The sequence below is a fragment of the Gavia stellata genome, chromosome 2 (genome assembly GCF_030936135.1).
Source record: "Gavia stellata isolate bGavSte3 chromosome 2, bGavSte3.hap2, whole genome shotgun sequence".
Classification (NCBI taxonomy): Eukaryota; Metazoa; Chordata; class Aves; order Gaviiformes; family Gaviidae; genus Gavia; species Gavia stellata.
In genome coordinates this window covers 105,337,826-105,468,435 of record NC_082595.1, presented here as the reverse complement: position 1 = coordinate 105,468,435, position 130,610 = coordinate 105,337,826, and the positions used below count along the sequence as shown (strand labels likewise).

The following is a 130,610-nucleotide window of genomic DNA, read 5'->3' as shown; positions in this document are numbered from 1 at the left end:
GTGGAGAAACAAACGCATCTGAAATGAACTTGCAGCTCTGGCTTACCAAGGTATTATTTGCTAATTACAGCACAAGGATTGCAAATTGCAACAAATAACCTTGCTTAATGCCACTAATGTGTTATTGCCAGCACTCGAAACTTGTGAAATTGATGTGTACTTGAATGTTTCTGACTGCCTGCGCTGCAGGTAGGTTTTGCAAGTAAAACTCTGTAGTTGGCAAAACTTTATTTTCCATAATTCAGTCTGCATGAGTCAGCGCTGCCTTCCTTCACAACACATGCTGGCCTGACTGGAAATCTCCTTTCTCTATGGTTACATAGATGTTCTATAAATCTCTGAATAATTTCAGTATGGTTGGCCAAAGGAGCTTTTGCCACTCTTTGAACAAACACAGTCCAGCTCTCTATCCACTACTCAATAATACCAGTGCTTGGCAGAGAATAAAGTTGGGACCTGAATATTTTATTTTATATGGCTATTAAGTAGCAGAAAATCCTTCAAGTTCAAACAGTAGTGTGTACCAGTTGTTGTTTTAAGAACTGAGGGGGTTTCTGGTTCAGAAGCCAAACCAGCATCTCCAGAAGTACTATTTTTGATGTAGTGTGTGCTTTGTGCCTTCTATATCTTTTTGATAAATTATTACTCAGAATCAACACCAGAAATGTACCACCCCTGTTGTGTTACGTGTGGAAAGTAAATATTCACTTGTCCTTTTGTTTATCGTAAAATCACAGAATCACTGAGGTTGGAAAAGACCTGTAAGATCATCAAGTCCAACCATCAACCCAACACCACCATGCCCAATAAACCGTGTCCCACAATGCCATGTCCACACATTCCTTGAACACCTCCAGGGATGGTGACCCAACCACCTCCCTGGGCAGCCTCTGCCAATGCTTCACCACTCTCTCAGTAAAGACATTTTCCTAATATCCATCCTGAACTTCCCCTGGCAGAACTTGAGGCCATTTCCTCTTGTCCTGTCGCTAGTCACTTGGGAGAAGAGACCAACACCCACCTCTCTGCAACCTCCTTTCAGGTAATTGTAGAGAGGGATAAGGTCTCCCTTCAGCCTCCTCTTCTCCAGGCTAAACAACCCCAGTTCTCTCAACCGCTCCTCAGAAGACTTGTGCTCCAAACCCCTCACCAGCTTTGTTGCTCTGCTCTGGACACACTCCAGCACCTCAATGTCCTTCTTGTAGTGAGGGGCCCAAAACTGAACACAGTATTTGAGGTGTGGCTTCACCAGCGCTGATAATCCCAATGGTATTATCCCATTGTGTTATGTGCCTCCAGGTTTAAATAAAGACCTAGGCTAAAGACCATATCTAGCATTTGCTCAAAAGGAAGAAAACAGTTGTATACTGATGTAAAAATGAAACCTGGCAGCAGCATTAAATGAGTACTCATTGCTTCTGTATTAGCTGAGAGGAAAAAGAGGAGGCGCAAAAGAAAATTTAGCATAATAATAGAGTTGAATCTAGTAAAGGGGTCAGAGCTGTCATTCATCAGGTAGGTGTGGCTGTTTTTAAGTAGTTCTTTATAGTTGGGACAACAAGCTGGACTCTCCAGATGAGGAAATGCCTCTCATTAGCAAGTAAAATTAAACAGGACACCACGCAAGGAACCTGTGCAGATCACTATGTTGCAATTACTGCTTTTTGACCACTCAGAAATAGTTGTTGCTTTACATTCCTTGATCCCTGATCAGTAACTGTCCACAAAGCATGGCTTATTCTTAGCAGTAACTGATTTCTGGTGTTCATTTATGTTCTTGCTTAACTTCGTATGTTTTAAACACACACTTGCAGAAACATGTCTGTTAACAAGCTTAGACACTGCCTGGTCAGAGGGCTTGGACAGGGAGAATAAAGCATTCACTTCTGCTGTGTTTTCCTGCAGCACAGCAGAGAAAATAAGCAATATTATGGAGTAAACTGAGACCAGGGAAGAAGTCATATTACCTACTGCCGCTCAGTTCAGGCTAAGGAATTCCATTCACAATCTCTTTTGCTGTCAGTGGACATCTTGCCTTATTACTCTAAAGATAGCAAAATTTTCTGTAACAGGAAGGGCAGAGTACAGGTAAAGATTAAAAAGTAAAGCCTTAATGTCAAAATTGAGTTGCTTTTAATATTTCTAGTTTCTCCATCTTCATTATATCTTGTTAGCCTTTGCTGTTGTACGTTGGTTTTGGCTCAGATATGACAAAAACTCGCAGGATAGTAAATGACAACATAGTAATGCTAGAGGATGAGACATTGCTTATAGTAAATTCTACTACTTCTCTGCTTCTCCACACATTTCATCTTAATTGGTCTCTTCTGGGTAGCTGCTGTGCTGCAGCCCTGCTCCTATGTCTGGAACAAGTCTCTATGCTATCATACCATCGGTTTCTTCTCCTTTCAGCTGTCTTTTCTATTACTCATCAATTATTATTAAGTAATTTCCCTTACCTTAATGGCTTTCTGAGACAAACAAATTCATTCCTGCAGTTTTAACTTGCTTTGCCACTGTCTACTCCTTGCTAGAAGTGTACTAACTACCACCAGAAGGGACTTTTATTTCACCTAGTACTTGACATCAGCCCCCAAAACTGCATGTTGGAGCTTGCAAAAAGCACTCTCCCCAAACTCTGAGATGCCCAAAGGCAGCATCTGCAACAGTGCCTTTAGAAACTCCACCTTCATAAAAGTAGAGTGTTTTTCCTTTGAACATACTTTAAGCAGTAGTCAAACTCTGCATGGAAACAAATTTCATTCTAGCAAACCAGAGGACAAAATTCTTCATTTTAAAGAAATGGTAATGCAGTTACTAATTAAAACAAAACAAAAAATTTAGACAAAGTAGATGTAATACTAGTTTGTGCCTCAGACATCATTGAAAAAACATCTCTGTAAGAATCTTCTCAGGTTGGGCAAGAGTTAGTTCAGCTTCACTTTAAGGATGCATTTTTTGTAGCTCACACTAAACTACGTGCTCCAATCACAAGGAAGAGTGACTGAGGGGCTGCTGCATTCAAATGTGTCTTCACAGCAGCCTGTGAGTCTTGCTCCTCTTCCTGCTAATTAATCTATTTTACAGATATTTATTGTTCTCATACCTCTGATGAGCTCTGGTTGTTTGTGGTAATGCAGATGAAGTAGCATTCAGCTTGTCTAGAATAAGAATACATAAAGCTTTGATATGCTAATTACTTACACAAGGTTTTCTCTCTAGGGAGCCAGCTGAATTTTGCATTCTCTCTGACTTCTCCCTTCCCAGGCAACAAAGCTCACAGTATTGCAGGTTTTCCTGGCTTCAGTTTTGTATCAGAGGAGGTATCAGGCAACCTCTGTGGCTATCTCAAAATGAGCTACCTTGCTGCTTTTCTATAGGTATCTCACGTAACGTTAATAACACAGGTGAGTCCTTCCCCACCTGTCATATTTACAGAATCAAGTATCCCAATGTTCTCTATACGCTTCCTGCTTTGTGCACTTTGTCACCTCAAAGGCAATGGTAAAGCGCCATGTTTGCTTGTCACTCTTCTTTTAATAACTTCTCTTCAGAGTGCAGGATGTTTTCAGACAGGGTTAGAGAAGCAATCTGGGATTTTTTCAATATCATATAATCATAAATCAGTATCATTCCCAGTAGTGAAGAAGGCATATATATCTTCTTTCATATGCACAGATTGGCACATCTGCATATTTAAAAAAAAAGTCACTATTGCCTTTATTTAGCATATGAATTATCTCTTGTAGGGAGAGAGGGATGTTTACCAGTAAGAACACAAAATGTCAAAATATGTAATTGATAGTTGAAAACTTTGTTAGGGTACAAAATTTGAACGTAGTGTTCTAAGCTGGTATTCAAAGCGAAGATGTTACAGCTTCCAGGCATGTCCCTTGTTTCTGCTGGAGTTTGCAACAGAGGCAATGGAGGCAGCAAAGCAGGTAATGAGAGTCACTAAAGGTCATATTCTAAGCCTAGCCATAGGCTTAAGTAGTTCCAGAACTGTATATAAAACTAAAATCAACTAAATGTACATTAACACCCCCCCTGTATGATTCATCTTCCCTTTGATCATGGGCACAAAACGCATGCCCTACCACACAGCCGGCCCGCGGCGCAGCTTCCCAACTCTCCCCCCCTGGTTTTCTGCATGGCCTTTTGTCCAGGGGGCCGAACGTCACACCATACATGGCCCAAGTCCGTTTGCTTGGCAGGACTTGGCAGTAACATTAATTATAGAAGAAAAGAGCCGTGAGGTTCCTTGAGAAGACACCTAGTTTAATGTTCAAGGCAGGATCAACTGTATTTACCTAACTCCTCACAGATACCTGTCTAACCTGGTCTTAGAGACTTTTGTTGACAGATTTTTCCACTGCCCTTCCCAATACTTAAACTACTGTAATCAGTAACCTGATCTTTTTCTTCCTATGAGAAGAAACACGTTTATCTGGCTTATTGTTATCTTAATCCTCTCTACAACAGCCTTTATGAACCTGTTATGTCCGATGCAAGCACTCACCTTCAATCCAAAGCAGGCTGTAGGTGTTGCCTACACAACAAAGTCACATTTAGAACTGTGCTATATCACTATAATGTGTACTAAATGGATTAAAGGCTGCATTTTAAGAAACATTAGAAAGTAATTAAAATTAAAAATGTCGGATGAGAGACTTTTTACCAGGGCTCCAGAGGAGCCTGTTCTTGACCCAGGGCTGCTCTACTATCTCAGTCAATTATTTGGAATTAAATGAAGCACTGCTCATGAAATCTGCAGATGACTTCAAAACAGCCGAAGGCCACCTGGGTTGGGGGCCACTGAGTGATTTAAATCACAAAGTCAGCAAGTGCCCCTTGAACTACGTGTGTTTTAACCCACCTACGTGGCAAAGACGTATGCATCAAAGACGAGGTTGCTGGCTGTGCGTGGGAACAAAAACACAAAGCACGCTTTTGGGCTGGGAGTGAGGAAGGAGAATACTGTATCTTCAAAAGCCTTGAATCAGATGAGGGCTGAGGAGATCACGAGGGATAAATACATGAATGCGAGCTGCCAATGCAATGTGGCAGCTGGAACAGCAAAGGCAAACATGAGGTGTCTAAGCAAAAACACTGTATGTGCTAGTACGTGACTATGACCATTACATGGCCCAGTAACATGACTGCTCTGGAGTCACAATGAATGATAAAAGGTGTAACAAACTGGAAAGGCTCATTAAGAACCCCGAAGAATGAGTCAGTGGAAAAATCTGCTCTGTACAAAGGTGATATGTAATTAACTACACAGCAAGAACATAGCAGAAAGGCGCTGTAATCTTCTGTACATAGCAAGATCCACTCGCTGAAGAAGGAAAAGGTGTAATGCTTAAAAGCGATGGTATTTTTCATGCATTTCCTTTCTACAGGAGTCTTTAATTTTTGAAAAGATAAATCCCTGAAGCCCCACATATTTCAGTATGCTGAGCAGTGCCTGGCGCTAGCTGAATTTAGTTGCTCGTGCCAGCCCCCTCCTCCCCGCTGCCGGTGCCCCAGCGGGACACGCTTCCCACTGAGGAGTGCCACCAGGCACTCCCCGGGTGCTGTCATCCCTCTCCCGGGGTGCTCAGCGTGGAAAAATCGCTTCATCTGGGAGTCCTCAGACAGAATGATCAAACCAGAGGCGTAAGCTTTTTGGCTTCCACAAGAAACTAGCAGTTGAGATAGGACTGAGATTATTTTAGCGTTTATTACCTTTTTTTTCTAAATACAGACCTACAGCTAGAAAACTAAAGAAAAAGTAATTTATAGGGCAGATGGGGAGGCAGCGGTTGGAACCAATAGAAAAATTTCAGTAAGAATGTGGTAAATGTTCTGTCAGTTGAGGTCTTTAATCGGTAGCTTATTACTCTGCAGAAATCATCCCGCAGAGCGAACCACACCGACCGGCCCGGCTCGCTGCGTGGGACCCCGCTTCTGTGCCGCAAAGGTCAGGCCGGGCGACGGTAACAGGTCTGTCTTCCCCACCTCCGGACCCCAGCAGGCCTGCTTACTTAGCTGGGGCCAGGCCCGGGGGGCAGCACCCCGGGGCGAGGCGACCCTTCATTTCGGCTCCGGCCTTGCACCCCAACTACCGATGTCCCCCTCGCCCGGGGCTGCCCGCCCGCCTCTCGGGATGCGGTCGAGCTCCGCCGAGGGAGGGCCGCCAACCCCACGCCCTCACCCACGACTGCCGGGCGCGGAGCCGGCACCCAGCGGCGCCCTCAGCCCGTGCCCGCCGGCCCCGGCTCCCTCCCCCTCTTCCTTCCCGGGCCGCCCCCGCCTCCGCCGCCATGTTGTGGGGCTGACGCCGCCGCCGCCGCCGCGGGAGGCGGAGGAGGAGGCAGCCCGTGCGGAGCAGGCGCTCACGGGCAGCGCAACAGGTACAAGCGGCCGGGCGGCCTGCGGTTCCTCCGCGCCTGGAGGAGCGGGGCCACGTCCCGACCCGCCCCGCGGGGTGGCCTCGTCCCCAGGGCGCGGGGGGCGGCCGGAGGGAGGGAGGGAGGTGCGCTGCGGGGGGGCGAGCTCCGACGGCGCGGAGCTGTCAGCGCGGCCGCCCCGCGGGGCCTCGCTGCGGGCCCGGGGCACGGCCGGCCTCGGCGCTGCCGTGCGGGGAAGCGCCTGTTCCTGCCGTCCTGCGAGCACAGCAGCCGCGCGGGCAGGGGACGGGCGTGGGGAGGAACAGTCGAGGTTTCTATTACGCCAAGCGGTTTTATTTATTTATTTATTTTTCCTCTTTGAGGGTGGTGGGGTTTTGTTTGGGTTCTTTCTCTTAAAAACAGCGTTTTGCGTTCGTTTCGCCCTGCCGGCGAGCAACTGACTTGCCCGGCGAGGCCGTGAGCCCCCCGCCGGCGGCGGGGCCGGGCGCTGTCAGGGGGCGGGCTGGGCTGCGGCTCCCCCGCGCTCCCCGCCGCAGTCCCGAGCCCGGCGGAGCCGCTCCGGCGTTTCTATGGGAACTGCTCTTCCCGGGAGCCGGCTCCGTCGCCGGGCCTTGAAGTTTGGCCGGTGAGCTCCGCTGCCTGTCTGCGGGGCGGGGGTGAGGCGGCAGTCCGGGCAGAGCTGCCGATAGCGACGGTAGGTCCTGGTGCTAGCGCTGCTGCTGCTGCCCGCCTTTGCTTCACTACTGCGCTGCAAGGGGAGGAGGTACCGGTGTCGGTGCCCAAACAGCTCTCTCTCTGCCCGAGGAAGCGCCCCGGCGAGGTGAGGTAACCCGGACGTGTTAAGAGACCCCGGTTTGTTGTGATAATGGTGATTTTGTTTCTTGTAGTTACTGTGAAAACCTAGAGTTTGGAGAAACTGAACTGGGTTCTGCAGTTAAAGTTTGTAAACTGTTTTGTCTGTAAATAGGCTGGCTTTCCTTGGTCTCGACTTCACACCGCGACATGCTGTAATTCAGAAAATAAAATGAGGCTGTGATACATGACTCGGTTCCCTAAACATTAAGATCCTATTTTTGAATACATTAAATGGTTTTCATTGTCGGTGCCCAAACAGCTCTCTCTCTGCCCGAGGAAGCGCCCCGGCGAGGTGAGGTAACCCGGACGTGTTAAGAGACCCCGGTTTGTTGTGATAATGGTGATTTTGTTTCTTGTAGTTACTGTGAAAACCTAGAGTTTGGAGAAACTGAACTGGGTTCTGCAGTTAAAGTTTGTAAACTGTTTTGTCTGTAAATAGGCTGGCTTTCCTTGGTCTCAACTTCACACCGCGACATGCTGTAATTCAGAAAATAAAATGAGGCTGTGATACATGACTCGGTTCCCTAAACATTAAGATCCTATTTTGAATACATTAAATGGTTTTCATAGCAGCTGACGCTTTGACATCTGTCACGCTGCAGAACTTGAAAGTAGCTTGTGCTTTAGATAGTACCTGTGATCTTTAACCTGTGCTCATAGCGGTTCTCTTAAACATCAGTTGGAAATTCCCCAGTTAGAAGCTGCTTGCCCTTGCATTCAGGCTGCCCTATCGTATGCCTCTCTCTTTTGGGAACATGATCTTCTTTAAACTTGTTTTTGTTCATGCTTGCCTGTGGTGGCAGCAGCTCCCACACTTGCGTGTACACAGGAAAACATACAAAGCATGTGAAGCAGTACGGCTTTGCTGCGGTGTGGATAACATCAGTGGTACGTAAAATGCAGCTTGCTTTCAAGAATTTTAAATTGTTCATCTGAAACTTTGTTGAAATTCAAAGACTACAGCTGTAACAAACGGCTGTATCCACTGATGTGATGTGTGACGATGTTTAGAAATAATGAGCATTAGGAACTAACTGGATAAATAGCTAGCTGGGCTTCATTCTTCTACTAAACTTTGTTAGTTTTTTGTTTCCCTGTTTCGACTCTGCTTTCCCTGTTTGGTTTGTCTGTATTTGTATATTCTTACTAAGCCGGGAGGGGCATTTGTACCACCGTGCCTCTGGATATTTAGGGAAACCTTGGTCCAGACTCTAGGCTCTGTTTGGTGTTAGGAGACTTGCACGCATGCCCGAAACATGGATTTAGGCTGCTCTGTGCTCTCTGTTATACAGAAATTTTGGTCAGATTAGCCTCCTAACTCAGGTACGTAAATTAGATCAAGTGAATATGCATCTCATTTTAATTACTATCCTGAGGGAACTGCATTTACTTTTTTTCCTCTTCTGCCTATACAAGATGTAGGGTATGGGATGTGTCCCTGACTGAGTTGTTAGCTGCTACTGTAATATAATCAAAGAGCACTAACAATAACAAAAATGCTGTACCTATGGCTTGTTTGTGCTTATCACCATATGGGGTTATCTAGTGTTCTGCTATCAGAGCTTTATGGCTGCTTATTTTTTTCACCATTCTTCTTGTGGGCAGAGTGAGATAGGTCAAGGCAGAAGTGACCCGTGGATGATTTTTGAAATGTGTTGCTGAGAAGGCTTTATTTAATGAGATTCAGGTATTATAGTGATTGGGACCATGACAGTTCTTACAGTAGGTTTTTTTTTTTTTCCACAAATATTCCTGTTGTGGTCTTTAATATTGAGAAGCGAATTAATTTCATGCCGTAGCAAAGTAGCAGCTACGAAAAATGAAGCTAAGTTCTGTAGGTGATAGTAATTCTTCATTGAGCTACTCATCTGGAGCTGGTGGGGAAAATGGGGCAGCATTTGAAAAGTGAAAGGTGATGTACGTGCTTCGCTTGGGGCGTTATCAAAAAAAGCTTCACAACCCTTGAGAACAGGTGTCTGTCAGGAAAAGACTTTGTGATTAGTTCCTGAAGAGCAATGTAGTCCAGATCACTAGTTCCTGTTGCAAGTTGAGACAGAGGTCTCTGGTCTGAGAGATGACCTATTAATTAACAGTTTACAAGTAAAGTCTCTGCTCTTACTTCAAAAGATTTAGTTTGATCAGCATGTAACGTTTGTGAAAACAGCATTTAATGAGATTTTCTTTTAAAGTGCAGAGCTGTTCTCTTTGCCTTTTTAAAACTGTTTCAAAAGTTGGACATCTTTACTTTTAATGTTCGTTTCTGGCCTGTTTTCACTTGAAAGGAAATTTCTCCAATATCTCAGTTTTTAAAATAGCTTTTAATTGCTTCCATTTGCTTTTATTTACCTAGAATGTAGTCATAGAATAATACAGTTTTGAAGGGACTTCTGGAGATCGTCTGGTCCAGCCCTTGCTAAAAGCATGGCTGACTTAGATCAGGTTGCTCAGAGCCGTGTCTGGTTGTGTTTGGGCTACCTCCAAGGCTGGAGATCCCACAACCTCCCTGGGCAGCCCTCTCCAGTTTTGCACAGAGTGCATCCCATCCCGTTGCCCAGTTCGTCAGTGAAGACATTAAATAGCGCTGGCTATGGTGTCAACCCCTGGGGAACATAATTCATTCCAGCCAGGTGGATTTTGGACTACTGATCACAGCCCTTTGAGTATAGTGGTCAAGTCAGTTTTCCACCCAGTTTACAGTCAACCTATTCAAACTATATTTCACCAGTTTGGCTCTAAGGATACTGTGGGAGACCTTGTTGAAAGCTTTCGTAAAGTCAAAACAAGCTGCTCTGCCCTCATCCACAGAGCCAGTCATCTCAATACAGAAAGCTATGAGATGTGTCAGGCGTGGTGCGTCCTGAATAGATGCATGCTGGCAGTTTCCCATTACTTTTTTGTTCTTCAAGCATCTGTAGGTGGTTCCCAGGAGGATTTGCTCCATAATCTTTCCAGGGACTGAAGTCAGACTTAGCAGCCTTTTGTATTGTTGAACTCACCCTCTTGCCCTCCCAGAAGATGGGTGTGATGTTTGCCTTTTCCCAGTCATCAGAATCCTTGACCAGTCACCAAGACCTTCCAAAGATCATAGACCTTGGTCTTGCAATGGCATCAGCCAGTGCTCCTGGCAGCACAGGTGCTGTGATTTGTTCCATATAGATGTATGCAACTGCTATACTTCCTTGTTTTAAAGTTACTTTATTTTGACTTTCGAAAGCTGCTTTCACTTCAGTGTAACGCCACATATCTTGGCAAGGTATATTAGATGATGGATCCTGACATGTGTTTCAGTTTTGGGGGAAAGCTTGATGTAAACATAGTCCTTTTGTGAAAATTGTGAGAGCAGTAGGTTGTTGACTTTGTGAATTTGTGGTGTTGCTTTTAGATTGGAGGGCTCATTTCATGTGGCTGAATGATGTGGGAAAGTCAGTGACCTTTCTTTACCATTTTCATCGTAGGTGATGATTGGTGATTATAAAGATAACAAAGATAATGTAGAGCTAATTAGAGAATTCTCTTTTTTATGACTGACTCTGACCTATTTCAAGCACTATCACTTGTCAGTAAAACATTTAACAGAAGGTGTACTTTGAGGTTCAGAGTTTGATCCAAGGTATGGGATGAAATAAGGTAGTTACTGTATTCTTTCTAGCTTTAAAAACACGTTATCACCCTTTAACTTCACCTTTTAAAACTGCATTTTCCTTGTGTACCCTGGTTGGTGATAAGATGATGCAACAGACTATTTTTGGGGGAAGCACTCTTGTTAGAGTGCCTGATTGGATTTTTGAAGTGCTAAGCAGCTGTTTTAAGTGATGCCAAAATTTTCAAATGCTGAGTTGCAAATATTGCAGATGCCTGAATTACCTCTGGTAATCTGTTTTTGAATCCTGATCGGTATAGAACTGGGAGGCTTATCTCTACATGTAAGTTCAGGTTCCTTCCAGTGACGGACCAATGTAGGCTGAAATTTTAAGCTAGCTATGAGCAGTGCCACTGGTGAAGCCTTGTTTTCTGTGGTGTTGGCTGTCTGAGTCTAATCAGATGTAAGCTTGTGTTGAAGTTTTTCTCGTGGTTAGTAGATTTAGAGCAGCTTTTAGCCATGTGGATTCTCTGGTGTCTAATATTGGTACTCAGATGTACAGCAGTCTTTCTCATTGATGGGGAGCACTAAGTTTGGTAGTGTCTTCTCTGTCTGGTTGCCTGTTTTCATGAATCTTGTAGGCAGTTAAGATCTTTGCAAAGTCCACCCTTCTGTTAAGTTTGGTTCATATTGGATGATGGGATTCATCAAAGTACGTATTAACTACTTGTGTCTCATACCATTAGAAAGCCAAGCTAAGAATTTAGGCATGCTGTTTACTTGGTTACTAGCATGTTACTCTTTTCATTTATTAACTTGTCTATCAGGATTTTTATTTTTTATGTTCTCAAATTTATTTAAGGATAAGTCTTTCTCTAGAAAACAAGATAGGCAATTTTATTTCATGAGGCATCTTTGATTCTTCTTACATCTGTGCATACATGGACAATTGCAAGATTATACAGAGACTGTAGTAACTTGTTTTTCTGGTACTGTTGTGCCATTAGTACTAAATGTTCAGAAGGTGAGGATTAGGTCACATAAAAATCATAAATTAAAAATGGAGCTTATGAAATTTCATTTTTCTTCAAATTCAGAATGTTTAAGACTTTGTCAGTACAGGAATGCAGCGTGGCCAGGTTGGTTATGTGGATCCTAGAGTTAAAGTGATGGATTGAACATTAATGTATAGATGAGCACAGTGTTGTGTAACTCCTATTTTCAGAACACCACATGAAATTCAAATGATGTAACATGATGACAGTAGTAGCACAACACATTGGAATTACCTAATAGAGGACAATTACCTGAGAACTATTTTTAAACGTTTTTGCGGTTACAGATAGTTGAAAAAACATGGTTGATCCAGATAAGTCAGAGCTGCTTTGGAACAGCAATTCTGAGAGCAACCAGTTTGACTTGAGACATTTTAATATGGAATGTTGTTGCTTCAGCTTCAGAAGTAGCAGATAATAATTCTGAGCTAGCTCTTCTAGTGAAAATTTTCAAGGCTGATGCAAGTGGAGCTTGTGAAATGCTGTGGCATCACTTGTGAGTGATATCTGCAGTTAATGATTCAACAGCATACACGTGAAGTAAGGGAAGAACAGGAAATGGGAGTTACTCTTCTTTGTTTCTAAAAATATTACATTTGGAATGCAAAAAAATGACCTATTATGGCTATACTAATAAATGTATCAAAAATCAGAGCTGATTTAAATAATACTTTTAGTCTTATCTTTCAAAGGTCAAGAATTTTACTAATAAAAATCTAAAACTCTCTTGCTTTTTCCACTACGCTGTTGGTGTAGTCGTAATATTATGAGTTTCTTAAGGTAGGACAACTGTCTTTCCGAGATATACTTTTGCTTTTAGGGACTTTACATGACTTTGAGATGTGTGTCTAACCCAGGTGATAATTGATTCACTAAGTTCATGAAATTCATTTGTAGTGGTCAAAACATTATTACTGTATGCTGCAGAGCTCAGTGTTAAAGGTTAAGAGACCAAATTTCAGCTGGATGCTTTGAAGGACTGTTCTGGGTAATATAGCATGGATGGGACTTGTGGCTGAGAGCGGGGTCAGAAGCAGAAGGCTTCAGCTGGGGCAGGTAAGAGGTGGCCATGCTGCTTGGGTCCCGGGTCCAGCCTGGGACTAGCGTGCCTCCCAGGGCTCCCGTACTGGGTGGGATCTCTTGGACCTCCATTACACCCACGCTCTTCTAGCTCGCTTTGGGGAATGCATTTTTACCTATCCATTGCCCATCCAAAATAATGGTACATAGTTAATTTTTCTTGTTTTGACTGCCTTATGCTGATCCTTGCTTTTTCTCCCATGAGGTTTCCCTGGTTTTCATTTCATCAAAGATAAACTACGTTTCTTTGCTTTAAAGGCCTCTTGTGATGTGTCTCCTCTTGGCTTGTCATCTCATTCAATTTTGAGAAGTTAAGCCTGCAATGGTTTTGTGCACCTGCCCAGCTTGAAAGCAGATACCTGAAATGTAAATCCAAGTCTCGCTGAATGTTTTACCTGCATTAGTTTTACAAATAGTGAAAGATTGTTCTCTGCTGAGCATAGAAGACTGCCTGCATATTCTGTATCTTCTGTTTTATGCTTTGCTATAGCAGTCCATTAGGTGTTCTGTATGTTTTGCAGTGTTATCTGGGACTGAAAGTCAAGCAGCAGGTTAGGTAGCAACTCTTGTATCATAAGGAGAAGATAACGTAAGGATTCTTCGGTTAGTTTATTTTTTCTCTGTTAGGAGGCAGATGTCTCTTGTGCTTCTGAACCCCCTTCTGGACAGGACGGGGTTCAAAAATTTCCTCTAAGATGGCAAGATTTCAAATGGATAAGCTCTTAAGTAATATGCTCTGAATGTTTCCAGTCATGGTTGAAGTAAGAAAATAACGACAAGAGAAAACTCATCAAAGATTTATGTTTTGCCTAAGTCCATATTGACATAAATTAGAAGTCGCAGTGTGGAAGTGGAGAAGTGCAGGTTTCAAGGTGCGTGGACTTCATGGAACAGCATCTTAGGGCTCTTGGACAATGCTTACAAATAATTAAATGTGAGAATTGATGTTTCTCAAAAGAGGATCTAGGAAAAAACAGCATATGGAGTGGAAAGTCATGTAAATTAGAAAGTAGGAAGCAAAAAAGACAAGAGTATATTTTAAGTTACCACCCGTTCAGGAGCAAGTGTAGCTCACTCAGCTCTCTGGAAAGGTTATGATATGCAGCCTGGAGTTCCTTCTTGAAGGTAGCCTTTTAAAAAAAAAAATCTTATAAATAATCTACCCTCTGCTTTTTTCTTTTTTTCTTTTTAAGCAAAGCAAGCAGAGGTGGTGATATCTGTCTGTGTCTGGGATCAGGTGAATGTATTCTTCCAGGGCGGGACAGAGCTGGGTTCAATTCCCATCTTTTCCTGAGAAGTTCATGTACGCATCTCCTGGGAGAAGGGCCAGGGATTTAAATAGTGAGCTTCCTGAAGTGGGATTCTCATTCCCTCCTTCAGAATTTCTTCTTCTTTGCAAAGAAGAATCAAAGCTGGAGGGGCATGGCCAGAGAGGGACCTGTGGCTTAATGGTAGAGAATTTCATGTAGGAGATTGAAGTCCCGAGTTGATGTTACTATTCCAAACACTGTGCATGGGTTTCCTGAAACGACTGCGCAATAAAATGTGGGAAAACCTTCTCCTAGGAGGAAGGAAAGATTGCTTTCAATTTCCAGAGACACAGGAGAGAGTTGAACTGGGTCTTGATACTTTGAATGGGTGCTTTCACAGCTGAGCAACTGCGTAAGAAAGGGAGTAAGCCCATCAATACTGACCACACAATTATGTTTTTTAAACAGAAGCAGAGTTTCTTATATTTTGCGTGGCATCCATTTTGCATGGTCAGTATATTCAGAAAGCCTGTTAGTCAAGGTGGGCAGAAGGATATTTTGTCAGGAAAAAAAAATATTTTTTTTTTTCTTAATCACTGTTTGGAAGCAAGTTGCTTTGTAACAGTGAGCAAGGAAGGGACTTCGTACCATAGGGGTAAGAAGTAAATTATTGACATTTCAAGAAAAAAAAAAAAAAGTGTTAAAAATATTAACTAAAGCTTGCAGTACTCTTATCCACAATAACAGAGGGGAGCAGGAAGAGCTAGCGATCTGCTAGCTACCCAGCATCGACTTCTTCGTTTTGTTGCTGGTGTCATTCATTCGTTATCAGAGTGGGTGGACTTTGTGAAGCTGGCCACAGTACATTTTGAAAAGGCCATGTCACTGTGTATAACCCCACTGTACAAAGGAGATAAATTCTTGGCCTGCCAAAATGTTGTGGTTTTTTTCTTTTATTTTTTGATCAGTAAATTTTTCTACTGATAATGTCTTGAATGAAGAGAAATTCTAGACTGTGCTGGTTTATAATGCCTTCCTAATGCTAATTATTCTTTGATTTTTCAAGAGGACAGTAAAAAAAAAAAGCACGGAACAGCTACATGGGCTATTACACTGTCACTGTTTGCTTTGCAAATCCTAACGAGTAGTCTTTGTGTTGTCCAGACCTACAGGTGTTGCAAAGACTAAATAGGTCAACTAGTACTGCAATCTCTGTCCTTGCTAATTAGTTCTTACAGCAAAAATCTGCAATATATCTTCTTTCTGTCCTTGAGAAAGGCAAAAGAATAGTAGTGTGTCCACACATGCCGCTTCTACAGTATTTGCTTTCTTCCAGTTAAAACTGGTGGGACAGAGCCTGATGCACCAGACTTTCATTCCTACTAAAACTATGTGGCTGTGGTTTTTCTGAGAAGTATTTTGAAAAAAATTGATTCAAGTATAAATATTAACAAAGATTGTGGTAAGGCTGTTCTTCATAAAATGGCAATATGCCTATGATGAAAAAGAAGCTTTTTCTTTTCCCTCTTTCCTGCAGTCTGCCCAGCTCTAATGTTTTCTAATGCTTTCAAGCATGGTCATAAGGTCCTCCCTGCTTCTTGCAATCTCCTCATTTCTTTTCTCAACTTTCATCAACTGTAAGGAACACTGAGAGAGGGAGCAGAAGTAACAGTTTGGCAGGTCAGTTTGTGAAAACAATTAGTGCTTTAAACATTGGGACTAGTCTGATGGTTTGTTTACGAGAACTTGCTGTTCTGCTATTTAAATGTAACATCCAAGTTTTCCTGTTTTCACCCTAAATGGCAGCAGGGCTTAATGTCGTCTACAGTGTTCATAGGGATGTTTGATCCTGTTTTGTTACAACATGGATTTCGTGCTGTGGCTGCCACAGTTTCTTATGATTGATAACTGAGTTCATCAAGCACCTCTCCTAGAACATTTTGCAGAAACAAATCATTTTCTGTGAGATGTTCTGGTTGTGATGGCCATTTTTTTATCTATATCATCTGTTTGGGATACTGGTTACAGTCTTTTCTTTATTTTTTTTTTTCCTTCAGTAGACTTCTTCATATGGCATTGGGTTTCTCTGTAGTATTGTGTAATAAGGTTCTTTGGAAATTTACAGCTTTTACCTTGATTAATGATTAAAAGTTATCAGAGTTGTTCTAAAAAAAGTAAGTTTGGCCTAAAGCGAGAATATTTTGCTGAGATTTCCCTTGGTAAATAAATGGTGCACACCTGTATCCTAAAGGTGCAAGGTGCTTTTACAGATGGCAACTAGAGCAACTTTATTTGGAATTTGTGAAAATAAGCTGCTTTTAGCTTTGATATATGCATAATATCCAAGCCTTTGGGGTGTGCTGTGGAAATGTAGAAGACAGAATACTTGTTGAGGGCAAGCTCCATACTTGGAAAGGATTGTTTCCACAGACCTTTGAAAAATGTGTGTAGACTTGGAGTTTACTGGGCTGTTTCCTCCTTCCCTAAACAATTAAAAAAGGGGAAATTATGTTGCAGCGATACTTTTGTTTTTCCTTTTTTTTACCTGTCAGTACAACTTAGGAATTTGTCACCAGAGAGGCATGTCTGCTTGGTGTAACCCAGCTGTCCGAATGGAATGGATCTGTGCAAAGGGATAGAATGGGGTCTTAGTGCTGGTGCGATCTGAAATCCTGTAAAAATCCTGTCTGTGATTCCTGGTTGCTTTTGTAAGGTCATAGTTTTCAGTATTATTTGTGGGAGTTAATGTAGGAGGTTTTTTGTTTCCTTCAGGTCTAGTATTTTAAAACATGAGAAGATCTGCCTATAGACATAATAGTGAGACAATAGAGCTAAATCATGATTTAATGGCATAACACTGGTGTAATGTACTCTTAGTACAGATCTGTTGGGCAGTTCCCTCTTGTTTTTGGACCTAAGGTTGGTGAATCTACATGGCAATGCCCGGTGCAGACTTATCAGGCTGGGTCTGCCCCGGCTTAGGAAACTTGGGGAATTTCCAGGTATGCTGAAAAAACTCACTTCAATAATTTGGGCTGGTCTGGTCTGGACCTTTAAAGATCATCTAGTCCAACCCCCCTGCCATGGGCGGGGACATCTTCCACTAGATCAGGTTGCTCAAACCCCCACCAGCCTGACCTTGAACACTTCCAACGATGGAAGCATCCACAGCTTCACTGGGCAACCTGTTCCAGTGTCTCACCACTCTATTCATAAAGAATTTTCTCCTTGTGTCCAATCTAAATCTACCCTCTCTTAGTTTAAAACCGTTGCCCACGGTCCTGTCACTACAGGGCCTGGGAAAAAGTCTCTCTCCATCTTTCTCATAAGCCCTCTTCAAGTATTGTAAAAAGGTCTCCCCGGAGCCTTCTCTCCTCCAGGATGAACAACCCCAACTCTCTCAGCTCTTCTTCACAGGAGAGGCATTCCAGCCCTCTGACCATTCTAGCGGCCTTCCTCTAGACTCGCTCCAACAGGTCCCTGTCTGTCTTGTGCTGGGGACCCCAGAGCTGGACACAGTACTCCAGGTAGAGTCTCACGAGAGCAGAGTAGAGGAAGAGAATCACCTCCTTCAACCTGCTGGTCACAGTTCGTTTGATGCAGCCCAAATTAGAGATCACTTGTCTTACAGATTAGTGGAAGGTAGTTGCCTGTATACGTAGCTGTCATAACAGTGGGCTGGAGTTACCCCAGCTGATGAAAATGAACCAGGAACACATGTGCTCCATAGATACAGAGCTTTCGTAAATGGGAGTGACCGTCACCCAGCTAACGTGAGGGCTTTGACCTCAAATTTGTCAGTTGAAACTGATTTTAAAATAAGGTGTAGTTAAGACTCCAGGGACGTCAAATTGAGGGAGAAGGGGTTTACACGTTTCATGTGCATGAAGGTGCCCGGGTTATCTCCCACTCAGGCGGTCAGTGGTTGTGAGTTTATAAAGCTTAATCTACATGAGCCGTTTCAGCAAAACCAAAGAAGGCAAAGTCTGACTTTCTGTATTTTAAAAATATATCTTAAGATTTTGGGCTTTAAGAGTTAATCAGTTTATTATCAGACTTGTATTGTCTGACTTGTACTGTGAGGCCTCACCTCGAGTACTGTGTGCAGTTTTGGGCTCCACAATGCAAGAATGATGTAAAAATATTAGAATGTGTCCAAAGGAGGGCAACAAAGATGGTGAAAGAACTAGAGGGCAAGGCTTAAGAGGAGCGGCTGAGGATACTAGGTTTATTCAAGGAACGTGTGGACGAGGCGTTGTGGGACATGGTTTAGTGGGCATGGTGGTGTCAGCTGGTGATTGGACTTGATGATCTTACAGGTCTTTTCCAACCCTAGTGATTCTGTGGCTCAGCTTAGAGAAGAGGAGACTGAGGGGCGACCTCGTTGCTGTCTACAGCTTCCTCATGAGGGGGAGCGGCAAGGGAGGTGCTGGTCTCTTCTCTCTGGTGATGGGATGTGAGGGAATGGCTCAAAGCTGCATCGGGGAGGTTAAGATTGAATATTAGGAAAAAGTTCTTCACTGAGAGGGTGGTCATGTGCTGGAACAAGCTCCCCAAGGAAGTGGTCATGGCCCCAAGCCAGTTGGTGTTCATGAAGTGTTTAGACAATGCTCTTAGATGTGTGGTTTAACTTTTAGGTTGTCCTATGTGGAGTCTGCAGTTGGACTTGATGATCCTGATGGGTCCCTTGCAACTTGGGATATTCTATGGTTCTGTGATTCTATTGTAACTACTCATTTAAAAACCCCTAAAAACGATCTGAAAATAAGAGAATGAGATATGTTGGAGGAAGGATCAAATGTGTAGCCTTTATCCAATAAGACTGTAAATCTAGAACAAGTCATGTGCAGGCAGAAACCTCTGTCAACACAGAGCTCTACTGAGCTTTGCTCTGTTGATTCTGGGGATGTTCTCCAGCATCCTGCTTCTGTGTCATGGTTTCAGGTTTTCTTTTGGCCCTCCTTGACATAAATGTTTAACAACATTGGAAGCATTTTTCAGGAAGGCTGTATATAAATTTCAAGTGTCTCTTGGTAGGTTGCTGGTAAGGTCTAGGAGGGGATGCTGGAAGCAACCTAAAAATACTCCAATTTGTTTTAGAATTCATGTCTTGGAATAGATCCATGCTTTCTTTTTCATCTCTCTGCAGCTGATACCTAATGTCACCCTGAGAGATCATTTGGACTCGCCCATCATTCCATTTACTTTTTATGTATATCTGTGTGTGTATACACAATATATGTATGTAAAAAACCCTGGAATGTCAAGTGTCTTAATGACACTGGTCTGTTAAAAAAAAAAAAAAATTCATTCCTCACTGGACAGTTATATAAGCAACACAGAGCAAGATAACTTCAGATAAAATACTGTTCTTCACTCATTTAGGGGGGACCAGGTACCCATGTAGCTATGAGGTTTACAAATGACCCAGTGAGAATGAATGATTTGTGGCCTGTTACAATAGCAGGATTTTAGATATTACTTATAGGATATATAAATAATAATACAAATAATATGTAAACATATAAATAAATATAATAATGATGTAAAATATATATAGAGAGGATTGTTAACAACTGATCCTAGACTTTTTTATTTTTGTTGCAGAAATGTGCAATAGATACAAAAAATGTTCTCCTGTCCACATGTGAAACCAGAGTGCTTTCCAGTTGTCTGATTTTTGTGATGAGATGTGCAGGAGTTTCCTTGCAGGGGGAGGGAGTGTGGGGGATGTGATATTTCTGTACTTAATATTAAGAGCTCTGGTTGTATTGAGGGGTGAAGGGTTTTTTTGGTGGGGGGAGAAAGTTTGGTATCTGAAGAAAGAGTGACAGAGGGATCTGAGATGTGATTTTTTTTTTTTTTTTTTAATTAAAACAAAAATTTCATTTTTGTAGCTTCATCCTGAACAATAGTTTCTCCATGTAGAGCGCAGGATAACGATGTAGAAATTTCAGTATTTAACTAAAATTACCTCATCCAAAGCAAAAGCTCACTGCATTGTCTTAGTTCTACGTTTGTAAAGCAGTGCTTATGCTTATCCCTCAGATAAGTATTAGTGAATATTTTGCAATTCTAAAGAATTAATAACATTACTACAGGTACTCTTGAAAGGATACATACTAGAAAAAGAAAATAAGTCTTAGTACTCTGATATTTATTATGAAAGTAAATTGATACCCCTTTAAATGCTGCTTTTGAGTCTCTATGCAATAGCTCAAGAGAGGGAAGAACTTCATTGTGTTGGTTATAGAAAACTGTCTGATTACAGATTTTTATTAGGACGAGTAATTTTCTTTGAATACATCGTGTTAAGAGCATTTTCTTTTGTAAATAGTGCGTGGAGTAGTAGAATGGATGAATTTGAATAATAATTGTTCTTCCACTTTTCTCAGCAGAAACATTCCATTACAGAGCTGTGCATTGAACTTTTTTTATGATATGCATAAGTATTTACCAGGGAGAGCTGGAAAAGATCTGTTAGGACCCCAAGTCTGTCCTCCTGCCAGGAGAGGGCTATTCTTCACGCCATATGGTCTGACATGTTGTCAACTGTTTGTGTACATTATGCAGCAGTTGCTAAACAGTTGGTACTGTTTTCCTTTAAGAATGTGCCACTAGCTTCAGGACTGCACTGCATACTCTATAAAAAATAGGAAAAAAAAAATTCCCCCGCCCCCTCCAAATGTAAATTCAGCTTGTTCAGCAGCAGCCCGAAGCCCGGCATTGTTTGCTATCGGAAGTGTGAGCTAAAGGGACAGACATTCCCCCTGCTCAGCGGGAGCGCAGAGCTACGTTTTGCCCTTGTTGCATTATTAATGGCACAATGTTTTTATGTTGCAGATGGCTAAGAGCTAGCACGGCATATTCAAGACCATGATGGCTCAGTTTCCCACAGCCATGAACGGTGAGTAGCTCGGGTCGGTTTGTTTAGGTAGGGATTAGGAGCCTTTGTCTTTATTTTATTATTATTATTTTTTAAAATGTGCTTATTTTAGTACCTGCAGCAGCGTTATGGTCAGTTTGCTGCAGATTGTTTCCTGTAGCCTAACTTGTACTGTAAGACTGGGAGAAATTCAGCAGAAGCATTACTGCAGTGTAATTTGGAGTACAGATACGCCTGGACCATCTAGTAATCTCAGATCATTTAAAGGGTTGAGGAATGTGTGACTTGAAGTCAGACAGTATTCACACTACAAGTGGGGAATATGCTAAGTAATAAGTTGATTAAACTTGCATACCTTTCTGTTATGTAGTTCAGCACAAAATGTGTTTCATTATAATATATTATGCTATTTATTTTAAACTAAAATGTTTGAATGTGTTAAGCAATTTGCTACATTGACAAAAATAATCAGTCTTTCTCAAAAAATGTTAAGAATTTTCCTCTTGATTCTGTGCTCCATCTACTATAGAAACTTTTGCATTTGTTTCTTGGTTGGTTTCCTTTCAAAGACATATGAGAGTTGAAACCTTAAAATTGTTTGTGCGTGTATGTACGTGTGGGAGCTCTTTATTTCTAGAGCAAGCTTATTTGTGAAGACACAATTTGCAAATATCTGCTGAGAAATTTGATATTTGCATGTTGTTGTTTACAGAGCTGGCCAAAATGAAAAGACAAGTATAGGAACAATGCTTTGCACTTCAGATATTCCAGATAGGGAGTATTTCTCCTGATAAAAATAGGGAAATAGATTTAAGAAAAAGTATTTCTTATCTCATTTATCTGTGAAGGTTACTGCAGGACTGGGAGGTCTTTAACTAATTTAGAAAATCGTCACTGCTGAGATAAATCGGGCGAGTAAGGGGAAGTGTCTTTTTGCAGAACAACAACATTCAGATTTCAAATTAAACCTTGGTTTTACACATCTGTTTCACCTGTGCATAAAACATTTTGTGGGGAAAAAAAAAAATTGGTGTGATCAACACCTTTTTTTTTAATACAGTCAGCTGCAGTTTGTTCTAGACTTTGTTTCACAGACTTAACAATAAAAGAGAAGTAAAAGGAGTCAATATGTTGTATATAATAGGGAAAAACCTGAATACCAGTGGTTGTTTTTTTTCTACTTTCTTGGACATAATGAAAAAGCATTTTTTTTTTTTAATTGCCACATGCTTTTTGCTCCTCAATTTAAACAAACAGAATTTCTCTTCAGGGACGAGACAGATTTATGTTCTCGGCTGTCTCCATGGCTGATTTGGGCATAAACCATTTGGTGTCTTTTTGGTTTGGCTTTTTACTCCTTGGTTCTGTTGGAGGATTGTAAGTGTATTGACAGCACTGAGCACATACATGGCTTGATCTCAGAAGTCTTAGTTTGGGAGGGCGATCCTTTCCTTGATCTGAAATCCCTTGGGCAGTACTGTCTGCCACTCCAAAGGAACGGTGCCACAAGATGCAGCCTCTACCTCGCAGAATTTTACCGTGTTGAAAAACATAGTAAGAGAATAAGAGTAAGAGAGATACCAGGCAATAGTTAAACTGTTGCTCTTCACAGAATATTTGAATGTAGTTTTGCAGTCATATTTCTTATCAGAATTGATTAAATTTCAAACAAGTCAGGTGGGGAAAAAAGAGTAGTTTTAATGTGATTTCTGGATAAATACTGAGCAACCTTTGCTGTTGAAATTGTTCTTCTCTAATCTGTGTTCCTCTTCCCTGCTACTTACTATCACTGTTGTTTGCATTCAAAGTAGATCACCTGCATTTACCACTCATTGCTCAGTGGAAACCTCTAATTATGTTGTTAGACCTTGGTAGTGACTTCAAGCATGAGATGAAGAACGAGGCTATGTGTGAGGCAACTAAACCACTAGGCATTGCTGCAGCTTGAGAGCAGTGGCTGCCAGCCATACCTTCGTATTAGCAGAGCGTTGACCCTTTCCTTTTGTATCCTACTGGGGGAAATGGTGTTTTTCTTCTGGGGAAAAAAAACTGTTATCTTACGAAGGTATGATATACTTAGCTTTTAGTTCATGAGTAGTGTAAGACATGAAGTAATTTCTGTTTCAGGATTATTTTTGGCGTCAGTGTTACAGAAAAGTGAGTGGATAGTGTGGAGCGAATGTGTGTACCAGTGCAGGATTGTATGACGCAGAGTGACAACGAGTTTGAGAACTGCAGGGTTCAAATGACAAAGCACGATACTCAGATAGTCTCAAACAAATACAAGTAGAAGATGCTACAACACTTTATTTACCAACCTAAGCAGAGAAAGGGAAGTCTGCGCAGGACCTCAAGAAGGAAGGGTAACGGAGTCTGTGCTTGAGTTTCAGTTCAGAGACTCAACTTCACTGAGGGCACCTTGAGCTGTTACTCAGAATATACCTTCACCAGAGCAGGCTCCCAAGATGTCCAGCCTCAGCATGTGGCTGATGGCCAAACTGCGTGTTACACTGAGAACTGGCATATTTTTTTTTTTAATTAGGTGGCCACATGGAAACTTCAGCTTGTTGAGGCGTTTGTGTGCTCTAGGGGCACATGCTCTTGCTAGGCTGCTTAGCTTTCTTCTCTAAAGTCAGGAAAGGACGCAGTGAACAGAAATGAGTTCCCTTTGACTCTCCATTTCTGTCCAAGGTGACCTTTGTGGATGCCTTACTAACAGGCTGGAAATTCAAATAGAAAAAGCACGACTTAAAGAGCGCATGTTGATTTTTCTGGAACTCAGGGCAGACCTGCCAGTTTTTACAAATTTATCTCCCGTGCAAAATGTAAAGGTTGTGATGACATTTTATGTGAACAGGCAAGGCTGAGTAACATGTTTCTTCTTATGTAGAAAGGCTGCCAATTACAAAATATACACACAGCACCAGATGGATGACAGACATTTTATCTCTGTGGACTCCAGTTCTATCAAAGAGCCACTCCAGGCATATCCATCTCCTCAGTCCACAAACGAGATCAAGGATTCCCTACTGAGGATTTCGTTTTGTAACTGTCTGAATATCAGTCATTATCTCTGTGAAAATGATAAACCCAGTTTCTGGTAGTTTATTCTCCTTATGTACAGTTCTCCATCTGGACAAAGCCTTCTTAGGAATTCATCCCAGGTCTTGCAAAAGCTTTTGGAAATGGTATTTAGTCACAGTAAATAACAAATACCTTCAACGGTTGTATTTCTAAAGAAGGAGTTTGTATAGTAACCACAAACAACAGTTAAAAGGATAAAGGCTTTATTAGGTTAAAATGCACTTAATTTGTCTCTGTGATTGCTGTCTTTATCACAGAGCAGGAAGAAGTAGCCTTCACTGCCACGGGATGCCTTCTTTACAGCTGGAGAGCAGTTGCAAGATGTTGCTGTTCTCCTAAGAACCCTTCTTCTGTAAGCTAGATTTTTTTCAGGGTTTAATATCCATGCTGATGCTGGATCTTGGTTTGGGGAGATTTAATCTTGATGGTCCAGCCGGAACAAGGAAAGCGATATTTGCTGATCAGTATCTTTCACATTGTTTCCTTAAGTACCATTGGAATTTTTGGGCTGTGCTTCTTTTTGTTTATGTTTTTGTTTGTCCTTCCTCTTCCCTCCTACCACCTGTTTCCTTTTGATATATTTTTTTTGTGGTCCAGCAGGAAAATACCTCTGATAAACTGAGGTGCAAAAAGTAATACTTGTGACTCATTTGACATGCTTCTCAACCTTCATAAGTCAAACTGGATTTTATGCTGCTGTGAATAGAACTGAGTTTTGTGTCCCCACGCTTAGGTGTGTTGGAAACTAGGGTCGACATGAATGGGTTCAGTAAGGTCCTGGTTCCACTGATGTCAAGGGTAAAACACTCACTGATGCTAAGTTCTGCTGCATCTTCTCTATGAAAAAAGTCGTCTCAAGATCCAAGGTCTGATTTTTTTTTTGAATTATGAGGAACCCTGGTCATCACAGTTCAATTAAAAACTACTTAATGCAACCTGACTCTTAACGTTGTGTGCAATGTGGGTATGGAAACTGTAGACTTGGATATCAACAAGTGTAGATAAAGATACTAAGCTGAATTAGACCTTGCAAAGAAAATATCAGAACTTGTTCTCCCATCTAAAAGAAGGAAAAGGAAAGAAAATCTAAGACAAGGACAAATATTTTCTGTGTCCTTTCTTATAAATTAATCCTTCCTCTCATTTTTCAGTGAGGACAGTGGTGTCAGTTGATATGGAGCAAAATTCATATGCTCAAGTCAGAGGGGCATATATCTTCCACTGTCACACCATGCAAAATACTAGATTTCCAACTGTGTGTGCCGTATTATATGTTTTCTTTAATCCTAACAAGTCAGAAATAGTGCTATAGGATTACGGAATACAAAGTGTCTTAGTCATATTTAATTATGAGAACAATATGATTCACACGGAAGATGTAAGAGGAAATCTTGGAAGGAAGAAATAATTAGACACGGAGGTAAATGTTAAATAGAATAAATAGAACTAGGTTTTAACAAAGGAAGGTTGCAACTTATGCCTTCTTCAGTAACTGAATTTTGTAGACAAAGTGTACAGATCCTGTGTTTGGACTTCATCAGAGAAATAACTGGCTAAAAGGGAGAGAAAATGTGAATTTTAGGCTAGGATGTTGCAATAGTGGTATTCTTCATGGATTTTTATCTTGAGACCAGTCTTACTTGTTATTATTTATGGCAACATCATCAGTAAAAAGCAAATGTATGCTGGTTAAATTGGCTGACAACATGAACTTAGGAGTGATTTTCCAGCCAGAATTACACAGTATGAACTGCATATCATTGGTTAAATTTAATCACATTTCTGTTGTGCTGTCTTCAAATATCTTTTTAGTCATACCATTATGGGCTAGAATAATTTTTGCTGTATGCTGGGAACTCAGCAGTTGGCCATGACTAAGGAGAAGACAACCGGATGTACTATATGATTATGTAATAATTACGTGATTTGAGGGAAAGGAAATGCATCCTGAAATATGATGGGTGGAATAAGGAGTGCTGTGTGCTATTGCATAAGGCACTGGTGAGACATCTTGTGGGATATAGGGTAGAATTTGGGTTATCTGCTTAGGAGGGGGAAAAAAGCCAAAAAGTGTAATAGATGCAGAGTTAGGCTTCAGTGTTATCCAGGAGAAATGAATTAAGAGTTGAGAAAGACTAAACAGATTGTCTTTGTTAACCTACCAAAATAAAAGCATACTGGTTTTTTTATTTCATTGTATTTACTTTACAGTAAATAAATTTGCACTTTTTTTTTTATTAGGAAGATAAGCATTAAGGAGGGAAGGTAACTTTAAGTACAATGTTAGCAGAAGGTTAAATAGAGATGAATCAGCTGTTGGAGCAGTTGGTCTGGAAGTCGGAACAGTTCTGTCAGCAGTGTCGTTCTGGACCATGGTCAAGGAAAAAGTCTGATCGCCTCACGGCAGAGCTCGCGCTTTAGGAAGGAATTAATGTATTAGAGTTTCTTGGAGTAGCAGCAGTCTGGACGTGGTGACCTTGGTAGTACCTTCCAATCCTATGCTCCTAAAATGTTTTTAAAAAAAAAAAAAAAGTGAAAAAAATTAGTTAATAACCTAGTGAAGATTAGCGTTAGATCTTCATCCGTTAACTTACTTTAGGCCTGTAGCTGCTTTGTCTTGCTATGATTTTACTTTGTTAGTATCATATGTTAGCTTTTATAAGGTAAGATTACACTGAGTGGGGAAACCTAGGATGGATTTATCTGGAATAACAATACTATAATACAAGGTGCTGTATTCATTTTGGATGTCAGTGAGACTTCCTGGTGGTTTTTCCTCAAAGCATACAAAAACCAAATCAAGGCTTGTGAAGGGATGCAGAAACGTAGATCTATCACATGGCCAAGCTTCAAAGGGCTTTGACTGTTAAAATTTTCATTTCCTTGAAGGGTTAGCTCCAAAAGTTTGGGAAATGTACTACTCTGATAAACCACTTCATGTGGTTGTTGCAGTTTAGGGTTGATGAACATTGTGTGAAGTGGTACCATCTTTACATCTACTAAATTCCATGTCATCTGTGATCATCATGGCCACTTTGAACTGGCCATAGATGATATTAATTGGTATTGGCAGAATGAGTTCAGGTTTAGCCCACTAATTATAGTGGCAAGAATAAACACGTTTTTGACATTGTGGTCTGTCAAGTGTATTTATATAATGCTGTGTTACTTTGATTAGGAATCTTGTATGTTCAGGCTTTTCAATATACTGCATCAGTTCTTTAGGACATCTGTTGTTTTTCCTACAACGGAACAGTAACCTTAAATCATAATTGAGATAGCTAGAAGGGGTGAAACTCTGGTAAGCTGAAAGAATATCAGTGTTCGTGAGACTAGCATTCTTATCAGGTATCTTCAGAGAAGATAATTTAATAACTTAAAAACATTTGTGGTTTAGTTGGATGTGAAGTTCTGTGTGTGCGAGTCTCAAGAACAGGTAAGATTAACTGAATATCAAGAGCTGTCTTAGAGCTGTTTATTGAAATAATTTGTTTAAAAGGGTTTTTTTTAAGTAATACTTGGTATATTTTCAAGCATGTACCAACATTTTCCCCTGCATTTCTTCTCATAACCATCATTTTGTGTTTAACTGTGATCTCTGCAGTACAGTTTTTGTTTCTTTAGGAAACATGTATTCCCTGAAAGTCATGTTTTCACTATTATTGAAGAACTCTTCACTTGTTACTGTGTGTGTTGATAATTGTATAACAGTATGGAAAAGAGTATGCTTATATTTTTCTTAAGAGCTACAGGTAAAATCTGCTGTGTAATAAATGGTAGTGCTTTCATAACACTACTTCACAAGAAATCTTCAGGCTTGGGGGAAAAAAATACAGGTGCGAGTTAATGTATAAACTGTTTCTGATATAGATGATGTGGGTTGGAAGGCCAGCAGAATTACTCCTCTTATTTCTCACGGTCTCTATATTCAGACTGGATTAAGAAATACATGGACAGTACTTTTTTAACCTAACCTGAAGATAACTTGACATCTACTAGGCTCACCTTTCTGGAAATTAACTGCTCTGCAGAGAGAACGTGGCTCCTGTGTTAAGGGAGACTAAATGGATTAGAGCTGTTTAGTTTAGTTTAGAGACAGCTGAGTTGAGGATATGATAGAAATCTGTAAAGCCATAAAAGTATAGAAAAGGCTAACAAGGGAAAGAATATTCACTGTTTTTTCATAACTGAGAAGGAAAGCAATACCTAGTGAAATTATTGAGCTTATGGCAAGCAGAAGAATATAGGTTTGTTGGTTGGTTGGCTTATTTGTTTCACATAATGAACAAGTCAGTTTTGGGACTCACTGTCTAAAGATGCTTTGGAACCAAAAGTTCCAAGTACGTGGAATCAAACCTTGGAGAGGAAAAATCTATGCCATGGCTATTAAATGCTTTTTTTTGAGGGGGCTTTTTTGGCTCAAGAAGCCTGCCAAATTGCTGATTTCTGACAGTTGAGAAACCGTAATACCCAGGGAAGAACTCTGTTCCCTGAGCGGCCCTATGAGCCACTGAGGAGGCAGGGTTAGGGACTGTGGTATAAACCAATACTGCAGGTCTTATGAACATAAATTAGACAATTTTTAATTTATTATATTTAAAATCAAACTCCCTAGTGTGCTGGGAAAGTAGTCTTGTATGTGTACTGGATAGAGGTGGCAGGTTCTGCTAATTGGTAATTTAACATCATAAGGAGTACTGTTTAAGCAGACTCTCTTATTCTTCTTTTGTTACCTTTGTGTTTTCTTCCAGCTTTTCCTACATGTTTTCTTTCTGTTAGGACTAAATATTCTGAAGAGGAGGGTAACAAGAGTGATCAAAGATACAGAACGGCTTCCATATGAGGAATAATTACATTGACATAATTACATTTCAGCTTGGAAAAGAAACGGTGGGAATGGTGGATACAGTAAATGTCACCTTCTCAAGGTCATTCATCATCTTGTAGGCAAGGGAATGGTAATTAATCTCTGATAACACAAGAATTAACCAGTATCAAATGAAAATACCATTGGCAGATATCAAACAGAGCACTTCGCACGCTGTCAAATGAACAGTGAAAACTGTAGGAAGCTGTGGATACCAAAAGGTTACTTGGATTCCTTAAGCGATTAGAGATAGGTGGATTTTCCTTCCATTAATGAGGTACCACCTCTGGTTCAGGAGCTACACTGGGGGCTGAGAAGGCATCCTGGGGAAGTACCACCACATGCTTGCCTCAGCCTGTCACTCTGTGCCGGGAGCTTAGCTAGGTGAATATTCGGTCTGAGCTGGCAGGGTTGGTTCTGTGTTTTGTTTCCTAAATTATCTCCTAATTTAATTGTATTCCACAGATCATTCGGGAAATGCCTTTTCATTTTCTTTCTCTCCCACCCTTCCTGTGTAATTTTTTTTTTTTTTAATTTGGTGGTTCTTCTCTTTTCCTCTTTCCTTTCAAGTCTGTATCCCAATTCTCTGTTGTAAATATAGCCCATCAGCCTTCCTCCTTGTCCAGACTTCCTCCCCAAACCTGAGAACCCGGAAATGTCATTTTTACTCTAATGGCCAGATAATGACCAGAGCTACAAAAAATAAGGAACTAATACTCCTTGAACAGAGTACTGCTCTGAGTTTATGTCAGTGTATGATTTCGTAGGAGAATCATTTCCTTTACTCCACCTAATTTCAAGGTTCATTTTGCATCCTCTTGTCTGGTATTTTTACTGACCACATTTCTCCCGGTGCGGAAAGATTTACTAGCTGCTGCAGATGGAAACTCACCTGAATCTTAGTAGTTTTGCTGCATTCCACAGAGATTTGCTAGACAATAATTAAACAAATTTTCCTTTTGTAAATTTTTAATTACATTTTAGGGTTTTTTTTGTGAATGCTGGTGATCAGTAGCAGCATAAAAAAAATCCGTTTTCGCAATTAGAAGAGTTTAGTCTAAGCTCTGATGGGCTTTTTCCTCAAAAATGGTGACTAAAAACTTTTATTTTCCTTATTGAAGACTTCGATGCTATACAGGTTGACAGGAGTTCCCTCCAAAAAGCTTCTGACTTGTCCTAAACTGAAGGGTAAGCATATCTTCCATTTTCTGTGTCATGCTGGGAAGGAAGGCTGTGGCGTCTGTCAGCGGGAAGTATGCTTACCTTAACAACAAATGGAGGCAGGTTTTGCAGCTGGTAGGGGAGAATTTGATAAAGTATGCTTATTTTATGCCTTGATAATATTGCTTAGTTTGAACTTTTCATACCTTCCTTTGGGAAGATTCTTGTTGGTGTGACTTTTTTCTACTCTCTTTTTTTCCTCCTCTAAAATCCATGTGAAAGTATTAGTTGCAGGATTAGGGAAGTGATTGTCCCCCTGTACTCGGCGCTGGTGAAGCCGCACCTCGAATACTGTGTTCAGTTTTGGGCCCCTCACTCCAAGAAGGACATTGAGGTGCTGGAGCGTGTCCAGAGAAGGGCAACGAAGCTGGTGAGGGGTCTGGAGCACGAGTCTGATGAGGAGCGGCTGAGGGAACTGGGGTTGTTTAGTCTGGAGAAGAGGAGGCTGAGGGGAGACCTCATCGCTCTCTACAACTACCTGAAAGGGGGTTGCAGAGAGGTGGGTGTTGGTCTCTTCTCCCATGTAACTAGTGATAGAATGAGAGGAAATGACCTCAAGTTGCACCGCACCAGGGGAGGTTTAGGCTGGATATTAGGAAAAATCTCTTTCCTGAGAGAGTGGTGAAGCATTGGAACAGGCTGCCCAGGGAGGTGGTAGAGTCACCATCACTGGAGGTATTTAAAAGATGTGTGGATGAGGCATTGTGGGACATGGTTTAGTGGTGGACTTAGCAGTGTTAGGTTGATGGTTGGACTTGATGATCTTACAGGTCTTTTCCAACCTAAGCGATTCTATGATTCTGGACAAAGAGATGGCAGTGTCATTGGGTAGAAGAAAGGGCTTGTTTCATGTGCTGCATCAGTACTAGTAACTCAACAACGACAGGTGATTTCAATGGCATTACTTTTCCAGATGGCAGAAAATATTTTATATTTTTTGCAAGTATTAAATATAGATATGGGTAAGGCTTAGGTTAAGCCAAGTCTGTGTGCCAACTTTTGCCTGTAAGAAAAAGAAAAGTTAAATTAGCTTTCAAGAATAAAGTATGAGTTTACCAATATTGTAGGTTACAGTAATTGCACTTTTTGATGAGGAATGGAAATCTTGTTTCATTTAAACTTAAAAAAAATACTATTGAATGGGTTGTCACAAATTCTACAGAAAACTAGTGTAAAAGGTAGCATGCTAATGTGCAGTTGAGAGCACTGTCATGTTTATACACATTTCCTAATGTATTTTTTACATTAGTGGAGCTCTAACAAAACTTTAAAAAAAGATTTTTTTTGTTTACACATTTTCAAGTAAAATTGCTGTAATTTGTTATGTCTGTGTTGTGCTTTTTTTTATTAAATATTTTGCTCGCTTGGTGTGTTGCTTTGTTTCAGTGGAGCTTGGCAATAATTTAATTAAAAAGGAGCTTCTGAAAATGGATAGCCATAATGAGCTAAATGATTCTGTGAGTTTTCTAAAGTATAGAAATACTATCCTGTTGTTACAAACTGATAGTTTAAGTGCTTTGGAATCATCAGGTTGCTTTACTGTTAGCATGGACTAGACTATTATATATCTCTAAATTGTTTTAGGGATTATACTCATTCTAAAAGCAAGGATTATGTTTCTACATTGAAATCATTGCATGGCATAGAAATTTTAATGTTCTTCCATTACAGACAGATTTTGTGTATTGAAGTGGGGGGATGCCAAAAACTGTGTCATCAGACAAAATAGTGCATCGTATGGAGTTCTGCTCCTGTTCCGTGGGGCATGTGGTTAGTTGAAACAAGCCCAATATTTGATTTTAGTGAACTGCTGAACCTAAGGATTCCCAATACACCTAAATATCTAGAAATTCTGTACATAATGTAGAGAATGTGAATTGTACCCTAAAATACAATGTGTCTGCTGCTGCTTTGTTCACATTTCTGTAAGCGTGCTTTTGAATTAAGCAAATATTTCTTGGTCAAATCTGTGTAGCCCTGCACTTGTCTGACACTATTTAACAGCCAATCTGCAGGTAACAGTTATTTTTGGATAGCCCATTAGAGACACTTGAAAATCTTTAAAAATTCTCTTGGCTTCAATGGGCACAATTCTTGTAATTTTAGTGAAAATACAAAATTGAAGGAGAAACACATTTCCCTCTATTTAACGAGCCTTAGCTACAGGTGTTTCCTTTTAACTGTGTATACATTAAAGAAGCTGCTGAAGTTGTTGTTAAGCATAGACATACCCTTTTCCTCTGGCAGTTGCCGCAGTGTCGGTTAATACACTGAGAGCCTCCGTGAAGCATTTCTGGTAGGACAAGTAGTAGTGGGATTAATGTGTGCATCGCGAAAGGAGGCTCCTGTTGTGGCCCGAGAACATAGGAGCTGGGAATAGGAGATGCACTCCTCGAGGAAGAGCAGGTGATGCTTTGGGATCGACCCAAAGCCACTGCAGTAGTAGTAGTTCATAACATGTTTACACACCTAAGTAAGAATAAATGCTTCTTATTGGTCAGCATTTTCTCCTACATTTGATATAAAGAATCAACAACAAAGGAGGGAAACAGATATTGAAAATAGCAATAACACTGATAAGGAATCTGGAAATTCGGAGTAATGGTAAAATGTTCTGTGTATTTTCGGAGTAATGGTAAAATGTTCTGTGTATTTTCAGAGTCCTGAAGTGTTTACTCACCACTGAGGAATAATTAGAAGTATGATTCAACATCTCAGTTGGGAGCATTAAATCTGATCTGTAATAAATAATTCTGTGGTAAACTAATCTACAAACACAGACAGAGAAAGACTGGAATTATTAGATTTATCCCAATATGTCTTACACCAAACAGCTCTCTTGAGTCTTCTAATGGGAGACAGTAATGTGATTGCTGGTTGCATTACGGAAAACCCCTTGTTGTACAGCTTGAGGCATGCTGCTGCATGTCTGTGTTGAAATTTCCCCGTCTTTAAACATGGGGATAAATATTTATTTAGGGTCATTATGAAGCTTAATGCTAGGTTTTTTTCATGGTTAAAAAGGTGGTGGTATAATCATGCATCCTTGTGACTTATGTGTACAAGGAATGCTCTTTCAATTTAGGTTTATTATCTCTGTGGAGTTAATTAACTTTGTAGGTCGTAGGAGCATAGTTTTTATTAGAGAAAAATAAGCAACGCCTATCAGTGAAAAACAAACACAGTTCTTTGGAGAATGTGAGAAATGTCTTCTGATTTTCCACAAGTGAAAAGTTGCCTTTATCCTTTTTACTAATAGTACCGGTCTCGGTAGAACTACCTTTTGCCTATAGGTAATACGAACCAGTGGCAGAGGTCTTACAGAGTGTTTTCAAGTCTATTTACTTTTCTTCTAGGATTGCGCTTTCTTTTCTGCCCTCTTTTTCAATGGCAGTTTACCGTTTTAAGGGAAGAACAGGGTTTGTTTCTGTTTCTGATGTTGGCAGCCCATCAAAGCAAGTCCTTTATTTTCTTCAGAAGATTATCTGTCTGATGCAGTGTTGTAAAGGCATTTCTGGAGCTGTCCTAGCAAATGCTGTGATCCTGCCATAAACAGACCCTCACGTTCTCTCGTAGAAAAATGTCTTTTATTTAAAATGAGCTTAAAGGAAAAGAAAATGTTTTTTTAATCCCCAGCATAGTCACGTGTTTCCAACACTGAAAAATTGTGAGTGCTACCACATTGAATTGCATATTAATACCTGTTACATGAAGGTGAGGGCGGTATGTATTTTGCCATCTTTAGAGAAGTCTTGAAGGTACGTTAAATTAATGATGTGTAGCACCAGGTTGTTTGTGCGGGTATTTGTCTTTCTGTATGGACTTTCTACGTGGCTGGAATCCACACATGACTTTAAACTCTTGAACATGTTGTAGAGCTATGGAGTAGGCAAGTAAAGGAACTTTCTCTGTTCGTTTCTCCCAAGCTTTCTGATCTGGATTAAGGAATCAGCTGAGACACTTCTGGTCCTTGACTCCAGATTTCCCATGTTGGATCTCGAGAACACTTGCCAGTCCTGATGTTTATCCACAGTCTTCTCTGAAAGTATCAGTCTTCTCTAGAAAAGAAAGATAGTTTGACATCTGCCTTCCAAAAGTGTTACTAATAAAGAAATGTGTGTTTTCATAAACAGAAAAAGCAAGTGAGGGCAATAGTTACTCTATTCTAGGGAGAGTATTTGTGGGGAAAATCTCCAAATTCAGCATTTCTTGAGTTTTGATTCCTAAAAATGCAGTGTAGTCAAATACAGTGTTAGCTTCATCTGGGTGGGTCTTGCTTCATGGATGAAGTTGCAAGGTTGCAAAGTAACCTCTCTTGAAGAATAGTGATTTCATGGGATATCTTCTTGTCAGAGAGATTGTATTTTTTCTCCTCCACAATTATACCCTCTACAGTTGGGGAAAAAAATATTTGTCTCATAAAAATTTCCAGGAAACTTAAGTCAGAAAAGTAGTGACATACTACTCATTGGCTGGAGCAAAGACTGTCATGAGAGCATGTAGTGGCAACTGTATTTTGATTTCTGATGCCAAGCTGATTTTTAAAATACTGTAGTTCACTGCTACTTGGTGGCAGCTCAGAATCTCTGGAGTGCCAAAGGTTCACCACTGCGCCATCAAGGAGATGCATGCCTCTTGCCCCATCCTGTGATCAGAGAGGTGTCAGAGAAGAGGAGATACCTGCAGTTTGGTTTTGTGATTCATGTATGGCTTGTCATGAGTAAGGGCTGGGGCTGTGAGGAAGGAAGAGGAACAGCAATGGCTCTGAGCAGAGTTAATTCTTCTCTTCAGCTGCATCTGGCTTATGGGTAAGATGTTTCTCAGCCCTGAGATTGAAGGCATGTTAGTGCAAAAAAATGTTAAGTAAGCCAGATAAGTTTAGATGATATGTCTTGGATGGCAGATCTTTCTGTTTGACTCTTCCTGCAGCTTTGTTCTTCCAAGAAAAGGAGTAGTCTTCCCTTTGTCACAGTTCAACATACCCAAAACTTGGTTGTTCGTAAACCAGGCAGTGTAATTTTTCTCAGCAGTGATGCTGAGTGGCCAGTTTTACCACCGGTGGTAGCTTTGGGAGACAACCACAATATTCGTGAGGATTGTAGCATGTTTTGATGGTGATTGCGCAGGAGAACTGAGTTTCAAACTAATTTTATCTGTGGTAAGTCTTTAGTGTGATGGTCTCAGTTGTGCTATAAGTAAACATAACAATTACTTTGAAGAATGGTTTCGTGACGCGCTTTGTGGAATTGCCAAGACCTTGTGATCCCCGTTCAAAGTGTTAATTTCAGATAGACCGATGTGGTATTTTTGCTTGGTATTTTGAGGAATCTTAATTTAAATGATACTGTCTGTACACAGATTTTTCTTTTCTTATTTGTATCACCAGATGGTAATATCAAAAGAGTCATGAGCACCTGGTTAAGCTAAAAATAAGCGCTTGCAACACTTTCACCTTCTCTCTTGTGCTAGGCTCTTAATTTTGTTTCTCTTGCATATTGGGGTAGGACTTGGAAAAAAACAGTGAATCCTTTAAATAAGAAATGTTGGGTGGGGCTTCAATGCCCACAGTGTGGATCCCTACCATAAGTATTGCGTGGTTTCTAATTTTATTCTTTTAAACAAATGTTTTCATTGTCCAATGATTATGAGCCTGTATTCATAAAACAATGACCTTCCTGAAAATGGCAGACACCCTCTCTTACTTTCTAGGTTTAGCTTGTAAGGATTCACAGCTTTGGAAGGACTTTGTTTGGATACAGCCTTGCTAACAGCATAATTTTAGCAGTAGAGTGTGCATCTAAAGGCCTTTTGTTATGGCTGCACAGATTTTTTTTTTTTTTCTTTTTTTTTGCCTAGGCTGGAGTCAGCAGTGTGAAGTACGTGGTGGTAAGAGTCAGTGAAGCTGGAGCTGGGGTGCAATGAGCTTTCATGCACCCCACATGCTCTGCCTTTTAGAGAGCTCTACGATGATCCCTAGGTTATCGGGGCAATGGCAGCACTCCTGCACTCAGCACCTCTGTGTGTCAGAGAAAAGCAATCACAGCCCTCTGAGCAGCAGTGCGCAAAATGTTTAGTGTTCAAAAAATAGCAAGATCCTTGGGAGTGTTAATGAAGGCAAAAATGACAATGAAGGGTGAACGTCGGATCTTGAAACAATTCTTGAATGAGATGTTAATTGTCATACAGTGACAGGTACGAATCTGGTGATTCGATGAACTGCAGAATTTTAACACATTTGAGACAGTGCCACGTAGAACTTTGAATTTCGTAGTTGGAGAGGAAACATAATTCATCAGATTGTATTCAGAGAGATGTTTTGCTGAAATATATTAGAGGGGTTTCAAGATTGATTGCCACTTTCTTGCTTAGTTTGTGACATAAAAATAGGAAGTTGTGCATTTCAGTATATGTTTAAACATTGTAAGGGAACTTCTGTAAATTGGATTCTTTAGAGAGGCCACAGTGGTGGCGGTAACTCCAGTCAAGGAACTGTTACTGTATTTTTAGCACTTTGCCGCCACTAACCACGTGAATATGTTGTGGTGGTCTTAATCCTTCTGTCATTGATTATAAAAAGCTGAGGGGTGTTGTAACTACCTGCTTCAAAAAATGATCACAACACGGTATTTCATATAAGGAAAAAGTGATGTTGCTAATATTTTATTTTCCATAAATGAAAAAAATTGGTCAGGTTTTCTGAAGTTGCTGCTGACAGCTGTAGGAGCACTTCTTCATCTTGTCCAGATAATGTCTATAAGCATTAACCACATTATGCACTTTCCATCCGTATCTTAAAATTAAGATTTTAAAAAGTTTTAAGTGCTGCTCTAATTTTTGCCATTGGGCATAAGTTGTCCTCATTTATGTATTACAGCAATACTGACACTTCCCATCAACTTCTAGGCATCTGATTTAGATTTGTTTAGATTTATTATCAGTATCTAATCTGGATTTATTTAGACTCATTTAATCAGAAGAGGGAAAGGGGTGGTGGGTTGAGGTGCAGTTGCGCGTGCAGCCTGCAAGAAGACCCTTTCGTTGAGACCACACTAAAAAAGATTGGTATATCCTCAAGAGAGGGAAGCAAAACTCCAAATTCAAGTGCATCAAGGTTGTATCCTAATGCCCTCCCACCTTTTCTGTCATTCATATCCCAAGTGAGTTTCTGTTTTGGTTTGGATTGGTTTTTTTAACTATTTGTATTTCCCTACTAAGCAGCAGGGGTGAAGAATTAAATTTGTACACCTGCAAGGAGAATGACAGTCTTAACAGGACCTTCTTAAGAGGAGACATTAAGTCTTTTTGGAAAATGTGTTTGCTTATGTGGATAAACACAGACAAGAAGTGATTAACATCTTTATGTTAACACACACGTTAATATGTGTGTATTGGCATGTATGTCAGCTTGCAGTCTGCTAGCTTTATTACTACTTTTGGAAAAGCAGTGAAAAGAGCGGTTGAAATTTTCTAAGTTCAAAGCTTTGAAATTAGGTTTATTTAGGAAAAGAGGAAACATTTTATAGTAACTTTCTTTCCAAGTGCTGCTGTTTTTAAAGCAGCTTGTTAATATCTTATTAGAAGAATTACTTAGTCCCTTGACTGTCTTTTAGTGAGCAATACAACTACTTGAACAGAGTAACAGTTGTCTGGAAGTGGTAAGGCTGAATAGAATGTATTTTTAAAGGTGTTTTTTTAAGTAGTAACCTTTTAATGCTGTTTTGGGGATTTCCATTCAGAATTTCTGCTAATTCTTGCATTCATTGATATGAAAAATTACATTTTTGTCAAGAGCTTCCCAACTAAAGCTTCCTCCTACTTAAAAACCAAACCCATTTATTTCTGGCAAACTGCTTTTCCTGCAAAGGACAAACACCCTGACCTTTATACAGCAGGTTGGAGCGTTTCTGAAAGTCACTCTGGTTCTGCCTGGTGTATCAGAACAGCTCAATAAACATGACTGTTCCCTGCAGTTTCTCTTTGTTACTTTGAGGCTGTAATATTTTATACTTTATTTTTTTAAGCATTGGAAAAATGGTAAGTTGAAATTATACACTGTTCTAAAAAAATAACCAAGCAAAACCAACTCAGAATGTTACTCCTTGTCAGACAAAACCAACGTATTTTTGTTACCTGTCCCAATTTTGATTTTTAGAATACTGGCAAGGCAAAGCTCGAGTCTATTTGGCAGCTATAGGATGTTAGCGCTCTGTATGAGAACCTTTAAGTGACATTGAATCCCATTTGTTTACCAGTGAACCAGAGGAGTATTTGGTTCACACAGGGTATAGTGAGCAACATGCATCCTGCCCGGGCTGCAAACAATCAGCAGCAACAGGAAACTGCTTTGCACCAGCTTTGAAGGACGACAGAGCTTGTTTGAAAACCGAGTGTAAAGCAATCTAGCTGAGGAATTGTCTCAGCTAGTGCTTGCACATCTGGGAAGCAGGTTTGTGTTTCATTAGTGTCCTTGCCAAACTGGTAGGAGCTGGGTGTGTCTAGATCTCACTTTGTCTCTGGAGAAGCCAAGCTTTTATTTTGCAAGTGATGTGCTTTATTTTTAAGTCTTCACTCTGTGGTTGTTTTTTTTTTTAGGAGGTCCAAACATATGGGCCATCACCTCTGAAGAGCGGGCCAAGCATGACAAGCAGTTTGATAGCCTTAAACCCACAGGAGGCTACATTACAGGTCGGTCTGAGATTCTGCATTACACATTAACTTCTGTGTACACATAACTATCTTTGTAAAACAGTTTGAAAAGTACATCCTATTTCTAGCCCTTTGTTATGTGACTAACAACCGTACTCTTTGGGCAAACAGCCACAGATTATTACTAAACTTCTACAAGCTTTGGGCTAAAGTCTGGCACAGGAACGCTCTTTTATTAACCCTGTCACTTCTGCAGCTAGCAGTTACGTGCTGTCATTCTGTCCAGTTTCAAAAACCAAAGAGTATCAGGCGAAATCTGTGCTTAGATGGGAGGCTGCCAAGGAGCACTTACAGTAGCTGTTGTGGCAAGTGACGCCAGAGACACCAGAAGTGGCTCTCCTCTGTCTGAACAGTGTTAGAGAATACTGTGCTGTTAGATATCTTTGTTTAGGAGGAGGAGGCAGGGAGAGAGAAGCTGACAGCTTGTCCTTGTTAATGACTGCTTGAAATTTATTAACCCTTGGGCCTTCAGCGAGTTCTGGATAGGCTAACGGCATTTTGCAATGGCCTGCTGTCAGTTCCAGTTGCATTCAGCTGCTTCTCCTCTGAAACAATTGGGTCATGCTGCTGTGCACCTCAGAATTTGCAGTTTTTAAGTTTAAGAATCTGCTTGTGACATCAAGAAAAGGCTTGATTTCACTGGCAAAGGTGACTTAATTTAAGAATGCCCTGTTCTTTGTGTGTGGTTGGGCACTAAAGATCAGCCCTGATCGCTCCTACCTCCCTAACTATCTGCTAACACCCTAGCTAGTGACTCCATTGTCCCTGCTTTTCCTCTTTTTGGTCCGAAAAGGACTGAGGACAGAGTGGGAAGTTGTCTTGTTTGGAACATGCACATCATCTGGCTAAGTGATACATAAGTCCTGCTTTGGCCAAACAGCACTGGGAGGTTGGTGTTTACTCTACCACCAGCTGAAAAGTATGCAGTCCTGGGGACTACCTTTAAGCCACATCTGGGCTCTTACCTGCACATACGTCTGCAGGCTTCATTATTTATTTGGCAAGTGCTTGAAATAAAAGGTTGTGTATGAATATAAGGGAAGAAAGAGCTGAAAGAATAACCTGAAGTCTTAGCTTTAAGCATCTGTAATTCACTCATAGGTAAGCATAATCACCACTATCAGTGTTTTATTACACGCTTGTTTAACAGCACGATCAGTACCAATTGATGTGGAACGTGGTATGGAATTACACAACAGTTTCCATTCCCTTCCTGAAATACTGGAACAGTGGATGTTCTCTGGCAGAACAGAATATTATTTAGAACATGGTATTTTTCCAGTTTTTCTAGAGTGGCAATACTGGCTCAAGTTAGGTTGGATGAAGGAGAAGGAAAGAAATAGCATGCTCATCCTTTCCTGTAAAAGTAATTGGGTCAGGACTAAATTTTCAGTCATTTTTACTTCTTTAAACCTTGTATCTATTAAACTCTTGGCAGCTGTTGATTTGTGACCTGTTAAAGCTTTTTATAGCTATTTGAAATCCCTTCTCAGAGCAAAGATTCAGGATTATAGAATATGTGGGTATCTGACAGTCGCTGTCACCAGGGAAGAAGTTAGGTGGAACAAAACTGGAAAGCTTGGCATCCAGCATGCTGGTTCCTTTTGCAAATCTGGTCACACAAGAGAGTGCTGAGGTCTTCTGAAAATCTATGTCTCCAGTGTAAAAGTCTGTCTGCCTTTCTTGTTTATTATAGGCGATCAAGCACGTACCTTTTTTTTGCAATCAGGTCTACCAGCTTCAATCCTTGCTGAAATATGGTAAGCTATTCTTTACTAATTTTTTTAAGGTAGGAGATGCGTAGCATTCAAATGTTATCTTTGGTATGTCCTATTGTCTCAAAAAGGCTTTCAACAGTCAAAGTAGGAGTGTTGTCTAAATCACTGTTTTAATTTTACTAAGTTTAGAGGCAGGATTGAGCCCATATGTGTACCAACACTTAATTAAAAAGCAATATCTTTTAAAATCTTTCTTATGATGTTAATTAAAATGGGATCATATTGAACACAGCCTTTTAAAACTGTATTAAGTGCTTGTAACAAACAGTGATGAGAAATTGCAAGGCTTTCGTAGAAGGAAGTGCCTGTTGGACTGCCACAAAGGTCATTGTTAAGCCTTTTCTTAATATTTTAACTAATAATATGGAAAATAATGGGTTAATGAATTCCTGGAGATACCAAATTGAAGATGCTTGATACACTAGTAACCACTAAAAAATGGCAATAAGATTAAGTGTGGGAAAAATTATATGCTACTAAACTGGGAGTGGAAAATACACTGAAAGTAAAAAATAGGAAAAAAATCTGAAGCCACGGAAAATGTTAGTAGAAGGTCAGTTATAATACACTGTAAGATACCAACCAATGTTGTAATACAGGAACTGGAAAAAGTGCTGTTCTTTGCAGCATATATGTGGTGGTTGCAACACTTGAAACAGACATTTTCTTCTTTGTAACTCCAGTCTTCACCAGAATACTGTGTCCGTTTTGGAGTGCTTAGTTGTTATCAAGATGTACACATGCTAAAAACCACGACGCTGAGGCTCATAATAATTAAGAACAACTCACTTGTGAAAGAATATTGAAGAAACTAACTGAATGCGAAGTTAGTTTCTTCTTCAGACACTTAAAGTGCATAGAAACGAGCGGTAAGGAAATTTTTGCATAGGGCCTTGAAGTTTTTTACTGAATAGTAACAGAATGAAGCTATGAAAGGGAAAATGTAGCTTCATATTGATTCTGGGTTTCTTTTTTTTCCCCTCTTAATTTTATTTACATTCCTGTGCCTGGTCCTCACATGTTTAAGTATTAACAAGATTTCAGATTTTCTGTCTCACCAGAAAATTTGTCTGTTTATGTATGCACTGTTGCATATACTTCCTGTTGTATTTAAGTTTATTTGGAAAAGTGTCAATGGAAGACAGTGTGGATATCAGGCTTAAAAAACCCTGTGCTATTTGTGAATTAATGCCATTTTCATAGTGGTATATAACGCCTTTAGCAGGTTTCTGTACCCTCCTGTTTCAGATTCTTGCATTAATTCCTCACAATACCAGACACTAATTTAAAATAATTAGGCTGGCTAGTAGCATAGAAAGAAAGATGCATAGCAGAGACATATCTGTAGCTACAAGTGTATCCACTGAGCAGGGGACTACTGCTTTTCTAAGTGTCTTCCTACTTTCTCAGGTGTTAAGTATTAAATATACAGCAACTTTAAAACTGAACTCTATAGAAGACTACCAAGTGAATTATACTTAATTCAGCTAGGCAAACATTATGTTTGGAAGTCCAGGTTGACCTTCAATACCTGTAGGCTGGCAAACTAGAAAAATTACAATCTGCAAACTTCTGGGGGTTTGAATGTTGTCAAAAGTAGAAAATCTACAAAGGGTTGCAATAAGTTTGTTCTTTTCTTGTACAAAAGCAGTAAATAAATTTGATAAAAAGTTTCTCATTAAGTGAAAAAGTTAAATTTAGATTTCTTCCTTGTGAGCTTTTTAAATTTTTTTTTTAAGGACACTGTCAGACCTAAACAAGGATGGAAAAATGGATCAACAGGAATTCTCTATAGCCATGAAACTCATCAAGCTGAAATTGCAAGGACAGCACTTGCCTACGGTTCTCCCTCCTGTCATGAAACAAACTCCAGTATTTTCACCACTAATGTCAGCTCGCTTTGGTACTTATGAATATATAATTAATTAGTGTTCAGAGGTAAAAAAACCCACAGTTAATTGCAACCAAATACAAGCATTGATCTGATCCTGACAGTTCAGTGAATCAGTAAAAAAAACCCAAGGATATTCTGATTTAGGAAATTTACAAAGTCACTTTCTTCACGTTTTTGGTAATTTCATTCTTTGAAGACATTTAATAATAAAGAAGAACCTTCTGTTGAATTTTGACGTGGGGTGCAAGAAGGCCATTTGCATCTGCTATCTGACTTGCAAGCTGTCATCTTGTACTGAAGGTGTTTTTTTGTCTCCCTCCTACTCATTCATCTATTTATACTTGGGGTTTTTAAAGTTAAACTTAGTAAAGGTCAAAGTTTTGGTAGAACACTTACTTTAAATATTTTTTCAGAATTAATCAGATTACCTATTTTGGTTATATGATCGATTGAATATAATTATTTTAACTTTTTTTTCCCCTTTTCTGACATTATTTTGGGATTCAGTGCATGCCTGTTAGTTGTTATTTTGTTGTCTTGTAGAAGAAAATACATGTAATGACTTCAGCTGATTACAAAATTAGTGTATAGTTCTATGCTGAAATTAAATGTATGCATATATTAATTACATACATGATTTAAAAAATATGCCCATCAGTAAATCTTGTGCGTTTGCATACAAGTGCGTGCATTTATAGGTAGCGGTGGTTGGCATATGATTACTTCCTATTAACCTTCCATCATAGCATCTGCATACTGTTGTCTTCCACAAGATTCAGCCAGTAATTCAAGTGCCCTTATTTGCTTCAGGCAGCTGCCTTATAGAAACCATTTCCTAGGCATGTGTCCCTAAGAATGCACTTTTCACCCATACGGATTCTTCCAAGGCCGACGCTTGGAAGAGACTTAGTTCAGAAATGATATCAGCTTTTCCGTGTAGAGGATTGTCACAGCTTTTGAGTTCTGTTGTAATTCTCTCTCAGGGACCAGATGTGGAAAGGCTTGTTGAAGAACTAGTTGTAGCTGCAATTTATAGAAAACTGGATTTTATTCTTTTGTGAAAACTCTAGCTAAATAGACCTTGAAAATGAATTGCTTATAAGGATATATTTATTTTTTTTTAATTCATGTTCTTCTGTATATTTTCCTCTGTGAGCTGTCTTGTCTAAACTTTAGGAAAAAAGTAAATATTATACACAAGCATCTATTTTAGCTCATTGTATGTTTGGATGCAGGTTGCTTTGTGTAGTTTCTGCCTAGCATAATGGAGCCAGTTTCTTACTGGAGCCTCTGCAATATTAAATCATGAATTATTGAATTTTGCTCTAGGAATGGGTAGTATGCCAAATCTGTCCATGCCAACGCCTATGTCTACGATCACACCATTAGCTCCCATGTCTCTGACCTCAGTGACTTCCATTCCTCCTCTGGTTATCTCTGCTCCCCTGGTGCCTTCTGTCAGTACTTCCTCATTGCCAAATGGAACATCCAGCCTTCTGCAGCCTTTGTCTGTACCTTTCTCTTCAAGTAAGTACAGTACAGTCGAGTACTTGCTTTCAGATATGTGAATCTTATTTTCTCTACGGCTAATTTCAGACAGGAATGCTAATACTTGCATGCAAGTTAGAAAAAAAAAAAACATGGAAAAAATTTTATTTTTTCCAAAGCTCACATTTGTCAAATCGATTCTAACTAGTTAATCTTAACAACAAGGGACTAATTAGCTTTTCTTACTTCTATCAAAGCCTTGAGTGTTTATTACAAAGCATTACCCAATTGCTTTACAGTTTTTGGTTTTGTTTGTTTCAGCACTGCCTCATACTGGTTCTTCGGGTCCCATGACAGGAGGGTTTGGTGGTACTAGTATACAGAAGGCACAGTCACTAATTGACTTAGGATCTAGCAGGTATGAAAGTTAAGTTTAAAACGGTTATATCTTAAACTTGAGTAGTATGCCTTCCAAAACTTAGGGAACATTTCTATTTTCAAAGTATATTCATTAAAAATTAGTCTATCTAATATGACCTACCAAGTCTGAAAATAGATTGGTTTGATATGCACAATAAATAATGTTTTCAGGAAATGTGACAAAACTATTCAAAGTAAGTGAGGAGTTCAGATGAGAGAGAGCGGTGCCAAAAAGAAGGGAATGTGCCTCATTAGTAAGTAGAAGTAAAACTTACCAAGAGGTTATAAAAGCAATGTTTATGGATTGATATGCTCATTCGTTATAGAGGGCACCATGTAATGAGCAGGCATGTAAGAATAGTATTTGTTATAAATATTTATGTGTGAATTCCTTTTATGAGTAATAGAAGATTATAAGTCTTTGTCATCAGCTGCTCTATTTCACTGATTTTAGAGCTTCGCCATAGACAAAAGTGAGGGACTAGGCTTCTCTATCCAACTGGGTATCCAGGGAGCAGTCTCCCAAAAGACAATCCAGAGGGCATCTCAGCCCCAACTCAGTTCCAGAAGGTGACTCAGAAGTGCTTGCACCTCTTTGCTGCTGATACAAGGCATCTAGGACGAACACATGTCTAACCTTGGACTCATCATACAGACAGGCACCTGATGCTAGCAGATGTTCGATAAGATGATTGTAGGCATGGGGTGTGCCTGCAATAATTTTTTTTTTTAATCAGAAAGCTTTCTTTTGGCTGGTGTTGTAGTGTTGCAGAGTAGCTCTTCTTTGGTATTACTGTTGACAGCATTTTCACCATCTTGTTACCTAATTCCATGCAAAGGACGTCTATCCAGCATTGTGCCCAAAAGGCTTTGTTTATATTAGTATTCTTTGCTTTATTACCTTGGATAACACTGCAAATAGTTTTTTACTTGACAGAGTAGGAGATTACCTTAAACAAGGCAGGCCGGACGCACCTGCTTTTGTCTGGTCTTCAAAGATGGGACTCTGCGAAAATGCTGGTAGTTGCAGGTAGAAGTTTTGTAGGTATAACTGAACACTCCACCAAGTGCTATTCTGCAGAAACTGAATGACTTGGAAAAACTCCATTCAGCCTGTCATTGTCACTAATAAAAAGAATAGGAAGAGGTGGAATATAGTGGCTTTAGCAGCTTTAAAAGCTGCTTTTCGTTGTGACTTTATCAGATAAATTTTTATGCTCATGGTTATTCATTTGCATACCTCTTAAAGTTACTTAGCCATCTGCCCAATGCTTCACAGCCCTTGTAAACATTCTTGTGAAAGTTGAGATGTTTTCTTCTGGTTTCCTATAGTATTATTTTGCAGTGGTGGACCGATGAATTATGTGGCATAAGTGCCTGTGATACCAAGACAACAGGATCTTGAATTCTAGAGTGTCCTTTTAGATATATATCCCTGCTTTCACAGTAAAATTCCATATTAGTGATGAAAATATTTATAGCAAGTTAGCAGAGGTAAAACTTTGTCGAAGTTGTTTTATGTTACCAGAAGATACTATATATCTTCTATTGCAATGCCTGCTTATTAAGCTAAGTAACTTCGAGTTCTTTTTCTCTGTTTTTTTTCTTTTTTAAAAATTGTATTACAGTTCAAATTCTTCCTCTAGTGCTTCACTAGCTGGGAATTCACCAAAGATTGCATCCTCAGACTGGGCAGTTCCTCAGGCCTCCAGATTAAAATACAGACAGAAATTTAACAGTCTTGATAAAAGTATGAGTGGATATTTATCAGGTGAGTATAGCATTTGATATGTAGTTTTCTGCCTCTGGAACATTGCATGCAGAGGGATGTAATCCCAGCTTGGGATTTGACTTCCATATGAAATCAAAGCTGAAATTGTGGACATTCAGACCTATGCAGGAGAGACTGGGTTACAGCTACTGGTTCCAGTCAGTCAAGAAACGGAAATGGGCATCAGTTTATTGGCTTGGGCTCTGTGTTAGACCTGGAGTGGCCTGAGGAGGCAGCAGTCTCCCCAGGTAAACTGGGGAAGCTACAGCAGCAGTCAGGGGGAAGAAGAGAAGAGTGGCAGTGGTGGGATCTAACTAGAAGAGCCTGAGAACCATAAGGCTGGGGAAGTTAGCGCCATAAAGTCAGCAGTCATTTTTCAAGCATCACTCTTTGGATTTGAGACTCTTTCTTATGACTTTGTAAATTGGGGGACATCTCAACATCATTTTTGTGCCATGTGCTGCTACGTATATTTATTAATAATTGCTTAGATATTTGGGCTTTATCTTTTCCAAGAAAGCAGTCAGGAAAGACACTGCAGTACTGCAGCCATTGATTGGAATTTTTCAAAAATAATTGAAAGGAGTCATTCCTTGTTGACTTTCAGTGACATTTGTGCTGTGCCACGGCATTATAGTGGTTTTGAAAGATGTCACACAACGTTTAATACAAGAGTAGAGTTTCATGAAAGTTCTTATAAAACTGTATTACTCACTGTACTGCAGTGAGTAGAGCGCTGGCCAAACAGTTAGTAGATGTAAAGTCAGTATGTATGTCTGTAGCTTACTAGATTTCCCATTTTGAATACGCACTTACCAAGCCCCTGCCTCAGTTTCCTAGCCTACAAAAAAGGAGGACAATTCTTCCTTTCAAGAAAGGGACTCAATGCTTTTTATCTTCTTCAGTTGATTTTGGGCTGAAGGTTTCATTGACCTGCCTGGAAAGGTATATGGTTCTTTGCTATCAAAGGGAAGCTGACAGCTTTCCAGCATGCTAGCTCAAGCTTTAGGTAGACAGTCAGCTGTGCTTCTGTAACAGCTGTGGGGATTACCATAAATATCCATTTTTCATGTCAGTTTTTCTGTTAGGTGCTCCGAGTGAAAAGTACACAAGAATCTTTATTGTGTTCAGGTTGTAATGCCTGTTGTTAAGCCTGGAAGTAATGCCAACTGTCAGCCACTGATGAAAATGGATTAGATTAAAATGAAAAATAAACATGCCCCAGTTCATGACCCATTTTTTGCTACATGTGAATCTTTGTTCAAAGTATTTATTTTTATTAAAATCTTTTACACTTTTTTACTAAGGATTTCAAGCAAGGAATGCCCTTCTGCAATCAAACCTTTCACAGACTCAGTTGGCTACTATTTGGTGAGTTTAGATTATGAATTCAACGTGTTTATGGTGTTAAGAGAGGAAATGTACTTTATTTAATAAGAAATGATGAAGGGTCACCATAGATCTAAAATCATAAACTGAAACTAAGCTACTTCTTAAACTAGTTTGTTCGTTAGTACATTTCCAAAAGACACCTTGACATAGTATAATTAATTTTTTCACTCTCTGTGTGCGTTTGTTGAACTCCATGTAACAGTACCAATATTAATTTCAATTTCTGATTCAGTGATGCATTACCTTTGCTGAGATGAGGGTTTGTTCATTTTAAAAGTAGGATTCTGAAATAAAGCTTGTTAGTTTTAAAATATGGAGAACGATTGAAAATGGAGTAACCCTTCAGATTTTTAGAGTGTTACTGCAGTTCCTGTAAAGATATCTGCATATTACACATTTGTTAAGACTTGCCTTTACTGTGGTGATGGAAATGGTTACAGTTGTCTGAAGGCTTGAATAATCTGCCTTTACCCTGCTAGATATGGTAGTTTGGATTACACCTACAGGCATAACTCGGATGTTATACATAAAATTACTGGCCCAGCAGAATTCACAAAAGCTTGGTGCTTTACAGCTCTTTCCGAGTCCCCTTTCTTCTCCTCTTTATCCCAGGGCAGTCGTTTGTTTGTCTCTAGCAGCAGCAAGCTGAAATACTCCTCATTCGTTCAGCTTGTTTGGTTGCATGCTGTGAAGGTAAAAAAGGGAGTTTTGGGTTGTATTCCTCCACTCTGGAGTATGGGGTAATAAAGCAGGCATATAGTGACTGTTTTCCTCCTGAGTGCCTAGCTGAAGATATCAGTAGCTGCTGTGAGGAGGTCTTTGTACCCATGTAGAGGTTTAACAGCCCAAGTTTCAGTTTTGCCCAAAGTAAGGAATAACCAATATTTCTACTGGGGTACTGTATTCATGGTAATTACTGTAATAACGGTACTGTTTTGTGTGAATAGTGCTGGTCTGTGAACATAATAAAAATTTCATTTCATCATCTCCTGCTTTTGTTTTTCACTGTGGTGTGTGTGGGGGGGTGATTTTTTTGTTTTGTTTTATTGTTTCCTTTTTGGTTTTAGTGGGGTTTTTAACTGCCTTTTTTTTTTTTAACAAGCAGTTATTTTATTAAGCATTTCACTTAAGTTCAGTCTAAGGACACATTCCTGCAATTGTATCTACATAGATAGTTTTTTGAGAAAGGTTCCTGCTTTCTTGCCTGCATCTCTGGACACATTTCAGTGTTCCTTCCCTTCCCCTGGTTGTGTGGGAAGTAGTCTGTAGGCTAATGATATGATTGTGTGGTTTGCTTCCTCCTTAGAGGAGGTAGGTGATCCTTTTCCTACCCATTGCAAGGTACTATGGGGCAGCGCACGTCTTCCCTGCACTTTCGAGGAGACACAAGGGGAAAAAAGAATTCTGTGCAAAGGTTTCTGTTGTAGAATTTGATGCAATTTTACATAATGTTTTCTTTTGCTTAAAAAAAAAAAAAAATTGAAAAAGTGGTTTCTAGTATTTTGAGCTGGTTAAGAAACAGTCCTGAATTCTCTTTCCAGCTCTTCTCTTGTTGATGCAGTAAATCAAGAGATGTCTCTTGGCCTTTCCTGTCCTTTTTGCTGTATTTTATGAAAACATCTGAATAGCAGTAGGTTATTAAACAAAATAATACCTCCTTTCATCAGCTGTTCACGTTATTAATTATAATTATTTTTACCAGAACATGTCCCAGGAATTCTCTGTTTGAAAAATTATTTTTACAGTAAATTATTTCAGCTATCATTTGTGAGTGATTGTGATGTTTGGTTCTAATTACTATTGCTGTTAAAACTGTGCAGGTCACTAGCTGATATTGATGGAGATGGACAGCTGAAAGCTGATGAGTTTGTGTTAGCCATGCACCTAACTGATATGGCCAAAGCCGGACAACCTCTGCCACTAACTCTGCCTCTTGAACTGGTACCACCTTCTTTCAGGTATATTACTGAGGGCAGTGAAACATAATGTATTTTCAATGGAAGTGGTTTAAAGAAAGAAAATGACTGTGTTATTTCTCTAACAATGGTGGGGGGTTTTTTTCCCTCCAGGAGTGGAAAATATACTGAAAATATAAATGGAACTCTGCCATCTTACCAGCCTGTGCAAGAGGAGGAGCCACAGAAAAAACAGCCAGGTAAAATAAAGTGCACATTCTTAATGTATAGGGCTGTCTTTGAAGGGCACTGAAACCTTTACAAAGTGGAAGACATGATCAAATCCCTATGGAGCTTTATTTCAGGAGCTAGATCCCTTTCAACTTGGATGGTAAGAAGGTTATTAAGTGGATGTAGTCAGCCTATTACATCTAATAGAATTGAGAAGGCAGAAATAGGGGCTGCTTTTAGCTGTAGGAAAGGAGAAGTGTGCTGATTAATAATGTATTTTGAAAAGAAATTCTTCATGGCCAAATACTGCCATGCTAGGGCAATTGGTTTTTTTCAGTTGAAAGTTCCTGGCATTACTTTGTTCTGTACATTTTGAAAACAAGGGGTTCCAATGTAGTTTAATTCTCTGAAAAGTAGATGCAATTTGCACATAACATAGATTCTGCTATTGACTCCCTGATGCTACTAGCAAAGGTCTCTTACATGCACACTGCGAGACACGACTTGCCTTTTTGGAAGGGTTGTTGCTGGGAGCCTAAACCATTCCTTTGTATGTCTTTTTATCCTAAGGTGCAGTAATTAAGCTTGATTCTGCTTTTTTTTTTTCTGCTGTTTTTACCTCCAGCAGCTCTTACTGGGAACACCCTTAAAAACGAAGCTCTTTCTCTGTGTGTTAATGTTTCTTGCACAGTGGAAAACCTTTTTAACAGAAGATAGTCTTCTCCTAGCTTATAAAAGCTATGTTTTCTCTGTGTGTCCTCTAAAATTCAAGTAATTTTTGTGGTCAGTTTTAAATTACAACATTTTTTTGCAATTGGAATAGGTTTAGGAAAATTTAAAGGTATTTTTGGAAAGAAAAATAATACTTTAACAAATGCAAGATGCTTATATCATCCATGACCCAACAACCTGAGCTTGCCAAAAAGAAAGTATCTATCTTTAGTGGCGTAACAGAGGTATTTGTTTGAGAGCAGTGTTTTGCACAGGACAGAAATAACTACCTTTCCTTATTTTAGTGACATTTGAGGACAAAAGGAAAGCCAACTATGAGAGGGGAAATATGGAGCTGGAAAAACGCCGTCAGGTCCTGTTGGAACAGCAGCAGAGAGAGGCTGAACGTAAGGCTCAGAAAGAAAGAGAAGAACAAGAGCGAAGAGAGAGAGAACGTCAAGAACAGGAACGGAAAAAACAACTCGAAATGGAAAGGCAGCTGGAGAGACAACGAGAGTTGGAAAGACAAAGGGAAGAAGAAAGGAGGAAAGAAATAGAAAGGCGGGAGGTTGTTTTCTTGAAATTATTTTTTAATTCCTTAAGATACATGCATACAGTATGCACTTGACAGACCATTCAGGATTTAAATGCTGGCTTTGGTTCTGTCTTCTCACATGGCCATTGGCAGGTTGTCTTGGAGAGAGAACATAATTTCTGTCTGAAAACGTTGTCTGTTATAAATGAATCAAGTGTTGGTATAGGTTGAAGATTTTCAGATGTTTCACAGGACATGAGGTTTTCTTGGACAGATTTCTTGGTTTTATGCAAAAATCTGTATACCAAACAAGATTGTACTGAGTTCATAATTGATAATTTTTTGATAGTTGAACTTGAGAAAGATTTGCTTCTATTCAGTGTCTTAGCGCATGTGTAAGACTTGTATATTTTTTGTACTTCCGTGAAGTAATCAAAGGAGGTTATGAGTAATATCTGTCAATGTGCTCATTTATGGGCAGTATTCTAAGCTAAACAGACTTTCTGTCTGAATTATGTAGCTTTTCTTCATCCAGAGTTTGGAGCATAGCATGAAGAATCTTATAGGATCACTTCCTCTATTCTTTGATGTTGAAGTGTGTAAGAAGGAGATACTTTACAAAAGACAATATGATGTGTTGCTGTTATGCTATTTGAAAATGGAGCACATTATATTAAATCATGATCTCAGAGTTCTGCATCTCCATTGTAATTCAAGGTAATGTAACTTTTCTGCAGGCAGCAAAGCAAGAACTTGAGCGCCAGCGACGACTGGAATGGGAGAGAATTCGTCGCCAAGAACTACTTAATCAACGTAACAGGGAACAAGAAGAAATTGTCAAGTTGACCTCTAAAAAGAAGAGCCTTAATCTTGAATTAGAAGCCCTGGTAAGACAGAAATTTCACTAAACATCTTGAAATACAGTATTTTAAAGTATGCAAATCTAAGAACCTACGTTAATGGCCTATCCGGAGTTTCACCCTGCTTTGGATGAGTAATCTAAAGCAGATATTTTGGGTTGTTTTAAAGAATTGATCATGAACTAATTGCCCACAGATTTAGTGAAGAAGTGTTACTTGTTGTATGTGGTATAATTTGTCTTTGCTTTCCTTCTAGACGGACAAACATCAGCAAATCTCAGGCAGATTGCAAGATATTCGAAGCAAAAAGCAAATTCAGAAAACTGAGCTGGAGGCATTAGATAAGAAATATGATCAAGGAATTATGGAAGTCAAGCAACTACAACAACAGCTTCAGGTATATGACTTTCTGTTAAGCTTGTAGTTTTTTCTTTACTTCTGTGTTTTCTGTAAAGCTGTTGATAATTCATACCCATAGGGAGGAATAGTAAATCGGTTTGATTATAGCGGAGAGAGGAAATCGGCAAGGCCATCAACACTACATAGGTTTTTAGTTTTATTTGTGGTGTTAAAGAAATTATTACATGTACTACAACAAGCTGATAGTTGGACAATAGTCAAAACCTCAACTGTTTTTATGTGAACCGAAATACTGACTTCTCTTTAATTATGAATTCTTTTATGGCTCCAGACTCTTAATTTTTATGAGTAATGTTTTTCTGTATGCGGAGCAAGTTGGTCTTTGGGCTGAATTACCCTGCTGCTCTTTTTTCTTTTTTTCTCTCTTTGAACAGCAAGACATGAATTGTTTCAAATCAGTTGACTACCGCAAATCATCCTGTACTATATTTTTATGTAAGGCTCCTGCACGTCAGGGAAACTTCTTTTCATGGTCTTGTGCGTCATACAAAGTTACTGTTTTATGTTAGGCTTGGGGCAGTCAACTTAAATGTTCTCATGATAATATTTACAATTTTAGCATATCTGTTAATTTTTTTCCAGCTGTGTTAATGCTTTTGGGTAAAAAAGCTTTCATTTTAATAGTATTTATACTGAGAGTATAGAAGTAATTTTTTCCTCTACCCTATAATGATAACTTGCATCCATGTTTCCTTAGCATGAATTGAAGTTATGTTTGAAAATTCACCCATTTTTACTTACTGATTTACAACCAATATTAAAAATCTGTTGTGTTCTCTTCAATATCTGCAGGAGTATCAGAATAAACTAATCTATTTAGTTCCTGAAAAGCAATTGTTAAGTGAAAGAATTAAAAACGCTCAACTTGAAAACACTCAGAGTAAGTGCCTGCAGATGAATTCTCTTTGGTTTCCATTACTGGCTTTTCATCACTTGTAGAAAAGGCTGAAGGATACAGCGGTGATAATCACACCTTCATTTTTATATCTTTTGAGTTAGTGCCATCTTAGCATTGTTACATCTGCATTTCACTATTTCCTTCATGTTCTAAATAAGGGGCAAACAAACAGATTTTTGCGAGAAAGCAGGGATTTTGCATGAAACCTTACTTACACAGACTATACAGCCCACAGATACTATTACATCTTGTCTTTTTTTTGGTAGCATAAACTCAAGGGAGTTAATTTATGTCAAGTTTACACTGGTCCTTACATCAAATCACACTAGAAGTCCCTATCTAGAGAAGCTTTTGCTATGAATTGGTCTGATATAAAAAAAAAACACAAAAACTTGGAAATTATTCTGTATGTATTACATGTAATGCTGCTATGTCTTAGTAAGGTGTTGGGGCCATTTCTTCTTTATGCTGTATACAAATAGACAGGTAAATCAAGGAATTTTTGTGAGGGAAGAGGTTGGGAATGTGTGTATATTAGGAAACCATCGCTGGAGGTGTTCAAAAAATATGTAGACATGGCACTTTGGGACATGGTTTAGTGGCATGTTGGGTTGATGGTTGGACTTGATGATCTTAAAGGTCTTTTCCAACCTTAATGATTCTGTGTGAAAATAATAAAATAATTAGTGAAAACAGAAATCCTTATAAAATTGCTTGTCTTTCCTTATGCAGGTACAGGAATCAGTTCAGTGCACAAGAAGTCCCTAGAAAAGGAAGAATTATGCCAAAGACTTAAGGAACAACTAGATGCCCTTGAGAAAGAAACTGCTTCTAAGCTTGCTGAAATGGATGCATTTAACAGTCAGCTTGAGGTACATGCATTATCTAAATACTTCGTCTTACACCAGTAAGCAGTATCTTTATTTCTCCATCCAGTCATACAGATTGGTGGCACTTCTACCAGGCTTCCAAAAAGCTTTCCCCAAATTCCAATGTCAAATAAGAATTACCAAAAGTCTTGCAGTAAATAATGTAATAAAAATGCACTTAAAACTATTGCTAATGTACTAAAATATGAATCTCTTGCTAATCATTGCTTTGCATGAATCAACTGTTGCTCACTCTCAACTTTGCCTTTTAGAATTAATTTTGATTTAGAATTGAGGTTTCTCAGGCCCTTGCAAATTTTGTTCTTATGGTACTGAGGTTATATTGGCCACAATTTTTGAGTTGTGGACTGAACATTTAACTTTTATTGAAAGAAATACAGGGTTTCATAATACATAGTACAAAATCTGGTAGCAGACTTAGATACTGTCCTAAAAGTAAGCATAGGCCATTTATTTGTGTAGAAATTAAGAAATGTTGACCACTGGCCCTGAAGGTGTTTTTGTTTCAGAGGCAACTCTTGACTTGCCTAAAAATGCATGCAACTTTCAGGCAGGGTAGCATGCATCCACTTAACTTTTTTTACCAGCTTACTCCTAGTGGCACTGATGTGAACTTTATTCTTAAGTAATGGATTTATGCTGGGCCAGCGTGAGGGCTCTGCACTCTCCAATAAAAACATTTAAGGAGTTTCTTTTCTTTTTAAAAAACGGGTAGATATAACATGCATTTTTAGTTACTTGTTTATTGCATGGCTTGCCGTATTCAGTGGCTGCATCTACCATTTCGTCTTCCCTAAAATATGTTTTGCAGAATACAGTGCAAAGATTAATTGGCTTTTTATCTGCCTTATCTTACAGTGTGAGAATATGGATGATTCTGTTCTTCAGTGCCTTTTGTCTCTGCTAAGCTGTCTCAACAACCTCTTCCTCTTACTTAAGGTTATTTTCTAATCTTTGGCTCTTTTGGTTTTTAATTATTTCGCAATTTTTCTCTGCTTACCCTTTCTGTTTGGATGTACAACTTCTATTAAATAAATCTTCCTAAAAGAAAATCGGTAGGCTGCTCTTCTTTCTGCTAGCTTTTACATCCTCTTGAAGACTTTAAAATTTTTCTAACCTGCTTAGAAAGCCAAACTGGAAAATATTGATAGCCATTTTATTTCTTAACAGACTATGTTCACTCAGTTGTTTTACCCAGATATTTTTAGTTTTAGTTACGGTAACATCAACCAAAAGAAATACTGTCTTAGATGGAAACAGTGTCTTCTCCCATCTGTTTCTCTCTACCTGTCTCGCTATGCCTGTATCCATACATCTTAAGCTGTGAGTCAGGTTAATGAATTGTTGTTCAAGTTTAAGAGTCTAGAAATAGCATCAATGGCCAGAGTATGACATATGACATGGCAAACGCAATGCTATTAAGCCTCCAGATTAACCCAGTACTAAAACCTACTTGCTGTTTTTCCTCAACACTGCTTTTGTCTGCTGGGGTCAAAAGTCTGACTTTGATTTTTATTTTTTTCTCCCCTCATAAATTATTCTCAGAATTACTTAGCTGACCTTTCTGTTTTGCATAACGGTTATTCTGTCCTTAAATCAAAGATACAAGAGTTTTCATAATGCAATTTTGTTTCCATAGTGATCCTCAATTTCAATGCAAAATGAGAAGAAAAAGTATTCTCAGCTGACTGTGTTTGGGGGAAAATAGTAGTCAATTGTTTGGTTTAATATGTTGCTACAGAGACTCTCAGTGACACAGAAATCTTGTTATCTTGCCCTTTTCATGTACATTGCACAGTATCTCTTAGGCAGCATGATTATTGGTAGAGGTGCATATTGTAGTGGGAATAGATCATTCTTAATTGCTTTGTTTGCATTTATGAGATCAGATATGAAAAGTCAGGGTATACCTGTGGCATTGCTTAGTCTGTTTCAATAGGATTCCTAAGAAAAAAATAATATAGTATCTTACAGATGTTTTGTAACATGGTGGACTACAACCTAAAGTAATTCTATTGTTGATTTTTTTTTTCTTCTGTAAATTTAATTATCCCAAAGATTCATGCTGATTTTCTGCTATGAAAAAGTTTGTTATCAGAGGGAGATGGAATAGAAATTGAAGGATGCGTTTGAACGAAAAAGAGTAAAATTGTGAAGTTTACAAATATAGGAAAACTCCAGCCGGATTTAGTGTCTTTAGGCTATGGCTTCCCACAGTGGTGAGCTTGCTGGATATTTTTATAAAGTTTTTCTGATTTAAATATGAGACTGGTCATTCAGACAGCATCGCAAAGGCGAACGCCCTACCGAAGGGATGTATTCTCAGGTTCATGGTATTGTGGTAGCTTTTAGTTGAAGTCTGCCTCCTCGGCAAATGTGTCTTGTCACATGTCGGCAAATGTCACTCAGTTTTATATCTTCCCTTCTCCTCTGTCATTTTTGCCATTTCCAGCAGGTGTATGACTGGAAGGGCTCTTTGAAAGCCTAAGTTACGTCAAAGGCTTTGCAAACCTGCCAGCTACTTCTATACTTCTGTTTATTTGATTTTCTTTACAGTGACCTCCAAGGACTATTAATAATATTATTTTGTCCACTTGTATTAAAACTTGGTTCAGAAAGCATTAAAATGCCTGGATGCTTTTCTTAAAAGATTTGCTTTATTCCTTTGATGTACATTGTTCTGTTTCTTCGTTAGGACCTGAGAGAAAGTTACAGCACACAGCAATTAGCCTTGGAGCAGCTCCACAGGATCAAACAGGACAAAATAAGAGAGGTTGAAAAAAGAAGAACTGAACTTGCACAGAAAAAGCGACTGGAAGACGAGGCTGCAAGGTACCATGTCTGAATGTATCAGCTTTGCAATTTTTAAAGCAAAGGAATGCTGTGGTGACTTTAAGACACTGATTGTAGTAAGCAGGAGGTCTAATCAATAAAAATACATCCTAGTGAGTTGCCTTAGAGAAAACCTTTCATATGAAGTACCACTGATATAAGATGGTTCTAATTTCTACTTTGTAATCTTTATCTTCCTTTAAAAAAAACCCTCAAACTTACTCAGATAACCCAAATAGTCACTTTTGCTTAAAAGATTTTTAGCTCCTTTAAGAGATAATCCTCACACATTAAAAATTGCTTATGTTTTCTGCCTTGTCTTGCTGCCTTTCAAAAGATCTGACCTATTTCCTTAAAAGCACTTCTGACTGAGTAGGTACTAGTTTTCTGTCATGTATATCCAGACAGTTGTGAGATTAATACTTAAGACAATAGGAGGGGTATTGACTGCTTAATTCCTATGTTAATCTTGAAAGCTGGATGAGCGAGCAAGCTTTGAGTTTTAAATTTGGTTCCTTTTTTAGGAGGCCAATGACAAAATTCAAATGTATGTCTGAGAGAATCATCCCTTCATGTATGTGGTCCTGGTTTTGCTCAGCCCAGCCTTGTATCAAGCACTCAAACTTTTACTGTTCTCAGCTCTTGGTTTCTCATGGTCTTGTTCCCAACTAATTTGGTTTTCTTTTGTTTCACTGATTAAGAAACCGTAGTTTCTAGGGTTTGACTCTGGCTGTCTTAAGATGCCACTCTGTTTTTCCTCTCTCTGGACCTTCTGCTATCAGCTGCCTATTTTGTGCTTAGCAGCCATGGATTGAAACGGTGCCAGAGAGAGGGTGTGGATGGGTGCTCTCAGCAGGCAGTCCTTAGCTCTGGAATTGCTTTGGTGTACTAGTTTCGACTTTCCTTCTCATTCAGAGAATTGCTGTGTTTTGTCTTTTTAATTTGAGAGAGATTTTGTTTTTCAATGATTCATATTTGCTTTGACTGTTTTTAATGAAGCAGAGTAGTGACCTTGTAGTATGTGTGATTCAGAGTCTTACCTCACGACAACATTTTTCTACAACAGTGTAATGGAGTTCCCTAACATTTGTGACAGTCCCTTTAAGAGAACCGTATGCCGTATGTATAAAGTTAGCCAGTTAATTTTTCTGTTGAACATAGCTATATGATAGAGTAACAACATTGCTGCACAGCTCCTACTAGACCCTGTCATGTACTTGAAAACACAATAAAATGACCATCAGATGAGTGGACCTCCCACAGTGATTTGATGAAGCAGTCTCCTCTAGGCATGGTCCCTCCTCAAGAACCTCTTCAGAAGGTGGCCCAAAGGGTTAGGTCCGCTCTTTTCAGAAGAAGGGTCTCGACAGCTAATATACAATGGTTTTTAAGGGTGTTGAATTGGATAATAACCTCTTTGGAGAGATGAGGCACAGGATAAAATCTGAGTAATTTCGGAGAACACAGTCAGATTTCAGGGTTCTGTCTGCTGAAGAGCGTGGCAGTGGCGGGAATAAGCGTATTAAATAGATTACTGCTTTAATTTTTTGCCTTCAGTAGTTGTAAAGATCAGTATGCAAAGGCTGTTTTTATGTATGTACCAGAGTGAAATTTTGGTATTGATGTGTTTGGAAATTTTAGTTTCCAAGCATGAGATTTGGATACTACCTTGGCTTAAAACCACTTTTGTTCAATTAACAGATGACTTCTTGCTCATCAGGACGTAGGTGAGCAGAAGTGCTCGTGGAGGCACTGCCCAAGTAGTGTCACTGCATGTGACAGTGTTTCTGTACCAAGAATTTTAATCCGTTTTTGTTACTTATATGTGAAATATCCTGGCACTCACATTAAGACAAAGCATTGTCTCCTGTGGAAGAGCTTATTGCCCAGAGAGGAGAGTAATCAGTATCATAGACTCAGTTTTACTGACAGGTGCAGTTGATTACTCTGTGGACACATCTCATTCATTTTTACCTGAATGTTCTCCTCCCGCCCCTCATTCTTTTCTTTCAGAAAAGCAAAACGGGAGAAGGAGAACCGATGGCAGGAAAATATCCGAAGGGAAGAAGAAGAGAAAAAGAAGCGATTGGAGGAAGAACGAATGCAGGAAAAAGTTCAAGAAAAACTGAAAGCTGAAGAAGCAGTTGCTCTGATGAGAGAAAGGGAAAATAAACAACAGCTTCATGCAGAGGAGGAGAAAAATAGACAAGCTACGATCTTGAGGGAAACAGAACAACAAAGGCAGAGGCAACTGGAAGAAGATAAAAGGAAGCAAGAACAAATTGCAAAAGAAGCTGAGGAGAGGCGTAAGCAGAAGGAAGAAATAAAGAAGATAAAAGAAGTGACCAACTCTCAAGATGTGGAGAAACGCACTTCTAAATTAAACATAAATGAGAAGTTTGCAGATCTGTTGAAACCAACAGAGGGTAAAAGTCTTAAGCCACCCTGGAAAAATGAAGGTAATTTTAGTCTGTTAGATTTCTGCTTTAATGGTCTTATTTTCCTGAGCGTTACTTCATTCTTTAAATGTATTATTGTTAGTGTGACACTATGGCAGGCGTACTGTCTAAAATATTATTAAAAAACCCCCCCAGCAATGTTTCATGTCTTTAGTTAGAAATCAACCTATTAACTTAGGTTACTTCTACCAGTTTTCAGCACGTGTGACTGTGATGACAAATCTTCCAGTGATCATGGCCAATGAATCACAGATGCTGGAAACAGTAATATTTTAGCTTTTTCCTAAGGCCTGCACTTTCTGTCATTAAAGCAGAATGCTAATATGGAGGAGTGGATGGGCAGGTAATGCTCAGCGAAGTGATTTATTAACATTGAAATCTAGTTTCTTTCTCATTACTCAATGACTTACTAAAAACCAAAGAACTGAAGTCAACCTAACTCCAGTTGTGGGACTTCAAAAAATACAGGTTTAGCAATATTTTCCCCAAAGGCAGTTTTGATTAGTTCCATCCTTCTTTAGTTCTTGTCAGTTTTTATTTTCCACTGAGTTCAGCAAGAACCAAATTACAGCAGTGCTGAAAGATACTTGCACACCTCAGCTACACCTTGTAAAACATTCATTGTTAGCAACATCAGTCACATGCTTGGAGAACACAGATGCCAAGAAAATAGAAATCGTGGTATTTTAGGTTTCTAAGTAAAATCTTCACAACTGCTGCTGAAGACTTACTGTTGTAGCAGTGGTAACTTTCAACTTGGAAAATATAATTGCATTAAATGAGACTGTATTAAAGCATTGGCTTAGCCAGAGCGGTTTGACAAGGAAAGATGAGAATATGAAGATGTAATTTTTTCACTTCAGAAGACAATGCATTTTATTGCCTGTGTTTTACTATGATTAGCATGTTAAACTCTTGCATTGTCTTGCATCCTATCAGCCTGTTGAGCTAGTGATCTCCTTTGACTCTGGGGCAAGAACAGTTCTCTTCTTATATTCATACCCGTTGCTTAGAATGGTAGGGCTCCAACTAAGTGCATGTCTTTCAGCTGTATTAAAATGGTAACTAGTTTTCTTATCCTTTCAGGCAATGCAGTTAGTGTCTCAGAGTCTAGGAATTCAGTTGCCTTGGTAAATTATAGAGCTTTATATCCATTTGAAGCAAGGAATCACGATGAGATGAGCTTTAATACTGGGGATATAATTCAGGTAAGATTTGCCATTGCCATTTAACTTGCAAAAACCCAACCTCTTTTCCCCATCCTTAAGATAAACCAATGTCTTAAGTGTCAAAAGCATTATTTTGATATATTTTAAGACTCACTCAAAATTTAAATTTGATTGGGGTTTTTTGTTTGGTTTTTAACAGGTTAAGGATTAGTTCAGCTAAAATCTTTCTTTGGATCTTATACATCCTAGAGGTGCTGAGAATCTGTTTAGAATAACAATAGTGAACTCTAAACATAAACTTTCTGAAATCAGTTAATCAGGAATGATGTAGTTGCTGCAGTTCGTTGCACATGTACAGGTCGGCCTTTAAGCGTCTACTTGAAATATGAGTGTAGAAAATAGAGACATGAATGGCTATATAAAGTGACAAAATTATTAATGCCATTTCAATTCAAATTAAACAAACTAGTTATTTAACAAGTAGATATGAAAGGTTCTTCTGAATCTTAATACTGTTTCCTAATGTACTGTTAGCATAGACTTCTGCCTCTTGTTGGCTGGTCCTTTGTAAATGCTCCCTCAGGCAAGTATCTAAAGTAGTTTATTCTGTGTCCATTCTTTGTAGCACTTTTCTGGATTCAGCTGAATATGCTATCTATAATATTACAGCAGGAGCATAAGATTGGAAATGTCTTCTGGCTTCTCAGTTGAAATCTGTGTTATTTTGTGTAATTTTATGACTTGTCAGCATACATGTTTTTGAAAGCATGTGCATGCAGGTAGACTTGTGAAAACTGATTTACAACTGTGGTAATACAATTTTTATATAGATATATCTAATATATAAGTCCATATGGTTCCTCCTCATTCAGATTATAAGCGATATAGGTAGGTGATAAGGAAGAATTTACAAAGCAATGTGGTACAAAATATTAAACCACGTAAGTATTAGCCTTCAGTTTGACAGTGTTAAATAATTTATTTATATTTTCATACCAATGAAGCGTGGAAGAGGGAACAAGAGAAGTAAGTTTTGGTTTGGCTTCCTTCTCAGATATAATTAACTGTGTCATTTAACTACTGATAACTTATTTTAGAAATAGGCCAACAGCCGCCGCCGCCTCCTTCTTCTCTTATACCCCAAACCTCAACTAAGTTAACTAGCTGATAGTTTCTGATGAGCTGCTAATTTTTAGCTAATTTTGACTAATTTGCAGCATAATGGAGACTTCAATATTGCTATGAATGTTTAAGGATGCTCTTGGCTGGGTACCAGTCTCTTCTCCCAAGTAACAAGCGATAGGATGAGAGGAAACGGCCTCAAGTTGCACCAGGGGAGGTTTAGGTTGGATATTAGGAAAGATGTCTTCACTGAAAGAGTTGTTAAGCATTGGAACAGGCTGCCCAGGGAGGTGGTGGAGTCACCGTCCCTGGAGGTATTTAAAAGACATGTGGATGTGGCTCTTAGGGATGTGGTTTAGCGGTGGACTTGGCAGTGTTAGGTTTATGGTTGGACTTGATGATCCTAAAGGTCTTTTCCAACTTAAATGATTCTATGTTTCTATTCTCTACTTAATTGTATAGTAAATAACAGAATTTTTGGATGCAGTCAAATGACACAGTTAATTACATCTGTAAGCAGAACTGCAGCAGTTGTTTTCATGCACTGCTAGGCTCACCAGCTGCTGCCTCTTGGCTGCGCAATCGGCAAAATACAACACAACGCACTATAATTTTTGGCAAGTTATAATGACTCCAGGTATAGTACATGGTCCTCAATGTGCATGTTTGGGGCCCATCTGAAGGAATATAATGTCTTTGAGGCCTGTCTTTACCTGTGTCTAAAAACAGTGCAACTGCATCATCACCCTGTTTCTTGAACAGGGCAAAATCAGCTCAGTTCTGAAAGCGAAGAGAATGAAAATGCTGATCGTTCTATCAGTGTTCAGTTCAGAGTGCCAGCAGGTGCTGATGCACTAGATACCCTGTTCGTTTCATGCTGCTCATTGTGTTTTCTTTGTATTTGTCCTCCTGTCCATAGGTTGATGAAAAAACTGTGGGAGAGCCTGGTTGGCTTTATGGGAGTTTTCAAGGACATTTTGGCTGGTTTCCATGCAATTATGTAGAAAAAATACCAGAAGGAGAAAAATCTTTATCTCCTAAGAAGGCCTTACTTCCTCCTACAGTATCTTTATCTACTACCTCAGCTGCTTCAGAGTGAGGTTTTTTTATGTTTGTGTTAAAATTGCTTTTTCTAAATTTAGCTAACACGTAATGTGCTGTATAGTTTCATTCGGTGTTTGTTTTTTAAAATATAAATGCAGAAAACTTACTGAAGAACCTACCTGAAAGTCTTAGCTTGGAAATTTTAAGTATTTGATAGTCTACTTCGCATTGTGTAGAGTATCTGTTTTATATACGTTTGAAAAAAAGTGATTCTGCTTGATGTACTTTTGAAATAAAAATTGTGATGTGTTAAATATGCCTGTATTCAATTTGCAGACCACTTTCACCAAGTAAATCTGCAGAAGAATCTGATTACCAAAACATACCTTTTTCTAGCCTGAATGTTAATACAGCATGGCAACAGAAATCAGCTTTTACTCGCACTGTGTCCCCCGGATCGGTTTCACCCATTCATGGACAGGTATGGAGAATTTGCTGTATTTTAGATTGATGTTAATTAAACTGATTTAAAAAAAACAAAAAAACCAACACAAAACAAACAAAAAAACCCCAAACCAAACGAAACCACAGCTTTTCTAATACGGGGTGCACTGAACAGTCTAGAGGATAAAGAAACTAGTCTGAATTCTTCACTATTGTGCATTGACGTAATTCCATGCGTTTCCATGGACGAGTGAGCAAGAAGACTCATGCAGTATGTTTCATAATTCTATAATAATTTTCACCTGTAATTAGACACAAGATATTTCTAGCAAATAAGAAACAGAGTTGAGATACTGTTCCTGAGTCAACAGGTTGTATACAGCAATGTAAAATGTTGTTGACCAAACAACAAATTATTCAGCCGACAGTTAGGAATGAAATTGTTTAGACTGCAGTTAAAAGATACATTGCTGTTTGGTTGGTTGGCTTGGTTTTTTTTTTTAACACTTGCACCAATTTGGGGTAGTGTGGTCGATCAACATCTCTGCTTCTGTCTTAACAGGGGCAACCTGTTGAGAACTTAAAAGCACAAGCACTTTGCTCTTGGACTGCAAAAAAAGATAACCACTTGAATTTTTCAAAAAATGATATAATTACTGTCCTGGAGCAGCAGGAAAACTGGTGGTTTGGAGAGGTACATGGAGGAAGGGGTTGGTTTCCAAAATCTTACGTTAAGCTGTTACCTGGGAGTGAAATCAAGAAAGAGGAGTAAGTATGACTTTTGTTTTTGTTTTATTCAATAGTTTACAAAAAAAAGGTGGTTCAGAGTGCAAAACTCCTGCAGTGCTTTAAAGTGCAGAATATAAATACTGTTTGCAATTTATACAGTGCCATTTTAGGCTTTTATTATTTCATTCTGGCAAGCCTAGTAATGTTGGGCTCACTACTGTGTAAACAGACAGTCTTCCAAGGCTGAGTGCTGCGAAAAATCAGTGGTGGTAGATTATTCATCAAGTGCCAGACTTTGTTTTGGTTCATTAGAGTCACCTCTCTTGCAGTGTAGTTGCATTCTGCCTCCGAAGGTGCCAATTTCTAATAGACCTACAAAGAATTGTAAGCTCGTAAGGCATGTCTTGCAGAAAGAGTGTATTTTTCTTTACTTGAAAAGATCATTATGCCTATTCTAATGCTGCAAGGTAACTGTTCAGGTAATAATTCAAAGTCTGGTTTCTGCTGGGATGGGCTGTACTGTAGTGTGTGAATTGTTCTTTTCATGCATTATGATAAAAGTTCTTACAAATTCTCTAGAATGAGAGAAATCTTTAATTTGTACTTCTTTTGGATAGCGTGATTTGTGAATATATCTTCTCGTCTTTCATCACTTTTAAGTGGTGTGCTCTTGGATGCCATTCATATCTTAAATATCAGTAATACCTGTCACTGTTTGACAGTCAGGAAAGTCTTTGCAGTTAATTCAGTGGCAATGCCAGCTTGGAGATAACCAAAGTGAACTTAGTCTCATCCTAATAAAGAGATTTGTTCTTGATCAGCATTTTTAGTTACTCAAACTTTTCTTTCTTTCTGCAGACCAGAAGCTATTTATGCAGCTGTAAACAAAAAGCCTAATACACAGTCTTACGCAGCAGGAGAAGGTAAGACAGCATGAAATATGCTCCTTAATGATACAGTCTGTTTCTGCTTAACGGCATGTGAATAAGCTTAAATATGTGAAGAGTTTCTGAGCAGGTCTTTAATGCTTGTCCGAAAGATAGAGTGCAAATGTTGAGCTACTGTTATGGGAATTCTAAAACAGGAACTTAAGTAAAGCTTATAACTAATTCAGGTTGAGCATAGGCCTGGGTTTTGGTTTTGATTTTAGGACTTTTGCTCAAGCATTAATTTACTTCTGAAAACTTAAATAAACCTCATACCCATAAGCTGAGTTCTTTTCCTGCTGTTCTCTACTTTCTTGTGCTGTACCATAGAGACATGAGAAGGGATTTTTAGTCTCCTGAGTGTGGATCATTCTCTTTTAATCAGTAGGGAGTAGAGAAAACAAATATTAGTGGAGAAAAAATGGTGGGAAGCACTTTGTAAGCCTTTTCATCTAGTGTATCTACATGCTTCCCCAATTATAGTTTAATTCCACTTGTGTTTTTTCATTTTTGCTATGTTAGTCAGATAAGAATAGTTTTAATCAGGTTTAGGTGTGGAATGTACATGCTTGCTGTGAAACACAGAGGTAGGGTGGAATACTTAATGGAAGAGATGAGTCTTCAAACAGTGGTCTACAGGCCTCTGCTGACCCGCAGGATGATCATAGGGTAGTAACTCTCACTGTGCCAAATTCATCTGTCTGTACAAAGTTGTGTACCTGTAATTCAGAGGTGTAAGCATGAGGTGAGGTGTGATTACAACCAAGCAATTAGGTAGGTTGATTCACAAACTTGTGAAGACATGATCCATGTTATGAACACACTGATGAATGCTGATACCAAAGATAGCTTTACTTGCATCTGACATACTTTTATCCTCTTATCTGAAACTACTGTCTCCTTGTTTATATGTGCTGTTTGCACAGAGTATGTTGCGCTCTATTCATATTCAAGCTCTGAGCCTGGTGACTTGACTTTCACGGAAGGCGAGGAAATTCTAGTGACGCAGAAGGAAGGGGAATGGTGGACTGGGAGCATTGATGGCAGAACTGGAATCTTCCCCTCCAATTACGTCAGACCAAAGGATCAAGAAGTGAGTTTGTATTCTGAGAATTAATGCACGATGCTTTCTCTCAATTTTATTGTATTACTGGTATTGATACCTAGCTCTTAGATAGTGATTTTAAGCAGAGGTTAATACGCTTGACAGAAAAGAAAAGCCTAGGTAGCTTGAGTGCTAAATCAGTGCTGTAGCCACAGAGTCACACTGTCTCTCTCCACGCTGGATGGTATTTTGTTAAATAAGGGCTTAAAATTAAAATCTTCACGTGCTTTTCTGTCTGCATGCTTAAAGCTGGTGTAAACACTACTGGTTTTGTTGCACATTAAAAGATGATTGTTGTGTTTTTGTAGGCTTCTAGTAACGTTGGCAAAACTGGAACAATAAATAAGAAACCTGGTAAGTTTGTGATAACTTTTTAATGTTTAAGACTGTTTCTTAAGTGACAATGAGCATGTAGGTTCATAGCAGTGTTTTAATGGTGGCTAATATGCTTAGCTGCAAGATATGTACCAGGATATTTCTGTGCATCTAGGTCTTACTGTAATGAAAAAGTAACAAATGCAATTAATATATTATCTTTTCAGAAATTGCTCAGGTTACTACTGCCTATGCTGCATCAGGAACTGAACAGCTTAGTCTTGCTCCAGGACAGCTAATACTTATTCTGAAGAAAAATGCTAGTGGATGGTGGCAAGGAGAGTTGCAGGTAATTGTTCAAGAAGAAATAATTGTGACTTCATGAGCAGCAAAGAGGTGATCTTGGGTTTAATTTGAGAAAACAACTAAGTATAACATTCTAAAAGCTGTCTAGAAAGTTATTTTCATCTTGTATAAACCATATTTGGGGAAAAAGAAGTTTTTTAATTAAACCCTGGGTTGCTGGGGTTTTTTGTTTGGCCACAGAAAAAAGTAAAACTGTGAATGAACATGTGAATGGGAGAGGGAAGAGGGATGTTGACAGTTAATAAATTGGTTAGGATTTAATTGGTGAAACATTAAATTGTAAAATTATTCTAATGAAAGAACAGGAATTCTTGGAAGTTGGAGTTGGAAGCTAGTTTATTGCGAAGTTTGCTGTTCCCACTTTTCTCCTTTCCCCACTAGTGATGAATTTCTAGTCCCAAGGGTTGAGGGTACTGTTACATGACGTTCTTCTTAAATCATAGTTGCTATTTGGACTTTTGGAGCCCCATGGATCTCGTCCATAATAGCCTTCATCTCTGCAACCAATGCAAAAAGTTAATTCATGATCTTATAATGTCTCTTTGTTACCCTTTTCTTTAGCTGAATCTACAGCGTTAGCCTGAATTTAAACATGTTACTTCCAATACTGAATGCTATTTCCAATATTGGGATTGAACAGCACAATAGAAAGTTCTGTTCTCTTAGCATCACTTAATTGGCCTTTCCCAAGGTATTCTACAGCTGCACACACTCTGTTTTGAGTGAATACCCTTGTTAACACCTATCTTCCTCCTACAGTTAGAATAGGGCTGATATAACTATTCAGCACCTGTTTTTAAAACCAGCCTGCTTTACAGATACAGGAGGAGAGATCGCAGTGAGCAAGTTGAGAAATTGGTGCACTGAGTTTCTGTGAATTAACAGCAGTGGAAAATTTATTCATAGTATGTGCAAAAAAATAAATACAGAGAACAATGAATAGTTTGTATTTTAAGAAAAGTAGGCCTGGTGCTGGTTCAGGAAGAAGCTTCAAAGAATAAAAAAAAAAAAAAGTGGGGGAAGGGAAACTAAGATACATAATTGTCAATTCTTGCTAGTTTTTCTTTTTTTTGTTGTAATAGAGATCACTCTGCAGTTACTGATTTCTAAAATCTATGCTCACTTTTACATCATGACTTTTTTGTGCACTTTGAAGTACATTTGTTTCTTCACTGTGTGCAGAGATCATCTTTACCTGTGGGACTAAAAAATGAGGAAATTCTCAAACTCTCACATGCTGTACTAGGTAGGAAGTGATATCAAATACTAAGGTCAGGATTTTCAAAAGTGGCTTATGGCAATTGTTACCTCTGTTCTGGGTATCTCATTAGAGACTCCTTATATGATGCATAAGTGGAAAGTTCGTAGAGCGAATTTTCAGCCCTACAGTTAAATTGTGCACTGAAATAATTAGCTGCACTTGAAAATTTTTGATTAATACAGTTGCCAGAACATATTAGGGTGCAGCTTTATTTGAGTTGGGTTGTTTTATCCTTTAGCCAGATTTTTTTCCTTTTGAAGATCTGTTTAGTATTTAGTTGGTGTTTGGAAGCCTGACTTTTTGTCTCATGTTGGCAAAACTGTGTGATGCATTTGTTGCTTTTTTTCCCAGTCTACAGACTATTCGGTTTCTTAATTGTGTAATAATAGTTTTAAACGTTTACAGGCAAGAGGGAAAAAGAGACAGAAAGGATGGTTCCCTGCCAGCCATGTGAAATTACTGGGTCCGAGCAGTGAAAGAACCACAGCTGCTGCTCCCTCAGGTGAAAAAAAAAAAAAAGACTTTATATTTCATTTAGAGTATTTTATGTAACTGCTTCAATTGTTCAGATACTAGTCTGAATTACATAACTAGCGTACTATTATGATAATGGCCCTATCTGACTGTGGTGTCACTGTGGAAGCTAAAGTCCTAGTCAGAATCTGGGTCTTTTGACAGGCTTGTCCATTCAGCTCTTACCTCTGTCCAAAGAAGGCAAAATCTCACAACTTCTTAATCAGAACAGTTCTTTGTAGGGTCCCTCCCTAGCGTATTCTATCCTCTACATACCTTACAACAGAAAGTCTCAGTCATACAAAGATGTTTATATCCAGAAATCTGTGAGGATCAGCAGTCCATCTTGTATGGCAAGAGCTTTTTAATTTTGCTGAATGCACTGAAGAGCCACACTCTTCTCATTTGGAAACTCCATGTTTCCAAATACTAGCAAAAATCTTACCGAAAACTAGCAATCATTGACAAACGCTCTGGAATTACATGCACTGCTCTGTATAAGGAGGGAAACTAAGCAGCAAATTTCCACTAGATTTTTCCATTTGAAAGGCCGGGTACAAATGAGATTATTTCACAGAAAAGGAGCTTTTTTGGTTCTCCATGCTTAAATTGTGCTGTTCTCCACAGCTACGATTTGCTTATACAACAGCTTCCTGGGTATTACTGGACAAAACTTCCCTTTGGCTAAACTAGCAGCTCACGATTAGCTAATGCACATTTCCTCTGCCTTTGCCACGTTTTTCTCACAAGTATCAGCTGTAAGATAATCAAACTCACTTTTTTTTCAGAGCCAGTAAAAGACATAGAAGCATAGTTGATTATATTTTTAAATGTTTAGAAGGTCAATAGATGCTATACCAACTGAATCAATTAGCTATATAAGTGCATAGATATATAAAGTGGAAATAAAAATTTCTGCCTGGCCTAATTAAAAAAAAATGAAAGGGAGGACAGTTCCACCTCAAGATAAGATCATGTGGCGTTTTTCTTATGTAACAGTGTACATGAAATTGTTGTTTCTTTCCCGTGGTTATGTAAAACACTCAAAACTAGTCTTAATACTTGTGTAACAGTGTTCTGTTATATTTGTGTGTTCTTCATAGTGTGTCAAGTGATAGCGATGTATGATTATACGGCAAACAATGAAGATGAGCTCAGTTTCTCCAAAGGGCAGCTTATTAATGTACTGAGCAAAGATGATGCTGACTGGTGGCAAGGAGAAATCAGTGGTGTGACAGGTCTCTTCCCTTCAAACTATGTGAAGATGACCACGGATTCTGATCCAAGTCAGCAGTGTAAGCAACTTTTATTTTTTATTAATTTTGTTACGTTATTTCAAAGGTGCATTGCTATTCTGCTTTGTGTTTAGAATTTGGAGTTCCGGGCATCAGCTGAATTTATTGGTAATTTAATTACCCTTTCTTTAAATACTTTACTATAGTACTAAATACTTCAAATACTTTTCTATTTAACCTACGAACCACCAGCACATTATCAACCAGCCGGTGTGTAATAGTAAGAGTGCTAGAGTGAGCTAAAATACTACATTTGGTAGGTGTTCCCCTTCAACTAAAGGTGCTGATGTTTGATAACTGCCACTGACTGGGAGTCAGTGCAGGCGTACTGTACTCAATTATAGAGCTTGCTTGAGTTTTATAAAATATGAAAAAGTGTCTGCTGTACTCATCTTTAACTTATATTTAAACTATTTATCAGTCAAGTAAAAATAACCATAGAACAGATAGGGAAAAGATTCTAGCATTAACAAGTGATCCTATGGTAAATACACGTGTCCTGGCTTCCAGCGATCCAGCTTTCATCCAATTCTGAGAAACAAGATATATATCAAAACACACATTAAGTTGAAAATTATCAGCAGCAGGCTGAGAACTGAATGCTAGAATATACACCTATCTGATGGTGAAAATTTTCTGTCTTTTTTGCACGTGAACACAGTAAAGGTTTCCGGTGTCTCCCCTGCCATGCACACCCCGTTTTTTCTGGCTCCTCTCCCCGGAGAAAATTACCACCATTTTTACTCCCTCAGCTTTTCATCCTGGGGCACTGTGATTAAACCAACTTTTATATCAACCCATGACATCAGTGGGTTTGGGAACATATCTTAATGTAAAAGTTGCTCCTTTGACATAACAAGCCTTGTTCCTTCACTTACTATTTTTTCCCTAGGCATCATTTGTAGTTTTCTTAGTACAAAAACATGCATCCAGAAATCTGGTTGAGGTTCACTCTTAATAGCCTATAGCTAGTGTGTAGGACCAGTTTGCACTTAAGATTTGATCAACATAGTCGTGTTCTTACAGAAGAATTCACAAATTCAGTAATGAAGGTACAGCTTGGCTTGGAAAGTTAAAATATTTTCCCTGGGTAGCTTGTTATGGTACCTGGGCAAAAGACAATATGCACCATTCTTGAGCTTTTCTTTTTAGCTAAATTACATCTGTGCTTACATTTTTGGTAACACATTGATTATTTTTTTTTTCTTTTTTTTTTTTTTAAATGCTTCTGGCTGGTGTGGCTGTGATGTCAAAAACTTCTGCATTTATATTGAACTTAACATTCTTTCAATTGGACATATCTAGATCATTAAAATGATCCTTTGAAAGTCTTTTTTGTTGTTGTTGTTTAGAGACACAAATCTCAATTTTGACGAAGTAGCATAGACTAAATCCGGATGGGCTATAAAATTAAGATTCTGGCTGTGTAGTAAAACTTTCTGAATTTTAAAAAATGATGGAGATACTGGCTTATCACACCAGGTGTGTTTCCATTTAGAGTTATGTAGCTGAGTGTGGTAGAGTGCAAGATGATGACGTATGCCACTAATTTTCAACAAAAGCAGTGCTAAGATCAAGTTGTAATTGGAAGCATTTGATGTGATGATTATGTTTTTTTCATTGTTTGCTGATAGGTCATTAGACTGTGTTTTTCTCAAATTTCAATGTTGTGGAGTAAAAACATTTCCATCCACATCAAACTGTGGCTGTGTGAACAGAATTCTCCTTTGAAAGTATATTCACAAAGGTCAACCAGTGGCAGTCAGATGAGCAGATGTGCACCAGGTCATCTGTACTCGGTCATTAAACTTTTGTCTAAGAAGTAGTCTGTTTGCTATGAAGCAAATCTACTGGTGCTTAATTAACAAAATCCACCTATTGGTGAATTAAGTGTATGTTGAATTTTTTTTTTAAATTCTCTGAGTATTTCAAATAAGCGAACTTGTATATCAGTTTTGTGCTGGGATTTGCCACTCTTTTGTGCTATTAAAACATATGCATTTGGAAACTTCAGGAAAAATCCTGCTTAAAGTCCAGAGCCTGCTCAAAACCAGCACGGCTTGTTAGCTCAAGCGCAGCATTGTGCCAATATCGTTACACAGATTTCAGCTGGGCTGCTTTCGTATGGTGTGAAGTCTGAGATAATAAGTTGTGTTAGCAGTGAGCTAGCGCTGTACCATTCTTCTGTAACCAGAGAAATATTTAAATATGTACTGATTGAACTTTCAAACTTCCTTACATTTCCTTACAATATTTTTTGCTTTTATTTAAATATAGTGCAGAAACTGTCACTAGTATTCTTGAGAAATCACTAAGGAATTCTCCCACAGAAATGTTGATGTGGTCCTCTAGGGATCAGCTTAGAGAGATGACAGAATATAATTTTAAAAATGCGTTGTTATATTTTAAAGAATTGTTAATCTGTGTACTGTCATGTTTCTATTGAAGAATAGCAGTTTCTCCCACTGTCTCTTCTAGACAGTCAAATGTAATGGTATTTGAAAGGGAGCAGGCAGATTTGGCTTACTGAAATAGGTTTGCGGCTTAGGAAAATTCTGCTTTTCCCTCAAATTTAAACTCTGTTATATGGACCATCTTTGTACCCAGAGTCTTTCCTGGGACTTACTAGTTATAGCTGTAATAGCAAACTTCCCTAGCAAAGAAGGAACTTTGATCAGCAAGATGTTTCTTCTCTTGGGTTGCTGAAATAGCTCTCTGAACAGAATAAGCTGTGCTGACAAGATCACTTTTCCTGTTGGTGTAGATGCACATCCTGGCATAGGGTCTCTGCAAGGAAAAAAAAAAATCAATTAAGGGTGTCATAGGTCTGTCAACAAGTCTCTTAAATACAACTGAGTCCTGGTGATTCCAGAACACAGAATACTTGAAAGTCATGCTCTCAGTGACTTTGGTGATGGTTAGACTTACTCATGTTGTAATGACGTTTTAATAGCCCTTATTCTATAATGTTTGCACGGAAGTCATCATGAAGAATCAATAAGGTACACAGGAGGTTTCAAAATATAAATAGCTATAGATTTAAAGTAAAGGAATATGCATAATCTTCTGTTCTTTGTTGAGTGCTTGTTCAACCATTCAGGGTCGGATCTTTTGTGTATTGCCAGTACTTGTCTATGACATGTCTACCACGTTTTCTTCCCATTCTTCCCAAGGGGTGTATAAGGCGGGGTAGGCATGGTGCACTTACCATCTTTGTCATGGCCTGGTCTGGAGATAATTTTGTCTTTTCAGCCAATCTTCATCTGCCTTAAACAGTTGCTCTTAGAAACTTGTTCTTTCCTTATTTGTTGGCTTTTTCAGCGAGATAGCCTTTTTCAGTTTGTCATCTTATCCATGGGACCAGTCTGAGCCTTGTCCTTATATTTTCTTTGGTTGAGATTTTCTCCCCTCACATACCTCAGATGGAGGCAAGACAGATGCTCCAGCTACATCTGCATACTTGGTTGCTGGATGTCTCTTAACGTTAGAGATCTGTTCACCTCTTGGAGACATTCTTGCTGAGAACTGGACAACTCAGCTGGGTGGACGTACCTATGGTCTGCGTGCAGAGGCTTCTAGTTCATCTTATCTGAGGTCTCATCACCCTTTGTGAGACTGGTCTTTCATAGAGCTGAATGTTGTACCAGTTCTTTCTACTCTAATGTAAGTATAGTTATTATTTCTGTTCACTTTTTTTTTTTATTTCCATAGACCAGCATTGCTGCAGTTCCTCAGACATCTAAGTTACTCCTTCAGGTGCTCAGACATGAGCTCCAGGTAGTCCCCATAGCCTGATAAGCACCCCCTTCCCCTGCCTGCTCTGCCTTCTGTCAGTAGATGGCAAAAGTTGGTTAGACTGGGAACAGAACCTCTATCTGTAGACTGTTCTTGACACGCATATGGCAACGGTGTGAATTTCCTTAGGTACAAACTTGATGTTTGTGGTAACACCACTAGGTCTACCTAATTTTTTTTTCCTCTCCAAACCTTACTTGTAGATGTGACATATTAGAGACACGAGGCAAGTCCTGTCCTTTCAGCAAGGATCCATATTTCCAGAAGTTCATGTCCAAGAGTAATTCCTACCTACCACTGTCTAATGAATGAAGCTGACCAATTTTCAAGGGTGTTCATAGTGAAAAAACAACTTCTGAACATGCTTGTGGCAGGTGCATTTCTGTGTGTATATATGGACAACACATTTTGAAGTTCTCTAGTTATTGCCAAGTAACTTCTCTTTATGATTATGGAGTAAGAGTTCATGGTATCAGTGGCTTTGAGGTGTTGCATGTTGCAGGTCCACATTATTTTTTTAACACATGAAGATTAATAATTTATTCTGATTTTACTCAACAGCTCCAGAATTTTACCCCTTTTACTGAGGATCAAATACAAAATCAGTCCCTTGGTTCATAGTGACGTAGTCATTTTGTATTTCTAAAACTATTTGGTGAATGTCAGTCAGGCTTGATAAAGCTTCCAGGTTGAAACCCAGGGGTCTGGAATAGTCTTTGGATTGCCCGCAGGGTGTGTGCAGCCGCAGCCCACGTCATACATCTGCTTTTAACCTGGCTTTGCAGGGCCTCTTCTGGACCGTGTAGACCTTGGTTTCTGATGGGAATATTGAGTGACGTGGTATGTCCTACTTCATGGACACATACTTACTAGAGACAAGGTTTAGTTTCATTTCAGGCTTTGAACAGAGTTGAACAGGTTAATTTTTATGTGCCAATATAAATAAATTCCAGCAAGGCTTTTCTTTACAAGTTTAGTTTTTATTTGATTTTCTAATGTCTCATTACAAGTTTCTCAGGAGAAATCCTGACTTTGTTGAAATCTCAGGGAATTTTGCCATTGCCTTTAAAAAAACCTTTAGGGCTTGACCTTGTGTTGTTGAGTCTACGTAGCAGAAGTCTTCCATGGGAAGAAACTTTCTTCTTCAAGTGCATCAGCTACAAGTATTTTTCAGAGTCAGTGATGGTTGGTTGCAGGTACTTAAAACTGTGTGTGTTTATAAATATGAAATTGCAAGAGTAGAAGCTCATGATCTCTGTTTTCAGAAAGTTGAATGTTAGTCATTCCTTTCTGACCTTTTTGGTGTTGTTCTGTCTTTGTCCATAGAACTCATATGTTTCACTCTTCAAATTTATGTTCATTTTATCCTTCATTTTTTTTTGTTTTTTTTAGGACCCAATGTTGTCTTCCAGTGTGAAAGCACCTCAGAGACCCACTATCCAAGTTTGACTGTAGCGTGGAGGCAGGGTGGCCAGCCCTGCTCACATATCTCTGACACAATCCTTTTGCTTCGTTTGAACGTTAGATCCAGTCAAGAAATTAGGTTTTTGTGGGTTTTCTTATAATCTACAGTTACAGTTGATTTGTAAAAGCAGAAAGGATAGTGGGTCTTTGTGTGGCTTTCACTGCTGTTCATTCTTTCCTTTAGTATTTTTCTTTTGGTATTGATAATCGTAGATCATTAGCATGCATATCAAGTTATCGTTTGCATGGTGGGATTGCAGACACACAAAGACCCACTATTTGCACAGTTTATCTGAGCTGTTTTGAATGGGCAGTTGTGTTCTTTTAATGTTGTAATGTACATTGCAGAATTAAAATGTTCACTGATTACTGTTCTGATGGACTTGATTTAATCTCTTATGTATTGAGCTTTTAAAATTGGCAGCCTACAAGGCTCATCCAGAAAACAAACCCTACCTGTCTCTGCTGCTGATAGTCACTGTGATTACAAACATGCTACAAGATCTAAGATTTAGATCTGGTGCAGTCCATCCAGCCTTTTAATACCCTTTTTAACTGGGGAAGGAACTATTAAGCATAGAATGGAGGATATTTTAATTTTTTTCTTCCTTCACAGTAGTACTATAGCAGGAATTCAGGTTGTTTTGGCTCAATATGTCCTATCCTTAAACAACCTCCTTCCTTTAAATACTTTATTCTGATAATTTGTATTTGCTCTCAGTTTTAGCAAACAGCAAACATGTACTACTTACTGCGGTAAGTACTTACACAGCCCCTGTGCTACTAGACCCTTTCCCTGCCCCTTTTCTTCATTAAATAGTTAATGGTACTGAATAGTGTTTTTATCTGGCTTCAGACTGCAGTGACTTAAAGTAAGTACTATCTGAAAGCTGCTGCTATTCTTTGTTAAATAAATTAGCAGCCTGATACATAGGTAACCTTGATAAAGAGATGTTGCCAGAAAAGAAACACTAACAGACACCTGTAGCTGAAGGCAGAGCCTTTGGGTTTAAAAATGGAACTATACTCCTCAGCTCAAAAGTGATTCTTAATGGTAAAGTTACAGCACATCAGCAGTATTGTGTGATAAAGGTGCCCATGTTTTATTAGTTTGGGGGGAGAGAGGGACTGGGACTTCAGGACTATAACCCTGATACCCCCTTAAATAAAAAGATTAACTTAATAGCAGGCTACTTGTCTGATTAAATAGTTCTGTGCTCCTTTAACAACAGGAGTGATCTAGTAGACACGGTATTTAATTTAGTTGGTTTCCTGAACTTGGTTACGAAACAGCAAAGGTCACTTATGCAATCAGAAATGTTTATAATAAACAAACAGTGTTTTGTATACATATATATATATATGAGAATGTTGTGAAGGTACTATCAGGAAAAGGTTCGTCCAATTGCAGAGATTTAAAAGCCTTTCTCCAAAATTTCTATGGAAAGAGTGAGATGTTATGTATTTAATATACTTGATCAAATAATGTATAGGTGCCCTTTAGTTCAGAGACATATCTTTTGTGCAATATGGACTACAGCAATGTGCCTACGTAAAACTACAAATGGATTTTTATTCTGGATGTATTTTGTCTAAACCAATATTTTGTTATAGAATGAAATCATGTTATTGTAGGCAAATAATATGCTAGATAATTCCTCAAGTATTCTAGCTGACTTGATTTCCTTATGAAACTACATTTTAAGTATTTCTACTAAAATATGCCTATCACCCTGAATTGCCTTCTCTGAATTTCTGACTCTGAAAGCCTGTTTACTACAGGCTGAAATGTGTTGTGCTACACCAGTGGAATCAAGCAGTCAGTTACTGTAGTCTAATAATTAGGCAATCTTATAAATTATCCCATTTCTAAAAGTCACTGTTAGCCTGTGGGATTTGAGCCAAACTTATGTCCCAGTGTTCAGTGACAGTTTTTCTTGAATGCCAAATTGCTACTAATTGTCTTTGAAAAAATGAAAACCAACTTCATGTCTTACCTGGGATGTTCTAGGGAATAGTTACACGGCATTTTCCAAAAACAGCTGGCATTCTACCCATTTTTTAATTGATACAATTGGAGATTAGGGTAGTAGGGTAGTATTAAGTAAAGTTTCACACAAGTAGTGTGAAATACATAGTTGGGTATGTAGATGTGAGCATTGATAGTTACTGAAACAGCTGTCCCTCAGTTTGAACTGATGAGTATTGAAATGAAGCACTTGGGGCATTCACAGTTACCTTTCCATGTTTCAGTATTGCCTGAGTACACTCTAAATTCTCTAACTGTAATAACGATAATAATAATACACCTTAATAATGCTGATCGAAAGAGATGTAGTCCCTGCCTTCAGTATTTATCTCTACTGCGAAAGTCTGCCTAACACTGCTCAAGCACAATCACCTGAGAGCTCTGCTCTCCTTCGAACACTGGTGCAGAAATAATGGTATACACACATCAGATCATTGATAGGAAGGACTATGCTGAGGATGTATTTAAGGCAAGATTATTTAAAAATAATGTATCAATGAAGAGGTGTAGCTAATAGAAGCTGGGTTTAAAACAGACTCGTTCTTTCAAAAATGTTACTTTTTCTCTGGTTGTGTGCAGTCCACTCCCTTGTTGATAAAAGTCCATAGAGCTGCGTTCAGCTGTCATCCCAGCCAGCCAAGTAAAACTAGTGTTGAAGTGTTTATCCCTTATTTGGGTGAAAAAGGTTGGCTTTGGAACTAAGGACAGGGCAGAAAATAGAGTTATTTGTTGAACTGATGGTCCCCAGTGAAGAGCTGAGAGTCTAAATGTTGCTGCACAAGTTTAACAGTTAAACCTGAAGCCAACCAGGAAAGCAAAATACTATGTTGCCTGCAGCGTAGTACTTGCTTAATACTGTTTCCTGTGGGCCAGCAGAGAATAGGGGCCATGGTGTAATTGGGGGGTAGGAATGTAAACGATGCTGTAAATGCACAAGAACAGGTACTGAAATGCTTCCTAATTTTGTAACTGTCTAGTTTGCATAACGGGCTAACAACCTACAAAAGCGTAGTTTTACAAAAGCTTAGTTCCTGATCCAGCAATCAGATCCATGCAGGAAAGTCTTGTGCCACCACTGAAACCTGGTTGCAGGGCTGGGGCATGTGAGTAGTCAGTGATTGTGAAGGGCTGTGAAAGCATACAAAGCGCTATCGTAATGTCAACGTTAATAATGTTACAGCTAGGCGTGCAGAAGGCATAAAGCTCCATCAAAAACACTATACGCTAATAATTGAAACGTATCCTACCAGCCATTGAATATTTATGCCATCTCAATGCTTGGTCAGATTGTATCCCTGTGTGATTTTCTCGAGTCGGGTTGGAAGCACCTGTAAATAAGTCTGCTCGTAGGAATGCCGATAAACCTCGGCCTGTAGCAGTGTTGAGAGCTGCTACAGGGTCATGCTACTTCAGTGTAATGAACTAATAAAACTGCTATGTAATGGTGTGTGCTGCCTTAAAATCTCTTTTGTTGTTCTTTTCAAGCTAGAGCATTAATTTTTGGGGATGATTGTTAAGACATGCAAACGCAGGCTGTGCTTAGCATGAGGCAATTGTTCATCTTTGTTTTTAAACAAAGTTGTAAGATAACTATGCAAATGTATTTTATTAAAGGGACACATAAAAGGATCTAGTTTGTCTGTTGTGGTTTTTTTGGTCCATCTGGGGAGGATTTTTCCCCATCTGAATAGCTGGGTGTGAGCATTGTGTTACCTGGCTCTGTGACGGAGTGACTTGATTTTGCTTTTTACTTCTTGAAAATTGAATCATATATTTCTTCTGTGGTAGCAGAGAGAGTATACTGCATTTACTGATTAGGGGAGATTGGATAAAAGTTTTTATTATGTTTCTCAGGGCCTGATGGAAACCAACCTTTCCACGGCAGCAAATTTCTTGGATTAGTTCCTTTCCCACGTTTCAGTAGGCACAGGGGCTACTGACAGCTACAGGCAGTGACAGGAGTACATTGCAAGTGAATTAGCCTTATGTGTGCCCACAGAGGTTGTAAAAAGGCTATGGGTGATGTCCTGTGATACCATCAGTCTGTTCTCTGGCTGTACTAAGGGGACTATTTTAATGCCAGCCCATGGTACTTAAGGTGAGATGTAGTCTTTCTATGATAGCCTGGGGAAATAGAGACAGGCTAATACAGGCAAAAAACCCCAACCCTTATTGGCTTTTTCTAGCCATATCAACTGGCTCGAGCTAAAAAACAAACAAACAAAAAAATTATTAAAAAAACCACCAAACAAGCAAAACCTACACACCCCCAGAGAAACCCCCACAACCCTAAACAAACGAAGCTATTTCCTTACAAACACAATTTATATAGGCCACCTCTACCCTAAATAGCCTTCACTGGGGACCCAAAGTAGTGATTCCTCTGGTATAGATAGATCCTTCAGGACAAGTGCCTGAGCTCATGTTTGAGGCTTAAGATGTCTTTCCAGAGCTGTTATTTTTAATGTGTTTTTTTGTTGTTTGTTGAGTGGGGAAATTCATTGGGGAAGGGGATGAAGCACGCAGTGCCCAAGCAGATCTGGACATCTTTGAAAGCCTTTTATCCATTTGTTTTTTACCTTAATTATCTGGAATTGGCTTTTAAGTGAAGAATTTTAATTCACTCCCCCTTTTTTAACAAAGAAAAAAAATTGAAGTTTTTTGAGACAATACTAGGTCTCATTCATCTTTCTTTCATTGGAGGATTTCTTTTCTTTGGAAAGTGTCATTATTCCCCTTGAACGTACTCAAATCCAAAATATGTCAGTACTTGGAAAGGTTTGCTCCCCCAGGCCCCAAGTTTTTTCAGGCATTTGAATCTCCTGCAGAGTAGAACATCTTCTGACTGTGAAACTTGGTAGTTTTTCATGCAGGGTGAGTTATGTTAGTAGGAAGAAAGTATTTCTTGTTCAGGTATATTTGGAGAGGGAAGTATAATTTTAACTTTAACTTTAGAGACTGGGATTTCCTGTTTATAAACTCTCTAGCTTGTTTTACCCTGTCCCTGCGAGACAGCTGCTTCCTCACCTTGGAGGGCAGGATTTATCACGAAAGGTACCGCAGTTGTAGTAGGCATCGCTCTCCTGCTATGCCAGTTTCAAAGGTACCAGACACCCACTGCTTGCTCCGTTAGATGTTCTCTGGAGGGACCTGGGCAGATCATGCCCCAGATTGTCTGAACAGCCCAGCAGTACCCTGCTCTTGGTGGAAGAGGCGGGCTGCCTTGCCCTCCAAAGGTAATGTAAACCTCTTATCTAGTCAACAAAGGGAGGTGAGCCCCCAGCATGGGCAGCTGAGATTCCCCTCTGCAGGTGCTCCCAAAAATCTCACTGCTTTTCATTAGCTGTATGGGGAGCTTGGGATGAAGCTTCACAAGACAGAAGCCAAACCAACAGCTTTCTGCTGCCAAAAAAGGCAGTTTTACTGCTTCCACACACATTCCTCACCGCTAAACTAGCAGAGAACTACTGTTTTCTTTTTCCCCCTTGGGATTCATTTGCTGCCAGGGTGTGAGCTGGGAGTCAGATAAGTGCCAGGATTGATGCAAGGAAAAGAGGAAACAGGAATGTGGGAGGAGAATGGGTAGAGATGCAGGTCCACCCTTTCCGTACCAGTGAGCCCATGGGTTGCTATGGCCACTTTGGCAAAACATTGGCAAATGCACAAGGTAGATTGTTTTATTCTCTGTCTCGTTCGCATTTCTTCCCTTCAGATCCAAATGCCTGAATTCACCCTCTGAAGTCAGATGTGTGGATTGCGTGCTGTTTTTATGCCAGTATCATCAGACCCATCAAAATTTGGGGTGCTCTCACTAGTGCTTATTTAAATGCAAAAGAGCACTCATCCATTCATCCCAAAAGCTGACAGTCCAAATACAAGGTTAGTGCAGGAGCCATTTAAAGTAACTGCATTTTTGTATCTGATAATGAACTTGTAAACCAGATCTATTTTAGGTGCATAAAAAAGGCCTGGTTTCCTTCCAGTGTTTGCTTCAACTTTAACCAGACAGCATGAGACAGACACAAATCCGAGTGTGGGGGTTCTTCTAACATCTGTGATGCAAGCAAACAGCAACAGGAGCTTCAGTCCATCCCTGCTTTTGTTGCAGGAGTGTACCTTGCAGTAGAAAAGAGAATCACGTGGTCAAAGCTGAGACTTCCAAATCTGGATGAATAAAGTCTGGTTACTGTGCAAGCCCTTGATAATCCTAAAATGTCATGTCTTAGGAACCAGGTGGGCTTAAACTCAGTCCTGTACAGACTGCAGAATGACGCCAGAATCCAGAAGTAGCACACATTGGCCACAATCAGTCTTGATGGATTGAAATCCCACACTTTATAGGAATCACTTTGATCTGTAACTTTACTCCTTTTTCTCATCTAATTTTGGCCTGATTGTGACTTTGGGAATAACTAGGGCCAGAAGCAGCATTGTGCATGATCAGAAGAGCTGCAGTCCCAAATCTCTTCATAAAAAGTGGTATTGTTTTCAAATCTCATCAGAAAGCTTAAGATCTGTGATCCTCCTTAGGGGTACAAAACAGAACTGAAAAGTCCTGATTTTAAATCTAGCTATTGCCTTTACTGTTTTACTTCTTTGTGTTGTTCAAAGGGTTCCCCTGTTAAAATACTTTGAATGGTATCATAAAACTTCATTTGACAAGTGTTTCTCATTTGCTGAACGATGCTGCTCCTTCAAAGCAGCTTGATGCCTGTCCAGCAGGAAGTGCATAAGCCTATGAGGGTCCCATTAGGTCACTGTCACATCAAATTTAGCCAAATGTTCGGTGTTTCTTAGGTTTTTCCCCCCCAGATTTATTACTAACTCATTTTCATTTCATTATTTAGAGCAGCCTTCCCATAAACAGATCTATACATTGGCACTGAATAGAATAAAGTCACATTCTAGTGTCCTAGGTGTGTTAGGGTGACAAGGGAGACGCAGCCCTTCGTGCTGTAGGTCACGCTGCCTTTCACCACACCTGTAAACTTTCAAAAAGTATTGTTCCTCTAAAGTGCCGGATCTAAATGAGTCCCTGCAATGTCCTTTCTGCTATTCTGCAAAATCCACAGTTCACATTGTATTAAAATCTGGTTCTGTCACATCAAGTGATGTATGTTCTCAAACGGTCTGTAATTGTTTCTTTTTTTTTTTTATTTTCCCCCACCCTGCCACTTCACAGCATGGGATGGCTAACAGAGGCATCAGTTTGCCTTTCTGCGCTCTCCTTTACCCATCTAAACATATGTACCACTTTGTTTTTACCAGCTTTCTATTCAGTCACTAAGTTTCAAATGTTGTCATGCTTACTAATATTATACAGTAGAGAAAAAGCAGTGTGAAGCTGTAAGGTCTGCATGTTATTACAGAAAACTTGGGGTTTGTGTCATTGAATGTCTGTGTGTTCCTGTGCATGATTTTGATTATTCATAATTGATGCATAAAAATAATTCAACATACTTCAGGCTCATTTTGTTTCTAAATGAGAAAAAAAGTTGTGCAACTGTGAGGTTACGCAACTGTAACATTATGCATCATAACTTTACAAATTTGTACTGGTGGTTTGTGTCATAAATTAATAACCAAGGCAGAGTACTTTAGAAATGGAGGTTAAAGGTGCAATGTCGTAAGTCAGGCCCAGGCACACTCTAGATGACTTCATCTCACAAAAGACATTGCATAAGGTAAGAGAAAATCAGAGTTTCAAAATGGTATGGCAGAAAAGGAGAAGAGATGAGAAAAATCATGAGGCAAATGGAGTGGTAGGAAGTCAGGAATTCTTTTTCAGCATCACAGTACAAGAACAAGGGATGTTCAAAGAATTAAAAAGGTGACAGACTGAAAAATGACATAAAGGGGGGAGGGTGTCAATCACTACATCACTCCATTTTGAAACCCGCTGCTGCTGTGGGCAGGGTTTTACCACTGTGTATATAGTCTGAACCGTAGGCTGGTGTATGTTGATGCAATTTTGTTAATTCGTCAGATCTGGTGGCCTGAGTGGGATCTAAACTACTGGCTTACTTCTTGTAGGGTGTGCTGATCTCCAAAGCCTTGACACTATGCAGCCGATGGAAAGAAAAAGGCAGGGCTACATTCATGAACTCATTCAGACAGAGGAAAGGTATATGGACGATCTTCAGCTTGTCTTAGAGGTGAGATGTCTTGGATGTGAAAATGCATTTGGAAGAACAACACCTCTGTCCTACTGAATAATAGCAATAAAGGGATTCTTACAAATTATGAAATGCTGGAGGAAGAAAGTGAGGTTGAGCACCTCCCTTTCTAGCAAATGTTATGTGGTTGTCCAGCAGGCAGAAACATCACATTGTGAAAGCATCATCTTACGAGGACCTTCCTATTTCCTAAACCCCATTCTTAGGTGTTTGAGCTCGGTGTAAAGATGACAGGCTGGGCTGGGGTGTCTGGCAGAGCTGCACAGGGTCATGACAGAAGCTGTCCAAGCACCGTAAAAGTTTATTGCCTGCCTTCATCTCTGATTTTATTTCTGGAAGCCAGACCACCTCGCTAGGCAGGGCAGGAGCTGGCCAGCATTAGGTGGTCTTGGGTGTCTGACTTGACCTCTCTATATAAAACAACTTCACGGTAAAACGTTAAAGGTGTTAAATAGACTGAGTTACACAGGTATTCTGCTATCCAGAGGTATTGTGCCGAGGGTCCCTGACAGAAGCTGTAGTTTGGCACACAGGTTGACTGTGAGTGCTCTGGGTATGGGGATAGATGTGATGCGTCAGTATAATTGGTGTAGCAATTGACTCTGAAATCATGGGAATGCTCTTCTGCTGAAGAGTCAGCCTGTAAGTCCCAGTGCTTGTCCCTGCTTCACCAATGGTGATGCCGGTGTCAGAAAGATGCTTAATTTCCTAATGCCCACGCTTAGGAAAAGTAGCGACAGCTGTCATAAGTGCTAATAAGGAATTGCTTTTAACTTCTCCTGAGAAATTGGACACTGAGCGTTCAAAAAAAGCAAAATCACTGCTAGGCTAAACAAAAGGCTGAGCTGCTTTTTTCTCTGAAGACTTGCTCACCTTTCTGATTTTTTGACTGCAGGTTTTCCAAAAACCGATGGCTGATTCAGGCTGTCTCACAGAAGGAGAAATGGGGCTGATCTTTGTTAACTGGAAGGAACTCATCATGTCAAACACAAAGTTACTGAAGTGAGTACTTACCCACATTTTTATGTTTTCCTCTTCATCTTTATTCTCTTGCTCCATTCCCCAGGAAGTTTTCTGGTTTTACAGTAAATATTTCTGTCCTTCCTGATTATTTCCTGTGCACACATGCATTCAGAACAGCTAAACGCATTCAGACTACCTCACAAAGAAGGAGTTGTTAAGAGAGAGAGGGGATTAAACAGCAAGAACAGATGCATCTTTGCTGTCGTACCTTAGAAATAGAGCCTACACAAAAGCATGTGCACAGGAGGCGTTCCTCCCAGTTTTCTGCAAAGCAGCCTTCTGTGCTCTAAAAATAAACTTTGGAGAGACAAAGTGGCTAATAACTCATTGAAATGGGATGCTGGTTGAATGTAGAGATTGATGCCAGTTGTCCCAGAAACCTCAAAGGAGAGTCTCAGTCCTGTAGATGCCATAAGGCAGATAGTTCAGCTCGGCGTGTTGTGCCGGTGGCTTCCTGGGGGTTCACGCAGGACCCTGCGCCGCCTGGAAGTGCCTGTGCTGTGTAGGGGAATTCACCTCGCAGGCTTGTGTCCTTTCAGGGCTGGATATTGTAAAGATCTTGATTTCGGCCTCACAGACTTGGCAGCAAAGTTGGATGGTGATTTCTTTCCTCTTCAGAGCCTTGCGAGTGCGTAAGAAAACAGGAGGAGAAAAAATGCCAGTGCAGATGATTGGGGACATTTTAGCAGCAGAGCTCTCTCACATGCAGGCCTACATTCGGTTCTGTAGCTGCCAGCTTAATGGAGCTTCGTTGCTGCAGCAGAAAACTGATGAAGATGCTGATTTCAAAGACTACTTAAAGGTATCATATTCAGTAGCTTTTGTGCCTTCTCCTTTCCTCAGTGACAGGAGCCCAACCAGATCAAAATAACCCAGAAGAGTAAACTCTTGCAAAATAGCTAAGAACCTTCCAAGGTGTATTTATATGATGAACATGATTAACACTGTGTGTGCTTTTTATTTTTATACCTTTCTTTCTCTATAGCTAATTTATTAGTCCATTTCCCATTCTATTGTTTGTTGCTTCAGCGTAATGCTAACCCCACAAAGCTATGGTGCCGGTGTCTACACCTTCCCAAAAACTTATGCTGTCAGAAGGGGTGAGAGTCTGTGGAGTTGTAATAAAAAAGCTGTTGTTCCAAACATGCTTGTAATTCAGTGGGGCATGCAGTGTGTCTGAACGGTAGGGTTGCAGCCGGGGCCAGAGGTGTGCCATGAGCGTCACAGGCAGGCACACTGCAGGAATAAATAAGGAATTGCTGCCGTACCACAGCTGACAGGGTGGCTTTGAGACCATGAAAGGAGAAATGCCAGAACTGTTGACATCAGGCATTTGTTTCTTTCATTGCTTTGGTTTTTTTCACCCTGAGTGGAGCCTGTAATGTCAAAATAAAAGCTGGAGCGGTTTTGAATCTAAGGATTCTGCATGAACAATGATCCTATGTCTTATGCTGGCAAAGCGTCTGAGTACAATGGCAGCGCCAGCTTTCCTGTTTGTTCTACATACAAGTATTGTTTGCTTACCGAAAAATCTAAGATTTCTTGAAATGCCTGGAAAAATGAATCTGATCAGACAGTTTTCAGTGCAGTGAGGCAACTGTTTCTTGATGAGTAATGCGATGTCTCTGTTAAATCTCTGGGTTGCACTATAGAAACTTGCCTTGGACCCTCGCTGCAAAGGAATGCCCCTCTCCAGTTTTCTCCTGAAACCTATGCAAAGAATAACCCGCTACCCTCTGCTCATAAAGAGTGTGAGTACCCTAAGCAAGGTTTTGTGGGTGAATGCTTTTGAGTTTCATCTCGATAGCAAAAGCAAAAAAGCCTTGTCGCTTTATGGGGATTTCTCTGAGAGTACAGAGAAGTAGTACCTGTGCTTACCTCTGTTTTGGTCTTGGTTTCTCCTCTTTTTGATCCATACCAGATTCTAGAGAACACTCCAGAAAATCACCCCGATCACAGTAACCTCAAGCTTGCCTTGGAGCGTGCGGAGGAGCTGTGCTCTCAAGTTAACGAAGGGGTGCGTGAGAAAGAGAACTCGGACAGGCTGGAATGGATACAGTCCCACGTCCAGTGCGAAGGTCTTGCTGAGGTAGCCGTGTTGATATGCTGTATGGTGGAGACTTTTCTGAGTCGTTTCAGAAAGTCCGGGGGGGAATGGGGGTCCTTGTTCACATCCGTTATTGGAACATGATGCAGTGCTGAGCTCTTGGCAGAGAAGCTTTTGTTAAATTCTGCTTGCAGCCATAACGTGATGAGCCCTCATTGTTTTTGCATTATTTTGGCAGTGGAGAAATCTCGGTTTATCAGCTTAAAACTGATACCATTTAAATGGTTAAATGAACAGGAGTAACTCTTATCTCTGAAGTTCTGCTTGTGCTGCCTTTGGGCTAAGTCAGCTGTTACCATGTGGAATTTCTCTTAGTGTGTGTTTCCCAGGGCTTTCCTTCACGCAGAAAGGGCACAGAAGCCCTCAATGCCAGATCCTCAAAGGTCTGTGGGGTTCAGGCTCCTGTACCTTTCAGGACAGCCTTCAAAATGAGGTGTTGTGACAGTTCTCCACTGGCTGCATAAGGAACCAGGGCTTGACAGGCCCAGAAGGTCTGTCCTAGTTCCATTACCTAATCGTGCACCCGTAAGAGGTGACCTGACTGCAGACTCTGCAGGCTCTTCTTAAACACAGCTTCTGGACAACAGAAAAGTGGCCACGAGGTAAATGCCTTCATCTAGTCAGACCTGTATGTTCTTGGTATGGCTTAAATCTACTTCAAGTTGGGAGTAGTGCTGATAAACATGACAGATCATAAAAGTTTCCCTTCTCTTTGTTTGTAACTAAATCCATTAAACAGAACAGAAAAGGATTTTGAGTAGCTTGAGCAGGAGCAGGAGCAGGAACTGATGTCTGCGTTAACTTGCTGCTACTAACGGGTTTTGTCTCTCCTAGCAACCAGTGTTCAACTCCCTCACAAACTGCTTGGGACCACGGAAACTCCTGCACAGTGGCAAGCTGTACAAGGCCAAGAGCAGTAAGGAGCTGTACGGCTTCCTTTTCAATGACTTCCTCCTGCTCACCTACATGGTTAAACAGTTTGTCTCTTCCAACTCCGATAAACTGTTCAGCCCCAAATCCAACTCCCAGTTCAAAATGTATAAAATGGTGAGTGAATCAAGGTGCCCCGTGGTCATGTTGATACAGTGGGACCTGGCTTCTGATGAGGAATGCTGTTCTTCCTGATGGGATTAGCTGTCTGGCCCTGTCTGATCATTTGCTGTCGTATGGGCACATACTGGCAGCCAACATGCACAAATGCTGTTTGGCTTAGTCCCTGGAAAAGGACAGGCTTCTGTGTCTTGGTTTAGTAAACACTTTTGTCCACTTTGGGGTGAAAGGGCAGAAATAGCATCGTGGCTGAGCAGCTGAGTGGGCTGTTCAGAAGCAGGAGCCTTGACTTAATTTTGCACAAGTTCCTGCATCCACAAGAAAATGCTTGTCCTTCTTTAGAAAACAGTAAAAGGTGCAAAACTTTTGTCTCTGTGTCCACACAGTGCGTATTCTCAAGATTTTGGAGTTGGGAAGATAAGTATTGGGGCCTCTTTTCTGACAGGGAAGCTGAGAGGTTTCCAGGATTTCCAAGCTCTGCACTGCAGCTCTGCTTATGCAGTCCTACCCCTTTCACAAAGCTCGTCATCTAGGAAGACGGAATAGGGTGTATCACCAGAGTAGTTTTTCTCTCAGTGCTTTCTCACATCCTTTACATGGTGATCTGATTGTTCATCATCCTGTGTCCTACGACTTTCATTTTCCCTACAGTATATAAACATCTCTGTAGAGTTTCTGCTTATTGTGAGGGTGGCGCTGCCACAGTGATGTTTGCTTTTCTTTCAGCCTGTTTTCCTTAACGAAGTCCTAGTGAAATTGCCCACAGACCCTTCAAGTGATGAGCCAGTTTTCCACATATCACACATTGACAGAGTTTACACGCTTAAAACTGACAACATCAATGAGCGGTGAGTAGTGAAAATGCAGATCTGAGCTTAAACTTGTTGACTATGGCTGTAGGCTGTGTTTCCAGTGCGCAGACGTGGGGATCTCCGAGTTGAAGAACAGGGTTTAGTCTCTCGGTCAGGAAATAAACTCGTCTGACTCATTTGAATTACAAGTTTTCTCTCATTTTGTTCTGCTTGTGTGGCAGCTCTTGTAATGGAATCCAGAATGTTGTCTACTGCTCGTTGATGTTACAGTCATATAGAATAGTTTAGGGCTGCAAAGTCCAGCATCCCATAGGATTCTTCCCCAGTCCTGGTCAAGTCTTTAATGTGACCCAGAAGTCTTTAATAAAACAGCAGCTCCACTTTGATTTATTTAGGCTGATGTGGAAATGTGGCATAAGATTAAATCCTAAAACTCCATCCATTGCTTTAGTCCTTGAGCTAACTTGGTTTGTGATGCCTCTGAAACCCAGCGGGGGGGAAAAATGGCAAAAGCGATTGGGGCAGAGTCGCTGATACTGAGGAATTTCCTGCCTGTGGTATGACCCTGACCATAGGGATTGCTCTTTGCAGCACTGCCTGGGTCCAGAAAATCAAAGCAGCATCAGAGCAGTACATCGAAACTGAGAAGAAGAAACGTGAAAAGGCTTATCAAGGTACCTGCCGGGTTCTGTATTTCCCTCTCATCCACCTGGACACATGGGCAGGGCCTTTTCTGGAGGGTGCCACAGTGTCTGTGGAGGATCTCCCTCTTCAGATCTATTGCCAGTTTTTACAGTTGCAACCAATCTATTTATTTCTGACTTCTTTGTTCCCAGCTCGCTCACAGAAGACCTCAGGAATAGGACGCTTGATGGTGCACGTGATTGAAGCAACAGAGCTAAAGGCCTGTAAGCCCAATGGTAAGTGAAGGAAATAGTGTCAAATCACTTTTATTCCTGCAACGTTTGGAAAGGCTTGCTGAGAGGACTTTGGTGATTGGGAAACACTGTGGTTTCAGCTACAGCTTCTGAATGAATTAGCCATTATTTAGCTTCAGAAGAACCAGCTCTGTGCTGCTCTAGGATATAGGGACTGCCTGACCCACATCTTCTGGACAGCAGCATTGATGTGTGTCCAGGCACCCTCCAGATGGGGAGGGAGGTTTCTGTGCTGCAGAGGTGTTTCACTGCTTTTTCTGTGTTTAGGGAAGAGCAACCCGTATTGTGAAATCAGCATGGGCTCTCAGAGCTACACTACGAGGACCCTGCAGGACACCTTGAACCCCAAGTGGAACTTCAACTGCCAGTTCTTCATTAAGGATCTGTATCAGGATGTCCTGTGTATCACCATGTTTGACAGGGATCAGTTCTCACCTGATGGTAAGTGTGAACATTTGTTCTAGGAAAAGAACGCTTTTTTGTGACTTGGGGTACACAGTTCCTCACCAGCAGCTCCAAGAGCTTGTAGGTGTGATTGCTTCCTGAGAAATGTTGTGTAAAACCAACGCCTCCTTACTCAAGAGGTTCAGTAGCCCTCCAGAGCCAAGAGCTCTGGGCAGTCACATTTCACCCCACTCTGGCTTTTGTATCAGACACAGAATTATTATTTTGTCAGACTGGGGAGACAGAGAAGTTGAAAGCAGAAGATTTTCTTTCTCACTGTAGGTGATGCCCAGATATAAGGTGCTAGGTTATATTCACACATCAACAGCTTCATAAGCTTTCTTTTTTTCCTTGGAAACTGAACATGTTTTTGGCAGTCGGTAGCTTCTAATACTCCTTAAAAGGTTAAGTGCTTTTTCAGGGCTCTGACACACAGTTCATTATTTCAGATTTGCAAGGTACTGCCTTGACCTGAGTTGCCCTATGTGTAGCTATAGCTCAGTCCTTTCTCCTGTGAGGTAACATGACTTTGTGAGGCTTCTTTTTGCCGTTGGACAGCTGAGTCTGTTGTTTTTTCAGTTCATGGTAAACTTTTTAATGCACACACACACACAAAGATGTTTATACGTGAAATGGCCACAAAGAGGGTATATAATTTCTGAATAGGACTGTAAACCTATGAGTGGCAGTAGTTATTCAAGGTCATTGTTCTTGTGAAAAGAATGATACATAAGCCTAATTAAAAGTTGGCTGAGCCAAAATAGTTGAATGTTTTTTTATTGTCTTCATAGCACTGCAGCTAACTTGTAAACAGGTTCCATCACTTACCTCTGACCTTCCAGCTCTAAGACAGGAGAACATTTGAAATTGTTTTTCTGAAAGGGAACTGTATTTTTAAAGCTCGTAGATCAAACTGTGACATGAAGGCATGTTTTCCATCCTAATTCCAAAGCAGTTTTGTCTTCTAAAAAGACGCTTTTTCGTCACTGCTGGCTGATTCACACAGGGCTGAGGGCTAGTCAAACAGGAGGCTTGGGAGCAGTGCTCTGGAACTGAATATATACTGTGCAGCATTGCTGCTTAACCTGATGCTTTTCCAGTTTTCTAAGCTTAACGTCTTTGTCACTTGCCCAACAGATTTTTTGGGTCGCACTGAAGTTCCAGTAGCAAAAATCAGAACAGAACAAGAAAGCAAAGGCCCCATGACTAAACACTTACTGCTGCATGAAGTTCCAACAGGCGAAGTCTGGGTCCGTTTCGACCTGCAGCTCTTTGATCAGAAAACACTCCTCTAAGAACACTTTTTTAATTTATGAAGGACAACTGAAGCTGACAGCCTGAATATTTTTTTGTAAGAGATCCCTTGCCCCACGCTGGTTATTAAGCAAGAGTTCCTGCTGCTTCCATATTTCCTCTTAGTTACTGGTTGCGTTTAGTTCCTTGCAGCATTCAAAGTTGTTGTTGATCTATGCAAACACAACTGTTACTCTGTATATACAGTACTATAGCTCAGTGCCTTTTTATTATGTTGGAATATCTTGGTTTTGGATGCCAATGTTTCCATTTTCAGGGCCATAAAAAGTATTAAGTAGAAATGTGGCATCAAGATGTATGTGTATTTTACCACTTAGTCTAACATACAGACTGAGGAATGGTTTAGCTCAGCACTAGAATCATTCCGTTTGAAACCCGCAAAGTGATATCCACTGGAATCTTCCCGTCTCAGGATGATAGTTTTAAAGATTAAATGCTGAAGAAGCCTTAGCACTGGAGAAGTCTCCGATATATTGTATATTCTTTAAGAATCAAGTGTAGTTCTTTACTTGACTTAGTTCTGCACTGAAATCAGTAACTGCTACTTGATTTTTCTTTCTGCTTCAGTTTGATTCATCATTCTCTGCTGAGACAATGTGGTTGTGAAGAATAACTAGAAAAAATATTTTAAATACTGTGACCCACAATAATGTGGAAAAATACTCTTCAGTTTTTGGTTTTTTCCTAAATGTAAGTTATTTGTGTACATTTCCTTGGTCTTGCAGACCTCCACGTGAATCTTGAAGCTTTGACATTGCCAACATGTATATAGAGAGTAAAATATAAGTTTATTAATGTAATTTGTCTACAGATGTTTATTGATGCATAGTGATTTTTAAAAAGTATATTTTATTGTACAGGGTAATGTGAAATAATGAGAAAAACTTACAGAATTAAATTCAAGAAAAGTTTATTACAAGTTTAAAAGGTTTGCTCGGGGGAACTGTCACCCCAACACAAATCTGTAAAATGAGACTAGTTGAAAGCAAAAACTTTCTCTTGGCACCAAAATCAGGGATGGTTTAAAAAAAAAAAAAAAAAGATTGTTTATAAAGGTTTTGATACCTTGTAACCATTTTACTGCCTCCTTAAACTGCTTTGTTGAAAAAGCACAGCATGCCATTCCAAACAGCGCCTGCCCTTGTTTTCCGCGGGTGCAGCAATACCTCCTGATGTCTGACAGTTTCACACCCAGTTGCCATCTGTGTACCCTCCTGTTACAGGGCTGAGTCAACCTCTGTTACTTTTAACAGTTTTCTGTGGTTCAGTATTTCTAATCCTAAATAAAACTAAATCTTGGCAACTCTTGAGAGATTGTGTCTGTACAGTGGGAGTTGGGAGCTTCTTGAACAAGCATAGAGAAAATTCTGTTTCCAGGCTTTGACACCAGAGCTGCAGTACAGCCACACTAGCAGGAAGACAGGCACCAATTTGTAGGGCACTGACAGCATTAGTTGCTCAGCACTGACTCTCTGAAAAGTGCTAGACATCTCATACAAGAACACTCACCATCTCCTCTCCCCTAATTATTTCCTGCCTTCTCAGAACACTCAATATGTATCTTAAAGTTTGATTTACTGCTTGTACGCTGCCTCCAGGAGAAAGTAATTCGAAACCTTCATAGTGCCCGAACATTATGTTGCAAATAGTATTTTGCAAGACATTCACTATGGGAGTTCTGATAAAGATTGGAACAAACAAAATCAAGTCATTACTTCCATATCAGTGCTTTCTAAGCTGCTCTTCTGTACGCATCTGCTAACCACGGACGGAGCCCAGAGCACCTCCTTCCCCTCCTTCTCAGTCAACGAGAGAGTTTGTTCTTAAATCTCAAGGTGACCTCTTCCAACTTCATGCAAAATTGCAACAGCTGTAGCTAAAATTTTGCAAGCTTTGCCATTCCCTCTGCCTGCTGCTAACATTCACACTTCTTGTGATACGAAATACAGCAGGCTTAGAGCTGTCGCTGTCGCCACAGCTGGGGATTACAGATCCTGCACTGCACAGAAGAGGGGCCTAGCAGACAACTTTAACTTTTCTTACCAGTTCATCTCCTTTAATACAAAGACTCCATCACCCTATAAACCAGAGAACATCAGCACTGCCTTTGTAGAGCTGAGCCTAAGTTAAACCACCTAAAATAGTAGTTTTTGGCCTGTAGAGCTGGAGCTGGAAGTAACAGGAGCAGCATCTCAAACACTGCTTTGGCTGCAGGGCAACAGTACTTCACAACCACGTGTTTAAGACAATGAGTTTATTGCGGTTTGCCAGAAGAACTGGCCTGTTAGCACTTGCTTTGGCAGAAGATGTAACATATTTTGTAGGTGGTACCTTCTGATGGCTGTGCTTGCTGCTGCAGTCAGCTGGAGGACAGGTGACATCATCGGCTCTTGCCATCTTTGTGGTGGCTGATGACTTTCTGCCTTTAAACAAACAGAAGTGAGAACTATTGCCAGCCCATGCAATGTGAAGGCTGCTGCAGCCCAGCACAGCTTCCTGCACTAGCTCCTTCCCACACTGAGTCAGGAAACTGTCTTTGTGACCAGTTTTCCTTCCAGAATGTGCCATTATCCCATAACTGCTGGAAATATGTTGGAGTAAAGCCTTGGGCCAGTAAGAGGCATCAAATTCCAGGGCAGGGGCTGGCAGGGAGAGAGTGGGTCTGGTTCAGGAGGACATCAGGCTCCCAGTTCAGCTTTGATGTTTTTGTCACGGGGGAACACGAGCTCCCCTAAGTGTTGTGTACTGCAACAGCAGAACCAGAGAGCTTTCAAAAGGGGTGACTTTATAAAAACAACATCATAGTTAAAAAAAAAAAAAAAAAAAAATCACTCTTCCCTGATCCCAAATGCTTCTCTATCAGGGCAGGCCAGCTAGGGCTCTCTAGTGTTCTCAGCTTAGACAGCTGCATCACAGCTCCCGTTCAGTTTGCCATTAGCGATCTCTACTGTATTTTGAGTCCAACCAGCCTGTAGGCCAAAAAAAACCCCGTTACGAAGCTTAGCTATAGGATGCAACTTTCTGGAGTGGTGTGTAGCTCCCTCAGGGCAGGCCACTGCTTTACAGGACCAGCCTCATGGCTTGAGCCAGGACACACCATATCTCAGTGGTCAAAGGACACTGGCTGAGCAAACATGAGACAAGGCCAAGAGAGCTGGGACAGTTTAGCCTGGAGAAGAGAAGGCTCAGGGGGAATCTCATCAGTGTGTACGAATACCTGAAGGGAGGGTACAAAGAGGACCGAGCTAGGCTCTTTTCAGTGGTGCCCAGTGAAAGGGCAAAAGGCAATAGGCACAGACTGAAACAGGAGGTGCCATCTGAACATCAGGAAACACTTTACTGTGAAGGTGACAGAGCACGGGCACAGGCTGAGCAGAGGGGTTTTGGAGTCTCCATCCTTGGGACATATTCAAAAGCTGTCTGGACATGGTGCTGGGCAACTGGCTCTAGGTGGCCCTGCTTCAGCGGGGGGGTTGGACAAGATGACTTCCAAAGGTCCCTTCCAACTTCAACCAGTCTGATACAAGTATGACCTCACTCTGCTCCCAAAATCTAGAAACTAACAGGAAAAAAAAAAACCCCAAAACCCAGAGCAAGTATGAACATTAAGTCCTTTCACATCTTCCAGTAAAGCACCCAGGAGATATTCCATGGCTTGACCTGTAGGGCTGGCTGCCAGGCTGCATGCAGAAAATGCAGGAAGCTCCTCACCAAAAGCTACTTTATTTCAAGGCTCAGCTTGACCATCAGTGGTCTACTTTAATACATCCTGCTGTCCACTCCATACCTCAAGGCTTTCCCTTCACCAATACTCCTTTCTCAGGAGAAATACACAATGAAGCAGAATTCACCATGAAATTTAAGTTTTAGCAAATACTCTGCTATGCAGCCAAGGAGAGGCCTCATTCACTGTAGCTATTTTGCTGCCTCTCAGTAAAGAACACATCAGCTCTTACCTCCTTGTTCGGTGGACCTCACTAGCAATGTAGGCGTGTGGTATCTTCAGCCACTGAACTGCATCCATACGTTGCCGGCTCAAAGGAAGAAGTGGCAGTTCCGCTTTACTGAGTTCGTTCAGCTCTCTGGTAGAGCATGGTCTTCCTGGCCGGAAAGTTAACAAGTGCTATGTGTGAGCACCTACTGTCACAAGCAAGGATGGCCCCCCCCAATATGAAACACTTCCAAGGGGTACCAATTGTTTAAAATACCTGTCTCACACTGCTTGACAATGCCTGTCTCAATAAACTTTCTTTGAATGTCTTTTAACAGAGGATCCTGTAAAGGTGGTATTGAAACCTGTGACAGAGACAGTTATTTCGTGCTTACGCACCAACACAAGTACTTTGTCAAAGAGTCTCAAAGACCAAAGCCAGAGGTGAACGTCAAGGTACTGTTGGTTAGCAGGGAAGGAGCATCAACCTCATTTTTTATGAATAAAAACACGAGGCACAGACCTGAGTGGCCTGAGAAACGCTGAGCATCTCAGCTCCTAAGGCAGGTCATAACGCATTCAACAACTCTGCTGCAAAGTTAGACCACAGACATGAGATCTGCTCTCCTGGAGGCAGTTGATCTTGATGAACCCTGTGTGGCACATTGCAATGAAGTATCAGCTCTGTCCCCACAGCTGCTAAGGGCTCACAGCATCCAGAAGGTATTTAGAGAATTGCACTTCATGGATTTGTGTCTGAATCCTAACTAGGTACCCAAGTCTTTGGTGCGTTTGAATAAGCTTCTGTAAAGATCATGTGAACTGTCAGATTATTTCCTTCTACATAGCACACACCCAGCTTGCCCGGGAACTCACCAACCCTCGTTAGACAGTACACTTCCCACACTGCCACAATGACTTTGAGATAAGGAAAACAAACCTCCCCCCCGCCATTGCCTACTGTGCCTCCAAATCTGGGCTTAGTATGGATCCAAACCAAGTCGCCGGTGAAAACCATTTTCAAACACTCTTGGCCTTAAATGCAGTAGGGGCTGGGACCCATATTGTTCAGTTAATAAAACTAGAATGTATTGCTCTAGACCAGCCGCATAGCAGCACGTCAGTAACACGCTCTGCCTCCTCTCTAACCATTAACTTCCTGCTGGTCAAAGGGTGCCTCCAAAACCTCATGGCATAAATAACCATCACACCTTCCAGCAGTCTGTACATGTCTTCAGGAAGAATGGGTCGTACTCTGACGGGTCATAAGCTTCCAAAGCCACATAGCCCTGTGGGAGAAGCAGGTAGCAGGTCAGGTCTCAGAAGGTACTGGTGATAACACTGAGAGAGCAGCCAGCCTAGGTGTTACACAGCCAGGCACGGTATGAACACAGCACCAGAAGTGGGGAAGAAAAGGAATCCCTAATTTTCACACACTGCACCTCAGAAGGAAGGTGACTGAAGTGTAACAGGAAAATTCCTCCATCCGTTTCATTTTATCATAGGCATAAATACATTAATAAATTATTTCATGAAGCATCTAGCAATAATTACAGGCTAAAATGCTAATCACAACTAGGGCAGTCAAGAAAATGGAAATTTCGTTCAAGGGAAAATGTTTTGACCGAGAAGGAAACAAATATTAGAAAGAGAAGAAAACAAGAAAGAAGTGACTGAGCCCCCACCAGCCATAGCCCTAGGCAAGTTACTAATCTGCGAGATGCGAGCTCCAAGTCTAGGTCAAGAGCATGCTCTTCTACCTATCTATAGGAGTAAAAACCTGACCCATACCTAATGGTCCAGACCACAGCTCCGTCTCATCCTCTGCCTGCAACAAACTTCATGTTCTGCAGTTCAAGTTCCCTATGACCAGAGTTAGCTGGGGAACAAGTACCACCATGTGGCATTCACTATTGCCAAGACCGAAGAACACCAGAGTGAACAGGCTATCAAGAAGCTGAACAGATACTGAGGTCGACACACTGATCAAGCCTGATGCTGAGAAAGGTGAATTATAACCATTTGTCTCCAAATTATAATGCACTGTTTACAGCCAATAAGCCAGGACTTACCTACATTGCATCAAATAACAGCTGTACAGATGACAAAACAAAACACATAGAAGTAAAAAAAAAAGAACAAAGGCCACAAGTGATGCCCTAAGAATAGTAAGAACAGGGCAAGCATATAAAATACTTCTTCCTAATACTCTCGGTCATTCTTCCAAAACCTTGCAAATGAAGTTTTCCAGCTTTCTTGTGCAGACAATTCTCCAGGGGTCCCAGGAAGGAAGGGAGCATTCAGCCCATGGCCTTCTACGTCTCAGCCCTACACAGTTCTTTTTGGCAATCTGTGGATGTGATCTCAAGCGGAAGAGTTGGAAAAAACCATACTTTAACCCGAACAGTTCAGGAGTGCTGCAAAACAAGTCCAAACCCAAAAAAGTGGGATTTGCAGTAGGTTTAAGAGGTCACTGTTGAAGATGCTCACATGGGCAAGTAAGCCAGACCCCAAGGGCCTGTGCTGTTCCCAGACACTCAGCAGGCACCTGGGCAGCTCCACAGGGCTTGAGCTACTGCTGAGCGTGAGCATTGTTGCCTCTGCAGGGGCCCCTGCTCCCCAGGATCTGGCAATTCCCCAGACAGCAAGCAGCAGCTGCACTCACTGTCTCCTGTTTCTGTCCCTGGAAAGCTTTAAGCCCTAACATGCCTCAATTTGCAGAGTTTTAGTGCCACCCCTTGGTTTATTATTACATACCACCCCATTACAACATGTGCTGAGACCTCAGTCAATTGTGCTAGGTGCTGTGCAGCACACCCATTTGATCCCTTCACACAGTCGATGTATTATCGCTCACACACCCCTTGGCAGAAAGCAGAGTAACAGCCTGCTCTTAAAAATGAGTCAGAAGGGTTTCTTACTCTGCAGCATTTCAACACACAATGCCTACAATATCCTGGACTACCAGAAGCTGAGTTGTGGCCAACACAGCAGCAACCCAGGCCGGGGAAACTTCTTCCTCCTTGCAGGCTGCAGTGTGGCACTGCTGCCAGTGCTAGAAGAAAAGCAGCGCTGCTGCCATCTTCACACTATGACCAACCATCATGCATCTGCAGTCCATGTCCCTGGGACTGGGGGTTAGGAGGAGGTGAGAATGGAGATGAAAAGGAGGCAGATTTAAGGCAAAAAACCCACATATGAGCAGGTCACTGGAACGACGGAGAGTCAAGGAAGGAAGGTAAAGGATGAAGGCTCAGATGGCGTGAAAAAGGAGGAAAAAAAGTGAGCTGACAGAAAGACTGAGATGAAGAAACCTGGAAGGACAGTGAGGAGAGAGAGTGTTAGAGGGGAGAAAGATAATGGAGGCAAGGGGGAGAAGGCAGCTTTGGAAAGCAAATGACAATGGAGAACTTGGAGGAATCATCAGAAGCAACAAGGAGAGGGAGACACAGTATTGGGGAGTCTGACAGAAGAAAGAAAGGCGAAACAGTGAGAGACTCAGGGATGGAGTAAAAGGGTTGACTGGAGAGAGAAAGAGAGCGAGAGGAGAACCTGGAAGAAGAAGAATAAGATACGGAAAGGGGGAATGGACCAGTTACAGAGACACAGGAAGGTGAGGAGATCTGGCAAACAGGACAAGGAGAAACCTAATAGCAGGGAAGAGAGCAAGAGAAAATGGACAAAAAGAAGGGAGGGAGGAAGAAATGCACAGCCAGAATTCAGTATATTAACCAATCCACAGAAGTGTCTTAAGTTCGGCAAAATCTATCATATGTTGCCACGATTAATGCATACTTCCGCAAATTAATTGTCCTGTTACTCTGAAGGGCTTCAGCCTGTTTTTCAGACATGCTGATGATAGAGCTAACACCACAGAGCAAGGAGAAAAGGTGGAGGCTGATCACTGGTGCTGTGCTTGTTCAGGCAGAAGGACACATCCCAGCACACCAGCCATTGCTTTTGGAGGACACCCAGCAAAGTCCTGACCTGACACAGAAGCTTGCGAGAGGGACTGATGCAGACCCAGATATGTACAGTACACCCAACATATCCTAAATCCCAGGACTTCAGCAGTATGAGTGGTTCAACTCTTTGTTGTTACATGCAGTTTAAATGCATGGGTCTTTCACATCAGAACTTTGAAAAAGGGATCATTTGCTCTCATTAGAACAACACAGCTCCCATGACATTTTCATTTCTGGATGGGAAGCTTGTTTACAGTCTCATAACTCCACTGTGCAGTGGCTTCTACTGACAACAAAAACCTGCACTATATATATTACTCTATTTGTGGCAGATGGTGTAACTACTTTTATTGCTCTATATATCCATTCCTGAGATGCAGAAAGTTGAGTCACGGGATCTGATACTCAACAGTGGTGTGAAATTCAGAGCAAAATCAAGAAAACCAACAATATTTCCTACAGTGACTGCAATTTTTGTGAGTACTGAAACACACGGAACTACAGAAGCCATGAGCTGGGTCTATTTACCTGCATGTAGACTTAAGAAAATTGTTTATGTCCCCCTGTTCCCACCTTTTTTTTCATTTATAAAGCTTGATCAGTAGCATCCACGTACACGAAACAGTTTCACTTGTGCTCTGCCAACATACTGCAGTACTGCTCTAGCTAAACTCCTGAGACATGAGAGTGCAGTCCACTCCCTGGTCACAGACTCAGCCTTTGGTTTCAGCTAACAGAGCTCAAGGTTTTCCCTCTAAATGGTCTGGTGCTCAGAGGGAAACCCACCACAATACAGTGTCTCGCCATATTCAGACCCCAGCACGTGCTCACTGCACCAAACAATGCCATTGTTCATATCTGATGGTGAACTTAAACAAACAGCTGTTAAGGATGTATGCCACCATTACAGAAATTCTTGAGAAGAATAAGTTATGGGTAAGGCATATCTGAACTCCAGGCTACTCAACTGAACAGCAAATAACAGCTAAAACCCTGATCTTGTCCACAACCCCCTGTATGCAACCCTCTCCATGACAGAAATTTACTTCTCGTTGATACCTTCTTTTTACAATAGTTTAAATAGAGAGACAGTTGTTCGTCTTTCCTTTTCCGTATTTCTTCACTTGACTGACTGTCCATTTTGTCCTCAATTTTCTGCAGCAGTGGTTCTGAAACATCCTTAAGCCATTTCTTGTAAAGGATCTCCTTCTTTCTCAGATTTAAGAAATCATTGTGCCTCAAATATCCATCCACCTCCTAAGAAATGGAAAATAAAAACCATACAACCTATGGGCCAACCATGTTAAAGATTCCATGGGTGAAGCTGTGCAGCTTGGCTGACCTGATCTGGCTGGTCACTGCTGTAAGGGCCCTGTTTTTGAGGCCTTCTTTCTGCTCCTCCCTCTCTCCACTTCCCACCGCTTGCTTCCAAGCTCTCCCTTGCAGGAGTTCTGGCATTCAGACTCTAATTTTTTAAACTGTAGTGCAAGACACGCAGAAAATCATTCACTTTCTCCTACCAGATTAGTGAGCTGAAATCGCTTCAGAGCAGAGGTCTGATAAGCACCAGACTATGCAAGACAGGCAGCAGGAGAAGGACCCGCTTCCTGCAGCACTGGCAATCTGCTAGATCAGATCAGCCCTCCTGCCCTTTATTCACAGGCCCATCGTCAGCATCTAACCACACCCACGGAACAAATGTTAGGTGCAAACAGGCAGGTAAGTCACCAAAGACAGATGATTCCTAAGATCATATTTAGGGTTACCACTTCAGTCCTATCCCGAGGAGGCTGAAGAGGCCAGACATTTGTACCTCTAAATTTAGTTTTTCAAGAATACAGACAATTGACATTTTCTCATAAATCACGAATGAATGATGGAGAGAAAAAACACTGACATGCAGGAAAGCACACAGCAAATGAGAGAAGAGATACCACTTCTTACCCTCACAAAGTAATTTTCTCTGTCCAAGATGCACCGAACAGAAGCAATGATGTCTTGACTTTCATCAGGTGCTGCCTAACAAAACATCAAAAAACCATATGAAGTAAAAGCAGGACTTACAGTAAGAGTTAGAATTACCTTTGAATTAAAAATAATTACTTGTGTGGTGATTAAAGGCACGTTACACCATAACCCAGCTGGCAAAATAGCACCGGCAGGTAAATCTTTGCGAGACTTGCTCTGACCAGTTAGGTTAAACGTAGCAACAGGAGAGTGTTGGAAGAACTGGAATGTACATGTTCAGCTGGACCAGACCATACACCTCCTTGGCCACTCCTCACCGCGACCGCACCACCACTTGCTCCTTGTCACTGTTGCTCACATGTGCCCGATGAAGGCAGCAACCTTCATTTTCAATGCAGATAAAGCCACACTATACAAATAGCAATCAAACAAATTAAAACCGTGATGAGGTATTAAGTCAAGGAATTCATAAAAGTATAAAAGGAAAAATAGAGGAAAACAGTGAAGTGTAAGAGGAAAGATAATGAGAAAAACCCCTCCAAAGCAGGAAACTGCCTCACTGCTGCCTCTGCTCATGAATTTTTCTGCATTTTAAATCTCAGGTACTATTGTGACACCAGCCAAGCTCTCCTCTAGCATCATCCTCATCTTACTCTTTCTCAAGATCAGAATAGGGAGAAACTGTTCCCTGCATCATGAATATTGAGACACTAAAACATAATTTAAGAACAACAGCCCTTGCAAGGCACTGCTGTTGTCAATTTGATTTTTAAACAGGCAATTCCTTGTAATGTGGCTTATTAACTGCAACTCCTGCACTCTGGCCAAGGAGCACAAGCAATACAGACCAAATTTGTCTATCATTTGGGGATGGAGTCCCTCCAGGCAAGATTAGAGCACACATGCAATTTGGGTATCTCCCCTATGATCAGGCAGCACCAACTCTGTGGGTTAACCAGAGAGATCTTGTCTTCATGAGTCAATCAGCAGCTTTAAGTTCACAAAGAATTTTAATTCCATGGCAAAATTTATCTTGAAAAATGGGCTATAAAAATATTACCAGCTTTTCAGCATTACGCCAAAAATTCAGGAGGTAAGTTGCAATGCAGGAAACTAAACCACAACCTGTTTTAGACAGACCATCTCAGTTAAACTAAAACGAATTTACAACCTGTTTTGCTTTGTGGGACTAACCCTCAGTTTAGACACTGATAGGAACTTGCTTCACTTGCACCAGCTTAGCCTAAGAGAACAGGCACGCAACTGAGTTCCTACAGCTTAACAAATGACCACGTTAGCTGCTTTGCTGTATATGGCATGCTTACAGCCTATCCCAAATGAGAAATAAGGCTCAGCTAGTGCGTCGTATGATTGCCATCACTTTAAAGTTTGCATGTCACTAGAGTTGCACAGATGCTAATGCCAGCTTAGGTATCACTAAAAGTTTCAATCAGTTTCAGTACATCCATGCTAAATATTTCTACCAACACAAGTTAATCCTCACGTGACCTGGTTTTATTTAGACCTAAGCCAGAAGCAGTGCTGAAACATTCACATTTCATCTGTTTGACCTGCTGCCTACCTCCCGTGGTTTCCATAGATGAATTCAAAGTCATCCCTGCTGTGACCTTCTTGTGCCACTTAAAAACTGAGCTACAGCCATGGCATTTTTGCACAAGCCTACCATACCACTGGCAGCGCAAGACTCAGGGAATGCATCTGATGCACAGAATGGAAAACTAGACTGCTACTCCCTGTGCTTAATATTAATTTTTAATCCAAATAAACAGCGTAGTTTTCAGTCATGTCTGCCTTGTCCCCATTGACCAGCTCCACACTCCAAGAGGCTTCTTATCCTGAGATGAGCAGGACATCATACATCAGAGCAAGCAGGGAGGAGACAAGCAGTGTTAAAAAAAACAAACCAAAAACGAATGAGAAAGGGGAAATCTCAATTTCTGGCATGTTTTAAGACCCTTTCATCCTATTTGAAACAACTGGCATGTTGCATTACACCTGACAGATCTACTTTACATAATCAGAGAACTTTTCTAAAACTAGTACCTTAACAGCACCAGGGAGACATGGCCATCTCTCCAGCTGAGAAGAACCACTAGCAGAACGTACTCACAACACACATTGGTGAACAGATGAAAAGTTTTCCTTCAGGATAATACACGTCTGAACCGAAGCAGTTAGGTCTCCTTCAACTGAAGGAGTTAGGTCTCTTCTCCCTGGAGAAGGCTCAGGGGGAACTTCATCACAGTATGCCAGTACTGAAAGGATGGCTACAAAGAGGACAGAGGCTCTCTCTTCACAAGGAGCCACGTGGAGAAGACAAGGGGCGACAGGTACAAGTTGCACTGGGAGAGGTTTCATCTCAATGTAAGAAAGAATTTTTTTACAGTGAGATCAATCATTCACTGGAACAACCTCCCCAGAGATGTGGTGGAGTCCCCATCACTGGAGGTTTTCAAGATGTGATGGCACAGGGTGCTAGATAATCTCATCTAGTGTCTCTTTCCCACGGAAGGTTGGACCAGATGATCTTTTGAGGTCCCTTCCAGCCTGGGCTGTTCTACAAGTCTATGATTCTAACTAGTCACAAGCTTGTTTAAGGTTTTATGGGAAACTTTTCCACACACCAAATTGCATGGAACTCAGTAAAGTTGCCTCAAAAGGATGCAAGGGCTCGATAAAACCCAATGGATTGCTATTTCCAGAGTTCTTTGATCCCCTTCTCCATGACAAACATATCTCAGATTTTACAGGAGTTTGCAAATAACCATTTTTCATTCCTCCCTTCATACTTTCCATTCCATTTCATTCCTCCAATCATACCTTCGCACGACAGAAGTCTGTGTGTGTTAGCCAATCTTTGGTATTATTTTTCTTCCCAAAACGTCTACTGCAGTCAAAAGTATTTGCTGCGCCACTCTTTGCTGGTGCTGAGGAGAACCTCCGGATAAACATGAAAAAACGGAAAAGGTCTGCATAAAAAGCCAACCTGCTTTACAAAGATCAGGTTCTCATCTAAGTTCCACAATCAAGCTACAAACTGGGATAGAACGGTAAGAAGTTCACCTAACATCTTCACACCATGCTGCCTTGCACACCTTGTTATTTCTGTGCAGGAATTACAACAAAGCATCCTTGTAGCAGATCTCAGGAATACTTCAGGATAGGAAATGAAGAACATTTCACACAGATGAAACAGAAACAATGGAGACTGGGATATCCCAATTTAAGGTCATGATTTTAATGACTTGGGCACTCTTCTTTGAAGAAAGATATAGATATATATATAGGCCCAATTCTACCCACTCACAATTTAAGCACCTATTGTAATACCAGACCACCGCTTACTGAGTCAGCAGCCTACTCATGCATATGTAAGACAGGCTGCAATATAATTTCTGAATGTACTAACACTGCTGACCAACATTAACTTTTGGGATTCCTCTGGAAGATTCACGCAATACTTGAACACTAGAAGGACTCAACCTACAACAAGCTGACAGGAAGGACAGAGCACACACATCTTCCTGTAATACACATTTCTGAGCGTGCTTAGGAGGGACAGACTAAAGCACAAAGTTCCCGCTAAGGAGGACTCACAAATGAATCCAGGCACATGCCGGGGACGGCAGTCCTGGAACACAGGCAGACAGACCAGATCACTGCCCAGAACTTCAGTGGTATTAGGTGGCCAGTTCCAAGACAGAAGCTCAATTATACCCGAATATCTTCGGAACCCAGTTACAGATACTGGTTTCATGTATTCTGAACTTTGGTTCTTCACAGTAGCATGAGGTTCTTCACAACATGGTTCTTCACAGTAGCATTCCCTACAGCTGAGGAAATGCTGAGAGTCACTCACCTGCCAAGGCCTTTGCTGATCATGTTCTTTCACAGGTCTCGGACATGTAAATCCTAGTAGCCAGGGAGTCTCTGAGCTATTCACACTATGCATTATTGGACTAGTCTGGGAGAAACATTAAAACATTCAAAACCATATAAAACTATCGTATAAACAGCAAAAAACTAGTTTTCTTACAATTCCCACCAAACAATGAAACAAATCTCTAAAGGAATTCTAACTGCTGATACCAGCAACATTCTCATATCACAGTAAGTAAAACAGAGAGATGAAGTATCAGGTTTATAGTCAGATACTCCTGATAGTAACTGTCTGTCCTCATCTCCATGAGCAATGGATTTTTTGTTTCAAAGAACAAAGTGATTCACAAATTTTTGCAGAATGCTTGTCAGCTTTGAAAACATTTCAGGGTTATCAAATTCCACCTCCTGGCTTTCACTTCTTTCCTTTGTGCCTTTTTCAATCACGTAAAAATCACTTTCAAATAACCGCTACATTCCACCATAGGGATGGTTGCATTTTAGTGGTTTTTAAAGTTAGTTCTACCAGACAAAGCTTATGCTGAAGCACTAACCTATTGTACGTACACCAATATATTTGGATCAATTTATAAGAGAGACAGTAGAACCACAGAGGCAAAATGCCCTTTACAGGAACCTCTATTTAAACCTCTATTTATTTCAGATTCACTGGAGACACACTGCTTCCAGGAAACGATGTATTCACAAAATTACTTAGGTAAAGAGTGGACCAAAAGAAAAGTTTACTTCTGCAGAGATACTGACCTCCACACTCTTCAGCCAGATCTTTCAGCTATGAAAAAACCCCCCTGGTCTTCAATTATTTTTGGCAACATCTAGTTAAAAGAATCTACAAAGACTCTCTGAATCAGGTATTCATACAAGATAACAATATTTTTTCATACAAGACAACTTTTAAGAGTTTACTCTGTCCAACCCAGCACTTCAGTGATACTGACTCCCAACTGACCTCTCTAGAATGCAGATTCAAATCTCTTACCATTGGTTCAAGGTGAAGTCTTTAATCTACATCTTTATTTGTTTCATTTCATATTCTCTGCTCTTAAGCAGATGATAGACACATCTGCATGGATATTCCTGTCTCCTCACAGAAATGCTTTCCTGTGGTTTCTGACTCTTTCAGTCAGAAAAGACAGGAAAGCATATGTTGGAAGGGTCCTCTGGAGGTCATCTGGTCCCACTGCCTGCTTGAAGAGCAGCTAACCTCATAGACAATATTGCTCAGGGCCTTGCAAGTTTTGAAAATATCTTTCCTCAAATTTGCAAGCTCATGTCCTTCACTCCAACTACTTATACAAAAGAAAAATCCTCACTTCTGCCATGTAATCCAGGACAAAGCAAAGCAAGGAAGAAAGCCAATGTAATGCACATGGTATCAAGGACTTTCCTTCCCTCCTGCAAAACTTTGCAAGCTTTCTCTCCTTTCATCAGACACACCTCAGTGGAATAGGTCACAACATCCCAGTCCTCTGCTATACTTCTGTATTTTTTTCAACCCCTGTAAGACAGCTTCCAAAACCAGAAATACATACAAGCCTTAGCATTGTGGCAGGCTACCGGGCACTTCCTCTTAACATGATTCCTGCCTTCTCCGTACAGAGGAGACAAAACACGCAGAGTAAAATAGGGACTTACAATTAGGACTCTACTACATGATTTGGAAAGCAGGTACCCTGCCTCTCTCCATCTGGAAATGAAGATTATTTTTTTTTTTTTGGTCTACATGTGCCCTGTGGCTTCTGCAGAGTGTTGTGCCTGCCATGGAGGCTGGTATTCCCCGTGAGAGGTCCCCTGCTCTGAAAACGATCTCCCCTTTTTCCACACAGCCCAAGTCTACTAAGCTCCAGGGAACTCTGTGAAGCATATTCAACCTTGTGGTCTCTGAGGAGCAGGGAAAGGATTCTCACAGTTTATTCTTCATCCTGCAATCACCGATTAAAGAAGGCTGTGCACTATATTACCTACATGGATAAATAACAGCAAGCGCACCCTGATTAGCACTGAACTAATTCCTGATACGAAATAAACAGGGAAACAGTGAGGACTGAAGAACATGTGGATACTTGAGGTGCTACGAAGTTGGTATTAGACAAGGCAACACACTTTCCTATGAGCAATATATCCTACCTACCTGCAAAGGTGCCACAGGCTCCTGATTCAGGCCATCTTTTGCAGATTTCCTTCCACTCCAAGCAGTTTTGTTCTTCTGAGATAGGGATGCTGTAAATCCCTGGACAAGCTTCAGATGAGGAAAATACATTATTTTTATAGTTTCTAAGTTCACAAAACAAACAAACAAAAAAACCCTCTAGCCTCCTTTCCATCTGTTTTCAGTAACTAGCATTAAGACTCCATCTTCATCCACCTTACAAAGAAAGACTGAGCCTTTCTGTCAGCACAAAGCAAAGGAGATGTTTGCTGTCATCACAGAGGACTGGGACCCCATGAGAGACAAAACAAAGCAAACATAGAAAATCTGCCTGCTGGAGCAATCTGCCTTAAAGAAATCACAAGTGGTAAAGTCTCTAGCTGCAGATTTTTTCCCCCAATCTTAATAACTAAAGCTGCCACTGAATCTTAATGCTTTATTTTTCTGGTTTGTTTGGACTTTTGCTATGAGATGCCAACTCTCCATGGTTGGTAAAGGCAGGGCCTACTTATATGAGACAGCATCTGTTTTGCAGGTCTTAGAACGAAAAGTTTAATAATGTGTTGGGACAGAAACACAAAAAAGGATTTCCAAAGTCTGAACAGATAAAACAAGATTTGATGTTAATCTAACAGTTGTGTCCACAAATGCTAACCCCTGTGAGCAGGTTGGCTGTTCTGTATTAGTACATTTGTTCTATTATGATCAAACCTGAGAGTAACCCTGCCTCAAGTTTCTTGCTAGATACACCTGCATCCTACTTTGCTGTCAGCAGTATAGCTTTGCATCAGTAATTTTTTCAAAGACAGGTTTCTTTTGCTTCATGAGTCCTGTTCAGTAAAGCAGAACGTTCTCCCCCAGACACCCATCTGCTAAAATTCACAGTCTCTGCTTAAACAAGAGTCTTTGCAGCAGCATTGAGAATACAGATTTTAACTATTTCTGCGACAAAAAGCAAGTATCCTTACACACACCTCAGTCCTCCCAAAAGCCCCTTTCTGACAAAAGCCTTTACGTGGGCCATGCCTGTAGGCTCACGTGTCACCATCCCCTCGGCACACAGGGATGTCACCCTTTGCAAGCACAGCTGCCTGCCTTTACTGGTGGCTTGGTCACCTCTGACTCCCTCAGGACAGAGCATGAGGAGAGAAACGGCTTCTAGGGCAAACAGGACAGCTCTATGAACAGAACCTAGTAGTGTGCGAACGCTAAGCTAACAGATAACAAGCACAAGTCCAGAGGGCCCACAAGCACGGCCTGGCCCCTCCACCTCGGAGGCAGCGATGGGGCAACACCGGTGAGAGGGGAAGGCTGGGCCCTGCCAGCCCCACACCCTGCCCAGCCCTGAGGCGAGTCCCGCAGGCCCGAGGGGAGGCGAGGGCAGGCAGCAGTACCCCGCGCTCCCCCCGCCGGCACACCCCCGTGCCGGGATCCCCTCACCGGCTCCGGCGAGGCTCCGGGAGGCCCCAGGGGAGGCGGGAAGCGGCTGTGGTAAGAGCCACCGCCGCGCCACATGGCAAAGGCCAGCCGCAGGGAAGATGGCGGCGCCCCCTCCCCAGGCTGCGAACGTCATTTCACACCGCCCCTCCGTGTCCCTCCGCCGGAGAAAGTAGTCCCTCACTCATCACCCCCAGCCTCTCGGGAAGAGGAGAGGCCGCCCGTGGGGCGGCGATCCGGCTCCCGGACTGCAGGGCCAGCACCCACCGGCGGCCGTCCCGGGCAGAGGCGGGGCGAGGCGGGGCGGAGGCACGGCCGGATCCCTCCGCGCCAGGCCGCCCAGCGTCCCTCGTGGCCATGGCAACCCGAATCTGGGCGCCCTCCCCCGGGCTCCGTGATCGCGGGAAAGTCTTCCCACCAATCAGAAAGGGAGCGCCGGGGTGAGTGAGCCAATCAGGAGCGAGGGCAGCCGGCCTCCGACGACAGGAGCGAGGCAACGCCGCCGCCCGCGCCGAGCACGAAAGGAAGGGCCGAGGCGAGGCGAGCGCCTTCCTCCGTCCGTGAGGTAGATGCCGCGAGACTACAGCTCCCAGCATCCCCGGCAGCGCGCGGGGCATGCTGGGAAGCACAGCGGGGGCATGGAGCATTGCGCAGGCGCAGTTGGGCTCCGTGGGGTGCGGGTCGCCTTGGAGACGCCTCAGCGGGGCGCCGGGGCCGGTGAGCGGAGGCGGCTCTGGGCGCCCGCGGCGGAGCGGGCTGAGGGTTGCTCGTACGGGTAACGGGGCTGCCTCGGCCCATGGCCGCGGCCGCGATATGCGGCCCGGGAACCGCCTGGCTGGGGGCAGAAAGCGGAAGGCAGGTCGGGTGCGCGGCCCATGCCCCGGCCCCGGGCCGGGCCTGGCCACCTGCTGCCAGCCCGAAGGGGAAGGCTGTCAGCAACGGCCGTGGGGCCTAGCTCCGCCGTGCCAAGCCCTGCGGCCTTCTGCCAGGCTTCTTGTGATGCTTGGCATCTGGCCACGACCCCCCAACCGCAATGCCTCTCATTCCTTCTGGGTTTATAATTCAAATACATCCTCATTGCTCAGGACTTAGTAACACGTGCTCTGGCCTGATGTCTTTATGACAGGTCATTCACTATGCTGCCTGATAGCTTTATTTAATTGCAATATCAATGCCATTTCCAATACCCTCATGTAAAATAAACCTCTCTAGACTATGCAGCAATAAAGCTGCATGGTTTATCCAGAGTTAGTTTACTAAATTCTACTATAAGATTTCATATGTTACCATGTAATACTGACTTCATGAAACTAAAATTGAAACTTAAATCTGATGTATGATACAGCTGTACTCTATTGATAAGAAAATACTATTTTCCTACTAATTAAGTATGATTTGAGCACAACAGTACGAACAGAAATGCTGGTCTGCAATTTTTGTCAGCATCTAGTAGCTGGCCAGGATTGAAGTAAACAAGATGCCTATTGGCAATTCTCTGAAGATTTAATCAGCATCTAACTTTTCTTGCTGCTGGTGCAGACAGCCGGGGATATCATCACATGAGAGAAATGTAAGGTTTATTCCCAAGCAGCACCCCAGTAGTGTCGCACTGACCCAGAGTCTAACAATAACCGTGTTAGTGTTGAACATTTAAAAAGAAATTTTTGTTTTGGGTCAAGCCTGGCCCAGAAACCACTCCCAAGCCCCCTATTTCTGCTCTGATCTGCTGGTTGTACCAAGTTTTATCTAATTTCTTAGTGTTTTCACCCTGGATTATTTCCTCAGTGCGAGGAAAATTAAATGCCAGGAAAAAAAGAACCCAAAAATACTTACACTATACAAATGTAACTGGACTTTTATGGCCTTTCTGATAAAGGTGACTGTCTTCCTGCTGGTCCATTCTGCTGCTGTCTTGTTTTTAGGATGTTTATTTTGTTATTTTGCTTATCTGAGGCCTAGCGTTACTTCTGCTGGAACTCCTAAATTCCACTTGGAGGAAGATCTGGTTTCCAATATAAAAGGGAAGGGAAATGAACACTTAACACATCCATTTCTTTTTACAAAACAGAAGGAAAATGAATGAACTGGAGGCTTTGCTGAATGACAGTCTTATCAGAACAAAGCATGTGGAAAACGCAGCTGTCATCGATGTAAAGGAAAGAAAAGTCTGTGCATCAACTTTTGGCTTTAATGTAAGAGATCAAAGAGCATCTGGGGAAGTGACAGTAGAGGTAGAAACTCTGGGGATGTAGAGCACAAAGTAGCGATAATGGCAGGGAGCGCTGTGCTCTACTAAATACACTTGCTTCTTTCAACCTCGGAGACTGAGTTACAGGGGTACAGCCCAGCTGCTGTGTTGCGAGGCTAACTTACAAAGCTGATTGCTGATTTCACATCTGTGATCTTTGGAAGAAAGATGCCATTTAACTGGCATTCTCAAGGAGTCCTTTTTAACCACTTTGCACTCAATGATTCCACCAGTAAAGCAGATGTACGTAGGCCCATCCTCTGGTACTGAGACCTGCTGGTGTGGAGTGACCCATGCCCATACTGTAACCCCAACACAGAGTGGCCGTTCCAGGTAGCCTATGGGGAGTGGTCCTGGGCCATTCTAATTTTGCAAACTATGCCTGGGAATTATTTGGGAAAGTGCTTGCTGGCCCAGGTCAAAACTCTGCCTGGACTGTTCTGACAGTACTCAGAACTGCTCCTTGGCACCTTAAATTTGCTGGTATAGATGTAGCTTATCTATTTTCATTGTCCATCAGCTGATAAACAGCACAATAACAGCACTTCTGGTCATGTCATATTATATGGCAAAACTAATACGCACTCCCTGACATAGTCCATGAACTTTCTAGGAGTTCAGAAATGCTCCCCACACCATAGTCATCCATACGTCATTGGAAGGTACCACTTCCTCTCCTACTCCCCATGATACCAGCTCTCAAACATTTCCAGGCAGTTTTTCCAGGGGTACATACTGCTACCCTTGGCGTGCTCAGAAGAATATGTTCAGAAGATGAAGCTCTTGTTAAGATAGCCCCATCCCTGGGGGCAGATTCTCAGCAGGGAGAGACATCATTCCAATAGGCAACAGTGACATAGTCTTTAATATGTAAATGATCTTTAATATAAACCACAGCTTTTAGAGATGCCAGCCTGCTGTCTCTTCAGCAAGGCAGATTACATGCTGAGGTCCAGAACAAAGTCCTCAGCCAGTGTAAATTATCACCAGCTCCACTGACTTGAAAGAATTTCAGGCCAGAAGGATCATTGGATCATCTCACCCAACCAGCTGAATGTGAATCTGCCAAACCAGTGACCCAGTTACACATACACTGAGCCCAAGAGCTCATTGACATGAGTAGATTTGTGACCTGTGTAGACTGCTCCATTGAGGTCTGATGATCTGGTCTGGACTTGCTAAAAGTTACACTTCCCCACTGAAGACTAAGAATATTTGAAATTGGAATCCTTGGGTGAGCTCTGTGCAAGCCCGGGGAAGGCTGCATCCTACCCTATATTGCCTTTAACAGAAGGGTCCGGTCACCACGGGGTGTGTTGCCTACCTGGAGAACTGTCACTGAGTAATGGGACTACACAGATAGTAATCACGGATTAAGCAGATTGTTTCAAATAAGACTTTGAGAACATAGTGGACTGTACAGAAACTAGGTCTAGTTTCAAAGCCAGGCAGATTTTTTTTAATATTTTTTTTTATATAATTTTAAGTGAACTATCCAAGACAGTGGGAGGGTGGAAAGCAGTTCACCATTGCAAAGAGGTGCATTTTTGGTCCATAACACTGTGTTGTACTAACACAGGTGCCGCCAGAGAATGCTTTAAACCTTATCTACACTTTCCACAAGAACTTATTGCAAGTTAGAAGGGGAGGACTCTACTTCAAGGAGAAGTACTATAAATGTGTCCGCGCAGATGAGCATTCCATCTATCTTCAAAATGTACGTTGACAAGAGCTGTGGCCATCTTGAGAAATCTGAAGACTTCCTACTTCCTTCCCTCGCTGCCTGGTTACACAAATACCATAACACAAGCAGAAAGCTTTCGTGTGCTTCTTTCTTTCTTTCTCTCCATACCACCTTCCCAGCAGGTATGAAATGAAATCGGTGCAGAATACAAAAAAGTGTCAGCTGTATAATACGAATTTAACAGGTAACACCACTCATTTCCCTAACACCAGCTGCAGTGCTTGTCATGTTCTCCTTTAAATCAGTTCACCTCCCTAAGCTGAGAAGAAGCTATCACTTAATTTTTTTGTTGGGTTGGTTTCTTGCCTCATTAATGAATTAATCAGGTAATAGGAGGGCCTGGCAAGCCCAGGGCCAGAATAAGGTAGCAGGAGCAGGTAGCTGGGTCGGGGGAGAGAACAGACATGGGTGAGCAGGACCTTGTTTCACAGCTTACTTGCCTTGTGGGACTCCAGCCTCAGTAATTCACCTATGAAATTCAGAAACTGAGGACACGGCTGCATGCAGCCATGCTCAGGATGGCAGAATTTTGTTACTACTGCTGATTGTGTTACTACACAATTTGAAATAAATACATCCAACTGGGTGTTACTGAGGTCTTCTCAATTCTTCCCCTCCCCAGTAAATCCATCCTGAAATGAGGTAAGCAACTTGCAGAACAGACTGAGCAGCTCTTAAATTTGGATCCTGTTTCAGAAAAATGCAGTACTTTGCAATGTCTTTTTCCATTCCTATTACAAATGGGTGAGGCAGAGTTTGGGAGGCAGGGTTTATAAAACACTGGGCACGCTTTCATGTAAATACTAGTTATTTTATTTGCATTTATCTGTGCTTCTGCATGTGACATTGAGCACTAAGATAACACTTCAAAATGCTGTACAATAATACATTAATCAATGGAAGTGAGAATGGGCAATATAACAAAGCATTTGACTGACTTGCTTTAATAGTCAGCAGTGTTCAGAACATGCACTGTCACTGTTTGTCTGCATCCTGCCTTAGACTTTGAGACACTATTTGCCTTTTTTTCCCCAAGAAAACAGGTGGATTGGCAAAGAAAATGCCTGTAATAACTGTAAGGCAATATGTATACCTCTGTATTTTTTTAGAACCTTGTAACCTTATACCAATTTTCCATCTTATCTAGCCAGATGGAGGCCTGATAGTGGTGAAGACAAAGACTTTCATCCTGGTTGCTACTTACAGAGTGGGCATGTATCCCAGTGTGTGCGTGGAAGCTGTGGAGAAACTAGGTAAGAGAAATGCCTGTATCTGTGCGCCTGCATGTTGGTGTCTCATTGATTAACTCCACCCTTGCAAAGAGCTTCAGAAATTAATCTGATGAACTACCAAATCCTGAAAGTCTGGGAAACTGAATACAGGTATGGGTATGGCTCCACGGCTAAACCCTCTCCTGACATCTCATCCCACTCTGCTAGGTACACGTGCTCCAAAGCCTCGAGGGGTATGAACAGATTGCAGAACTCTCTCTTTCCTTGGCTGTTCTGGCACACATTTTCTGTTAGGTACCCTTCAACAAAATGGGACCTGACAGTGACATTTTCTTGACCTGATACATCTAATGCTGACGTCTTAAGCACACTTTTGTAGAGGATCAGCTTTGATCCTCTGCTTCACAGTCTGCTTCTTCAATGACACATGAGCTCTCTAAGGGTTTCAAACTTTCTCTAGAAAGCCTAGTCTCTAGAAGAAAGCTGGAGTCTCTTTTCCTACATGTGAATCTTGAGACATCATGAAGTTAGTTTCCTTGTCTCACAGTAACAAAGCACCTCTTCTCTAACAGAAGTGCCCATTTCCTTCCCTCTCCGGCTCAAGTTTCCTTTGTGTGAGTCCTCTTAAGTTCCTCTCTCTTGGGCTCAGTGTTTTAAAGACTTGGTGTTAACATCTCTTTGTTCCCCATTTGGGAATATTGCAAAAGGCAGCCCTTAGCAGACCAGCTGTAGAATCCTGATTGCATCTCAAGCGTAGCTTTCCCTTTGTGTGAGGTGCTGGCAAGGATTAACCGCTCTTCATTGTCTGGCAGATAAATAACAGAGTTACACACCTACTGATGTAATAATATATGGCTGACTCCATATCAAGGATACAATAATTTTATCGCATCTTCCAAATGGATAAAATGTATAAGAGCAGATTCCCAGAATAGCCTTGATTTTCACCACAGGGGTAATTCTAAGGCATTTCAAGGGTTATTTCTAAGGAGTATTTTGTAGAGCATTAAGATTCAACTTAATCTATGTATATGCCCATCTCCTTTCACTGAATAGGAATGAAATGGTAGGCCCACTATGCTCCTAGCTTTTGTTCCTCACTTAGGTGCCTAATAGTAAGTGGAATGAATTTGTGTTTTAGGGCATAAGCTGTTTCATCTGGAATGAGCTATAAGACTCTCTCAGTAACAAGTTTTTCATCAGACCTTTTGAAAAAGACTTTTACAATTCAAAAAGCTCCAATTGAGAACAGGATTTTACAGGCTATAATGCAGGTTTTAAAACAAATTTGCCTGCTGGACCCTCAGAGCCTGGTTCTCGGCTGGGGGGTCTGTGCTTGGTGCCAGGCTGGCAGAGACTGGCCACCACTGCAGCCTCTCCACTCTTCACACTTCACAGCCCCTGCGCTTTGTTTAACCAAAAGGCATCTGACTGCAGACAGGCCAGAAGAGGGAAGTGGATTGCCCGTGTTTTTTTCATCTTTCCTGTGTTCATTTCAGCCTCAACTATCAGAGCAACCTCAGGCTGCTTTATGTTGTGTTCTGCTTTCTATTGTTCTTGGCCATTGTTTTTGTCAGTGTCTTATAGCAGGTTGAGCACAAATCCATTGTACCAGCACTGCACTGCCTAGAGAGCCTTGATTTTCTTGTGTGCCAGACATGATTCTGCCTCATCCCTGTCATATTTAGCAGCTGTGATGGATCTGTTAGAGATTAGGTACTATAGGTCTTTATCACTGACATGTATGGCCAGCACATTAATTTCAAGTTATACAAATTCTGGGGGACATTTATGTGCTGGGCTATGAACCGAGGAACAGAGAGATTTCCCATTCTGGTACCATTTGGCATAAGGTAAGGACAAACAGCTTCAAACAGTAACCTCAAGGGCATCCACTGGGTTAAGTCTACTGAGAGTATCAATAGGAATTTTTAATCACTGGGTCAAAACGGGCATGAAATACTACCAAACCAGAATGGTCCTTCCAGGTGTGGAGTGTTTTCAAGGGATTGTTTCCATCTAGGGCAGCATTAATGAGACTTACTAAACGTAAGAATTGGGCCTTGTATTTTAAGCTAACTTCAGACTAGCTCTATCCTAGTCTTTTTCTGCAGTATTATAAATGGAGCTCAAGCAGATCCAAAAGGTGCCATTGTGTTATTTAGCCCCAAGTCTGTCCAGCTGGCTCAGTGATAAATTCAGGAGCCGTATCACCGTTGATACTGGCTTCTTTGCTGCCACAGGAGGAGGCAGAAAGTGTAAAGTTGGGAGATGGCAAAAAATGCCGACACTTGCAAAATCCTGAAACAATTTGCACACAAGTTATTTGTTCTTGCAAACAGTCACATTATCTATAATTGGCCACTGTTCCAGAGTAAAGTCTAAGGTCTAAGTGTTTCCAGGGCCAAATTTGCAGCGGTTTTGACAATGTGTATTTTCTGTGGTTTATTCTTGCTCTTCTGGATGATTTCTTTGCAAAAAGAAAACAAAGTAGCTTTTCTTTGCATGTTATGAGAGATTTCTGAAAATGATTTAAAGTGCTCAGTGTTTATTCTTTAAAACAGATAATACCTCATGAATACAAGTATTAGTATTTTTACTTTTCAGCTAGAAATACAGCTGTCTGCTTTTGAGTACAGTATAGTCTGAGGTAGATTTGAACTTGAAAAAAAGCATCTCCATTACAGCAATTCTGTGTATGATTTTTATCATTGTTGATTTTTTTTTTTTTAATTTATTTCCTTGTGTTATTATAGCGGACTACTTCAGAGAGAAGGGTAGCTGAATCAGCAGAAAACTTGAACTTCATCAACCTCAGAAGCACTGCTCACAGGGAAATGAAGTATAGAAGTTTGAAGCATTATCCAGTTTAAGCAAGAAACTACTGTTTGACAACATTCCAACTACTGAGTTTCCTTCTGTTTTTTCAAGAACACCTGAGGGCTTGCTGCTCCTAAGAGGACTGCCTTATGTGTCTATCTTCTAAGTTTCTTAACTGAATTGAAAGTGATGTCTTCAAGATTTGGTTTAAGATGCTCTGCTTAATCTTTCTAATGTTGCCTTTTAGCCTGTTTCCCTATGAGAAAATTATTAATCTCCCTAAGTAAAGTAAGTTCTCTACTAGCATTACAGCTATGCGTAGCATCACAGGCCCAAGGGATGAAGGAAATTGTTACATTAACAGATTTTCAGATTGTCCTGTACATCTTTGAATATTACAAATAAAACACATTTTTAACACGTCAATTTGCATTGTCATTGACTGCTATAGAAAGTTATTTTAAACTGTAGTGGATTGCAAAGTTCTGTGAGTTCTGTCACTGCCAGGCTTGAATCAGACCGTGTGTACTATAGGACATCAAAGAAGAGCAGTCTCAGGAAGACCAGGCTCCATCATCTTTTCATCTGCAGAAACAAATAAATTATTAGCTCTTTGAGGCACATGAGAACAAAAGAATTTTTAGCTATATTTGAATATAAATTAGTTTAGTTTCAAAGAAGAGATTAAAAGCCTGAATCCAAAAATCTCAAAATCAATAGGAAAAACATCCACACAAGAATCCCACACATAGGCAGACATATGATTTATCATTTTTAAATACTCCAAAGTGTCAATTTTATTCCCTGACACCTCAAATGCTCAAGAGCTGGTGACTAGGACACAGAGAAAGGCATGATCTGATCCTTCTGCCTCTGGGGGAAATGGTAAAGCTCAACAAAGAGGTGCAATCAGGCAGCTAAAACATCAGGTAGAAACGCACCAGGCTGACGGACATGAACCAGTAAACTTTGAACACTGCTGTCTTACAGGAACAGAGCACAATAAGGCCTCCTCAGGAGGATGTATAGCATAAGGACTGTCACAGCTCACATGCCCTTAATGCAATTTAAGTAAATCTAGTCTGCACTACTCAGAATTCAGAAATCAAAGCAGCAGCTCAGTGCTCTGCCCGAGAACATACAAACACGCACGCATCCAGCAGATCGATCAGCGTTAGACCAAACCTCCCTGTGTGCTGGGGGGGAGCAGCAGATCTCTACTTCAACGCCAAAGGGGGAAGTAGATTTCTGCCTCAATCTGTGGAATAAACTGGGTCCGTGGGTAGAAATAATGATGAGATGTACTAATGTTTCTGACTCTGCTTGTGTCTTTCTCTCCAAAGTAAAACACAACCTTGTCCTGTTCCACCCCTTGATTTGCTGGGGAATGGCTGATTGCAAGGGCAGAGCTGGGAGAGGAAGAACTGGGATCAGATTCTTCCCGAGGAGAGGCTGGGTTCATTCCTGGTGTGAAGAACGTCCTCCCTTCTTTACAAGAAAAAGGTGAGTCACAAATTGTGCTTAGGAACCACATAACTTATTTAAATTGTTGTTTTGGGCCACTGCTGGCAGATCTGACAGTTTGAAGTTATTGCACTTGGTCGGAAACTTGGTTTTCAATTCCTGCTGTTTTCTGTGCATTTGAAAGCAATGTAGATATTCAGATCCTCACTATTTTTTTTTCATATCTTTGTGGGTCTGCTTCTAGTGACAAAACCAAGCATTTATAAAAATGCAGGTTAGTGAACTGTGTTGGAAAAGGGATAAAAGCTCCTTTGCATCTTGTTTTTAATTGACTAAATTTGGACAGATTAAGAGAGCAGAAGCATCTGTTACAGGCTGGTATCTGGTGGGCTTTCCATTAAATTTTTGTGCTAATACAGACAAATTTTGTGGGACTGGATTAAATGGTTCAGCTGAAAAGAACAAAGAGACAGCCAGCCTCTGAAAGAAAAGCCTTTAAGTTACATTTTACAGGAATAATTGCAAGCGTTTATTCACCGTAAAATAGCCAGAGAGCACCACCCCATGGGGATTTACATTCCTGGGGTTTCAAGGTGTTTATCATTCTGCATTTGCAGTCTTACAACAAATAATTAAGTATGCACTTCGCTTTTCCTGTGCAGATACCATAATGCAAGTGGTTTTTTCAGAGTGCATGGTGGTCTGTCACACAATGCTGTTTACTTGAAGAGGCTCTGGCTTGCAGCCCACCCTGCGCACGTTTTTGGGTGGCAGCCCTATACCGTATTCAGTATACTACCAGCTCTCGGGAAGTAACACAGTCGTTCCCGCTGTCGTCTTCTTCTCTTCTTCTCCTCTTCTTCTTCTTCTCTTTCTTCTTCCCTTTCCCTTCCACCCAGCACCCAGGGGGCAGAGAGAAGAGTGCTCCAGATTTGATTGTTCCAGGCAGGAGAAGGCTTGCCATCTCAGCCCATCTCAACAACTGCTGGTGCCAAAACCGAGGCACCCAGGAACTGTGTCTGAGGGGTTACTTGAAAGACTCCTGCAGCAGTGGGAACCTCTACCAGAGCGCATCAGGCACAGCACCAGGCACACAGGAATCACTTGCTCAGGCAAGGAAAATAAATAGGAATTATTAAAACCATTTGCTATCTTCCATTCGCACTAACTCACTGTTGTGCCTTTGTGTATCTTAAAGTTGCCATCTACGGGCTGAATCGCAAGGCAGCACTTAGACGATTTTAGATGTGTCAAATAAAGGCTCTTTCTGCTCAAAGTTTCAAAATCCCATTTGTGTCTACTATTTTAAGGGCCTGTGTCCTTTAGTCAGCTGAACATTGGGGTCCTAATCATGCAGGAAGTAGAGAGCAAAGGATTTTATTTTCATTTTCCTGCTACTTTTTACAGTTAAGGTGGGTGGGAGGTCAGTGCTGCTGGATCCACGCACACCTCTGTGCAGGGTTAAGGCCTATGACTTGATGCAAGGTGATCTTCATGGTTTGTCAAATGGCTTTTGCAACGATATGTTGGGTCCCGAAGTTAATGTATTTCATTGCACTGTAACTCCTCAGCTTTCTCTGGCAGCCCTCCCCTCTTCTGCCTTCGAACTGTGTCACAGTTTGCATTGTCCGTCTGCAGAGTGGAGTCTGTGGAGCTGCAGTTACTGAGATTTTCCAGCTGCACGTTAAGTGTGCCCACCATTCATGCCAGGTTTTTTGGTTTTGGGGTTTTTTTCAGAGAAAATGTTGGCAGCCTATTTTGATTGCCCAGGAGGCCCAGAAAATCTCTATGTGAAAGAAGTGCTGAAACCACATCCAGGAGAAGGAGAAGTTCTTGTGAAGGTCTCTGCCAGCGCTCTGAATAGGGCTGATTTACTCCAGGTATGTTAAGCAGATTTATGCACCTGAAAATAACACCAATTTTTCAAACCCCTATCTGAAGTCTTGACAAATATGAAGAGTTAAAAGAGATTGGACCTGCTGAGCATTTGGATGGGAAAGTTCACAGGGCTGAAAGAAGAGATGTCTGCTGATTCAGCAGGTAAATGTTTTTATTTGGGTCACTGCGATGCTGGGGTGGCATGGAAAGGCATCTGCCTTTCAAGAAAAGATGTAAAACAAAAGCTCTGGTCTCTCTAGATGCTTAGACCATTCTCTGGGCATTTGAGATGAACATGAAATGTTCCACTGGCTCAATTCCAGCATGGGAAAACCACATTCAAATTGTTAAGTCTGAGCTGCTTTAATCTGAGCTGAAAGCCACGCTCTGCAACTGAAGACCGTAATACCTCCCCAGCACAGATTGGCCTGGACAAAGGGGACTCGCGACAAATTGAATTTGCACACAGAGTTTTAAGAATAAAACATACTTAGGAAACAAGAAGTGTTGCCAGAGGATAGAAGATCCTCAAACTAGTGGAACATTTGCACAGTGCAAAATCAGGATTAAATAAAGGGGAATCTAGTTTGGAGGCATGTGAGTAAAATATCGCAGGTCATTACACTCATTGATGTGTGGCTTTTCCTTCCTTGCCCTCTCTTTTCTTTTGTTTTAGAGGAGAGGGAAGTACCCTCCCCCCAAAGGAGCAAGTGATATTTTAGGCTTAGAAGCAGCTGGGACTGTGGCTGGGCTCGGACCTGGCTGCAAGGGCCGGTGGAAGATCGGCGATGCAGTGATGGCTCTGCTCTCCGGAGGTGGCCAGGCAGAATACGTTACAGTACCTGAAGGCTACCTCATGCCAATTCCCAATGATATGACATTTATTCAGGCTGCAGCCATTCCCGAAGCCTGGTTAACAGCCTTTCAGCTGCTGCATTTTGTAGGTGAGAGGTGTATTTGCAAATCTATCCCACCAAAACTTCCTTTCTGTTATGAAATCCTCTGTTTGTTGCCTCCATCTGAATGCTGTTTGCCTTTGAAAAACCCCTCTTCTGTCGCTCCATTCACATGGGTCAGAATCCGGTATGTCAGACCCAAATCCCGAAATCTTGACCACATCTCCCCAGTCACAACTTACTCTGCTGATTGCATATTTACAAGGAAGGATATGGAAAGATGGTCAGTCTTTCTTTTCATCTATGTTTCTCAGCTTGAATGATGACTTCCATTAAGCCTGAACTCTGAACTAACTTACATGTTCTCCAAACAACTGAAAACACATCCTACATCTAAATATGTGACTTCCCTGAAGGAATGACCGTATCATGAACTTTCCTCACTAACTGCCTGTGGATCTACAGTAGGCAACATCTTCTTGTACCTTGCTTCACAGAGACATTAATTGTAGGTAAAATGCCCTCTGAGCTGATTTGAAACAGACATAAGCTCGCACTCTTAATTTTGAAAATGTGCCACAAAGGCACTAACAGTAGCACTTGCCAGGGTTTTCCTCAGGTGACAAATATCTTTTTCTTACCCTCTTCAGCAGTGGCACCTAAAAGCTCCAATAAAGAACAAGAGTTACAAACAAGTAACTTTCCTCACTACCAGAAGCACAGACTCGCTTTGAGCACTGTTGCTTCCTGGGGGTCTGTAGTCAATTAGGACCACATCTGCAGGACTACTCGGTGCCTCACTTTCAGCAGCAATCAGTGGAACACAAATTAATGCGTTAAGGTAACCGGTAGATGGTAAAATGATAGGTAGAACTGGTCCTTAACGTTACCCAGCGCTTCTGGTATTTCTCCATTGTTGAGTGCCTGATTTCTCAGTGTGAACATCCTCTGAGTGTGTTTTCTGTTGGTGGCAGTGGACGGTCGTGGTATAAAAAGGCTGACTGCACTCACCTAAGCAGCTTGATCAAGGATGCCCAAAACTGGACAGGGCCAAGCTAAAGTCATTCGACTGAAGCTGGTAAAATGGAGTCTTGTCAGTACACTGCCAGCTGTGTTAGTTCTGAATTTGTTTATTTTATGAAGGATATGAAGAGGTAAACAAAGCCCACTCAGGGACATCTCTTTCAGCTTCCTCTTCAGTATTTTCCACTCTGATCATGTTTTAATCCAAAGGTGATGCCAAAAGGGTAACCATTTCCCTCACGTCCTCCTTCAGGTAAAATACAGAAGGGCGAGAGAGTGTTGATCCATGCTGGAGCTAGCGGAGTTGGTATGGCGGCCATTCAGCTGGTAAGACTGGCAAAAGCTATTCCCATCGTGACAGCAGGAACTCAAGAGAAACTGAAAGCAACAGCAAACGCTGGAGCAGCTGCGGGGTTCAACTACAAGAATGAAGATTTTAGTGAAAAGGTCTTGGCATTCACCCAAGGTAAGAACCTCTACATGAAAGACACTGTTACAGTTGAGGGAGGAGTGTGTATCTCCTAACGTATGTGCACATACACTCAACTTCAACTGTCACCTTAGTCAGTGAAGGTGCAGACAGTAATGACCCTGTTAGCACAACACAACATCCTGTTCAGCCCAAGAATGTATCTTTCCTTAGCTTAATCGTGCTCTGTTTTCTGCATGGACTCTCTTTGGCTTTGTGTTCATTTGGGGCATAAATATTGTGCCTGTGTTATTGTTGCCTCTACAAGGAACCGTGGGACCAAATCCTCACGCTTGTCTTTCTCAGTGTTTGAATATGGGAACAAAACTTAGGTCTCTTACAGTTAGAAAAAATGTAGCTTTTGTAAGCATTTGGGATAGTTTATGACAGAGTCATCACGTGGATATCTATAATGATTCTTTTTTTGTGCCCTATTCTAGAATTCCTTACAAATCATTGTGCCAATTCCTAATTTCTGTAGAAAGATTTAAATAAAAACTGCAGGACTGATCCTGTTCCTATAAAGAACAAGGTTTTAGTTTTGCCCGAAATTATCCTACCTTTAATGCAGCTTGACTGCATTCCTGAAATCTTTTCTGTTTCTATTTGAGGTTCTGGAGCAGATATTATTTTAGATTGTGTTGGTGGCTCATACTGGGAGAAGAATCTCAACTGTCTGAGTACTGATGGCCGGTGGATTATTTATGGACTACTGAGTGGAGGTGAAGTACATGGAGATTTGCTTGCAAGGCTGCTTTCCAAAAGAGCGAGCATCCATACAAGTCTATTACGATCACGAGACAAGGAGGCAAGTAATGGCTATCAACAGTGTATACAGTCTGACCTTAAAATCAATGATAGTTTTGAGAGCTTTCTTTTGATACCAGCGTTAAAGCAGAATCTAATGCATTATTACCAAAAAAGCACCACCATGAACTCTTACTACATACTTTGGAAAACGCTGCAAAATTAAGTTATAATTTCCCTTTTCATTTTTTATCAAATGCCTCCCTTTTACAACTACTGAATCAGAGGAATGATACCTAGGGCTTCTTAGCGTACTTCATGAGTACCATAACCTAAAGATTTGGCCTAAGAAAAAACAAAACTCAAGTGATCAGGCAACTTGATTGAGTCAGGGTGGCGGGGGGGAAGGGAAAAACCTCTATTAGATCATTTTTCAAAGTAGAGATAGAGGCCATTTGGTTGTCCAGAAATCACCAAGGAAAAATCACTGTATGTGGAAAATTCTCAGATATTAACAGTAAAAGACGGCAGTGTAGAGCCCTGGGCTAGATTCTGTCCATGGTCAGAAACATAGTATTCTCAAGAACTTTACCAGTTAGAGTTTAAATGGTTCTGCACTGAGCTTATACACTGAGCTTATTTTGGAGAATTTCATTCAATTAAAATATAATTAATCTAAAAGTTTTCTTACAAACAATTGTAATTTACACCTGTCAGATGTTTACATATCCATCTCACTATGAGAACATCAGGACTCTCCCTGAAAGTTGTGCACATTTTGTACACTGTGCTTAGAGATACCTCTGTGAATGAAATGATTGGAAATAATCTTCAAAATGCTTTCATTTTTTCTTCAGTATAAGGAACAGCTGGTGAAAGCCTTCACAGAAAACGTACTGCCCTGTTTTTCTGGAGGAACCTCTCCTCATCTCCAACCACTTGTCGACAGTGTTTTCCCTTTGCATGAGATTGCAGAGGCACACAGGATCATGGAAGAAAACAAGAATATTGGCAAAATTGTCATCGAAATGCCTGCTTCATCTTAAAGGCCTACTACTGTAGTTGTTTCAGGGCCAGAATCATTACGGGTGTTTGACAAGCAGAGAATCTGCCATTGCTGATTCCAAATCTATAATGATTTATTGTGGAAGGAAGCCAAAAAGGAGGGGTAAAGCGAAGCCTTACAGGGCGAGTTTAATAAAAAGGTTCACGTTGCAGCTCTAGCATCGTGTCACGAACGCAGAAACAAAATGTCGGCGAGCGCTCTCCAGGCAGGAGAAAACCGCCAGGCACCGACTGCCAGTCTCAGCTGGTAGTCCCTGTGCTGTCCGCTTTCTAGAACCTTCTCAGCCCGCCGTCGCCTCGGCCCGCAGGCCAGGCCTCTTCACCTGACAGGAATCTCCACACGGCGCCCGGCGGCGGCCGAGCTCCCCGCGCAGCGCATGTATGTGAGGCGCTGAGGCGGCGGCTGCGGGGCTGCCGGACCCGGCAGACGCCGCGGGGCACCCTCCCCGCCGGGGGCACGGGAAGGGGCAGCCCCGGGGCCGGGGGTGGGGTACGCGGCGGCTGACCCCGGGCCGGGACACCGCCCGCGCCCCCGGGCTGAGGCGGCCGAGCTGCGCCGGGGGGCGGGGCCTGGGCGGGGCGGGGCGCCGGGGAGAGCGGGGGCGGGGCGACAGGCGGCGTAGTCCCGCAGGTCACGTGGCTCCCCCCGTTGGCGGAGGGACATAGAGACTGGCGGGCTGTCGTTTCCGGCGCGGTGCAGGCTGGGATAGCATCCGGGTGCCCCGCTGAGGCCGGAGGCGCGCTGCGGAGGAGGCCCGTTCTCTGCTGGTGTTTCTCTCCCAGGCCGCAGCTCCCTCCCTCCGACCGGCGCCATGGCGATGCAAGCGGCCAAGCGAGCCAACGTGAGTGTTCTCCCCTGCCCCCTCCCTGGCCCGCCTCAGCCCTCCGGGGCGGTGAGGAGGGGTCCCCCTGCCGGGGCTGAGAGCAGGCCTTCCCGCCCGGCCTGGGCTCCTTCCTCGTCTCCGGCCAAGGGAGCCCGTCTCCCTCCAGGCAGGCCTCTTGTTTGACAGAAACCCGTCAAGTTTGTAGCTGTGGACGGTTAAAAAAGACCAGTGAAGCACACGGACTCTCTCAGTGATGTTAGCCCCAAGATTTAGCACGCAGGCTGCTGTTTTTAAGGTTTGAAGTGAGCGCTCTAAGTCTAACACACTGTATGTTGTTTCTGCATCAGATTCGGCTGCCTCCAGAAGTCAATCGGATCCTGTATATTAGGAATCTGCCATATAAAATCACAGCGGAGGAAATGTATGATATTTTTGGGAAATATGGGCCTATTCGACAAATCAGAGTGTAAGTAGTTTAGTTGTCTTTGGAAAGTTAAGGATTTTATGTGCTTTAGTATATGTGTTATATGTCAGTATTCCTATTGCAGTAGGCAGCAACTGGATTTCACAGCTGAAGAAGTTAAACACACTTTAGCAGTATCCCTGTGTGCTAAAGATGGATGTGATGATATTTCTCTTATGTGTGAATTTGTTAAAAAATAACATTGCTGGTACGTAGGGTAAAAAAGCTTAAATTTGATGTGAACTGAGGTAAGTTGGTAAAAATATGACTTGCTCTCTTATGTAAATCTTAAATATAGCTAACCTTTTACCTTAACTAAAGGCAAAAGTTGAATATAACCAGTTTTCATATTTAATGAGTGTTAGATACTTAGCTAATGGGAAAATAGAGATGTTACTGTTGCTGCTGGTCCTGTCAACCAGAAACAAAGACCAGAAACATCTCCATGAGCGCCGAATACAGCTTGTCCCCAAGCCACGTAGTCCATGGATAATGGTGATCTGACTGTAATTTTGTTTTAAAATGCACTGAAGTCATACATGTCTACAGAAAATCTGAGGCTCGGCTCTTTAGTTATTTCAAATATTGAAGACCCAAGCTCTGATGTTCCTTGTTATCCTGAGTACTGTCTGAATGCTGTGGATTAAACCATAATTTCATCTGGTTCGTAATATGTTCTGCTAAGTTTCTAGCAGAAAGAGTTGGCTGAAGCTGGAATTCAGGAAGAGCTTTTGAGAACTGTAGTAAGGCTGGTGGGAGTATTGGCACTCATACAAAAGGATTTTTTTTTTTCCCCTTCTGAAAAATATTTAGGAAGGGGAGAGGGAGGAAACAAAACTTGGTGTTTAATATGTAAAAAGAAAGTGTTGTAAGTCATATTTCAATAGAGGTACAAATAGAAAAGTAATATAGTTTATATTTGGTATGTACTGCTTTTATCTGGATGTTGACAAAATAACCTGCAGCCTCTCTGAGTTCTCGACTAGGTTGCTGGTTAGATTAGAGCAGAATGTATCCTTGTCATTTAGATCGCTCTCCATTTCCTTGTGCTCTGAGACTGGCATGGCTAATTAATCCGCAGTATGTTTGTTTTGACTATGCAGGACGTAAACAGTTAAACAGACCAAACTTTACTGCCCCAAAGAGAAGTACTCATTCCAGAGCCACAGTGATTAAAAATGATTGTTCAGTGTATAGAATAAAGTGAGTTTTACATATAGAATTGCTTTCAGTAAACAAACAAGGACAGGCGGGTCATAGTGCTGATGCTGTGCTGGAACATGTAGCTAGTGAGATCCTTCTCATCCAGGGAAGGGCAACAAAAGTGACTGGCTAAAGGAACAAGGGGCAGCATAAACTTACTGCTTGGCTAAATAGGTGGAATTCTCCACTAATAAGCATAAAGGAAAACTAATATTTAAGGTTTCTGAAGACGTGTAGATTGAAACAGCATGATGGTGGGACATAAAGAATTAAGACATATCAGGGGAGCTTTCTGTCAAAGCTCTGTGCTGGCATATGCACCCAACACGGAGCTGCAGGCAGCCTCCCTGCCGGTTGTTTAGAACCGCTGCTTCGCGTTGTTTTCCACAGAAATGCTAACATCGTCACAAGACGACGCATAATGTTGGAACTCCCTTTATAATGACTTTTATGCTTTGTGCAGTTTTTATCACCTTCTGCTCTTCATTTTTGTATGCATCCTGGTGTGAATATGTGTGATGTCGTTTGTCCTGGGAAGTTATCTTCTTAGAAGGAAGCACCTGAGAGAGAGTTCTTCTGATTATTAAGTTCACTATAACTATCTTTTAGCTGAGATCTTTTGGATCTGTCAACTCTGTCATCTCTCTGGGCTCGTTAGCATCATCTGCCCAGACGTGTCTCCTGTCCCTCAGGCAACGGAAATTGAATTGAGGGTCCAATAGGTGGTGGTTGTGCATCTGAAGTGGTCTTGCACCAGCGGGGCTGTTTTGACTCTTTTAAATTGACTTTGTGATGAGCCAAGAGCCGTATTCCGTCCTAGGGAGACATCTGATCCAGACAGCCATTAACTGACAGCCTGGTCTTGTAATATTAAATAAAACAAGCTAATCGCTGTAATAAAAACTTAGAAGTATTTCCAGCAATATGACAACAACCCCTGACAGCAACAGCTTCTGATAGCTGTTGTGGAGAGGTGAAGTCCCTTTGGAGCATAATGCAGCACATGCTCTGTCACATTTTCCTGTCGTCTCTGACACTGAACTGTAAGTGGAGATTGGTGTGAAACGCAGGGGTATATTTTAATATCTAGGAAAAAAACCAATAAATTTTTTTTTAGTGAATTTGCATTAGTTAATCTAATCTCAGACACTGCTAAAGACTAATAGAACTGTTTCCTGTTTATTTTGTTTAACATTGAAACTGATCTCTCCTGCAGTGGAAACACTCCTGAAACTAGAGGAACAGCCTACGTAGTCTATGAAGACATCTTTGATGCCAAAAACGCTTGTGATCACCTGTCAGGATTCAACGTGTGCAACAGATACCTTGTCGTTTTGTACTATAATGCAAACAGGGTACGTACACCTGGGGTTTTTTTAAGTTACCTGTGAATATAGCTAGCATAAAAAAAAATTCAGTTTGAAAAGACAGTTGCTTGGATATTTGTAAGAAATAAATCCAAACTTGTAGAGGGAATGGATTGGATAAATTGTCAGGATTTCATCTTTACTTGGTGATTTATGTGCAAAAATGTACCTTTGGACCAAGGGTATGAAAAAACATGCTGCTGGTGAGTGTATTTTGGAGAAGAGGTAGCAGGGGCCTTGCAACTGCACAGCTGCAACAGGATGTGAGGTCTTGTTTCTAAGTAAAAAGGCTCTAGGTCTTGATGTTCTGCCTGTTACCAGTGGTTTCCAGGGTACTGTGGCGTTCTCCGAGGTCAAGAATTAAGCAACACTGTGTGTGATGCTGATGTAGTACATAGTGATGTTAGTTGTGGTTATGGGGAAATAACATGTCATAAGATGAGATTATTTTTTTTTTCTTCTTCTCACGTCTTTTATTTTCCTAATTACAGGCATTCCAAAAGATGGACACAAAGAAGAAAGAGGAACAGCTTAAGCTTCTCAAGGAAAAATACGGAATTAATACAGACCCACCAAAATAAACTGATCTTTTTGGAAAACTCTTTGCAAGCCCTGCCATTGAGTTCTTGAACTAAACATAGGAATTCTCAATGAAGTATAACTTTTATTTTACATTTGATAAGCTGTAATTTGACTCTTTAGATCTTCACATTACAATTAAATAAATGTAAAACATCGGAAGATCTGCTTTAAGATTAAATCCCCCTAAGTGGACATAGCTTCTCCGTATTGTAGGGGTGACCTGGTAAATGCTGCGTAACGACAGTCCTGTTTCTGGCAGGACCTTACAAGATGGGACTGAGCCCACTGCGTGTTTCACACCTCCTGAGGTTCTGCCCAGTCTCTGGGGCAGAATTTAAGCGTACCAGCCAGTTAATCCAGAGAGCTCAAGGGGCTCTGTGTGAGCTGCCTACATGGAGCTAAATTTCACTTGCTACTTTCTGAAAATGGAGTATTGCAACTAGTCTCCCTGCCACAGGGATTTTTGTGCTTTTTTAAAAAAGTATGGTTTGATCGTTCATCACACCTGTATATATTGTACACAACTTATTGCGCCTTTTTCCTTCTGGGAATGTTTGAAGGAGCCTAACTCCATTATGTGATCGTTAGACTACTTCTTACCAGAAACAAAGCAAGCCCAAATCCATGTTTGTAACAAAGTTTCTTTTACAAACTGTAGAACGTGAATGGCCTTTTAAAATGATCCAACTGCTTAGGGGACTTCAGTCAAAATACCTTGTTCCCAGTGATTGAGACGAAAGAGATAAGCTGCAGTAAAATAATCTTGCTTGGATAGTGTGTTGCTGCAGGGCTGACTTGATGGTATACGAGGTGTTTATTAGGTGTTCGAGGTTTGCATTGAGGTTAGTAGGAGTGACAGGAATACACTTCATGGCTTTTAATGTTAAGTAGAGAACACCCGACCAAAACAAGACAGTAGATGATGGTTGTAATTTCAGATACCTGTAGTGCGATTGTTTTCTGCTTGGTGTGTTTGAACTGTAATGTATTTCATGTACATAAATTTTTAGATGTAGTATCTGGTGGAGGAAAAAGAAAACATTTAAATTTTTTGGCTCTTTTTTTTCCAGCATTCATGTCCTGTGAATAAAAATGAATGTGATACAGAGTATGCACAACCAGTATATTTTGGAAGTGGAAAAGAATAGCTTCTACCTCTGTTCTGAACCAGCTGGAAGTCCTGTGAACGTTGGTAGCTATCCTGCCTCTCGGGAGGATTTATTTGCTCAGATGTGATGTTTAACTCCCTGACCAGACAACTTCCAGCCAGCGCAGAACGTGGGCAGATGCAAACATACTTTGCCTGAGGATTTGTAATTTAAGTTAAAACTTTTTTCAGTGCATTATACTGTCATAAAGGAATGTTTCCATTTTCTTACCTTTAGTTTTTCATTGAAATTTGTCACTTAAAAAAAATGCTCTTCTTGTGTCCATTTAGTAAAAAAGTAAATGTGTGTCTATGTAGTTTTGCTTTTTTTTCATCAAGGCTTGCTTTATGCTGTGCTGCTTCTGCATGCAACCTTTCCTTTTAGAAAGGAAGTCATTCGTCACCTGAATGTTTGTGATACAGGTAAGAGTTTGTAGAGCATCTGTCCCCATACGTACATGAATGTTCACGCGTGTTCAGCACCTGAGTGGCGGAGAAGGATGCTCAAGGAAGTCCCTTGAGGGGCCCAAGGAGGGGCCAAGGACCCAAAGAGGTCCCGTGAGGTTGCCATGCGGTGTGCATGTCCTTTCTCAGCGGGGAGGAGCACGAAGGGTGGCAGTGACAGGCCGAGCTTGCTGTTTCACCCCAGAGCAGCAGGGAGGGGGCAGCTGAAATGGCTCTGGTGTGATTTCAGCTTTGGGTGGGTGCTTGAAATCCCATCCTCTGCCTGACTGGGGAGTGTCCCCTCTTCTGTTGCATACAGGCATTTGGCATGTGAGTGAGAGCTACGTTCAGTGTGTGTAGTAAAAAGCCTTGTCCTTGCTCCCGTGGCTCTCCCGTACCTGTGTTCTTCCCTTAAAATTGGCGCTGCTTTTTGCAGCCAGAAGCCTTGCCGGCCCTAGTGAGCAGTGCCGGAGGTCGGGAACAGGCAATGGGAGACTTTGAGCCCCTGCGCAGCTGTGGCCACGTCTCTGAACTACGGAAATGTAAAGCTCTGCTGCGATGTCATTGCTGGCTTTCCCGCTTGCCCAGCCCTGTACTGCGTCCCCTGTCAAGTGAAGCTGTGATATGCATACATTAAATGCAAAGCAGCTGTGATCTGCTGACCTGGTTTTTAGGTGAGCAGTTACTCCTCCTACCTCAGGTCGGTTTTCAGGTCTTGCCCATCAAATTAAT

At 41.0% G+C, this 130,610-nt stretch overlaps 4 protein-coding genes across 4 annotated transcripts; 3 read left to right on the top strand and 1 right to left on the bottom strand.

Annotated features, from left to right (window-relative positions):
• The first annotated feature begins 21,095 nt into the window (after positions 1-21,095).
• On the top strand, positions 21,096-91,090 carry ITSN2 (intersectin 2). Its single transcript, XM_059835825.1, has 38 exons — positions 21,096-21,119; positions 38,863-38,955; positions 40,673-40,736; positions 42,494-42,657; positions 43,978-44,175; positions 44,458-44,554; positions 46,185-46,327; positions 47,635-47,698; positions 49,540-49,677; positions 49,789-49,874; positions 50,862-51,124; positions 51,829-51,978; positions 52,208-52,348; positions 53,164-53,251; positions 54,002-54,141; positions 56,855-56,991; positions 59,005-59,450; positions 60,537-60,658; positions 62,661-62,836; positions 63,122-63,266; positions 63,792-63,997; positions 64,817-64,881; positions 65,811-65,977; positions 66,298-66,343; positions 66,532-66,653; positions 68,337-68,433; positions 69,548-69,739; positions 83,061-83,182; positions 84,099-84,205; positions 84,845-85,028; positions 85,879-85,977; positions 86,148-86,315; positions 87,168-87,380; positions 88,110-88,231; positions 88,787-88,869; positions 89,032-89,115; positions 89,401-89,574; positions 90,715-91,090. Exons 1-38 carry the CDS (start codon positions 21,113-21,115, stop codon positions 90,870-90,872), a joined length of 5,271 nt encoding a protein of 1,756 aa, XP_059691808.1. The 5' UTR covers positions 21,096-21,112; the 3' UTR covers positions 90,873-91,090.
• A 2,181-nt stretch (positions 91,091-93,271) lies between these two features.
• On the bottom strand, positions 93,272-108,340 carry FAM228B (family with sequence similarity 228 member B). Its single transcript, XM_059831870.1, has 8 exons — positions 108,266-108,340; positions 106,808-106,915; positions 100,732-100,806; positions 99,847-100,044; positions 96,034-96,111; positions 95,100-95,187; positions 94,848-94,992; positions 93,272-93,314 (listed from the first exon to the last, which is right to left on the bottom strand). The coding sequence occupies exons 1-8, from the start codon at positions 108,338-108,340 to the stop codon at positions 93,272-93,274; spliced, it is 810 nt and encodes a 269-aa protein (XP_059687853.1).
• A 1,997-nt stretch (positions 108,341-110,337) lies between these two features.
• Positions 110,338-123,829, top strand: TP53I3 (tumor protein p53 inducible protein 3). The gene is made up of 8 exons (XM_059835745.1): positions 110,338-110,454; positions 112,090-112,227; positions 113,402-113,507; positions 119,508-119,650; positions 120,325-120,592; positions 121,821-122,033; positions 122,648-122,844; positions 123,641-123,829. Exons 1-8 carry the CDS (start codon positions 110,338-110,340, stop codon positions 123,827-123,829), a joined length of 1,371 nt encoding a protein of 456 aa, XP_059691728.1.
• Positions 123,830-124,567: 738 nt separating this feature from the next.
• Positions 124,568-129,741, top strand: SF3B6 (splicing factor 3b subunit 6). Its single transcript, XM_009821210.2, has 4 exons — positions 124,568-124,690; positions 125,020-125,138; positions 127,555-127,693; positions 128,197-129,741. Exons 1-4 carry the CDS (start codon positions 124,661-124,663, stop codon positions 128,284-128,286), a joined length of 378 nt encoding a protein of 125 aa, XP_009819512.1. The 5' UTR covers positions 124,568-124,660; the 3' UTR covers positions 128,287-129,741.
• The last annotated feature ends 869 nt before the right edge of the window (positions 129,742-130,610 follow it).

Excerpts from the sequence above, each read along its gene's own strand:
- ITSN2 (XM_059835825.1), top strand. Across the intron at positions 83,183-84,098 it reads ATCTTCAGCTTGTCTTAGAG|GTTTTCCAAAAACCGATGGC; the intron begins GTGAGATGTCTT and ends TTTTGACTGCAG. Across the intron at positions 88,232-88,786 it reads ACTGACAACATCAATGAGCG|CACTGCCTGGGTCCAGAAAA; the intron begins GTGAGTAGTGAA and ends TGCTCTTTGCAG.
- FAM228B (XM_059831870.1), bottom strand. The coding sequence starts at position 108,340 with ATGTGGCGCGGCGGTGGCTCTTACCACAGCCGCTTCCCGCCTCCCCTG. Across the intron at positions 100,807-106,807 it reads AGCCTGTGGCACCTTTGCAG|GCAGCACCTGATGAAAGTCA; the intron begins GTAGGTAGGATA and ends ATGTTTTGTTAG. Across the intron at positions 93,315-94,847 it reads GAGGTCCACCGAACAAGGAG|GCAGAAAGTCATCAGCCACC; the intron begins GTAAGAGCTGAT and ends GTTTGTTTAAAG.
- TP53I3 (XM_059835745.1), top strand. The coding sequence starts at position 110,338 with ATGAATGAACTGGAGGCTTTGCTGAATGACAGTCTTATCAGAACAAAG. Across the intron at positions 110,455-112,089 it reads CATCAACTTTTGGCTTTAAT|GTGCCGCCAGAGAATGCTTT; the intron begins GTAAGAGATCAA and ends GTACTAACACAG. Across the intron at positions 122,034-122,647 it reads GGTCTTGGCATTCACCCAAG|GTTCTGGAGCAGATATTATT; the intron begins GTAAGAACCTCT and ends TTTCTATTTGAG.
- SF3B6 (XM_009821210.2), top strand. The coding sequence starts at position 124,661 with ATGGCGATGCAAGCGGCCAAGCGAGCCAAC. Across the intron at positions 125,139-127,554 it reads CCTATTCGACAAATCAGAGT|TGGAAACACTCCTGAAACTA; the intron begins GTAAGTAGTTTA and ends TCTCTCCTGCAG. Across the intron at positions 127,694-128,196 it reads TGTACTATAATGCAAACAGG|GCATTCCAAAAGATGGACAC; the intron begins GTACGTACACCT and ends TCCTAATTACAG.